Genomic DNA, 134831 nt, shown 5'->3' on the forward strand with positions numbered 1-134831 from the left:
TCTTGGTCGGCTCTGCCCCTTCCCAAACTGGCGGCCAACCCAGCAGCTGCCTGACAGACTCTGGCTCCCCCGAGCTCTCTGCCGGTGCAGGGGGCAGGAACAGACGTGTGCATGTGGTTCTGCCTTGGCCTGGGAGTGTGGACCCCCTGCCTGGCCCTCAGGCTCAGGGGGAAGGGCCGGGACAGAGCACCACCCCGAAGCGCTTTTCTCCCGGACTTGGGAGCATTGTGCGCGGCTGGCGGAAACAGCCGGCGAGAATGCTTGCAAAGCGGCCTTTGAAGGCAGCCGGGGAGGTCTTCCAGCGGGAGAGGGCCGGTTATGCTCAGAGGCCCCACAGGCCAGGGGCAGGACCCAGCAGGGCCCCTGCCCCTGGCCAGCCTTGCCCAGACCTTCCTGGCCTCCGGGTGTGCTGCCCCACCAAGGGGCAGGCTGCGGGGACTGGGTCCAGACATGCCCGGGCGCCTCCCCAGGCTCATCCCCGCTGGTGCCTTTCCCCTGGGCCTAGGCCTCGGTTGAGGCATCCTTGGAGAGGAGGTTGCTGGCAGGGGCTCTCTCCACACTGCAAGATGCTGGAGCTCAGAGGGCTTCGTCAGAGGGAAGGGACCAGCAAGGGGCTGGATGCCGAAGACCTCTTTGGCCCAGCAGCCTCAGGTCAGCAGGGAGAGCAAGAGTCCCAGTCTGCCCCTAGGTCGGCTCTGCCCCTTCCCACACAGGCGGCCAGCCCAGCAGCTGCCTGACAGTCTCTGGCTCCCCCGAGCTCTCTGCCGGTGTAGGGGGCAGGAACAGACGTGTGCATGTGGTTCTGCCTTGGCCTGGGAGTGTGGACCCCCTGCCTGGCCCCCAGGCTCAGGGGCAAGGGCCGGGAGAGAGCACCACCCCGAAGCGCTTTTCTCCCAGGCTTGGGAGCATTGTGCGCAGCTGGCGGGAACAGCCGGCGAGAGTGCTTGCAAAGCGGCCTTTGGAGGCAACCGGGGAGGTCTTCCAGCGGGAGAGGGCCGGTTGTGCTCAGAGGCCCGACAGGCCAGGGGCAGGACCCAGCAGGTCCCCTTCCCCTGGCCAGCCTTGCCCAGACCTTCCTGGCCTCTGGGGGTACTGCCCCACCAAGGGGCAGGCTGCGGGGACTGGGTCCAGACATGCCCGGGCGCCTCCCCAGGCTCATCCCCGCTTTTGCCTTTCGCCTGGGCCTAGGCCTCGGTTGAGGCCTCCTTGGAGAGGAGGTTGCTGGCAGGTGCTGTCTCCACACTGCAAGGTGCTGGAGCTCAGAGGGACTCGTCAGAGGGAAGGGACCAGCAAGGGGCTGGATGCCCAAGACCTCTTTGGCCCAGCAGCCTCAGGGCAGCAGGGAGAGCAAGAGGCCCAGTGTGCCCCTAGGTCGGCTCTGCCCCTTCCCACACAGGCGGCCAGCCCAGCAGCTGCCTGACAGTCTCTGGCTCCCCCGAGCTCTCTGCTGGTGCAGGGGGCAGGTACAGACGTGTGCATGTGGTTCTGCCTTGGCCTGGGAGTGTGGACACCCTGCCTGGCCCTCAGGCTCAGGGGGAAGGGCCGGGAGAGAGCACCACCCCGAAGCGCTTTTCTCCCGGACTTGGGAGCATTGTGCGCGGCTGGCGGGAACAGCCGGCGAGAGTGCTTGCAAAGCGGCCTTTGGAGGCAGCCGGGGAGGTCTTCCAGCGGGAGAGGGCCGGTTGTGCTCAGAGGCCCCACAGGCCAGGGGCACGACCCAGCAGGGCCCCTGCCCCTGGCCAGCCTTGCCCAGACCTTCCTGGCCTCCGGGGGTACTGCCCCACCAAGGGGCAGGCTGCGGGGACTGGGTCCAGACATGCCCAGGCGCCTCCCCAGGCTCATCCCCGCTGGTGCCTTTCCCCTGGCCCTAGGCCTCGGTTGAGGCCTCCTTGGAGAGGAGGTTGCTGGCAGGGGCGGTCTCCACACTGCAAGGTGCTGGAGCTCAGAGGGCTTCGTCAGAGGGAAGGGACCAGCAAGGGGCTGGATGTTCAAGACCTCTTTGGCCCAACAGCCTCAGGGCAGCAGGGAGAGCAAGAGGCCCACTGTGCCTCTAGGTCGGCTCTGCCCCTTCCCACACGGGGGGCCAGCCCAGCAGCTGCCTGACAGACTCTGGCTCCCCCGAGCTCTCTGCCGGTGCAGGGGGCAGGAACATACGTGTGCATGTGGTTCTGCCTTGGCCTGGGAGTGTGGACCCCCTGCCTGGCCCTCAGGCTCAGGGGGAAGGGCCGGGAGAGAGCACACCCCGAAGCGCTTTTCTCCCGGGCTTGGGAGCATTGTGCGCGGCTGGCGGGAATAGCCGGCGAGAGTGCTTGCAAAGCGGCCTTTGGAGGCAGCCGGGGAGGTCTTTCAGCGGGAGAGTGCCGGTTGTGCTCAGAGGCCCCACAGGCCAGGGGCAGGACCCAGCAGGTCCTCTTCCCCTGGACAGCCTTGCCCAGACCTTCCTGGCCTCCGGGGGTACTGCCCCACCAAGGGGCAGGCTGCGGGGACGGGGTCCAGACATGCCCGGGCGCCTCCCCAGGCTCATCCCCGCTGGTGCCTTTCCCCTGGGCCTAGGCCTCGGTTGAGTCCTCCTTGGAGAGGAGGTTGCTGGCAGGGGCTCTCTCCACACTGCAAGGTGCTGAAGCTCAGAGGGCCTCGTCAGAGGGAAGGGACCAGCAAGGGGCTGGATGCCCAAGACCTCTTTGGCCCAGCAGCCTCAGGGCAGCAGGGAGAGCAAGAGGCCCACTGTGCCTCTAGGTCGGCTCTGCCCCTTCCCACACGGGCGGCCAGCCCAGCAGCTGCCTGACAGACTCTGGCTCCCTCGAGCTCTCTGCCGGTGCAGGGGGCAGGAACAGACGTGTGCATGTGGTTCTGCCTTGGCCTGGGAGTGTGGACCCCCTGCCTGGCCCTCAGGCTCAGGGGGAACAGCCGGGAGAGAGCACCACCCCGAAGCGCTTTTCTCCCAGACTTGTGAGCATTGTGCGCGGCTGGCGGGAACAGCCGGCGAGAGTGCTTGCAAAGCGGCCTTTGGAGGCAGCCGGGGAGGTCTTCCAGCGGGAGAGGGCCGGTTGTGCTCAGAGGCCCCACAGGCCAGGGGCAGGACCCAGCAGGTCCTCTTCCCCTGGACAGCCTTGCCCAGACCTTCCTGGCTTCCGGGGGTACTGCCCCACCAAGGGGCAGGCTGCGGGGACGGGGTCCAGACATGCCCGGGCGCCTCCCCAGGCTCATCCCCGCTGGTGCCTTTCCCCTGGGCCTAGGCCTCGGTTGAGGCCTCCTTGGAGAGGAGGTTGCTGGCAGTTGCTCTCTCCACACTGCAAGGTGCTGAAGCTCAGAGGGCTTCGTCAGAGGGAAGGGACCAGCAAGGGGCTGGATGCCCAAGACATCTTTGGCCCAGCAGCCTCAGGGCAGCAGGGAGACCAATAGGCCCACTGTGCCTCTAGGTCGGCTCTGCCCCTTCCCACACGGGCGGCCAGCCCAGCAGCTGCCTGACAGCCTCTGGCTCCCCCGAGCTCTTTGCTGGTGCAGGGGGCAGGAACAGACGTGTGCATGTGGTTCTGCCTTGGCCAGGGACTGTGGACCCCCTGCCTGGCCCCCAGGCTCAGGGGCAAGGGCCGGGAGAGAGCACCACCCCGAAGCACTTTTCTCCCGGGCTTGGGAGCATTGTGCGCGGCTGGCGGGAACAGCAGGCGAGAGTGCTTGCAAAGCGGCCTTTGGAGGCAGCCGGGGAGGTCTTCCAGCGGGAGAGGGCCGGTTGTGCTCAGAGGCCCCACAGGCCAGGGGCAGGACACAGCAGGTCCCCTTCCCCTGGCCAGCCTTGCCCAGACCTTCCTGGCCTCCGGGGGTACTGCCCCACCAAGGGGTAGGCTGCAGGGACTGGATTCAGACATGCCCGGGCTCCTCCCCAGGCTCATCCCCGCTGGTGCCTTTCCCCTGGGCCTAGGCCTCGGTTGAGGCCTCCTTGGAGAGGAGGTTGCTGGCAGGGGCTGTCTCCACACTGCAAGGTGCTGAAACTCAGAGGGCCTCGTCAGAGGGAAGGGACCAGCAAGGGGCTGGATGCCCAAGACCTCTTTGGCCCAGCAGCCTCAGGTCAGCAGGGAGAGCAAGATGCCCAGTGTGCCCATAGGTCGGTTCTGCCCCTTCCCACACGGGCGGCCAGCCCAGCAGCTAACTGACAGACTCTGGTTCCCCCGAGCTCTCTGCCGGTGCAGGGGGCAGGAACAGACGTGTGCATGTGGTTCTGCCTTGGCCTGGGAGTGTGGACCCCCTGCCTGGCCCCCAGGCTCAGGGGCAAGGGCCGGGAGATAGCACCACCCCGAAGCGCTTTTCTCCCGGACTTGGGAGCATTGTGCGCAGCTGGCGGGAACAGCCGGCGAGAGTGCTTGCAAAGTGGCCTTTGGAGGCAGCCGGGGAGGTCTTCCATCGGGAGGGGGCAGGTTGTGCTCAGAGGCCCCACAGGCCAGGGGCAGGACCCAGCAGGGCCCCTTACCCTGGCCAGCCTTGCCCAGACCTTCCTGGCCTCCGGGGGTACTGCCCCACCAAGGGGCAGGCTGCGGGGACTGGGCCCAGACATGCCCGGGCGCCTCCCCAGGCTCATCCCCGCTGGTGCCTTTCCCCTGGGCCTAGGCCTCGGTTGAGGCCTCCTTGGAGAGGAGGTTGCTGGCAGGGGCTGTCTCCACACTGCAAGGTGCTGAAGCTCAGAGGGCCTCGTCAGAGGGAAGGGACCAGCAAGGGGCTGGATGCCCAAGACCTCTTTGGCCCAGCAGCCTCAGGGCAGCAGGGAGAGCAAGAGTCCCAGTCTGCCCCTAGGTCGGCTCTGCCCCTTCCCACACGGGCGGCCAGCCCAGCAGCTGTCTGACAGTCTCTGGCTCCCCCAAGCTCTCTGCCGGTGCAGGGGGCAGGAACAGACGTGTGCATGTGGTTCTGCCTTGGCCTGGGACTGTGGACCCCCTGCCTGGCCCCCAGGCTCAGGGGCAGGGGCCGGGAGAAAGCACCACCCCGAAGCGCTTTTCTCCCGGGCTTGGGAGCATTGTGCGCAGCTGGCGGGAACAGCCGGCGAGAGTGCTTGCAAAGCGGCCTTTGGAGGCAGCCGGGGAGGTCTTCCAGGGGGAGAGGGCCGGTTGTGCTCAGAGGCCCCACAGGCAAGGTCCAGGACCCAGCAGGGCCCTTGCCCCTGGCCAGCCTTGCCCAGACCTTCCTGGCCTCCGGGGGTACTGCCCCACCAAGGGGCAGGCTGCGGGGACTGGGCCTAGACATGCCCGGGCGCCTCCCCAGGCTCATCCCCGCTGGTGCCTTTCCCCTGGGCCTAGGCCTCGGTTGAGGCCTCCTTGGAGAGGAGGTTGCTGGCAGGGGCTGTCTCCACACTGCAAGGTGCTGGAGCTCAGAGGGCCTCGTCAGAGGGAAGGGACCAGCAAGGGACTGGATGCCCAAGACTTCTTTGGCCCAGCAGCCTCAGGGCAGCAGGGAGACCAAGAGGCCCACTGTGCTTCTAGTTCGGCTCTGCCCCTTCCCACACGGGCGGCCAGCCCAGCAGCTGCCTGACAGACTCTGGCTCCCCCGAGCTCTCCGCCGGTGCAGGGGGCAGGTACAGACGTGTGCATGTGGTTCTGACTTGGCCTGGGAGTGTGGACCCCCTGCCTGGCCCTCAGGCTCAGGGGGAAGGGCCGGGAGAGAGCACCACCCCGAAGCGCTTTTCTCCCGGACTTGGGAGCATTGTGCGCGGCTGGCGGGAACAGCCAGCGAGAGTGCTTGCAAAGCGGCCTTTGGAGGCAGCCGCGGAGGTCTTCCAGCGGGAGAGGGCCGGTTGTGCTCAGAGTCCCCACAGGCCAGGGGCAGGACCCAGCAGGGCCCCTGCCCCTGGCCAGCCTTGCCCAGACCTTCCTGGCCTCCGGGGGTACTACCCCACCAAGGGGCAGGCTGCGGGGACTGGGTCCAGACATGACCGGGCGCCTCCCCAAGCTCATCGCCCCTGGTGCCTTTCCCCTGGGCCTAGGCCTCGGTTGAGGCCTCCTTGGAGAGGAGGTTGCTGGCAGGGGCTGTCTCCACACTGCAAGGTGCTGGAGCTCAGAGGGACTCGTCGGAGGGAAGGGACCAGCAAGGGGCTGGATGCCCAAGACCTCTTTGGCCCAGCAGCCTCAGGGCAGCAGGGAGAGCAAGAGGCCCAGTGTGCCCCTATGTCGGCCCTGCCCCTTCCCACACAGGCGGCCAGCCCAGCAGCTGCCTGACAGTCTCTGGCTCCCCCGAGCTCTCTGCCGGTGCAGGGGGCAGGAACAGACGTGTGCATGTGGTTCTGCCTTGGCCAGGGACTGTGGACCCCCTGCCTGGCCCCCAGGCTCAGGGGCAAGGGCCGGGAGAGAGCACCACCCCGAAGCGCTTTTCTCCCGTACTTGGGAGCATTGTGCGCGGCTGGCGGGAACAGCCGGCGAGAGTGCTTGCAAAGCGGCCTTTGGAGGCAGCCGGGGAGGTCTTCCAGCGGGAGAGGGCCGGTTGTGCTCAGAAGCCCCACAGGCCAGGGGCAGGACCCAGCAGGGCCCCTGCCCCTGGCCAGCCTTGCCCAAACCTTCCTGGCCTCCGGGGGTACTGCCCCACCAAGGGGCAGGCTGCAGGGACTGGGTCCAGACATGCCCGGGCGCCTCCCCAGGCTCATCCCCGCTGGTGCCTTTCCCCTGGGCCTAGGCCTCGGTTGAGGCCTCCTTGGAGAGGAGGTTGCTGGCAGGGGCTCTCTCCACACTGCAAGGTGCTGGAACTCAGAGGGCTTCGTCAGAGGGAAGGGACCAGCAAGGGGCTGGATGCCCAAGACCTCTTTGGCCCAGCACCCTCAGGGCAGCAGGGAGAGCAAGAGGCCCACTGTGCCTCTAGGTCGGCTCTGCCCCTTCCCACACGGGCGGCCAGCCCAGGAGCTGCCTGACAGACTCTGGCTCCCCCGAGCTCTCTGCCGGTGCAGGGGGCAGGAACAGACGTGTGCATGTGGTTCTGCCTTGGCCAGGGACTGTGGACCCCCTGCCTGGCCCCCAGGCTCAGGAACAAGGGCCGGGAGAGAGCACCACCCCCAAGCGCTTTTCTCCCGGGCTTAGGAGCATTGTGCGCAGCTGGCGGGAACAGCCCGCGAGAGTGCTTGCAAAGCGGCCTTTGGAGGCAGCCGGGGAGGTCTTCCAGCGGGAGAGGGCCGGTTGTGCTCAGAGGCCCCACATGCCAGGGGCAGGACCCAGCAGGGCCCCTGCCCCTGGCCAGCCTTGCCCAGACCTTCCTGGCCTCCGGGGGTACTGCCCCACCAAGGGGCAGGCTGCGGGGACTGGGCCCTGACATGCCCGGGCGCCTCCCCAGGCTCATCCCCGCTGGTGCCTTTCCCCTGGGCCTAGGCCTCGGTTGAGGCCTCCTTGGAGAGGAGGTTGCTGGCAGGGGCTGTCTCCACACTGCAAGGTGCTGGAGCTCAGAGGGCCTCGTCAGAGGGAAGGGACCAGCAAGGGGCTGGATGCCCAAGACCTCTTTGGCCCAGCAGCCTCAGGGCAGCAGGGAGAGCAAGAGGCCCAGTGTGCCCCTAGGTCGGCTCTGCCCCTTCCCACACAGGCGGCCAGCCCAGCAGCTGCCTGACAGTCTCTGGCTCCCCCGAGCTCTCTGCTGGTGCAGGGGGCAGGAACAGACCTGTGCATGTGGTTCTGCCTTGGCCAGGGACTGTGGACCCCCTGCCTGGCCCCCAGGCTCAGGTGCAAGGGCCGGGAGAGAGCACCACCCCGAAGCGCTTTTCTCCCGGGCTTGGGAGCATTGTGCGCAGCTGGCGGGAACAGCCGGCGAGAGTGCTTGCAAAGCGGCCGTTGGAGGCAGCTGAGGAGGTCTTCAGCGGGAGAGGGCCGGTTGTGCTCAGAGGCCCCACAGGCCAGGGGCAGGACCCAGCAGGGCCCCTGCCCCTGGCCAGCCTTGCCCAGACCTTCCTGGCCTCCGGGGGTACTGCCACACCAAGGGGCAGGCTGCGGGGACTGGGCCCTGACATGCCCGTGCGCCTCCCCAGGCTCATCCCCGCTGGTGCCTTTCCCCTGGGCCTAGGCCTCGGTTGAGGCCTCCTTGGAGAGGAGGTTGCTGGCAGGGGCTGTCTCCACACTGCAAGGTGCTGGAGCTCAGAGGGCCTCATCAGAGGGAAGGGACCAGCAAGGGGCTGGATGCCCAAGACCTCTTTGTCCCAGCAGCCTCAGGGCAGCAGGGAGAGCAAGAGGCCCAGTGTGCCCCTAGGTCGGCTCTGCCCCTTCCCACACAGGCGGCCAGCCCAGCAGCTGCCTGACAGTCTCTGGCTCCCCCGAGCTCTCTGCTGGTGCAGGGGGCAGGAACAGACGTGTGCATGTGGCTCTGCCTTGGCCAGGGACTGTGGACCCCCTGCCTGGCCCCCAGGCTCAGGGGCAAGGGCCGGGAGAGAGCACCACCCCGAAGCGCTTTTCTCCCGGGCTTGGGAGCATTGTGCGCGGCTGGCGGGAACAGCAGGCGAGAGTGCTTGCAAAGCGGCCTTTGGAGACAGCCGGGGAGGTCTTCCAGCGGGAGAGGGCCGGTTGTGCTCAGAGGCCCCACAGGCCAGGGGCAGGACCCAGCAGGTCCCCTTCCCCTGGCCAGCCTTGCCCAGACCTTCCTGGCCTCCGGGGGTACTGCCCCACCAAGGGGCAGGCTGCGGGGACTGGGTCCAGACATGCCCGGGCCCCTCCCCAGGCTCATCCCCGCTGGTGCCTTTCCCCTGGGCCTAGGCCTCGGTTGAGGCCTCCTTGGAGAGGAGGTTGCTGGCAGGGGCTCTCTCCACACTGCAAGGTGCTGGAGCTCAGAGGGCTTCGTCAGAGGGAAGGGACCAGCAAGGGGCTGGATGCCCAAGACCTCTTTGGCCCAGCAGCCTCAGGGCAGCAGGGAGACCAAGAGGCCCACTGTGCCTCTTGGTCGGCTCTGCCCCTTCCCACACGGGCGGCCAGCCCAGCAGCTGCCTGACAGACTCTGGCTCCCCCGAGCTCTCTGCCGGTGCAGGGGGCAGGAACAGACGTGTGCATGTGGTTCTGCCTTGGCCTGGGAGTGTGGACACACTGTCTGGCCCTCAGGCTCACGGGGAAGGGCCGGGCTAGAGCACCACCCCGAAGCGCTTTTCTCCCGGACTAGGGAGCATTGTGCGCGCCTGGCGGGAACAGCCGGCGAGAGTGCTTGCAAAGCGGCCTTTGGAGGCAGCCGGGGAGGTCTTCCAGGGGGAGAGGGCCGGTTGTGCTCAGAGGCCCCACAGGCCAGGGGCAGGACCCAGCAGGGCCCCTGACCCTGGCCAGCCTTGCCCAGACCTTCCTGGCCTCCGGGGGTACTGCCCCACCAAGGGGCAGGCTGCGGGGACTGGGCACTGACATGCCTGGGCGCCTCCCCAGGCTCATCCCCGCTGGTGCCTTTCCCCTGGGCCTAGGCCTCGGTTGAGGCCTCCTTGGAGAGGAGGTTGCTGGCAGGGGCTGTCTCCACACTGCAAGGTGCTGGAGCTCAGAGGGCCTCGTCAGAGGGAAGGGACCAGCAAGGGGCTGGATGCCCAAGACCTCTTTGGCCCAGTAGCCTCAGGTCAGCAGGGAGAGCAAGAGGCCCAGTGTGCCCCTAGGTCGGCTCTGCCCCTTCCCACACAGGCGGCCAGCCCAGCAGCTGCCTGACAGTCTCTGGCTCCCCCGAGCTCTCTGCCGGTGCAGGGGGCAGGAACAGACGTGTGCATGTGGTTCTGCCTTGGCCTGAGAGTGTGGACCCCCTGCCTTTCCCCCAGGCTCAGGGGCAAGGACCGGGAGAGAGCACCACCCCGAAGGGCTTTTCTCCCGGGCATGGGAGCATTGTGCGCAGCTGGCGGGAATAGCCGGCGAGAGTGCTTGCAAAGTGGCCTTTGGAGGCAGCCGGGGAGGTCTTCCAGCGGGAGAGGGCCGGTTGTGCTCAGAGGCCCCACAGGCCAGGGGCAGGAGCCAGCAGGGCCCCTGCCCCTGGCCAGACTTGCCCAGACCTTCCTGGCCTCCGGGGGTACTGCCCCACAAAGGGGCAGGCTGCGGGACTGGGCCCAGACATGACTGAGCGCCTCCCCAGGCTCATCCCCGCTGGTGCCTTTCCCCTGGGCCTAGGCCTCGGTTGAGGCCTCCTTGGAGAGGAGGTTGCTGGCAGGGGCTGTCTCCACACTGCAAGGTGCTGGAGCTCAGAGGGACTCGTCAGAGGGAAGGGACCAGCAAGGGGCTGGATGCCCAAGACCTCTTTGGCCCAGCAGCCTCAGGGCAGCAGGGAGAGCAAAAGGCCCAGTGTGCCCCTAGGTCGGCTCTGCCCCTTCCCACACAGGCGGCCAGCCCAGCAGCTGCCTGACAGTCTCTGGCTCCCCCGAGCTCTCTGCCGGTGCAGGGGGCAGGAACAGACCTGTGCATGTGGTTCTGCCTTGGCCTGGGAGTGTGGACCCCCTGCCTTTCCCCCAGGCTCAGGGGCAAGGGCCGGGAGAGAGCACCACCCCGAAGGGCTTTTCTCCCGGGCATGGGAGCATTGTGCGCAGCTGGCGGGAACAGCCGGCGAGAGTGCTTGCAAAGCGGCCTTTGGAGGCAGCCGGGGAGGTTTTCCAGCGGGAGAGGGCCGGTTGTGCTCAGAGGCCCCACAGGCCAGGGGCAGGACCCAGCAGGTCCCCTTCCCCTGGCCAGCCTTGCCCAGACCTTCCTGGCCTCCAGGGGTACTGCCCCACCAAGGGGCAGGCTGCGGGGATTGGGTCCAGACATGCCCTGGCGCCTCCCCAGGCTCATCCCCGCTGGTGCCTTTCCCCTGGGCCTAGGCCTCGGTTGAGGCCTCCTTGGAGAGGAGGTTGCTGGCAGGGGCTCTCTCCACACTGCAAGGTGCTGGAGCTCAGAGGGCCTCATCAGAGGGAAGGGACCAGCAAGGGGCTGGATGCCCAAGACCTCTTTGGCCCAGCAGCCTCAGGGCAGCAGGGAGAGCAAGAGGCCCAGTGTGCCCCTAGGTCGGCTCTGCCCCTTCCCACACAGGCGGCCAGCCCAGCAGCTGCCTGACAGTCTCTGGCTCCCCCGAGCTCTCTGCTGGTGCATGGGGCAGGAACAGACGTGTGCATGAGGCTCTGCCTTGGCCAGGGACTGTGGACCCCCTGCCTGGCCCCCAGGCTCAGGGGCAAGGGCCGGGAGAGAGGACCACCCCGAAGCGCTTTTCTCCCGGGCTTGGGAGCATTGTGTGCGGCTGGCGGGAACAGCCGGCGAGAGTGCTTGCAAAGCGGCCTTTGGAGACAGCCGGGGAGGTCTTCCAGCGGGAGAGGGCCGGTTGTGCTCAGAGGCCCCACAGGCCAGGGGCAGGACCCAGCAGGGCCCCTTCTCCTGGCCAGCCTTACCCAGACCTTCCTGGCCTCCGGGGGTACTGCCCCACCAAGGGGCAGGCTGCGGGGACTGGGTCCAGACATGCCCGGGCGCCTCCCCAGGCTCATCCCCGCTGGTGTCTTTCCCCTGGGCCTAGGCCTCGGTTGAGGCCTCCTTGGAGAGGAGGTTGCTGGCAGGGGCTCTCTCCACACTGCAAGGTGCTGGAGCTCAGAGGGCTTCGTCAAAAGGAAGGGACCAGCAAGGGGCTGGATGCCCAAGACCTCTTTGGCCCAGCAGCCTCAGGGCAGCAGGGAGACCAAGAGGCCCACTGTGCCTCTTGGTCGGCTCTGCCCCTTCCCACACGGGCGGCCAGCCCAGCAGCTGCCTGACAGACTCTGGCTCCCCCGAGCTCTCTGCCGGTGCAGGGGGCAGGAACAGACGTGTGCATGTGGTTCTGCCTTGGCCTGGGAGTGTGGACACACTGCCTGGCCCTCAGGCTCACGGGGAAGGGCCGGGCTAGAGCACCACCCCGAAGCGCTTTTCTCCCGGACTAGGGAGCATTGTGCGCGCCTGGCGGGAACAGCCGGCGAGAGTGCTTGCAAAGCGGCCTTTGGAGGCAGCCGGGGAGGTCTTCCAGGGGGAGAGGGCCGGTTGTGCTCAGAGGCCCCACAGGCCAGGGGCAGGACCCAGCAGGGCCCCTGCCCCTGGCCAGCCTTGCCCAGACCTTCCTGGCCTCCGGGGGTACTGCCCCACCAAGGGGCAGGCTGCGGGGACTGGGCCCTGACATGCCTGGGCGCCTCCCCAGGCTCATCCCCGCTGGTGCCTTTCCCCTGGGCCTAGGCCTCGGTTGAGGCCTCCTTGGAGAGGAGGTTGCTGGCAGGGGCTGTCTCCACACTGCAAGGTGCTGGAGCTCAGAGGGCCTCGTCTGAGGGAAGGGACCAGCAAGGGGCTGGATGCCCAAGACCTCTTTGGCCCAGCAGCCTCAGGGCAGCAGGGAGAGCAAGAGGCCCAGTGTGCCCCTAGGTCGGCTCTGCCCCTTCCCACACAGGCGGTCAGCCCAGCAGCTGCCTGACAGTCTCTGGCTCCCCCGAGCTCTCTGCCGGTGCAGGGGGCAGGAACAGACCTGTGCATGTGGTTCTGCCTTGGCCTGGGAGTGTGGACCCCCTGCCTTTCTCCCAGGCTCAGGGGCAAGGGCCGGGAGAGAGCACCACCCCGAAGGGCTTTTCTCCCGGGCATGGGAGCATTGTGCGCAGCTGGCGGGAACAGCCGGCGAGAGTGCTTGCAAAGCGGCCTTTGGAGGCAGCCGGGGAGGTCTTCCAGCGGGAGAGGGCCGGTTGTGCTCAGAGGCCCCACAGGCCAGGGGCAGGACCCAGCAGGTCCCCTTCCCCTGGCCAGCCTTGCCCAGACCTTCCTGGCCTCCAGGGGTACTGCCCCACCAAGGGGCAGGCTGCGGAGAGTGGGTCCAGACATGCCCGGGCGCCTCCCCAGGCTCATCCCCGCTGGTGCCTTTCCCCTGGGCCTAGGCCTCGGTTGAGGCCTCCTTGGAGAGGAGGTTGCTGGCAGGGGCTCTCTCCACACTGCAAGGTGCTGGAGCTCAGAGGGCCTCATCAGAGGGAAGGGACCAGCAAGGGGCTGGATGCCCAAGACCTCTTTGGCCCAGCAGCCTCAGGGCAGCAGGGAGACCAAGAGGCCCACTGTGCCTCTTGGACGGCTCTGCCCCTTCCCACATGGACGGCCAGCCCAGCAGCTGCCTGACAGACTCTGGCTCCCCCGAGCTCTCTGCCGGTGGAGGGGGCAGGAACAGACGTGTGCATGTGGTTCTGCCTTGGCCTGGGAGTGTGGACACACTGCCTGGCCCTCAGGCTCACGGGGAAGGGCCGGGCTAGAGCACCACCCCGAAGCGCTTTTCTCCCGGACTTGGGAGCATTGTGCGCGGCTGGCGGGAACAGCCGGCGAGAGTGCTTGCAAAGCGGCCTTTGGAGGCAGCCGGGGAGGTCTTCCAGGGGGAGAGGGCCGGTTGTGCTCAGAGGCCCCACAGGCCAGGGGCAGGACCCAGCAGGGCCCCTGCCCCTGGCCAGCCTTGCCCAGACCTTCCTGGCCTCCGGGGGTACTGCCCCACCAAGGGGCAGGCTGCGGGGACTGGGCCCAGACATGCCCGGGCGCCTCCCCAGGCTCATCCCCGCTGGTGCCTTTCCCCTGGGCCTAGGCCTCGGTTGAGGCCTCCTTGGAGAGGAGGTTGCTGGCAGGGGCTCTCTCCACACTGCAAGGTGCTGGAGCTCAGAGGGACTCGTCAGAGGGAAGGGACCAGCAAGGGGCTGGATGCCCAAGACCTCTTTGGCCCAGCAGCCTCAGGGCAGCAGGGAGAGCAAGAGGCCCAGTGTGCCCCTAGGTCGGCTCTGCCCCTTCCCACACAGGCGGCCAGCCCAGCAGCTGCCTGACAGTCTCTGGCTCCCCCTAGCTCTCTGCTGGTGCATGGGGCAGGAAAAGACCTGTGCATGTGGTTCTGCCTTGGCCAGGGACTGTGGACCCCCTGCCTGGCCCCCAGGCTCAGGGGCAAGGGCCGGGAGAGAGCACCACCCCGAAGCGCTTTTCTCCCGGGCATGGGAGCATTGTGCGCAGCTGGCGGGAACAGCCGGCGAGAGTGCTTGCAAAGCGGCCTTTGGAGGCAGCCGGGGAGGTCTTCCAGCGGGAGAGGGCCGGTTGTGCTCAGAGGCCCCACAGGCCAGGGGCAGGACCCAGCAGGTCCCCTTCTCCTGGCCAGCCTTGCCTAGACCTTCCTGGCCTCCGGGGGTACTGCCCCACCAAGGGGCAGGCTGCGGGGACTGGGTCCAGACATGCCCGGGCGCCTCCCCAGGCTCATCCCCGCTGGTGCCTTTCCCCTGGGCCTAGGCCTCGGTTGAGGCCTCCTTGGAGAGGAGGTTGCTGGCAGGGGCTCTCTCCACACTGCAAGGTGCTGGAGCTCAGAGGGCTTCGTCAGAAGGAAGGGACCAGCAAGGGGCTGGATGCCCAAGACCTCTTTGGCCCAGCAGCCTCAGGGCAGCAGGGAGAGCAAGAGGCCCACTGTGCCTCTTGTTCGGCTCTGCCCCTTCCCACACGGGCGGCCAGCCCAGCAGCTGCCTGACAGACTCTGGCTCCCCCGAGCTCTCTGCCGGTGCAGGGGGCAGGAACAGACGTGTGCATGTGGTTCTGCCTTGGCCTGGGAGTGTGGACACACTGCCTGGCCCTCAGGCTCACGGGGAAGGGCCGGGCTAGAGCACCACCCCGAAGCGCTTTTCTCCCGGACTTGGGAGCATTGTGCGCGGCTGGCGGGAACAGCCGGCGAGAGTGCTTGCAAAGCGGCCTTTGGAGGCAGCCGGGGAGGTCTTCCAGGGGGAGAGGGCCGGTTGTGCTCAGAGGCCCCACAGGCCAGGGGCAGGACCCAGCAGGGCCCCTGCCCCTGGCCAGCCTTGCCCAGACCTTCCTGGCCTCCGGGGGTACTGCCCCACCAAGGGGCAGGCTGCGGGGACTGGGCCCAGACATGCCTGGGCGCCTCCCCAGGCTCATCCCCGCTGGTGCCTTTCCCCTGGGCCTAGGCCTCGGTTGAGGCCTCCTTGGAGAGGAGGTTGCTGGCAGGGGCTGTCTCCACACTGCAAGGTGCTGGAGCTCAGAGGGACTCGTCAGAGGGAAGGGACCAGCAAGGGGCTGGATGCCCAAGACCTCTTTGGCCCAGCAGCCTCAGGGCAGCAGGGAGAGCAAGAGGCCCAGTGTGCCCCTAGGTCGGCTCTGCCCCTTCCCACACATGCGGCCAGCCCAGCAGCTGCCTGACAGTCTCTGGCTCCCCCGAGCTCTCTGCTGGTGCATGGGGCAGGAACAGACCTGTGCATGTGGTTCTGCCTTGGCCAGGGACTGTGGACCCCCTGCCTGGCCTCCAGGCTCAGGGGCAAGGGCCGGGAGAGAGCACCACCCCGAAGCGCTTTTCTCCCGGGCTAGGGAGCATTGTGCGCAGCTGGCGGGAACAGCCGGCGAGAGTGCTTGCAAAACGGCCTTTGGAGGCAGCCGGGGAGGTCTTCCAGCGGGAGAGGGCCGGTTGTGCTCAGAGGCCCCACAGGCCAGGGGCAGGACACAGCAGGGCCCCTGCCCCTGGCCATCCTTGCCCAGACCTTCCTGGCCTCCGGGGGTACTGCCCCACCAAGGGGCAGGCTGCGGGGACTGGGTCCAGACATGCCTGGGCGCCTCCCCAGGCTCATCCCCGCTGGTGCCTTTCCCCTGGGCCTAGGCCTCGGTTGAGGCCTCCTTGGAGAGGAGGTTGCTGGCAGGGGCTGTCTCCACACTGCAAGGTGCTGGAGCTCAGAGGGCCTCGTCAGAGGGAAGGGACCAGCAAGGGGCTGGATGCCCAAGACCTCTTTGGCCCAGCAGCCTCAGGTCAGCAGGGAGAGCAAGAGGCCCAGTGTGCCCCTAGGTCGGCTCTGCCCCTTCCCACACAGGCGGCCAGCCCAGCAGCTGCCTGACAGTCTCTGGCTCCCCCGAGATCTCTGCCGGTGCAGGGGGCAGGAACAGACCTGTGCATGTGGTTCTGCCTTGGCCTGGGAGTGTGGACCCCCTGCCTTTCCCCCAGGCTCAGGGGCAAGGGCCGGGAGAGAGCACCACCCCGAAGGGCTTTTCTCCAGGGCATGGGAGCATTGTGCGCAGCTGGCGGGAACAGCCGGCGAGAGTGCTTGCAAAGCGGCCTTTGGAGGCAGCCGGGGAGGACTTTCAGCGGGAGAGGGCCGGTTGTGCTCAGAGGCCCCACATGCCAGGGGCAGGACCCAGCAGGGCCCCTTCCCCTGGCCAGCCTTGCCCAGACCTTCCTGGCCTCCGGGGGTACTGCCCCACCAAGGGGCAGGCTGCGGGGACTGGGCCCTGACATGCCTGGGCGCCTTCCCAGGCTCATCCCCGCTGGTGCCTTTCCCCTGGGCCTAGGCCTCGGTTGAGGCCTCCTTGGAGAGGAGGTTGCTGGCAGGGGCTGTCTCCACACTGCAAGGTGCTGGAGCTCAGAGGGCCTCGTCAGAGGGAAGGGACCAGCAAGGGGCTGGATGCCCAAGACCTCTTTGTCCCAGCAGCCTCAGGGCAGCAGGGAGAGCAAGAGGCCCAGTGTGCCCCTAGGTCGGCTCTGCCCCTTCCCATACAGGCGGCCAGCCCAGCAGCTTCCTGACAGTCTCTGGCTCCCCCGAGCTCTCTGCTGGTGCATGGGGCAGGAACAGACGTGTGCATGTGGCTCTGCCTTGGCCAGGGACTGTGGACCCCCTGCCTGGCCCCCAGGCTCAGGGGCAAGGGCCGGGAGAGAGCACCACCCCGAAGCGCTTTTCTCCCGGGCTAGGGAGCATTGTGCGCAGCTGGCGGGAACAGCCGGCGAGAGTGCTTGCAAAGCGGCCTTTGGAGGCAGCCGGGAGGTCTTCCAGCGGGAGAGGGCCGGTTGTCCTCAGAGGCCCCACAGGCCAGGGGCAGGACCCAGCAGGTCCCCTTCCCCTGGCCAGCCTTTCCCAGACCTTCCTGGCCTCCACGGGTACTGCCCCACCAAGGGGCAGGCTGCGGGGATTGGGTCCAGACATGCCCGGGCGCCTCCCCAGGCTCATCCCCGCTGGTGCCTTTCCCCTGGGCCTAGGCCTCGGTTAAGGCCTCCTTGGAGAGGAGGTTGCTGGCAGGGGCTCTCTCCACACTGCAAGTTGCTGGAGCTCAGAGGGCCTCATCAGAGGGAAGGGACCAGCAAGTGGCTGGATGCCCAAGACCTCTTTGGCCCAGCAGCCTCAGGGCAGCAGGGAAACCAAGAGGCCCACTGTGCCTCTAGGTCGGCTCTGCCCCTTCCCACACGGGCGGCCAGCCCAGCAGCTGCCTGACAGACTCTGGCTCCCCCGAGCTCTCTGCCAGTGCAGGGGGCAGGAACAGACGTGTGCATGTGGTTCTGCCTTGGCCTGGGAGTGTGGACACACTGCCTGGCCCTCAGGCTCAGGGGGAAGGGCCGGGCTAGAGCACCACCCCGAAGCGCTATTTTCCCGGACTTGGGAGCATTGTGCGCGGCTGGCGGGAACAGCCGGTGAGAGTGCTTGCAAAGCGGCCTTTGGAGGCAGCCGGGGAGGACTTCCAGCGGGAGAGGGCCGGTTGTGCTCAGAGGCCCCACAAGCCAGGGGCAGGAACCAGCAGTGCCCCTGCCCCTGGCCAGCCTTGCCCAGACCTTCCTGGCCTCCGGGGGTACTGCCCCACCAAGGGGCAGGCTGCGGGGACTGGGCCCTGACATGCCTGGGCGCCTCCCCAGGCTCATCCCCGCTGATGCCTTTCCCCTGGTCCTAGGCCTCGGTTAAGTCCTCCTTGGAGAGGAGGTTGCTGGCAGGGGCTGTCTCCACACTGCAAGGTGCTGGAGCTCAGGGGGCCACGTCAGAGGGAAGGGACCAGCAAGGGGCTGGATGCTCAAGACCTCTTTGGCCCAGCAGCCTCAGGGCAGCAGGGAGAGCAAGAGGCCCAGTGTGCCCCTAGGTCGGCTCTGCCCCTTCCCACACAGGCGGCCAGCCCAGCAGGTGCCTGACAGTCTCTGGCTCCCCCGAGCTCTCTGCTGGTGCATGGGGCAGGAACAGACCTGTGCATGTGGTTCTGCCTTGGCCAGGGACTGTGGACCCCCTGCCTGTCCCCCAGGCTCAGGGGCAAGGGCCGGGAGAGAGCACCACCCCGAAGCGCTTTTCTCCCGGGCTTGGGAGCATTGTGCGCAGCTGGCGGGAACAGCCGGCGAGAGTGCTTGCAAAGCGGCCTTTGGAGGCAGCAGGGGAGGTCTTCAGCGGGAGAGGGCCGGTTGTGCTCAGAGGCCCCACAGGCCAGGGGCAGGACCCAGCAGGGCCCCTGCCCCTGGCCAGCCTTGCCCAGACCTTCCTGGCCTCCGGGGGTACTGCCCCACCAAGGGGCAGGCTGCGGGGAGTGGGTCCAGACATGCCCGGGCGCCTCCCCAGGCTCATCCCCACTGGTGCCTTTCCCCTGGGCCTAGGCCTCGGTTGAGGCCTCCTTGGAGAGGAGGTTGCTGGCAGGGGCTGTCTCCACACTGCAAGGTGCTGGAGCTCAGAGGGCCTCGTCAGAGGGAAGGGACCAGCAAGGGGCTGGATGCCCAAGACCTCTTTGGCCCAGCAGCCTCAGGGCAGCAGGGAGAGCAAGAGGCCCACTGTGCCTCTAGGTCGGCTCTGCCCCTTCCCACACGGGCGGCCAGCCCAGCAGCTGCCTGACAGACTCTGGCTCCCCCGAGCTCTCTGCCGGTGCAGGGGGCAGGAACAGACGTGTGCATGTGGTTCTGCCTTGGCCTGGGAGTGTGGACCCCCTGCCTGGCCCTCAGGCTCAGGATGAAGGGCCGGGAGAGAGCACCACCCCGAAGCGCTTTTCTCCCGGACTTGGGAGCATTGTGCGCGGCTGGCGGGAACAGCCGGCGAGAGTGCTTGCAAAGCGGCCTTTGGAGGCAGCCGGGGAGGTCTTCCAGCGGGAGAGGGCCGGTTGTACTCAGAGGCCCCACAGGCCAGGGCAGGACCCAGCAGGGCCCCTTCCCCTGGCCAGCCTTGCCCAGACCTTCCTGGCCTCTGGGGGTACTGACCCACAAAGTGGCAGGCGGCGGGGACTGAGTAGAGACATGCCCGGGAGCCTCCCCAGGCTCATCCCCGCTGGTGCCTTTCCCCTGGGCCTAGGCCTCGGTTGAGGCCTCCTTGGAGAGGAGGTTGCTGGCAGGGGCTCTCTCTACACTGCACGGTGCTGGAGCTCAGAGGGCTTCGTCAGAGGGAAGGGACCAGCAAGGGGCTGGATGCCCAAGACCTCTTTGGCCCAGCAGCCTCAGGGCAGCAGGGAGAGCAAGAGGCCCACTGTGCCTCTAGGTCGGCTCTGCCCCTTCCCACACGGGCGGCCAGCCCAGCAGCTGCCTGACAGACTCTGGCTCCCCCGAGCTCTATGCCGGTGCAGGGGGCAGGAACAGACCTGTGCATGTGGTTCTGCCTTGGCCAGGGACTGTGGACCCCTTGCCTGGCCCCCAGGCTCAGGGGCAAGGGCCGGGAGAGAGCACCACCCCGAAGCGCTTTTCTCCCGGGCTTGGGAGCATTATGCGCAGCTGGCGGGAACAGCCGGCGAGAGTGCTTGCAAAGCGGCCTTTGGAGGCAGCCGGGGAGGTCTTCCAGCGGGAGAGGGCCGGTTGTGCTCAGAGGCCCCACAGGCCAGGGGCAGGACCCAGCAGGGGCCCTGCCCCTGGCCAGCCGTGCCCAGACCTTCCTGTCCTCCGGGGGTACTGCCCCACCAAGGGGCAGGCTGCGGGGACTGGGTCCAGACATGCCCGGGCGCCTCCCCAGGCTCATCCCCGCTGGTGCCTTTCCCCTGGGCCTAGGCCTCGGTTGAGGCCTCCTTGGAGAGGAGGTTGCTGGCAGGGGCTCTCTCCACACTGCAAGGTGCTGGAGCTCAGAGGGCTTCGTCAGAGGGAAGGGACCAGCAAGGGGCTGGATGCCCAAGACCTCTTTGGCCCAGCAGCCTCAGGGCAGCAGGGAGAGCAAGAGGCCCACTGTGCCTCTAGGTCGGCTCTGCCATATCCCACACGGGCGGCCAGCCCAGCAGCTGCCTGACAGACTCTGGCTCCCCCGAGCTCTATGCCGGTGCAGGGGGCAGGAACAGACGTGTGCATGTGGTTCTGCCATGGCCTGGGAGTGTGGACACCCTGCCTGGCCCTCAGACTCAGGGGGAAGGGCCGGGAGAGAGCACCACCCGGAAGCGCTTTTCTCCCGGATTTGGGAGCATTGTGCGCGGCTGGCGGGAACAGCCGGCGAGAGTGCTTGCAAAGCGGCCTTTGGAGGCAGCCGGGGAGGTCTTCCAGCGGGAGAGGGCCGGTTGTGCTCAGAGGCCCCACAGGCCAGGGGCAGGACCCAGCAGGGACCCTGCCCCTGGCCAGCCTTGCCCAGACCTTCCTGGCCTCCGGGGGTACTGCCCCACCAAGGGGCAGGCTGCGGGGACTGGGCCCAGACATGCCTGGCGCCTCCCCAGGCTCATCCCCGCTGGTGCCTTTCCCCTGGGCCTAGGCCTCGGTTGAGGCCTCCTTGGAGAGGAGGTTGCTGGCAGGGGCTCTCTCCACACTGCAAGTTGCTGGAGCTCAGAGGGCCTCGTCAGAGGGAAGGGACCAGCAAGGGGCTGGATGCCCAAGACCTCTTTGGCCCAGCAGCCTCAGGGCAGCAGGGAGAGCAAGAGGCCCAGTGTGCCCCTAGGTCGGCTCTGCCCCTTCCCACACAGGCGGCCAGCCCAGCAGCTGCCTGACAGTCTTTGGCTCCCCCGAGCTCTCTGCCGGTCCAGGGGGCAGGAACAGACGTGTGCATGTGGTTCTGCCTTGGCCTGGGAGTGTGGACCCCCTGCCTGGCCCTCAGGCTCAGGGGCAAGTGCCGGGAGAGAGCACCACCCCGAAGCGCTTTTCTCCCGGGCATGGGAGCATTGTGCGCATCTGGCGGGAATAGCCGGCGAGAGTGCCTGCAAAGCAGGCTTTGGAGGCAGCCGGGGAGGTCTTCCAGCGGGAGAGGGCCGGTTGTGCTCAGAGGCCCCACAGGCCAGGGGCAGGACTCAGCAGGTCCCCTTCCCCTGGCCAGACTTGCCCAGAAATTCCTGGCCTCCGGGGGTACTGCCCCACCAAGGGGCAGGCTGCGGGGACTGGGTCCAGACATGCCCGGGCGCCTCCCCAGGCTCATCCCCGCTGGTGCCTTTCCCCTGGGCCTAGGCCTCGGTTGAGGCCTCCTTGGAGAGGAGGTTGCTGGCAGGTGCTGTCTCCACACTGCAAGGTGCTGGAGCTCAGAGTGCCTCGTCAGAGGGAAGGGACCAGCAAGGGGCTGGATGCCCAAGACCTCTTTGGCCCAGCAGCCTCAGGGCAGCAGGGAGAGCAAGAGGCCCACTGTGCCCCTAGGTCGGCTCTGCCCCTTCCCACACAGGTGGCCATCCTAGCAGCTGCCTGACAGTCTCTGGCTCCCCCGAGCTCTCTGCCGGTGCAGGGGGCAGGAACAGACCTGTGCATGTGGTTCTGCCTTGGCCTGGGAGTGTGGACACCCTGCCTGGCCCTCAGGCTCAGGGGGAAGGGCCGGGAGAGAGGACCACCCCGAAGCGCTTTTCTCCCGGGCTTGGGAGCATTGTGCGCGGCTGGCGGGAACAGCCGGCGAGAGTGCTTGCAAAGCGGCCATTGGAGGCAGCCGGGGAGGTCTTCCAGCGGGAGAGGGCCGGTTGTGCTCAGAGGCCCCACAGGCCAGGGGCAGGACCCAGCAGGGCCCCTGCCCCTGGCCAGCCTTGCCCAGACCTTCCTGGCCTCAGGGGGTACTGCCCCACCAAGGGGCAGGCTGCGGGGACTGAGTCCAGACATGCCCGGGCGCCTCCCCAGGCTCATCCCCGCTGGTGCCTTTCCCCTGGCCCTAGGCCTCGGTTGAGGCCTCCTTGGAGAGGAGGTTGCTGGCAGGGGCTCTCTCCACACTGCAAGGTGCTGGAGCTCAGAGGGCTTCGTCAGAGGGAAGGGACCAGCAAGGGGCTGGATGTCCAAGACCTCTTTGGCCCAGCAGCCTCAGGGCAGCAGGGAGAGCAAGAGGCCCACTGTGCCTCTAGGTCGGCTCTGCCCCTTCCCACACAGGCGGCCAGCCCAGCAGCTGCCTGACAGACTCTGGCTCCCCCGAGCTCTCTGCCGGTGCAGGGGGCAGGAACAGACGTGTGCATGTGGTTCTGCCTTGGCCTGGGAGTGTGGACCCCCTGCCTGGCCCTCAGGCTCAGGGGGAAGGGCCGGGAGAGAGCACCACCCCGAAGCGCTATTCTACCGGACTTGGGAGCATTGTGCGCGGCTGGCGGGAACAGCCGGCGAGAGTGCTTGCAAAGCGGTCTTTGGAGGCAGCCGGGGAGGTCTTCCAGCGGGAGAGGGCCGGTTGTGCTCAGAGGCCCCACAGGCCAGGGGCAGGACCCAGCAGGTCCCCTGACCCTGGCCAGCCTTGCCCAGACCTTCCTGGCCTCTGGAAGTACTGCCCCACCAAGGGGCAGGCTGCGGGGACTGGGCCCAGACATGCCTGGGCGCCTCCCCAGGCTCATCCCCGCTGGTGCCTTTCCCCTGGGCCTAGGCCTCGGTTGAGGCCTCCTTGGAGAGGAGGTTGCTGGCAGGGGCTCTCTCCACACTGCAAGGTGCTGGAGCACAGAGGGCCTCGTCAGAGGGAAGGGACCAGCAAGGGGCTGGATGCCCAAGACCTCTTTGGCCCAGCAGCCTCAGGGCAGCAGGGAGAGCAAGAGGCCCACTGTGCCTCTAGGTCGGCTCTGCCCCTTCCCACACGGGCGGCCAGCCCAGCAGCTGCCTGACAGACTCTGGCTCCCCCGAGCTCTCTGCCGGTGCAGGGGACAGGAACAGACGTGTGCATGTGGTTCTGCCTTGGCCTGGGAGTGTGGACCCCCTGCTGGCCCCCAGGCTCAGGGGGAAGGGCCGGGTGAGAGCACCACCCCGAAGCGCTTTTCTCCCGGGCATGGGAGCATTGTGCGCATCTGGCGGGAATAGCCGGCGAGAGTGCTTGCAATGCGGCCTTTGGAGGCAGCCGGGGAGGTCTTCCAGCGGGAGAGGGCCGGTTGTGCTCAGAGGCCCCACAGGCCAGGGGCAGGACCCAGCAGGTCCCCTTCCCCTGGCCAGCCTTGCCCAGACCTTCCTGGCCTCCGGGGGTACTGCCCCACCAAGGGGCAGGCTGCGGGGACTGGGTCCAGACATACCCGGGCGCCTCCCCAGGCTCATCCCCGCTGGTGCCTTTCCCCTGGGCCTAGGCCTCGGTTGAGGCCTCCTTGGAGAGGAGGTTGCTGGCAGGGGCTCTCTCCACACTGCAAGGTGCTGGAGCTCAGAGGGCTTCGTCAGAGGGAAGGGACCAGCAAGGGGCTGGATGCCCAAGACCTCTTTGGCCCAGCAGCCTCAGGGCAGCAGGGAGACCAAGAGGCCCACTGTGCCTCTTGGTCGGCTCTGCCCCTTCCCACACGGGCGGCCAGCCCAGCAGCTGCCTGACAGACTCTGGCTCCCCCGAGCTCTCTGCCGGTGCAGGGGGCAGGAACAGACGTGTGCATGTGGTTCTGCCTTGGCCTGGGAGTGTGGACCCCCTGCCTGGCCCCTAGGCTCAGGGGGAAGGGCCGGGAGAGAGCACCACCCCGAAGCGCTTTTCTCCCGGACTTGGGATCATTGTGCGCGGCTGACGGGAACAGCCGGCGAGAGTGCTTGCAAAGCGGCCTTTGGAAGCAGCCGGGGAGGTCTTCCAGCGGGAGAGGGCCGGTTGTGCTCAGAGGCCCCACAGGCCAGGGGCAGGACCCAGCAGGGCCCCTGCCCCTGGCCAGCCTTGCCCATACCTTCCAGGCCTCCGGGGGTACTGCCCCACCAAGGGGCAGGCTGCGGGGACTGGGCCCAGACATGCCTGGGCGCCTCCCCAGGCTCATCCCCGCTGGTGCCTTTCCCCTGGGCCTAGGTCTCGGTTGAGGCCTCCTTGGAGACGAGGTTGCTGGCAGGTGCTGTCTCCACACTGCAAGGTGCTGGAGCTCAGAGGGCCTCATCAGAGAGAAGGGACCAGCAAGAGCCTGGATGCCCAAGACCTCTTTGGCCCAGCAGCCTCAGGGCAGCAGGGAGAGCAAGAGGCCCACTGTGCCCCTAGGACGGCTCTGCCCCTTCCCACACAGGCGGCCAGCCTAGCAGCTGCCTGACAGTCTCTGGCTCCCCCGAGCTCTCTGCCGGTGCAGGGGGCAGGAACAGACCTGTGCATGTGGTTCTGCCTTGGCCTGGGACTGTGGACCCCCTGCCTGTCCCCCAGGCTCAGGGGCAAGGGCCGGGAGAGAGCACCACCCGGAAGCGCTTTTCTCCCGGGCTTGGGAGCATTGTGCGCGGCTGGCGGGAACAGCCGGCGAGAGTGCTTGCAAAGCGGCCTTTGGAGGCAGCCGGGGAGGTCTTCCAGCGGGAGAGGGCCGGTTGTGCTCAGAGGCCCCACAGGCCAGGGGCAGGAGACAGCAGGTCCCCTTCCCCTGGCCAGCCTTGCCCAGACCTTCCAGGCCTCCGGGGGTACTGCCCCACCAAGGGGCAGGCTGCGGGGACTGGGCCCAAACATGCCCGGGTGCCTCCCCAGGCTCATCCCCGCTGGTGCCTTTCCCCTGGGCCTAGGCCTCGGTTGAGGCCTCTTTGAGAGGAGGTTGCTGGCTGGTGCTGTCTCCACACTGCAAGGCGCTGGAGCTCAGAGGGCCTCGTCAGAGGGAAGGGACCAGCAAGGGGCTGGATGCCCAAGACCTCTTTGGCCCAACAGCCTCAGGGCAGCAGGGAGAGCAAGAGGCCCACTGTGCCCCTAGGTCGGCTCTGCCCCTTCCCACACAGGCGGCCAGCCCAGCAGCTGCCTGACAGTCTCTGGCTCCCCCGAGCTCTCTGCTGGTGCAGGGGGCAGGAACAGACGTGTGCATGTGGTTCTGCCTTGGCCAGGGACTGTGGACCCCCTGCCTGGCCCCCAGGCTCAGGGGCAAAGGCCGGGAGAGAGCACCACCCCGAAGCACTTTTCTCCCGGGCTTGGGAGCATTGTGCGCAGCTGGCGGGAACAGCCGGCGAGAGTGCTTGCAAAGCGGCCTTGGAGGCAGCCGGGAAGGTTTTCCAGCGGGAGAGGGCCGGTTGTGCTCAGAGGCCCCACAGGCAACGGGCAGGACCCAGCAGGTCCCCTTCCCCTGGCCAGCCTTGCCCAGACCTTCCTGGCCTCCGGGGGTACTGCCCCACCAAGGGGCAGGCTGCGGGGAGTGGGTCCAGACATGCCCGGGCGCCTCCCCAGGCTCATCTCCGCTGGTGCCTTTCCCCTGGGCCTAGGCCTCGGTTGAGGCCTCCTTGGAGAGGAGGTTGCTGGCAGGTGCTGTCTCCACACTGCAAGGTGCTGGAGCTCAGAGGGCCTCGTCAGAGGGAAGGGACCAGCAAGGGGCTGGACGCCCAAGACCTCTTTGGCCCAGCAGCCTCAGGGCAGCAGGGAGAGCAAGAGGCCCACTGTGCCCCTAGGTCGGCTCTGCCCCTTCCCACACAGGCGGCCAGCCCAGCAGCTGCCTGACAGTCTCTGGCTCCAGCGAGCTCTCTGCCGGTGCAGGGGGCAGGAACAGACCTGTGCATGTGGTTCTGCCTTGGCCTGGGACTGTGGACCCCCTGCCTGTCCCCCAGGCTCAGGGGCAAGGGCCGGGAGAGAGCACCACCCGGAAGCGCTTTTCTCCCGGACTTGGGAGCATTGTGCGCGGTGGCAGGAACAGCCGGCGAGAGTGCTTGCAAAGCGGCCTTTGGGGGCAGCCGGGGAGGTCTTCCAGCGGGAGAGGGCCGGTTGTGCTCAGAGGCCCCACAGGCCAGGGGCAGGACCCAGCAGGGCCCCTGCCCCTGGCCAGCCTTGCCCAGACCTTCCAGGCCTCCGGGGGTACTGCCCCACCAAGGGGCAGGCTGCGGGGACTGGGCCCAGACATGCCTGGGCGCCTCCCCAGGCTCATCCCCGCTGGTGCCTTTCCCCTGGGCCTAGGCCTCGGTTGAGGTCTCCTTGGAGAGGAGGTTGCTGGCAGGTGCTGTCTCCACACTGCAAGGTGCTGGAGCTCAGAGGGCCTCGTCAGAGGGAAGGGACCAGCAAGGGGCTGGATGCCCAAGACCTCTTTGGCCCAGCAGCCTCAGGGCAGCAGGGAGAGCAAGAGGCCCACTGTGCCCCTAGGTCGGCTCTGCCCCTTCCCACACAGGTGGCCAGCCTAGCAGCTGCCTGACAGTCTCTGGCTCCCCCGAGCTCTCTGCCGGTGCAGGGGGCAGGAACAGACCTGTGCATGTGGTTCTGCCTTGGCCTGGGACTGTGGACCCCCTGCCTGGCCCCCAGGCTCAGGGGCAAGGGCCGGGAGAGAGCACCACCCGGAAACGCTTTTCTCCCGGGCTTGGCAGCATTGTGCGCGGCTGGCGGGAACAGCCGGTGAGAGTGCTTGCAAAGCGGCCTTTGGAGGCAGCCGGGGAGGTCTTCCAGCGGGAGAGGGCCGGTTGTGCTCAGAGGCCCCACAGGCCAGGGGCAGGACCCAGCAGGGCCCCTGGCCCTGGCCAGCCTTGCCCATACCTTCCAGGCCTCCGGGGGTACTGCCCCACCAAGTGGCAGGCTGCGGGGACTGGGCCCAGACATGCCTGGGCGCCTCCCCAGGCTCATCCCCGCTGGTGCCTTTCCCCTGGGCCTAGGCCTCGGTTGAGGCCTCCTTGGAGAGGAGGTTGCTGGCAGGTGCTGTCTCCACACTGCAAGGCGCTGGAGCTCAGAGGGCCTCGTCAGAGGGAAGGGACCAGCAAGGGGCTGGATGCCCAAGACCTCTTTGGCCCAACAGCCTCAGGGCAGCAGGTAGAGCAAGAGGCCCACTGTGCCCCTAGGTCGGCTCTGCCCCTTCCCACACGGCCGGCCAGCCCAACAGCTGCCTGACAGACTCTGGCTCCCCCGAGCTCTCTGCCGGTGCAGGGGGCAGGAACAGACGTGTGCATGTGGTTCTGCCTTGGCCTGGGATTGTGGACCCCCTACCTGGCCCTCAGGCTCAGGGGCAAGGGCCGGGAGAGAGCACCACCCCGAGGCGCTTTTCTCCCGGACTTGGCAGCATTGTGCGCGGCTGGCGGGAACAGCCGGCGAGAGTGCTTGCAAAGCGGCCTTGGAGGCAGCCGGGAAGGTTTTCCAGCGGGAGAGGGCCGGTTGTGCTCAGAGGCCCCACAGGCCAGGGGCAGGACCCAGCAGGTCCCCTGCCCCTGGCCAACCTTGCCCAGACCTTCCTGGCCTCCGGGGGTACTGCCCAACCAAGGGGCAGGCTGCGGGGAGTGGGTCCAGACATGCCCGGGCGCCTCCCCAGGCTCATCCCCGCTGGTGCCTTTCCCCTGGGCCTAGGCCTCGGTTGAGGCCTCCTTGGAGAGGAGGTTGCTTGCAGGGGCTGTCTCCACACTGCAAGGTGCTGGAGCTCAGAGGGCCTCGTCAGAGGGAAGGGACCAGCAAGGGGCTGGATGCCCAAGACCTCTTTGGCCCAGCAGCCTCAGGGCAGCAGGGAGAGCAAGAGGCCCACTGTGCCCCTAGGTCGGCTCTGCCCCTTCCCACACAGGTGGCCAGCCTAGCAGCTGCCTGACAGTCTCTGGCTCCCCCGAGCTCTCTGCCGGTGCAGGGGGCAGGAACAGACCTGTGCATGTGGTTCTGCCTTGGCCTGGGACTGTGGACCCCCTGCCTGGCCCCCAGGCTCAGGGGCAAGGGCCGGGAGAGAGCACCACCCGGAAACGCTTTTCTCCCGGGCTTGGCAGCATTGTGCGCGGCTGGCGGGAACAGCCGGTGAGAGTGCTTGCAAAGCGGCCTTTGGAGGCAGCCGGGGAGGTCTTCCAGCGGGAGAGGGCCGGTTGTGCTCAGAGGCCCCACAGGCCAGGGGCAGGACCCAGCAGGGCCCCTGGCCCTGGCCAGCCTTGCCCATACCTTCCAGGCCTCCGGGGGTACTGCCCCACCAAGGGGCAGGCTGCGGGGACTGGGCCCAGACATGCCTGGGCGCCTCCCCAGGCTCATCCCCGCTGGTGCCTTTCCCCTGGGCCTAGGCCTCGGTTGAGGCCTCCTTGGAGAGGAGGTTGCTGGCAGGTGCTGTCTCCACACTGCAAGGCGCTGGAGCTCAGAGGGCCTCGTCAGAGGGAAGGGACCAGCAAGGGGCTGGATGCCCAAGACCTCTTTGGCCCAACAGCCTCAGGGCAGCAGGTAGAGCAAGAGGCCCACTGTGCCCCTAGGTCGGCTCTGCCCCTTCCCACACGGCCGGCCAGCCCAACAGCTGCCTGACAGACTCTGGCTCCCCCGAGCTCTCTGCCGGTGCAGGGGGCAGGAACAGACGTGTGCATGTGGTTCTGCCTTGGCCTGGGATTGTGGACCCCCTACCTGGCCCTCAGGCTCAGGGGCAAGGGCCGGGAGAGAGCACCACCCCGAGGCGCTTTTCTCCCGGACTTGGCAGCATTGTGCGCGGCTGGCGGGAACAGCCGGCGAGAGTGCTTGCAAAGCGGCCTTGGAGGCAGCCGGGAAGGTTTTCCAGCGGGAGAGGGCCGGTTGTGCTCAGAGGCCCCACAGGCCAGGGGCAGGACCCAGCAGGTCCCCTGCCCCTGGCCAACCTTGCCCAGACCTTCCTGGCCTCCGGGGGTACTGCCACACCAAGGGGCAGGCTGCGGGGAGTGTGTCCAGACATGCCCGGGCGCCTCCCCAGGCTCATCCCCGCTGGTGCCTTTCCCCTGGGCCTAGGCCTCGGTTGAGGCCTCCTTGGAGAGGAGGTTGCTTGCATGGGCTGTCTCCACACTGCAAGGTGCTGGAGCTCAGAGGGCCTCGTCAGAGGGAAGGGACCAGCAAGGGGCTGGATGCCCAAGACCTCTTTGGCCCAGCAGCCTCAGGGCAGCAGGGAGAGCAAGAGGCCCACTGTGCCCCTAGGTCGGCTCTACCCCTTCCCACACAGGCGGCCAGCCCAGCAGCTGCCTGACAGTCTCTGGCTCCACCGAGCTCTCTGCCGGTGCAGGGGGCAGGAACAGACCTGTGCATGTGGTTCTGCCTTGGCCTGGGACTGTGGACCCCCTGCCTGGCCCACAGGCTCAGGGGCAAGGGCCGGGAGAGAGCACCACCCGGAAGCACTTTTCTCCCGGGCTTGGGAGCATTGTGCGCGGTGGCAGGAACAGCCGGCGAGAGTGCTTGCAAAGCGGCCTTTGGAGGCAGCCGGGGAGGTCTTCCAGCGGGAGAGGGCCGGTTGTGCTCAGAGGCCCCACAGGCCAGGGGCAGGACCCAGCAGGGCCCCTGCCCCTGGCCAGCCTTGCCCAGACCTTCCAGGACTCCGGGGTTACTGCCCCACCAAGGGGCAGGCTGCGGGGACTGGGCCCAGACATGCCTGGGCGCCTCCCCAGACTCATCCCCGCTGGTGCCTTTCCCCTGGGCCTAGGCCTCGGTTGAGGCCTCCTTGGAGAGGAGGTTGCTGGCAGGTGCTCTCTCCACACTGCAAGGTGCTGGAGCTCAGAGGGCCTCGTCAGAGGGAAGGGACCAGCAAGTGGCTGGATGCCCAAGACCTCTTTGGCCCAGCAGCCTCAGGGCAGCAGGGAAACCAAGAGGCCCACTGTGCCTCTAGGTCGGCTCTGCCCCTTCCCACACGGGCGGCTAGCCCAGCAGCTGCCTGACAGTCTCTGGCTCCCCCGAGCTCTCTGCCGGTGCAGGGGGCAGGAACAGACGTGTGCATGTGGTTCTGCCTTGGCCTGGGAGTGTGGACACACTGCCTGGCCCTCAGGCTCAGGGGGAAGGGCCGGGCTAGAGCACCACCCCGAAGCGCTATTTTCCCGGACTTGGGAGCATTGTGCGCGGCTGGCGGGAACAGCCGGTGAGAGTGCTTGCAAAGCGGCCTTTGGAGGCAGCCGGGGAGGACTTCCAGCGGGAGAGGGCCGGTTGTGCTCAGAGGCCCCACAAGCCAGGGGCAGGAACCAGCAGTGCCCCTGCCCCTGGCCAGCCTTGCCCAGACCTTCCTGGCCTCCGGGGGTACTGCCCCACCAAGGGGCAGGCTGCGGGGACTGGGCCCTGACATGCCTGGGCGCCTCCCCAGGCTCATCCCCGCTGATGCCTTTCCCCTGGTCCTAGGCCTCGGTTGAGTCCTCCTTGGAGAGGAGGTTGCTGGCAGGGGCTGTCTCCACACTGCAAGGTGCTGGAGCTCAGGGGGCCACGTCAGAGGGAAGGGACCAGCAAGGGGCTGGATGCTCAAGACCTCTTTGGCCCAGCAGCCTCAGGGCAGCAGGGAGAGCAAGAGGCCCAGTGTGCCCCTAGGTCGGCTCTGCCCCTTCCCACACAGGCGGCCAGCCCAGCAGGTGCCTGACAGTCTCTGGCTCCCCCGAGCTCTCTGCTGGTGCATGGGGCAGGAACAGACCTGTGCATGTGGTTCTGCCTTGGCCAGGGACTGTGGACCCCCTGCCTGTCCCCCAGGCTCAGGGGCAAGGGCCGGGAGAGAGCACCACCCCGAAGCGCTTTTCTCCCGGGCTTGGGAGCATTGTGCGCAGCTGGCGGGAACAGCCGGCGAGAGTGCTTGCAAAGCGGCCTTTGGAGGCAGCAGGGGAGGTCTTCAGCGGGAGAGGGCCGGTTGTGCTCAGAGGCCCCACAGGCCAGGGGCAGGACCCAGCAGGGCCCCTGCCCCTGGCCAGCCTTGCCCAGACCTTCCTGGCCTCCGGGGGTACTGCCCCACCAAGGGGCAGGCTGCGGGGAGTGGGTCCAGACATGCCCGGGCGCCTCCCCAGGCTCATCCCCACTGGTGCCTTTCCCCTGGGCCTAGGCCTCGGTAGAGGCCTCCTTGGAGAGGAGGTTGCTGGCAGGGGCTGTCTCCACACTGCAAGGTGCTGGAGCTCAGAGGGCCTCGTCAGAGGGAAGGGACCAGCAAGGGGCTGGATGCCCAAGACCTCTTTGGCCCAGCAGCCTCAGGGCAGCAGGGAGAGCAAGAGGCCCACTGTGCCTCTAGGTCGGCTCTGCCCCTTCCCACACGGGCGGCCAGCCCAGCAGCTGCCTGACAGACTCTGGCTCCCCCGAGCTCTCTGCCGGTGCAGGGGGCAGGAACAGACGTGTGCATGTGGTTCTGCCTTGGCCTGGGAGTGTGGACCCCCTGCCTGGCCCTCAGGCTCAGGATGAAGGGCCGGGAGAGAGCACCACCCCGAAGCGCTTTTCTCCCGGACTTGGGAGCATTGTGCGCGGCTGGCGGGAACAGCCGGCGAGAGTGCTTGCAAAGCGGCCTTTGGAGGCAGCCGGGGAGGTCTTCCAGCGGGAGAGGGCCGGTTGTACTCAGAGGCCCCACAGGCCAGGGCAGGACCCAGCAGGGCCCCTTCCCCTGGCCAGCCTTGCCCAGACCTTCCTGGCCTCTGGGGGTACTGCCCCACAAAGTGGCAGGCTGCGGGGACTGAGTAGAGACATGCCCGGGAGCCTCCCTAGGCTCATCCCCGCTGGTGCCTTTCCCCTGGGCCTAGGCCTCGGTTGAGGCCTCCTTGGAGAGGAGGTTGCTGGCAGGGGCTCTCTCTACACTGCAAGGTGCTGGAGCTCAGAGGGCTTCGTCAGAGGGAAGGGACCAGCAAGGGGCTGGATGCCCAAGACCTCTTTGGCCCAGCAGCCTCAGGGCAGCAGGGAGAGCAAGAGGCCCACTGTGCCTCTAGGTCGGCTCTGCCCCTTCCCACACGGGCGGCCAGCCCAGCAGCTGCCTGACAGACTCTGGCTCCCCCGAGCTCTATGCCGGTGCAGGGGGCAGGAACAGACATGTGCATGTGGTTCTGCCTTGGCCAGGGACTGTGGACCCCCTGCCTGGCCCCCAGGCTCAGGGGCAAGGGCCGGGAGAGAGCACCACCCCGAAGCGCTTTTCTCCCGGGCTTGGGAGCATTGTGCGCGGCTGGCGGGAACAGCCGGCGAGAGTGCTTGCAAAGCGGCCTTTGGAGGCAGCCGGGGAGGTCTTCCAGCGGGAGAGGGCCGGTTGTGCTCAGAGGCCCCACAGGTCAGGGGCAGGACCCAGCAGGTCCGCTTCCCCTGACCAGCCTTGCCCAGACCTTCCTGACCTCCGGGGGTACTGCCCCACAAAAGGGCAGGCTGCGGGGACTGGGTCCAGACATGCCCGGGCGCCTCCCCAGGCTCATCCCCGCTGGTGCCTTTCCCCTGGGACTAGGCCTCGGTTGAGGCCTCCTTGGAGAGGAGGCTGCTGGCAGGGGCTGTCTCCACACTGCAAGGTGCTGGAGCTCAGAGGGACTCGTCAGAGGGAAGGGACCAGCAAGGGGCTGGATGCCCAAGACCTCTTTGGCCCAGCAGCCTCAGGGCAGCAGGGAGAGCAAGAGGCCCAGTGTGCCCCTAGGTCGGCTCTGCCCCTTCCCACACAGGCGGCCAGCCCAGCAGCTGCCTGACAGTCTCTGGCTCCCCCGAGCTCTCTGCTGGTGCAGGGGGCAGGAACAGACCTGTGCATGTGGTTCTGCCTTGGCCAGGGACTGTGGACCCCTTGCCTGGCCCCCAGGCTCAGGGGCAAGGGCCGGGAGAGAGCACCACCCCGAAGCGCTTTTCTCCCGGGCTTGGGAGCATTATGCGCAGCTGGCAGGAACAGCCGGCGAGAGTGCTTGCAAAGCGGCCTTTGGAGGCAGCCGGGGAGGTCTTCCAGCGGGAGTGGGCCGGTTGTGCTCAGAGGCCCCACAGGCCAGGGGCAGGACCCAGCAGGGCCCCTGGCCCTGGCCAGCCTTGCCCATACCTTCCAGGCCTCCGGTGGTACTGCCCCACCAAGGGGCAGGCTGCGGGGACTGGGCCCAGACATGCCTGGGCGCCTCCCCAGGCTCATCCCCGCTGGTGCCTTTCCCCTGGGCCTAGGCCTCGGTTGAGGCCTCCTTGGAGAGGAGGTTGCTGGCAGGTGCTGTCTCCACACTGCAAGGCGCTGGAGCTCAGAGGGCCTCGTCAGAGGGAAGGGACCAGCAAGGGGCTGGATGCCCAAGACCTCTTTGGCCCAACAGCCTCAGGGCAGCAGGTAGAGCAAGAGGCCCACTGTGCCCCTAGGTCGGCTCTGCCCCTTCCCACACGGCCGGCCAGCCCAACAGCTGCTTGACAGACTCTGGCTCCCCCGAGCTCTCTGCCGGTGCAGGGGGCAGGAACAGACGTGTGCATGTGGTTCTGCCTTGGCCTGGGATTGTGGACCCCCTACCTGGCCCTCAGGCTCAGGGGCAAGGGCCGGGAGAGAGCACCACCCCGAGGCGCTTTTCTCCCGGACTTGGCAGCATTGTGCGCGGCTGGCGGGAACAGCCGGCGAGAGTGCTTGCAAAGCGGCCTTGGAGGCAGCCGGGAAGGTTTTCCAGCGGGAGAGGGCCGGTTGTGCTCAGAGGCCCCACAGGCCAGGGGCAGGACCCAGCAGGTCCCCTGCCCCTGGCCAACCTTGCCCAGACCTTCCTGGCCTCCGGGGGTACTGCCCAACCAAGGGGCAGGCTGCGGGGAGTGGGTCCAGACATGCCCGGGCGCCTCCCCAGGCTCATCCCCGCTGGTGCCTTTCCCCTGGGCCTAGGCCTCGGTTGAGGCCTCCTTGGAGAGGAGGTTGCTTGCAGGGGCTGTCTCCACACTGCAAGGTGCTGGAGCTCAGAGGGCCTCGTCAGAGGGAAGGGACCAGCAAGGGGCTGGATGCCCAAGACCTCTTTGGCCCAGCAGCCTCAGGGCAGCAGGGAGAGCAAGAGGCCCACTGTGCCCCTAGGTCGGCTCTACCCCTTCCCACACAGGCGGCCAGCCCAGCAGCTGCCTGACAGTCTCTGGCTCCACCGAGCTCTCTGCCGGTGCAGGGGGCAGGAACAGACCTGTGCATGTGGTTCTGCCTTGGCCTGGGACTGTGGACCCCCTGCCTGGCCCACAGGCTCAGGGGCAAGGGCCGGGAGAGAGCACCACCCGGAAGCACTTTTCTCCCGGGCTTGGGAGCATTGTGCGCGGTGGCAGGAACAGCCGGCGAGAGTGCTTGCAAAGCGGCCTTTGGAGGCAGCCGGGGAGGTCTTCCAGCGGGAGAGGGCCGGTTGTGCTCAGAGGCCCCACAGGCCAGGGGCAGGACCCAGCAGGGCCCCTGCCCCTGGCCAGCCTTGCCCAGACCTTCCAGGCCTCCGGGGTTACTGCCCCACCAAGGGGCAGGCTGCGGGGACTGGGCCCAGACATGCCTGGGCGCCTCCCCAGGCTCATCCCCGCTGGTGCCTTTCCCCTGGGCCTAGGCCTCGGTTGAGGCCTCCTTGGAGAGGAGGTTGCTGGCAGGTGCTGTCTCCACACTGCAAGGTGCTGGAGCTCAGAGGGCCTCATCAGAGAGAAGGGACCAGCAAGGGGCTGGATGCCCAAGACCTCTTTGGCCCAGCAGCCTCAGGGCAGCAGGGAGAGCAAGAGGCCCACTGTGCCTCTAGGTCGGCACTGCCCCTTCCCACACAGGCGGCCAGCCCAGCAGCTGCCTGACAGACTCTGGCTCCCCCGAGCTCTCTGCCGGTGCAGGGGGCAGGAACAGACGTGTGCCTGTGGTTCTGCCTTGGCCTGGGAGTGTGGACCCCCTGCCTGGCCCCCAGGCTCAGGGGCAAGGGCCGGGAGAGCACCACCACGAAGCGCTTGTCTCCCGGACTTGCGAGCATTGTGCGTGGCTGGCGGGAACAGCCGGCAAGAGTGCTTGCAAAGCGGCCTTTGGAGGCAGCCGGGGAGGTCTTCCAGCGGGAGAGGGCCGGTTGTGCTCAGAGGCCCCACAGGCCAGGGGCAGGACCCAGCAGGGCCCCTGCCCCTGGCCAGCCTTGCCCAGACCTTCCTGGCCTCCGGGGGTACTGCCCCACCAAGGGGCAGGCTGCGGGGACTGGGTCCAGACATGCCCGGTCGCCTCCCCAGGCTCATCCCCGCTGGTGCCTTTTCCCTGGGCCTAGGCCTCGGTTGAGGCCTCCTTGGAGAGGAGGTTGCTGGCAGGGGCTGTCTCCACACTGCAAGCTGCTGGAGCTCAGAGGGCCTCGTCAGGGGGAAGAGACCAGCAAGGGTCTGGATGCCCAAGACCTCTTTGGCCCAGCAGCCTCAGGGCAGCAGGGAGAGCAAGAGGCCCAGTGTGCCCCTAGGTCGGCTCTGCCCCTTCACACACAGGCGGCCAGCCCAGCAGCTGCCTGACAGTCTCTGGCTCCCCCGAGCTCTTTGCCGGTGCAGGGGGCAGGAACAGACCTGTGCATGTGGTTCTGCCTTGGCCTGGGACTCTGGACCCCCTGCCTGGCCCCCAGGCTCAGGGGCAAGGGCCAGGAGAGAGCACCACCCGGAAGCGCTTTTCTCCCGGGCTTGGGAGCATTGTGTGCAGCTGGCGGGAACAGCCGGCGAAGGTGCTTGCAAATCGGCCTTTGGAGGGAGCTGGGGAGGTCTTCCAGTCGGAGAGGGCATGTTGTGCTCAGAGGCCCGACAGGACAGGGGCAGTACTCAGCAGGTTCCCTTCCCCTGGTCAGCCTTGCCCAGACCTTCCTGGCCTCCGGGGGTACTGCCCCACCAAGGGGCAGGCTGCGGGGACTGGGTCCAGACATGCCCGGGCGCTTCCCCAGGCTCATCCCCGCTGGTGCCTTTCCCCTGGGCCTAGGCCTCAGTTGAGGCCTCCTTGGAGAGGAGGTTGCTAGCAGGGGCTCTCTCCACACTGCAAGGTGCTGGAGCTCAGAGGGCTTCGTCAGAGGGAAGGGACCAGCAAGGGGCTGGATGCCCAAGACCTCTTTGGCCCAGCAGCCTCAGGGCAGCACGGAGAGCAAGAGGCCCACTGTGCCTCTAGGACGGCTCTGCCCCTTCCCACACGGGAGGCCAGCCCAGCAGCTGCCTGACAGACTCTGGCTCCCCCGAGCTCTCTGCCGGTGCAGGGGACAGGAACAGACGTGTGCATGTGGTTCTGCCTTGGCCTGGGAGTGTGGACCCCCTGCCTGGCCCCCAGGCTCAGGGGGAAGGGCCGGGAGAGAGCACCACCCCGAAGCGCTTTTCTCCCGGACTTGGGAGCATTGTGCACGGCTGGCGGAACAGCCGGCGAGAGTGCTTGCAAAGCGGCCTTTGGAAGCAGCCGGGGAGGTCTTCCAGCGGGAGAGGGCCGGTTGTGCTCAGAGGCCCTACAGGCCAGGGGCAGGACCCAGCAGGGCCGCTGACCCTCGCCAGCCTTGCCCAGACCTTCCTGGCCTCCGGGGGTACTGCCCCACCAAGGGGCAGGCTGCGGGGACTGGGCCCAGACATGCCCGGGCGCCTCCCCAGGCTCATCCCCGCTGGTGCCTTTCCCCTGGGCCTAGGCCTCGGTTGAGGCCTCCTTGGAGAGGAGGTTGCTGGCAGGGGCTCTCTCCACACTGCATGGTGCTGGAGTTCAGAGGGCTTCGTCAGAGGGAAGGGACCAGCAAGGGGCTGGATGCCCAAGACCTCTTTGGCCCAGCAGCCTCAGGGCAGCAGGGAGAGCAAGAGGCCCATTGTGCCTCTAGGTCGGCTCTGCCCCTTCCCACACGGGCGGCCAGCCCAGCAGCTGCCTGACAGACTCTGGCTCCCCCGAGCTCTCTGCCTGTGCAGGGGGCAGGAACAGACGTGTGCATGTGGTTCTTCCTTGGCCTGGGACTGTGGACCCCCTGCCTGGTCCTCAGATTCAGGGGGAAGGGCCGGGAGAGAGCACCACCCCGAAGCGCTTTTCTCCCGGACTTGGGAGCATTGTGCGCGGCTGGCGGGAACAGCCGGCGAGAGTGCTTGCAAAGCGGCCTTTGGAGGCAGCCGGGGAGGTCTTCCAGCGGGAGAGGGCCGGTTGTGCTCAGAAGCCCCACAGGCCAGGGGCAGGACCCAGCAGTGCCCCTTCCCCTGGCCAGACTTGCCCAGACCTTCCTGGCCTCCGGGGGTACTGCCCCACCAAGGGGCAGGCTGCGGGGACTGGGTCCAGACATGCCCGGTCGCCTCCCCAGGCTCATCCCCGCTGGTGCCTTTTCCCTGGGCCTAGGCCTCGGTTGAGGCCTCCTTGGAGAGGAGGTTGCTGGCAGGGGCTGTCTGCATACTGCATGGTGCTGGAGCTCAGAGGGCCTCGTCAGAGGGAAGGGACCAGCAAGGGTCTGGATGCCCAAGACCTCTTTGGCCCAGCAGCCTCAGGGCAGAAGGGAGAGCAAGAGGCCCAGTGTGCCCCTAGGTCGGCTCTGCCCCTTCCCACACAGGCGGCCAGCCCAGCAGCTGCCTGACACTCTCTGGCTCCCCCGAGCTCTCTGCTGGTGCAGGGGGCAGGAACAGACCTGTTCATGTGGTTCTGCCTTGGCCAGGGACTGTGGACCCCCTGCCTGGCCCCCAGGCTCAGGGGCAAGGGCCTGGAGAGAGCACCACCCCGAAGCGCTTTTCTCCCGGGCTTGGGAGCATTGTGCTCAGCTGGCGGGAACAGCCGGCGAGAGTGCTGGCAAAGCGGCCTTTGGAGGCAGCCGGGGAGGTCTTCCAGCGGGAGAGTGCCGGTTGTGCTCAGAGGCCCCACAGGCCAGGGCCAGGACCCAGCAGGGCCCCTGCCCCTGGCCAGCCTTGCCCAGACCTTCCTGGCCTCCGGGGGTACTGCCCCACCAAGGGGCAGGCTGCGGGGACTGGGCCCAGACATGCCTGGGCGCCTCCCCAGGCTAATCCCCGCTGGTGCCTTTCCCCTGGGCCTAGGCCTCGGTTGAGGCCTCCTTGGAGAGGAGGTTGCTGGCAGGTGCTGTCTCCACACTGCAAGGTGCTGGAGCTCAGAGGGCCTCGTCAGAGGGAAGGGACCAGCAAGGGGCTGGATGCCCAAGACCTCTTTGGCCCAGCAGCCTCAGGGCAGCAGGGAGAGCAAGAGGCCCACTGTGCCCCTAGGTCGGCTCTGCCCCTTCCCACACAGGTGGCCAGCCTAGCAGCTGCCTGACAGTCTCTGGCTCCCCCGAGCTCTCTGCCGGTGCAGGGGGCAGGAACAGACCTGTGCATGTGGTTCTGCCTTGGCCTGGGACTGTGGACCCCCTGCCTGTCCCCCAGGCTCAGGGGCAAGGGCCGGGAGAGAGCACCACCCGGAAGCGCTTTTCTCCCGGGCTTGGGAGCATTGTGCGCGGCTGGCGGGAACAGCCGGCGAGAGTGCTTGCAAAGCGGCCTTTGGGGGCAGCCGGGGAGGTCTTCCAGCGGGAGAGGGCCGGTTGTACTCAGAGGCCCCACAGGCCAGGGGCAGGACCCAGCAGGGCCCCTGCCACTGGCCAGCCTTGCCCAGACCTTCCAGGCCTCCGGGGGTACTGCCCCACCAAGGGGCAGGCTGCGGGGACTGGGCCCAGACATGCCTTGGCGCCTCCCCAGGCTCATCCAAGCTGGTGCCTTTCCCCTGGGCCTAGGCCTCGGTTGAGGCCTCCTTGGAGAGGAGGTTGCTGGCAGGTGCTGTCTCCACACTGCAAGGTGCTGGAGCTCAGAGGGCCTCGTCAGAGGGAAGGGACCAGCAAGGGTCTGGATGCCCAAGACCTCTTTGGCCCAGCAGCCTCAGGGCAGCAGGGAGAGCAAGAGGCCCAGTGTGCCCCTAGGTCGGCTCTGCCCCTTCCCACACAGGCGGCCAGCCCAGCAGCTGCCTGACAGTCTCTGGCTCCCCCGAGCTCTCTGCCGGTGCAGGGGGCAGGAATAGACGTGTGCATGTGGTTCTGCCTTGGCCTGGGAGTGTGGACCCCCTGCCTGGCCCTCAGGCTCAGGGGGAAGGGCCGGGAGAGAGCACCACCCCAAAGCGCTTTTCTCCCGGACTTGGGAGCATTGTGCGCGGCTGGCGGGAACAGCCGGCGAGAGTGTTCGCAAAGCGGCCTTTGGAGGCAGCCGGGGAGGTCTTCCAGCAGGAGAGGGCCGGTTCTGCTCAGAGGCCCCACAGGCCAGGGGCAGGACCCAGCAGGGCCCCTGCCCCTGGCCAGCCTTGCCCAGACCTTCCTGGCCTCCGTGGGTACTGCCCCACCAAGGGGCAGGCTACGGGGAGTGGGTTCAGACATGCCCGGGCGCCTCCCCAGGCTCATCCCCGCTGGTGCCTTTCCCCTGGGCCTAGGCCTCGGTTGAGGCCTCCTTGGAGAGGAGGTTGCTGACAGGGGCTCTCTCCACACTGCATGGTGCTGGAGCTCAGAGGGCTTCGTCAGAGGGAAGAGACCAGCAAGGGGATGGATGCCCAAGACCTCTTTGGCCCAGCAGCCTCAGGGCAGCAGGGAGAGCAAGAGGCCCACTGTGCCTCTAGGTCGGCTCTGCCCCTTCCCACACGGGCGGCCAGCCCAGCAGCTGCCTGACAGACTCTGGCTCCCCCGAGCTCTCTGCCGGTGCAGGGGGCAGGAACAGACGTGTGTATGTGGTTCTGCCTTGGCCTGGGAATGTGGACCCCCTGCCTGGCCCTCAGGCTCAGGGGCAAGGGCCGGGAGAGAGTACCACCACGAAGCGCTTTTCTCCCGGACTTGGGAGCATTGTGCGCGGCTGGCGGGAACAGCCGGCGAGAGTGCTTGCAAAGCGGCCTTTGGAAGCAGCCGGGGAGGTTTTCCAGCGGGAGAGGGACGGTTGTGCTCAGAGGCCCCACAGGCCAGGGGCAGGACCCAGCAGGTCCCCTGCCCCTGGCCAGCCTTTCCCAGACCTTCCTGGCCTCCGGGGGTACTGCCCCACCAAGGGGCAGGCTGCGGGGACTGGGTCCAGACATGCCCGGGCGCCTCCCCAGGCTCATCCCCGCTGGTGCCTTTCCCCTGGGCCTAGGCCTCGGTTGAGGCCTCCTTGGAGAGGAGGTTGCTGGCAGGGGCTGTCTCCACACTGCAAGGTGCTGGAGCTCAGAGGGCCTCGTCAGAGGGAAGGGACCAGCAAGGGGCTGGATGCCCAATACGTCTTTGGCCCAGCAGCCTCAGGGCAGCAGGGAGAGCAAGAGGCCCAGTGTGCCCCTAGGTCAGCTCTGCCCCTTCCCACACAGGCGGTCAGCCCAGCAGCTGCCTGACAGTCTCTGGCTCCCCTGAGCTCTCTGCCGGTGCAGGGGGCAGGAACAGACGTGTGCCTGTGGTTCTGCCTTGGCCTGGGAATGTGGACCCCCTGCCTGGCCCCCAGGCTCAGGGGCAAGGGCCGGGAAAGCACCACCACGAAGCGCTTGTCTCCCGAACTTGCGAGCATTGTGCGTGGCTGGCGGGAACAGCCGGCAAGAGTGCTTGCAAAGCGGCCTTTGGAGGCAGCCGGGGAGGTCTTCCAGCGGGAGAGGGCCGGTTGTGCTCAGAGGCCCCACAGGCCAGGGGCAGGACCCAGCAGGGCCCCTGCCCCTGGCCAGCCTTGCCCAGACCTTCCTGGCCTCCGGGGGTACTGCCCCACCAAGGGGCAGGCTGCGGGGACTGGGTCCAGACATGCCCGGTCGCCTCCCCAGGCTCATCCCCGCTGGTGCATTTTCCCAGGGCCTAGGCCTCGGTTGAGGCCTCCTTGGAGAGGAGGTTGCTGGCAGGGGCTGTCTCCACACTGCAAGGTGCTGGAGCTCAGAGGGCCTCGTCAGGGGGAAGAGACCAGCAAGGGTCTGGATGCCCAAGACCTCTTTGGCCCAGCAGCCTCAGGGCAGCAGGGAGAGCAAGAGGCCCAGTGTGCCCCTAGGTCGGCTCTGCCCCTTCCCACACAGGCGGCCAGCCCAGCAGCTGCCTGACAGTCTCTGCCTCCCCCGAGCTCTTTGCCGGTACAGGGGGCAGGAACAGACCTGTGCATGTGGTTCTGCCTTGGCCTGCGACTGTGGACGCCCTGCCTGGCCCCCAGGCTCAGGGGCAAGGGCCAGGAGAGAGCACCACCCGGAATCGCTTTTCTCCCGGGCTTGGGAGCATTGTGCGCAGCTGGCGGGAACAGCCGGCGAAGGTGCTTGCAAAGCGGCCTTTGGAGGGTGCTGGGGAGGTCTTCCAGTCGGAGGGGGTATGTTGTGCTCAGAGGCCCGACAGGCCAGGGGCAGTACTCAGCAGGTTCCCTTCCCCTGGCCAGCCTTGCCCAGACCTTCCTGGCCTCTGGGGGTACTGCCCCACCAAGGGGCAGGCTGCGGGGACTGGGTCCAGACATGCCCGGGCGCCTCCCCAGGCTCATCCCCGCTGGTGCCTTTCCCCTGGGCCTAGGCCTCGGTTGAGGCCTCCTTGGAGAGGAGGTTGCTAGCAGGGGCTCTCTCCACACTGCAAGGTGCTGGAGCTCAGAGGGCTTCGTCAGAGGGAAGGGACCAGCAAGGGGCTGGATGCCCAAGACCTCTTTGGCCCAGCAGCCTCAGGGCAGCAGGGAGAGCAAGAGGCCCACTGTGCCTCTAGGACGGCTCTGCCCCTTCCCACACGGGAGGCCAGCCCAGCAGCTGCCTGACAGACTCTGGCTCCCCCGAGCTCTCTGCCGGTGCAGGGGACAGGAACAGACGTGTGCATGTGGTTCTGCCTTGGCCTGGGAGTGTGGACCCCCTGCCTGGCCCCCAGGCTCAGGGGCAAGGGCCGGGAGAGAGCAGAATCCCGAAGCGCTTTTCTCCCGGACTTGGGAGCATTGTGCGCGGCTGGTGGGAACAGCCGGCGAGAGTGCTTGCAAAGCGGCCTTTGGAGGCAGCCGGGGAGGTCTTCCAGCGGGAGAGGGCCGGTTGTGCTCAGAGGCCCCACAGGCCAGGGGCAGGACCCAGCAAGGCCCCTGCCCCTGGACAGCCTTGCCCAGACCTTCCTGGCCTCCGGGGGTACTGCCCCACCGAGGGGAAGGCTGCGGGGACTGGGTCCAGACATGCCCGGGCGCCTCCCCAGGCTCATCCCCACTGGTGCCTTTTCCCTGGGCCTAGGCCTCGGTTGAGGCCTCCTTGGAGAGGAGGTTGCTGCCAGGGGCTGTCTCCACACTGCAACGTGCTGGAGCTCAGAGGGCCTCGTCAGAGGGAAGGGACCAGCAAGGGTCTGGGTGCCCAAGACCTCTTTGGCCCAGCAGCCTCAGGGCAGCAGGGAGAGGAAGAGGCCCACTGTGCCCCGAGGTCGGCTCTGCCCCTTCCCACACAGGCGGCCAGCCCAGCAGCTGCCTGACAGTCTCTGGCTCCCACGAGCTCTCTGCCGGTGCAGGGGGCAGGAATAGACGTGTGCATGTGGTTCTGCCTTGGCCTGGGACTGTGGACCCCCTGCCTGGCCCCCAGGCTCAGGGGCAAGGGCCGGGAGAGAGCACCACCCGGAAGCGCTTTTCTCCCGTGCATGGGAGCATTGTGCGCGGCTGGCGGGAACAGCCGGCGAGAGTGCTTGCAAAGCGGCCTTTGGAGGCAGCTGGGGAGGTCTTCCAGCGGGAGAGGGCCGGTTGTGCTCAGAGGCCCGACAGGCCTGGGGCAGGACCCAGCAGGTCCCCTTCCCCTGGCCAGCCTTGCCCAGACCTTCCTGGCATCCGGGGGTACTGCCCCACCAAGGGGTAGGCTGTGGGGACTGGGTCCAGACATGCCCGGGCACCTCCCCAGGCTCATTCCCGCTGGTGCTTTTCCCCTGGGCCTAGGCCTCGGTTGAGGCCTCCTTGGAGATGAGGTTGCTGGCAGGGGCTCTCTCCACACTGCAATGTGCTGGAGCTCAGAGGGCTTCGTCAGAGGGAAGGGCCAGCAAGTGGCTGGATGCCCAAGACCTCTTTAGCCCAGGAGCCTCAGGGCAGCAGGGAGAGCAAGAGGCCCACTGTGCCTCTAGGTCGGCTCTGCCCCTTCCCACCCAGGCGGCCAGCCCAGCAGCTGCCTGACAGACTCTGGCTCCCCCGAGCTCTCTGCCGGTGCAGGGGGCAGGAACAGACGTGTGCATGTGGTTCTGCCTTGGCCTGGGAGTGTGGACCCCCTGCCTGGCCCCCAGGCTCAGGGGGAAGGGCCGGGAGAGAGCACCACCCCGAAGCGCTTTTCTCCCGGACATGGGAGCTTTGTGCGCGGCTGGCGGGAACAGCCGGTGAGAGTGCTTGCAAAGCGGCCTCTGGAGGCAGCCGGGGAGGTCTTCCAGCGGGAGAGGGCCGGTTGTGCTCAGAGGCCCCACAGGCCAGGGGCAGGACCCAACAGGGCCCCTGACCCTGGCCAGCCTTGCCCAGACCTTCCTGGCCTCCGGGAGTACTGCCCCACCAAGGGGCAGGCTGCGGGGACTGGGTCCAGACATGCCCGGGCGCCTCCCCAGGCTCATCCCCGCTGGTGCTTTTCCCCTGGGCCTAGGCCTCGGTTGAGGCCTCCTTGGAGAGAAGGTTGCTGGCATGGGCTCTCTCCACACTGCAAGGTGCTAGGGCTCAGAGGGCCTTGTCAGAGGGAAGGGACCAGCAAGGGGCTGGATGCCCAAGACCTCTTTGGCCCAACAGCCTCAGGGCAGCAGGGAGAGGAAGAGGCCCACTGTGCCTCTAGGTCGGCTCTGCCCCTTCCCACACGGGTGGCCAGCCCAGCAGCTGCCTGACAGACTCTGGCTCCCCTGAGCTCTCTGCCGGTGCAGGGGGCAGGAACAGAACTGTGCATGTGGTTCTGCCTTGGCCTGGGACTGTGGACCCCCTGCCTGGCCCCCAGGCTCAGGAGCAAGGGCCGGGAGAGAGCACCACCGGAAGCGCTTTTCTCCCGGGCTTGGGAGCATTGTGCGTGGCTGGCAGGAACAGCCGGCGAGAGTGCTTGCAAAGCGGCCTTTGGAGGCAGCTGGGGAGGTCTTCCAGCGGGAGAGGGCCGGTTGTGCTCAGAGGCCCGACAGGACAGGGGCAGTACCCAGCAGGTTTCCTTCCCCTGGTCAGCCTTGCCCAGACCTTCCTGGCCTCCGGGGGTACTGCCCCACCAAGGGGCAGGCTGCGGGGACTGGGTCCAGACATGCCCGGTCGCCTCCCCAGGCTCATCCCCGCTGGTGCCTTTCCCCTGGGCCTAGGCCTCGGTTGAGGCCTCCTTGGAGAGGAGGTTGCTGGCAAGGGCTCTCTCCACACTGCATGGTGCTGGAGCTCAGAGGGCTTCGTCAGAGGGAAGGGACCAGCAAGGGGCTGGATGCCCAAGACCTCTTTGGCCCAGCAGCCTCAGGGCAGCAGGGAGAGCAAGAGGCCCACTGTGCCTCTTGGTCGGCTCTGCCCCTTCCCACACGGGGGCCAGCCCAGCAGCTGCCTGACAGACTCTGGCTCCCCCGAGGTCTCTGCCGGTGCAGGGGGCAGGAACAAACGTGTGCATGTGGTTCTGCCTTGTCCTGGGAGTGTGGACCCCCTGCCTGGCCCTCAGGCTCAGGGGCAAGGGCCGGCAGAGAGCACAATCCCGAATCGCTTTTCTCCCGAACTTGGGAGCATTGTGCGCGGCTGGCTGAAACAGCCGGCGAGAGTGCTTGCAAAGCGGCCTTTGGAGGCAGCCGGGGAGGTCTTCCAGCGGGAGAGGGCCGGTTGTGCTCAGAGGCCCCACAGGCAAGGGGCAGGACCCAGCAGGGCCCCTTCCCCTGGCCAGCCTTGCCCAGACTTTCCTGGTCTCCGGGGGTACTGCCCCACCAAGGGGCAGGCTGCGGGGACTGGGTCCAGACATGCCCGGGTGCCTCCACAGGCTCATCCCCGCTGGTTCCTTTCCCCTGGGCCTAGGCCTCGGTTGAGGCCTCCTTGGAGAGGAGGTTGCTGGCAGGGGCTGTCTCCACACTGCAAAGTGCTGGAGCTCAGAGGGCCTCGTCAGAGGGAAGGGACCAGCAAGGGGCTGGATGCCCAAGACCTCTTTGGCCCAGCAGCCTCAGGGCAGCAGGGAGAGCAAGAGGCCCAGTGTGCCCCGAGGTCGGCTCTGCCCCTTCCCACACAGGCGGCCAGCCCAGCAGCTGCCTGACAGTCTCTGGCTCCCACGAGCTCTCTGCTGGTGCAAGGGGCAGGAATAGACCTGTGCATGTGGTTCTGCCTTGGCATGGGACTGTGGACCCCCTGCCTGGCCCCCAGGCTCAGGGGCAAGGGCCGGGAGAGAGCACCACCCGGAAGCGCTTTTCTCCCGGGCTTGGGAGCATTGTGCGCAGCTGGCGGGAACAGCCGGCGGGACTGCTTGCAAAGCGGCCTTTGGAGGCAGCTGGGGAGGTCTACCAGCGGGAGAGGGCCGGGAGTGCTCAGAGGCCCCACAGGCAAGGGGCAGGACCCAGCAGGGCCCCTGCCCCTGGCCAGCCTTGCCCAGACCTTCCTGGCCTCCGGGGGTACTGCCCCACCAAGGGGCAGGCTGCGGGGACTGGGTCCAGACATGCCCGGGCGCCTCCCCAGGCTCATCCCCGCTGGTGCCTTTTCCCTGGGCCTAGGCCTCGGTTGAGGCCTCCTTGGAGAGGAGGTTGCTGCCAGGGGCTGTCTGCATACTGCAAGGTGCTGGAGCTCAGAGGGCCTCGTCAGAGGGAAGGGACTAGCAAGGGTCTGAATGCCCAAGACCTCTTTGGCCCAGCAGCCTCAGGGCAGAAGGGAGAGCAAGAGGCCCAGTGTGCCCCTAGGTCGGCTCTGCCCCTTTCCACACAGGCGGCCAGCCCAGCAGCTGCCTGACACTCTCTGGCTCCCCCGAGCTCTCTGCTGGTGCAGGGGGCAGGAACAGACCTGTGCATGTGGTTCTGCCTTGGCCAGGGACTGTGGACCCCCTGCCTGGCCCCCAGGCTCAGGGACAAGGGCCTGGAGAGAGCACCACCCCGAAGCGCTTTTCTCCCGGGCTTGGGAGCATTGTGCTCAGCTGGCGGGAACAGCCGGCGAGAGTGCTTGCAAAGCGGCCTTTGGAGGCAGCCGGGGAGGTCTTCCAGCGGGAGAGGGCCGGTTGTGCTCAGAGGCCCCACAGGCAAGGGGCAGGACCTAGCAGGGCCCCTTCACCTGGCCAGCCTTACCCAGAACTTCCTGTCCTCCGGGGGTACTGCCCCACCAAGGGGCAGGCTGCGGGGACTGGGTCCGACATGCCCGGGCGCCTCCCCAGGCTCATCCCCGCTGGTGCCTTTCCCTTGGGCCTAGGCCTCGGTTGAGGCCTCCTTGGAGAGGAGGTTGCTGGCAGGGGCTGTCTCCACACTGCAAGGTGAAGGAGCTCAGAGGGCCTCGTCAGAGGGAAGGGACCAGCAAGGAGCTGGATGCCCAAGACCTCTTTGGCCCAGCAGCCTCAGGGCAGCAGGGAGAGCAACAGGCCCAGTGTGCCCCTAGGTCGGCTCTGCCCCTTCCCACACAGGCGGCCAGCCCAGCAGCTGCCTGACAGTCTCTGGCTCCCCCGAGCTCTCTGCCGGTGCAGGGGGCAGGAACAGACGTGTGCATGTGGTTCTGCCTTGGCCTGGGACTGTGGAACCCCTGCCTGGCCCACAGGCTCAGGGGCAAGGGCCGGGAGAGAGCACCACCCCGAAGCGCTTTTCTCCCGACTTGGGAGCATTGTGCGCGTCTGGCGGGAACAGCCGGCGAGAGTGCTTGCAAAGCGGCCTTTGGAGGCAGCCGGTTAGGTCTTCCAGCGGGAGAGGGCCGGTTGTGCTCAGAGGCCCCACAGGCCAGGGGCAGGACCCAGGAGGGCCCCTTCCCCTGGCCAGCCTTGCCCAGACCTTCCTGGCCTCCGGGGGTACTGCCCCACCAAGGGGCAGGCTGCGGGGACTGGGTCCAGGCATGCCCGGGCGCCTCCCCAGGCTCATCCCCGCTGGTGCCTTTCCCCTGGGCCTAGGCCTCGGTTGAGGCCTCCTTTGAGAGGAGGTTGCTGGCAGGTGCTGTCTCCACACTGCAAGGTGCTGGAGCTCAGAGGGCCTCGTCAGAGGGAAGAGACCAGCAAGGGGCTGGATGTCCAAGACCTCTTTGGCCCAGCAGCCTCAGGGCAGCAGGGAGAGCAAGAGGCCCAGTGTGCCCCTAGGTCGGCTCTGCCCCTTCCCACACAGGCGGCCAGCCCAGCAGCTGCCTGACAGTCTCTGGCTCCCGCGAGCTCTCTGCTGGTGCAGGGGGTTGGAACAGACCTGTGCATGTCGTTCTGACTTGGCCAGGGACTGTGGACCCCCTGCCTGGCCCCCAGGCTCAGGGGCAAGGGCCGGGAGAGAGCACCACCCCGAAGCGCTTTTCTCCCGGGCTTGGGAGCATTGTGCGCAGCTGGCGGGAACAGCCGGCGAGAGTGCTTGCAAAGCGGCCTTTGGAGGCAGCCGGGGAGGTCTTCCAGCGGGAGAGGGCCGGTTGTGCTCAGAGGCCCCACAGGCCAGGGGCAGGACCCAGCAGGGCCCCTGCCCCTGGCCAGACTTGCCCAGACCTTCCTGGCCTCCGGGGGTACTGCCCCACCAAGGGGCAGGCTGCGTGGACTGGGTCCAGACATGCCCGGGCGCCTCCCAAGTCTCATCCCCGCTAGTGCCTTTCCCCTGGGCCTAGGCCTCGGTTGAGGCCTCCTTGGAGAGGAGGTTGCTGGCAGGGGCTCTCTCCACACTGCAAGGTGCTGGAGCTCAGAGGGCTTCGTCAGAGGGAAGGGACCAGCAAGGGGCTGGATGCCCAAGACCTCTTTGGCCCAGCAGCCTCAGGGCACCAGGGAGAGCAAGAGGCCCACTGTGCCTCTAGGTCAGCTCTGCCCCTTCCCACACAGGCGGCCATCCCAGCAGCTGCCTGACAGACTCTGGCTCCCCCGAGCTCTCTGCCGGTGCAGGGGGCAGGAACAGACGTGTGCATGTGGTTCTGCCTTGGCCTGGGAGTGTGGACCCCCTGCCTGGCCCTCAGGCTCAGGGGGAAGGGCCGGGAGAGAGCACCACCCCGAAGCGCTTTTCTCCCGGACTTGGGAGCATTGTGCGTGGCTGGCGGGAACAGCCGGCGAGAGTGCTTGCAAAGCGGCCTTTGGAGGCAGCCGGGGAGGTCTTCCAGCGGGAGAGGGCCGGTTGTGCTCAGAGGCCCCACAGGTCAGGGGCAGGACCCAGCAGGTCCCCTTCCCCTGGCCAGCCTTGCCCAGACCTTCCTGACCTCCGGGGGTACTGCCCCACCAAGGGGCAGGCTGTGGGGACTGGGCCCAGACATGCCCGGGCGCCTCCCCAGGCTCATCCCCGCTGGTGCCTTTCCCCTGGGCCTAGGCCTCGGTTGAGGCCTCCTTGGAGAGGAGGTTGCTGGCAGGGGCTCTCTCCACACTGCAAGGTGCTGGAGCTCAGAGGGCCTCGTCAGAGGGAAGGGACCAGCAAGGGGCTGGATGCCCAAGACCTCTCTGGGGCAGCAGCCTCAGGGCAGCAGGGAGACCAAGAGGCCCACTGTGCCTCTTGGTCGGCTCTGCCCCTTCCCGCACGGGCGGCCAGCCCAGCAGCTGCCTGACAGACTCTGGCTCCCCCGAGCTCTCTGCCGGTGCAGGGGGCAGGAACAGACGTGTGCATGTGGTTCTGCCTTGGCCTGGGAGTGTGGACCCCCTGCCTGGCCCTCAGGCTCAGGGGGAAGGGCCGGGAGAGAGCACCACCCCGAAGCGCTTTTCTCCCGGACTTTGGAGCATTGTGCGCGGCTGGCGGGAACAGCCGGCGAGAGTGCTTGCAAAGCGGCCTTTGGAGGCAGCCGGGTAGGTCGTCCAGCGGAAGAGGGCCGGTTGTGCTCAGAGTCCCCACAAGTCAGCGGCAGGGCCCAGCAGGGCCCCTGCCCTTGGCCAGCCTTGCCCAGACCTTCCTGGCCTCCGGGGGTACTGCCCCACCAAGGGGCAGGCTGCAGGGACTGGGCCCAGACATGCCTGGGCTCCTCCCCATGCTCATCCCCGCTGGTGCCTTTCCCCTGGGCCTAGGCCTCGGTTGAGGCCTCCTTGGAGAGGAGGTTGCTGGCAGGGCCTGTCTCCACACTGCAAGGTGCTGGAGCTCAGAGGGCCTCGTCAGAGGGAAGGGACCAGCAAGGGGCTGGATGCCCAAGACCTCTTTGGCCCAGCAGCCTCAGGGCAGCAGGGAGAGCAAGAGGCCCAGTGTGCCCCTAGGTCGGCTCTGCCCCTTCCCACACAGGCGGCCAGCCCAGCAGCTGCCTGATAGTCTCTGGCTCCCCCGAGGTCTCTGCCGGTGCAGGGGGCAGGAACAGACGTGTGCATGTGGTTCTGCCTTGGCCTGGGACTGTGGACGCCCTGCCTGGCTCCAAGGCTCAGGGGCAAGGGCCGGGAGAGAGCACCACCCCGAAGCGCTTTTCTCCCGGACTTGGGAGCATTTTGCGCGGCTGGCGGGAACAGCCGGCGAGAGTGCTTGCAAAGCGGCCTTTGGAGGCAGCCGGGGAGGTCTTCCAGCGGGAGAGGGCCGGTTGTGCTCAGAGGCCCCACAGGCCTGGGGCAGGACCCAGCAGGGCCCCTGCCCCTGGCCAGCCTTGCCCAGACCTTCCTGGCCTCCGGGGGTACTGCCCCACCAAGGGGCAGGCTGCGGGGACTGGGCCCAGACATGCCTGGGCGCCTCCCCAAGCTCATCCCCGCTGGTGCCTTTCCCCTGGGCCTAGGCCTCGGTTGAGGCCTCCTTGGAGAGGAGGTTGCTGGCAGGTGCTGTCTCCACACTGCAAGGTGCTGGAGCTCAGAGGGACTCGTCAGAGGGAAGAGACCAGCAAGGGGCTGGATGCCCAAGACCTCTTTGGCCCAGCAGCCTCAGGGCAGCAGGGAAAGCAAGAGGCCCAGTGTGCCTCTAGGTCGCTCTGCCCCTTCCCACACAGGCGGCCAGCCCACACCTGCCTGACACACTCTGGCTCCCCCGAGCTCTCTGCCGGTGCAGGGGGCAGGAACAGACGTGTGCATGTGGTTCTGCCTTGGCCTGGGAGTGTGGACCCCCTGCCTGGCCCTCAGGCTCAGGGGCAAGGGCCGGGAGAGGCACCACCCCGAAGTGCTTTTCTCCCGGACTTGGGAGCATTGTGCGCGGCTGGCGGGAACAGCCGGCGAGAGTGCTTGCAAAGCGGCCTTTGGAGGCAGCCGGGGAGGTTTTCCAGCGGGAGAGGGCCGGTTGTGCTCAGAGGCCCCACAGGACAGGGGCAGGACCCAGCAGGGCCCCTGCCCCTGGCCAGCCTTGCCCAGACCTTCCTGGCCTCCGGGGGTACTGCCCCACCAAGGGGCAGGCTGCGGGGACTGGGCCCAGACATGCCCGGGCGCCTCCCCAGGCTCATCCCCGCTGGTGCCTTTCCCCTGGGCCTAGGCCTCGGTTGAGGCCTCCTTGGAGAGGAGGTTGCTGGCAGGTACTGTCTCCACACTGCAAGGTGCTCGAGCTCAGAGGGACTCGTCAGAGGAAAGGGACAAGCAAGGGGCTGGATGCCCAAGACCTCTTTGGCCCAGCAGCCTCAGGGCAGGAGAGAGAGCAAGAGGCCCAGTGTGACCCTAGGTCGGCTCTGCCCCATCCCTCACAGGCGGCCAGCCCAGCAGCTGCCTGACAGTCTCTGGCTCCCGCGAGCTCTCTGCTGGTGCAGGGGGCAGGAACAGACCTGTGCATGTGGTTCTGCCTTGGCCAGGGTCTGTGGACCCCCTGCCTGGCCCCCAGGCTCAGGGGAAAGGGCCGGGAGAGAGCACCACGCCGAAGCGCTTTTCTCCCGGGCTTGGGAGCATTGTGCGCAGCTGGCGGGAACAGCCGGCGAGAGTGCTTGCAAAGCGGCCTTTGGAGGCAGCCGGGGAGGTCTTCCAGCGGGAGAGGGCCGGTTGTGCTCAGAGGCCCCACAGGCAAGGGGCAGGACCCAGCAGGTCCACTTCCCCTGGCCAGCCTTGCCCAGACCTTCCTGGCCTCCGGGGGTACTGCCCTACCAAGGGGCAAGCTGCGGGGACTGGGTCCAGACATGCCCGGGCGCCTCCCCAGGCTCATCCCCGCTGGTGCCTTTCCCCTGGGCCTAGGCCTCGGTTGAGGCCTCCTTGGAGAGTAGGTTGCTGGCAGGGGCTCTCTGCACACTGCAAGGTGCTGGAGCTCAGAGGGCCTCGTCAGAGGGAAGGGACCAGCAAGGAGCTGGATGCCCAAGACCTCTTTGGCCCAGCAGCCTCAGGGCAGCAGGGAGAGCAAGAGGCCCAGTGTGCCCCTAGGTCGGCTCTGCCCCTTCCCACACAGGCGGCCATCCCAGCAGCTGCCTGACTGTCTCTGGCTCCCCCGAGCTCTTTGCCGGTGCAGGGGGCAGGAACAGACGTGTGCATGTGGTTCTGCCTTGGCCTGGGAGTGTGGACCCCCTGCCTGGCCCTCAGGCTCAGGGGCAAGGGCCGGGAGAGAGCACCACCTCGAAGCGCTTCTCTCCCGGGTTGTGAACATTGTGCGCAGCTGGCGGGAACAGCCGGCGAGAGTGCTTGCAAAGCGGCCTTTGGAGGCAGCCGGGGAGGTCTTCCAGCGGGAGAGGGCCGGTTGTGCTCAGAGGCCCCACAGGACAGGGGAAGGACCCAGCAGGTCCCCTTCCCCTGGCCAGCCTTGCCCAGACCTTCCTGGCCTCCGGGGGTACAGCCCCACCAAGGGGCAGGCTGCGGGGACTGGGTCCAGACATGCCCGGGCGCCTCCCCAGGCTCATCCCCGCTGGTGCTTTTCCCCTGGGCCTAGGCCTCGGTTGAGGCCTCCTTGGAGAGAAGGTTGCTGGCAGGGGCTCTCTCCACACTGCAAGGTGCTGGAGCTCAGTGGGCCTTGTCAGAGGGAAGGGACCAGCAAGGGGCTGGATGCCCAAGACCTCTTTGGCCCAGCAGCCTCAGGGCAGCAGGGAGAGCAAGAAGCCCACTGTGCCTCTAGGTCGGCTCTGCCCTTTCCCACACGGGCGGCCAGCCCAGCAGCTGCCTGACAGACTCTGGCTCCCCCGAGCTCTCTGCCGGTGCAGGAGGCAGGAACAGACGTGTGCATGTGGTTCTGCCTTGGCCTGGGAGTGTGGACCCCCTGCCTGGTCCTCAGGCTCAGGGTCAAGTGCCGGGAGAGAGCAACACCCCGAAGCGCTTTTCTCCCGGACTTGGGAGCATTGTGCGTGGCTGGCGGGAACAGCCGGCGAGAGTGCTTGCAAAGCGGCCTTTGGAGGCAGCCGGGGAGGTCTTCCAGCGGGAGAGGGCCGGTTGTGCTCAGAGGCCCCACAGGCCAGGGGCAGGACCCAGCAGGGCCCCTGCCCCTGGCCAGCCTTGCCCAGACCTTCCTGGCCTCAGGGGGTACTGCCCAACCAAGGGGCAGGCTGCGGGGACTGGGCCCAGACATGCCTGGGCGCCTCCCCAGGCTCATCCCCGCTGGTGCCTTTCCCCTGGGCCTCGGCCTCGGTTGAGGCCTCCTTGGAGAGGAGGTTGCTGGCAGGTGCTGTCTCCACACTGCAAGGTGCTGGAGCTCAGAGGGACTCATCAGTGGGAAGAGACCAGCAAGGGGCTGTATGCCCAAGACCTCTTTGGCCCAGCAGCCTTAGGGCAGCAGGGAGAGCAAGAGGCCCAGTGTGCCCCTAGGTCGGCTCTGCCCCTTGCCACACAGGCGGCCTGCCAAGCAGCTGCCTGACAGTCTCTGGCTCCCCTGAGCTCTCTGCTGGTGCAGGGGGCAGGAACAGACCTGTGCATGTGGTTCTGCCTTGGCCAGGGACTGTGGACCCCCTGCCTGGCCCCCAGGCTCAGGGGCAAGGGCCTGGAGAGAGCACCACCCCGAAGCGCTTTTCTCCCGGGCTTGGGATCATTGTGCGCAGCTGGCGGGAACAGCCGGCGAGAGTGCTTGCAAAGCGGCCTTTGGAGGCAGCCGGGGAGGTCTTCCAGCGGGAGAGGGCCGGTTGTGCTCAGAGGCCCCACAGGCAAGGGTCAGGACCCAGCAGGTCCACTTCCCCTGGCCAGCCTTGCCCAGACCTTCCTGGCCTCCGGGGGTACTGCCCCACCAAGGGGCAAGCTGCGGGCACTGGGTCCAGACATGCCCGGGCGCCTCCCCAGGCTCATCCCCGCTGGTGCCTTTCCCCTGGGCCTAGGCCTCGGTTGAGGCCTCCTTGGAGAGGAGGTTGCTGGCAGGGGCTGTCTGCACACTGCAAGGTGCTGGAGCTCAGAGGGCCTCGTCAGAGGGAAGGGACCAGCAAGGAGCTGGATGCCCAAGACCTCTTTGGCCCAGCAGCCTCAGGGCAGCAGGGAGAGCAAGAGGCCCAGTGTGCCCCTAGGTCGGCTCTGCCCCTTCCCACACAGGCAGCCAGCCCAGCAGCTGCCTGACAGTCTCTGGCTCCCCCGAGCTCTCTGCCGGTGCAGGGGGCAGGAACAGACGTGTGCATGTGGTTCTGCCTTGGCCTGGGAGTGTGGACCCCCTGCCTGGCCCCCAGGCTCAGGGGCAAGGGCCGGGAGAGAGCACCAACTCGAAGCACTTCTCTCCCGGGTTGTGAGCATTGTGCGCAGCTGGCGGGAACAGCCGGCGAGAGTGCTTGCAAAGCGGCCTTTGGAGGCAGCCGGGGACGTCTTCCAGCGGGAGAGGGCCGGTTGTGCTCAGAGGCCCCACAGGCAAGGGTCAGGACCCAGCAGGTCCACTTCCCCTGGCCAGCCTTGCCCAGACCTTCCTGGCCTCCGGGGGTACTGCCCCACCAAGGGGCAGGCTGCGGGGACTGGGCCCAGACATGCCCGGGCGCCTCCCCAGGCTCATCCCCGCTGGTGCCTTTCCCCTGGGCCTAGGCCTCGGTTGAGGCCTCCTTGGAGAGGAGGTTGCTGGCAGGGGCTCTCTCCACACTGCAAGGTGCTGGAGCTCAGAGGGCTTCATCAGAGGAAAGGGACCAGCAAGGGGCTGGATGCCCAAGAGCTCTTTGGCCCAGCAGCCTCAGGGCAGCATGGAGAGCAAGAGGCCCACTGTGCCTCTAGGTCGGCTCTGCCCCTTCCCACACGGGCGGCCAGCCCAGCAGCTGCCTGACAGACTCTGGCTCCCCCGAGCTCTCTGCCGGCGCAGGGGGCAGGAACAGACGTGTGCATGTGGTTCTGCCTTGGCCTGGGAGTGTGGACCCCCTGCCTGGCCCTCAGGCTCAGGGGGAAGGGCCGGGAGAGAGCACCACCACGAAGCCCTTTTCTCGCGGACTTGGGAGCATTGTGCGCGGCTGGCGGGAACAGCCGGCGAGAGTGTTTGCAAAGCGGCCTTTGGAGGCAGCCGGGGACGTCTTCCAGCGGGAGAGGGCCGGTTGTGCTCAGAGGCCCCACAGGCCAGGGGCAGGACCCAGCAGGGCCCCTGCCCCTGGCCAGCCTTGCCCAGACCTTCCTGGCCTCCGGGGGTACTGCCCCACCAAGGGGCAGGCTGCGGGGACTGGGCCCAGACATGCCCGGGCGCCTCCCCAGGCTCATCCCCGCTGGTGCCTTTCCCCTGCGCCTAGGCCTCGGTTGAGGCCTCCTTGGAGAGGAGGTTGCTGGCAGGGGCTCTCTCCACACTGCAAGGTGCTGGAGCTCAGAGGGCCTTGTCAGAGGGAAGGGACCAGCAAGGGGCTGGATGCCCAAGACCTCTTTGGCCCAGCAGCCTCAGGGCAGCTGTGAGAGCAACAGGCCCAGTGTGCCTCTAGGTCGGCTCTGCCCCTTCCCACACGGGCGGCCAGCCCAGCAGCTGCCTGACAGACTCTGGCTCCCCCGAGCTCTCTGCCGGTGCAGGGGGCAGGAACAGACGTGTGCATGTGGTTCTGCCTTGGCCTGGGAGTGTGGACCCCCTGCCTGGCCCTCAGGCTCAGGGTCAAGGGCCGGGAGCGAGCATCACCCCAAAGCGCTTTTCTCCCGGACTTGGGAGCATTGTGCGCGGCTGGCGGGAACAGCCGGCGAGAGTGCTTGCAAAGCGGCCTTTGGAGGCAGCCGGGGAGGTCTTCCAGCGGGAGAGGGCCGGTTGTGCTCAGAGGCCCCACAGGCCAGGGGCAGGACCCAGCAGGTCCCCTTCCCCTGGCCAGCCTTGCCCAGACCTTCCTGGCCTCCGGGGGTACTGCCCCACCAAGGGGCAGGCTGCGGGGACTGGGTCCAGACATGCCCGGTCGCCTCCCAATGCTCATCCCCGCTGGTGCCTTTCCCCTGGGCCTAGGCCTCGGTTGAGGCCTCCTTGGAGAGGAGGTTGCTGGCAGGGGCTCTCTCCACACTGCAAGGTGCTGGAGCTCAGAGGGCTTCGTCAGAGGGAAGGGACCAGCAACGGGCTGGATGCCCTAGACCTCTTTGGCCCAGCAGCCTCAGGGCAGCAGGGAGAGCAAGAGGCCCACTGTGCCTCTAGGTCGGCTCTGCCCCTTCCCACACAGGCGGCCAACGCAGCAGCTGCCTGACAGACTCTGGCTCCCCCGAGCTCTCTGCTGGTGCAGGGCCAGGAACAGACCTGTGCATGTGGTTCTGCCTAGGCCAGGGACTGTGGACCCCCTGCCTGGCCCCCAGGCTCAGGGGCAAGGGCCGGGTAGAGAACCACCCGGAAGCGCTTTTCTCCCGGGCTTGGGAGCATTGTGCGCGGCTGGCGGGAACAGCCGGCGAGAGTGCTTGCAAAGCGGCCTTTGGAGGCAGCCGGGGAGGTCTTCCAGCGGGAGAGGGCCGGTTGTGCTCAGAGGCCCCACAGGCCAGGGGCAGGACCCAGCAGGGCCCCTGCCCCTGGCCAGCCTTGCCCAGACCTTCCTGGCCTCCGGGGGTACTGCCCCACCAAGGGGCAGGCTGCGGGGACTGGGCCCAGACATGCCCGGGCGCTTCCCCAGGCTCATCCCCGCTGGTGCCTTTTCCCTGGGCCTAGGCCTTGGTTGAGGCCTCCTTGGAGAGGAGGTTGCTGGCAGGGGCTGTCTCCACACTGCAAGGTGCTGGAGCTCTGAGGGCCTCGTCAGAGGGAAGGGACCAGCAAGGGGCTGGATGCCCAAGACCTCTTTGGCCCAGCAGCCTCAGGGCAGCAGGGAGAGCAAGAGGCCCACTGTGCCCCTAGGTCGGCTCTGCCCCTTCCCACACAGGCGGCCAGCCCAGCTGCTGCCTGACAGTCTCTGGCTCCCCCGAGCTCTCTGCCGGTGCAGGGGGCAGGAACAGAACTGTGCATGTGGTTCTGCCTTGACCTGGGACTGTGGACCCCCTGCCTGGCCCCCAGGCTCAGGGACAAGGGCCTGGAGAGAGCACCACCCCGAAGCGCTTTTCTCCCGGGCTTGGGAGCATTGTGCGCGGCTGGCGGGAACAGCCTGCGAGAGTGCTTGCAAAGCGGCCTTTGGAGGCAGCCGGGGAGGTCTTCCAGCGGGAGAGGGCCGGTTGTGCTCAGAGGCCCCACAGGCCAGGGGCAGGACCCAGCAGGGCCCCTGCCCCTGGCCAGCCTTGCCCAGACCTTCCAGGCCTCCGGGGGTACTGCCCCAGCAAGGGGCAGGCTGCGGGGACTGGGCCCAGACATGCCCGGGCGCCTCCCCAGGCTCATCCCCGCTGGTGCCTTTCCCCTGGGCCTAGGCCTCGGTTGAGGCCTCCTTTGAGAGGAGGTTGCTGGCAGGTGCTGTCTCCACACTGCAAGGTGCTGGAGCTCAGAGGGCCTCGTCAGAGGGAAGGGACCAGCAAGGGGCTGGATGTCCAAGACCTCTTTGGCCCAGCAGCCTCAGGGCAGCAGGGAGAGCAAGAGGCCCAGTGTGCCCCTAGGTCGGCTCTGCCCCTTCCCACACAGGCGGCCAGCCCAGCAGCTGCCTGACAGTCTCTGGCTCCCGCGAGCTCTCTGCTGGTGCAGGGGGCTGGAACAGACCTGTGCATGTCGTTCTGCCTTGGCCAGGGACTGTGGACCCCCTGCCTGGCCCCCAGGCTCAGGGGCAAGGGCCGGGAGAGAGCACCACCCCGAAGCGCTTTTCTCCCGGGCTTGGGAGCATTGTGCGCAGCTGGCGGGAACAGCGGGCGAGAGTGCTTGCAAAGCGGCCTTTGGAGGCAGCCGGGGAGGTCTTCCAGCGGGAGAGGGCCGGTTGTGCTCAGAGGCCCCACAGGCCAGGGGCAGGACCCAGCAGGGCCCCTGCCCCTGGCCAGACTTGCCCAGACCTTCCTGGCCTCCGGGGGTACTGCCCCACCAAGGGGCAGGCTGCGGGGACTGTGTCCAGACATGCCCGGGCGCCTCCCAAGTCTCATCCTCGCTAGTGCCTTTCCCCTGGGCCTAGGCCTCGGTTGAGGCCTCCTTGGAGAGGAGGTTGCTGGCAGGGGCTCTCTCCACACTGCAAGGTGCTGGAGCTCAGAGGGCTTCGTCAGAGGGAAGGGACCAGCAAGGGCCTGGATGCCCAAGACCTCTTTGGCCCAGCAGCCTCAGGGCACCAGGGAGAGCAAGAGGCCCACTGTGCCTCTAGGTCGGCTCTGCCCCTTTCCACACAGGCGGCCAACCCAGCAGCTGCCTGACAGACTCTGGCTCCCCCGAGCTCTCTGCCGGTGCAGGGGGCAGGAACAGACGTGTGCATGTGGTTCTGCCTTGGCCTGGGAGTGTGGACCCCCTGCCTGGCCCTCAGGCTCAGGGGGAAGGGCCGGGAGAGAGCACCACCCCGAAGCGCTTTTCTCCCGGACTTGGGAGCATTGTGCGTGTCTGGCGGGAACAGCCGGCGAGAGTGCTTGCAAAGCGGCCTTTGGAGGCAGCCGGGGAGGTCTTCCAGCGGGAGAGGGCCGGTTGTGCTCAGAGGCCCCACAGGTCAGGGGCAGGACCCAGCAGGTCCCCTTCCCCTGGCCAGCCTTGCCCAGACCTTCCTGGCCTCCGGGGGTACTGCCCCACCAAGGGGCAGGCTGTGGGGACTGGGCCCAGACATGCCCGGGCGCCTCCCCAGGCTCATCCCCGCTGGTGCCTTTCCCCTGGGCCTAGGCCTCGGTTGAGGCCTCCTTGGAGAGGAGGTTGCTGGCAGGGGCTCTCTCCACACTGCAAGGTGCTGGAGCTCAGAGGGCCTCGTCAGAGGGAAGGGACCAGCAAGGGGCTGGATGCCCAAGACCTCTCTGGCGCAGCAGCCTCAGGGCAGCAGGGAGACCAAGAGGCCCACTGTGCCTCCTGGTCGGCTCTGCCCCTTCCCGCACGGGCAGCCAGCCCAGCAGCTGCCTGACAGACTCTGGCTCCCCCGAGCTCTCTGCCGGTGCAGGGGGCAGGAACAGACGTGTGCATGTGGTTCTGCCTTGGCCTGGGAGTGTGGACCCCCTGCCTGGCCCTCAGGCTCAGGGGGAAGGGCCGGGAGAGAGCACCACCCCGAAGCTCTTTTCTCCCGGACTTTGGAGCATTGTGCGCGGCTGGCGGGAACAGCCGGCGAGAGTGCTTGCAAAGCGGCCTTTGGAGGCAGCCGGGTAGGTCGTCCAGCGGGAGAGGGCTGGTTGTGCTCAGAGTCCCCACAAGTCAGCGGCAGGGCCCAGCAGGTCCCCTGCCCTTGGCCAGCCTTGCCCAGACCTTCCTGGCCTCCGGGGGTACTGCCCCACCAAGGGGCAGGCTGCGGGGACTGGGCCCAGTCATGCCCGGGCGCCTCCCCAGGCTCATCCCCGCTGGTGCCTTTCCCCTGGGCCTAGGCCTCGGTTGAGGCTTCCTTGGAGAGGAGGTTGCTGGCAGGTGCTGTCTCCACACTGCAAGGTGCTGGAGCTCAGAGGGACTCGTCAGAGGGAAGGGACCAGCAAGGGGCTGGATGCCCAAGACCTCTTTGGCCCAGCAGCCTCAGGGCAGCAGGGAAAGCAAGAAGCCCAGTGTGCCTCTAGGTCGGCTCTGCCCCTTCCCACACAGGCGGCCAGCCCAGCAGCTGCCTGTCAGACTCTGGCTCCCCCGAGCTCTCTGCCGGTGCAGGGGGCAGGAACAGACGTGTGCATGTGGTTCTGCCTTGGCCTGGGAGTGTGGACCCCCTGCCTGGCCCTCAGGCTCAGGGGCAAGGGCCGGGAGAGGCACCACCCCGAAGTGCTTTTCTCCCGGACTTGGGAGCATTGTGCGCGGCTGGCGGGAACAGCCGGCGAGAGTGCTTGCAAAGCGGCCTTTGGAGGCAGCCGGGGAGGTTTTCCAGCGGGACAGGCCCGGTTGTGCTCAGAGGCCCCACAGGACAGGGACAGGACACAGCCGGGCCCCTGCCCCTGGCCAGCCTTGCCCAGACTTTCCTGGCCTCCGGGGGTACTGCCCCACCAAGGGGCAGGCTGCGGAGACTGGGCCCAGACATGCCCGGGCGCCTCCCCAGGCTCATCCCCGCTGGTGCCATTCCCCTGGGCCTAGGCCTCGGTTGAGGCCTCCTTGGAGAGGAGGTTGCTGGCAGGTACTGTCTCCACACTGCAAGGTGCTCGAGCTCAGAGGGACTCGTCAGAGGAAAGGGACAAGCAAGGGGCTGGATGCCCAAGACCTCTTTGGCCCAGCAGCCTCAGGGCAGCAGGGAGAGCAAGAGGCCCAGTGTGACCCTAGGTCGGCTCTGCCCCATCCCTCACAGGCGGCCAGCCCAGCAGTTGCCTGACAGTCTCTGGCTCCCCCGAGCTCTCTGCTGGTGCAGGGGGCAGGAGCAGACGGGTGCATGTGGTTCTGCCTTGGCCAGGGACTGTGGACCCCCTGCCTGGCCCCCAGGCTCAGGGGCAAGGGCCGGGAGAGAGCACCACCCCGAAGCGCTTTTCTCCCGGGCTTGGGAGCATTGTGCGCAGCTGGCGGGAACAGCCGGCGAGAGTGCTTGCAAAGCGGCCTTTGGAGGCAGCCAGGGAGGTCTTCCAGCGGGAGAGGGCCGGTTGTGCTCAGAGGCCCCACAGGCCAGGGGCAGGACCCAGCAGGGCCCCTGGCCCTGGCCAGCCTTGCCCAGACTTTCCTGGCCTCCGGGGTTACTGCCCCACCAAGGGGCAGGCTGCGGGGACTGGGTCCAGACATGCCCGGGCGCCTCCCCAGGCTCATCCCCGCTGGTGCCTTTTCCCTGGGCCTAGGCCTCGGTTGAGGCCTCCTCAGAGAGGAGGTTGCTGGCAGGTGCTGTCTCCACACTGCAAGGTGCTGGAGCTCAGAGGGCCTCGTCAGAGGAAAGGGGCCAGCAAGGGGCTGGATGCCCAAGACCTCTCTGGCGCAGCAGCCTCAGGGCAGCAGGGAGAGCAAGAGGCCCAGTGTGCCCTAGGTCGGCTCTGCCCCTTCCCACACAGGCGGCCAGCCCAGGAGCTGCCTGACGGTCTCTGGCTCCCCCGAGCTCTCTGCCGGTGCAGGGGGCAGGAACAGACGTGTGCATGTGGTTCTGCCTTGGCCTGGGATTGTGGACCCCCTTCCTGGCCCCCAGGCTCAGGGGCAAGGGCCGGGAGAGAGCACCACCCCGAAGCGCTTTTCTCCCGGACTTGGGAGCATTGTGCGCGGCTGGCGGGAACAGCCGGCGAGAGTGCTTGCAAAGCGGCCTTTGGAGGCAGCCGGGGAGGTCTTCCAGGGGGAGAGGGCCGGTTGTGCTCAGAGGCCCCACAGGCCAGGGGCAGGACCCAGCAGGGCCCCTGCCCCTGGCCAGCCTCGCCCAGACCTTCCTGGCTTCAGGGGGTACTGCCCCACCAAGGGGCAGGCTGCGGGGACTGGGTCCAGACATGCCCGGGCGCCTCCCCAGGCTGATTCCCGCTGGCGCCTTTCCCCTGGGCCTAGGCCTCGGTTGAGGCCTCCTTGGAGAGGAGGTTGCTGGCAGGGGCTCTCTCCACAGTGCAAGGTGCTGGAGCTCAGAGGGCCTCGTCAGAGGGAAGGGACCAGCAAGGGGCTGGATGCCTAAGAACTCTTTGGCCAGCAGCCTCAGGGCAGCAGGGAGAGCAAGAGACCCACTGTGCCTCTAGGTCGGCCCTGCCCCTTCCCAAACGGACGGCCAGCCCAGCAGCTGCCTGACAGTCTCTGGCTCCCCCGAGCTCTCTGCTGGTGCAGGGGGCAGGAACAGACCTGGGCATGTGGTTCTGCCATGGCCAGGGACTGTGGACCCCCTGCCTGGCCCCCAGGCTCAGGGGCAAGGGCCAGGAGAGAGCACCACCCCGAAGCGCTTTTCTCCCGGGCTTGGGAGCATTGTGCGCAGCTTGCGGGAACAGCCGGCGAGAGTGCTTGCAAAGCGGCCTTTGGAGGCAGTCGGGGAGGTCTTCCAGCGGGAGAGGGCCGGTTGTGCTCAGAGGCCCCACAGGCCAGGGGCAGGACCCAGCAGGTCCCCTTCCCCTGGCCAGCCTTGCCCAGACCTTACTGGCCACCAGGGGTACTGCCCCACCAAGGGGCAGGCTGCGGGGACTGGGTCCAGACATGCCCGGGCGCCTCTCCAGGCTCATCCCCACTGGTGCCTTTCCCCTGGGCCTAGGCCTCGGTTGAGGCCTCCTTGGAGAGGAGGTTGCTGGCAGGGCCTGTCTCCACACTGCAATGTGCTAGAGCTCAGAGGACTTCGTCAGAGAAAAGGGACCAGCAAGTGGCTGGATGCCCAAGACCTCTTTGGCCCAGCAGCCTCAGGGCAGCAGGGAGAGCAAGAGGCCCACTGTGCCTCTAGGTCGGCTCTGCCCCTTCCCACACGGGCGGCCAGCCCAGCAGCTGCCTGACAGACTCTGGCTCCCCCGAGCTCTCTGCCGGTGCAGGGGGCAGGAACAGACTTGTGCATGTGGTTCTGCCTTGGCCTGGGAGTGTGGACCCCCTGCCTGGCCCACAGGCTCAGGGCGAAGGGCCGGGAGAGAGCACCACCCCGAAGCGCTTTTCTCCCGGACTTGGGAGCTTTGTGCGCTGCTGGCGGGAACAGCTGGCGAGAGTGCTTGCAAAGCGGCCTCTGGAGGCAGCCGGGGAGATCTTCCAGCGGGAGAGGGCCGGTTGTGCTCAGAGGCCCCACAGGCCAGGGACAGGACCCAACAGGGCCCCTGCCCCTGGCCAGCCTTGCCCAGATCTTCCTGGCCTCCGGGAGTACTGCCCCACCAAGGGGCAGGCTGCGGGGACTGGGTCCAGACATGCCCGGGCGCCTCCCCAGGCTCATCCCCGCTGGTGCTTTTCCCCTGGGCCTAGGCCTCGGTTGAGGCCTCCTTGGAGAGAAGGTTGCTGGCAGGGGCTCTATCCACACTGCAAGGTGCTGGAGCTCAGTGGGCCTTGTCAGAGGGAAGGGACCAGCAAGGGGCTGGATGCCCAAGACCTCTTTGGCCCAGCAGCCTCAGGGCAGCAGGGAGAGCAAGAAGCCCACTGTGCCTCTAGGTCGGCTCTGCCCCTTCCCACACGGGCGGCCAGCCCAGCAGCTGCCTGACAGACTCTGGCTCCCCCGAGCTCTCTGCCGGTGCAGGGGGCAGGAACAGACCTGTGCATGTGGTTCTGCCTTGGCCTGGGAATGTGGACCCCCTGCCTGGCCCTCAGGCTCAGGGTCAAGTGCCGGGAGAGAGCAACACCCCGAAGCGCTTTTCTCCCGTACTTGGTAGCATTGTGCGTGGCTGGCGGGAACAGCCGGCGAGAGTGCTTGCAAAGCGGCCTTTGGAGGCAGCCGGGGAGGTCTTCCAGCGGGAGAGGGCCGATTGTGCTCAGAGGCCCCACAGGCCAGGGGCAGGACCCAGCAGGGCCCCTGCCCCTGGCCAGCCTTGCCCAGACCTTCCTGGCCTCAGGGGGTACTGCCCCGTCAAGGGGCATGCTGCGGGGACTGGGCCCAGACATGCCTGGGCGCCTCCCCAGGCTCATCCCCGCTGGTGCCTATCCCCTGGGCCTAGGCCTCGGTTGAGGCCTCCTTGGAGAGGAGGTTGCTGGCAGGTGCTGTCTCCACACTGCAAGGTGCTCGAGCTCAGAGGGACTCGTCAGAGGGAAGAGACCAGCAAGGGGCTGGATGCCCAAGACCTCTTTGGCCCAGCAGCCTCAGGGCAGCAGGGAGAGCAAGAGGCCCAGTGTGCCCCTAGGTCGGCTCTGCCCCTTACCACACAGGCGGCCAGCCCAGCAGCTGCCTGACAGTCTCTGGCTCCCCCGAGCTCTCTGCTGGTGCAGGGGGCAGGAACAGACCTGTGCATGTGGTTCTGCCTTGGCCAGGGTCTGTGGACCCCCTGCCTGGCCCCCAGGCTCAGGGGAAAGGGCCGGGAAAGAGCACCACCCCGAAGCGCTTTTCTCCCGGGCTTGGGAGCATTGTGCGCAGCTGGCGGGAACAGCCGGCGAGAGTGCTTGCAAAGCGGCCTTTGGAGGCAGCTGGGGAGGTCTTCCAGCGGGAGAGGACTGGTTGTGCTCAGAGGCCCTACAGGCCAGGGGCAGGACCCAGCAGGTCCCCTTCCCCTGGCCAGCCTTGCCCAGACCTTCCTGGCCTCCGGGGGTATTTCCCCACCAAGGGGCAGCCTGCGGGGCCTGGGTTCAGACATGCCCGGGCGCCTCCCCACGCTCAACCCCGCTGGTGCCTTTCCCCTGGGCCTAGGACTCGGTTGAGGCCTCCTTGGAGAGGACGTTGCTGGCAGGGGCTCTGTCCACACTGCAAGGTGCTGGAGCTCAGAGGGCTTCGTCAGAGGGAAGGGACCAGCAAGGGGCTGGATGCCCAAGACCTCCTTGGCCCAGCAGCCTCAGGGCAGCAGGGAGACCAAGAGGCCCACTGTGCCTCTTGGTCGGCTCTGCCCCTTCCCACACGGGCGGCCAGCCCAGCAGCTGCCTGACAGACTCTGGCTCCCCCGAGCTCTCTGCCGGTGCAGGGGGCAGGAACAGACGTGTGCATGTGGTTCTGCCTTGGCCTGGGAGTGTGGACCCCCTGCCTGGCCCTCAGGCTCAGGGGGAAGGGCCGGGAGAGAGCACCACCCCGAAGCGCTTTTCTCCCAGACTTGGGAGCATTGTGCGCGGCTGGCGGGCACAGCCGGCGAGAGTGCTTGCAAAGCGGCCTTTGGAGGCAGCCGGGGAGGTCTTCCAGCGGGAGAGGGCCGGTTGTGCTCAGAGGCCCCATAGGCAAGGTGCAGGACACAGCAGGGCCCCTGCCCCTGGCCAGCCTTGCCCAGACCTTCCTGGCATCCGGGGGTACTGCCCCACCAAGGGGCAGGCTGCGGGGACTGGGTCCAGACATGCCTGGACCCCTCCCCAGGCTCATCCCCGCTGGTGCCTTTCCCCTGGGCCTAGGCCTCGGTTGAGGCCTCCTTGGAGAGGAGGTTGCTGGCAGGGGCTGTCTCCACACGCAAGGTGCTGGAGCTCAGAGGGCCTCGTCAGAGGGAAAGGACCAGCAAGGGGCTGGATGCCCAAGACCTCTTTGGCCCAGCAGCCTCAGGGCAGCAGGGAGAGCAAGAGGCCCAGTGTGCCCCTAGGTCGGCTCTGCCCCCTCCCACACAGGCGGCCAGCCCAGCAGCTGCCTGACAGTCTCTGGCTCCCCCGAGCTCTCTGCCGGTGCAGGGGGCAGGAACAGACGTGTGCATGTGGTTCTGCCTTGGCCTGGGACTGTGGACCCGCTGCCTGGCTCCCAGGCTCAGGGGCAAGGGCCGGGAGAGAGCACCACCCCGAAGCGCTTTTCTCCCGGGCTTGGGAGCATTGTGCGCAGCTGGCGGGAACAGCCGGCGAGAGTGCTTGCAAAGCGGCCTTTGGAGGCAGCTGGGGAGGTCTTCCAGCGGGAGAGGACTGGTTGTGCTCAGAGGCCCCACAGGCCAGGGGCAGGACCCAGCAGGTCCCCTTCCCCTGGCCAGCCTTGCCCAGACCTTCCTGGCCTCCGGGGGTATTTCCCCACCAAGGGGCAGCCTGCGGGGACTGGGTTCAGACATGCCCGGGCGCCTCCCCACGCTCAACCCCGCTGGTGCCTTTCCCCTGGGCCTAGGACTCGGTTGAGGCCTCCTTGGAGAGGACGTTGCTGGCAGGGGCTCTGTCCACACTGCAAGGTGCTGGAGCTCAGAGGGCTTCGTCAGAGGGAAGGGACCAGCAAGGGGCTGGATGCCCAAGACCTCCTTGGCCCAGCAGCCTCAGGGCAGCAGGGAGACCAAGAGGCCCACTGTGCCTCTTGGTCGGCTCTGCCCCTTCCCACACGGGCGGCCAGCCCAGCAGCTGCCTGACAGACTCTGGCTCCCCCGAGCTCTCTGCCGGTGCAGGGGGCAGGAACAGACGTGTGCATGTGGTTCTTCCTTGGCCTGGGAGTGTGGACCCCCTGCCTGGCCCTCAGGCTCAGGGGGAAGGGCCGGGAGAGAGCACCACCCCGAAGCGCTTTTCTCCCGGACTTGGGAGCATTGTGCGCGGCTGGCGGGAACAGCCGGCGAGAGTGCTTGTAAAGCGGCCTTTGGAGGCAGCCGGGGAGGTCTTCCAGCGGGAGAGGGCCGGTTGTGCTCAGAGGCCCCATAGGCAAGGTGCAGGACACAGCAGGGCCCCTGCCCCTGGCCAGCCTTGCCCAGACCTTCCTGGCATCCGGGGGTACTGCCCCACCAAGGGGCAGGCTGCGGGGACTGGGCCCAGACATGCCTGGGCGCCTCCCCAAGCTCATACCCGCTGGTGCCTTTCCCCTGGGCCTAGGCCTCGGTTGAGGACTCCGTGGAGAGGAGGTTGCTCGCCGGTGCTGTCTCCACACTGCAAGGTGCTGGATCTCAGAGGGCCTCGTCAGAGGGAAGGGACCAGCAAGGGGCTGGGTGCTCAAGACTTCTTTGGCCCAGCAGCCTCAGGGCAGCAGGGAGAGCAAGAGGCCCAGTGTGCCGCTAGGTCGGCTCTGCCCCTTCCCACACAGGCGGCCAGCCCAGCAGCTGCCTGACAGTCTCTGGCTCCCCCGAGCTCTCTGCTGGTGCAGGGGGCAGGAACAGACGTGTGCATGTGGTTCTGCCTTGGCCTGGGAGAGTGGACCCCCTGCCAGGCCCTCAGGCTCAGGGGGAAGGGCCGGGAGAGAGCACTACCCCGAAGTGCTTTTCTCCCGGACTTGGGAGCATTGTGCGCGGCTGGCGGGAACAGCCGGCGAGAGTGCTTGCAAAGCGGCCTCTGGAGGCAGCCGGGGAGGTCTTCCAGCGGGAGAGGGCCGGTTGTGCTCAGAGGCCCCACAAGTCAGGGGCAGGGCCCAGCAGGGCCCCTGCCCCTGGCCAGCCTTGCCCAGACCTTCCTGGCCTCCGGGGGTACTGCCCCACCAAGGGGCAGGCTGCGGGGACTGGGCCCAGACATGCCTGGGCTCCTCCCCATGCTCATCCCCGCTGGTGCCTTTCCCCTGGGCCTAGGCCTCGGTTGAGGCCTCCTTGGAGAGGAGGTTGCTGGCAGGGGCTGTCTCCACACTGCAAAGTGCTGGAGCTCAGAGGGACTCGTCAGAGGGAAGGGACCAGCAAGGGGCTGGATGCCCAAGACTTCTTTGGCCCAGCAGCCTCAGGGTAGCAGGGAGAGCAAGAGGCCCAGTGTGCCCCTAGGTCGGCTCTGCCCCTTCCCACACAGGCGGCCAGCCCAGCAGCTGCCTGACAGTCTCTGGCTCCCCCGAGCTCTCTGCCGGTGCAGGGGCCAGGAACAGACCTGTGCATGTGGTTCTGCCTTGGCCAGGGACTGTGGACCCCCTGCCTGGCCCTCAGGCTCAGCGGGAAGGGCCGGGAGAGAGCACCACCCCGAAGCGCCTTTCTCCCGGTCTTGGGAGCATTGTGCGCGGCTGGCGGGAACAGCCGGCGAGAGTGTTTGCAAAGCGGCCTTTGGAGGCAGCCGGGGACGTATTCCAGCGGGAGAGGGCCGGTTGTGCTCAGAGGCCCCACAGGCCAGGGGCAGGACCCAGCAGGTCCCCTTCCCCTGGCCAGCCTTGCCCAGACCTTCCTGGCCTCCGGGGGTACTGCCCCACCAAGGGGCAGGCTGCGGGGACTGGGCCCAGACATGCCTGGGCGCCTCCCGAGGCTCATCCCCGCTGGCGCCTTTCCCCTGGGCCTAGGCCTCGGTTGAGGCCTCCTTGGAAAGGAGGTTGCTGGCAGGTGCTGTCTCCACACTGCAAGGTGCTCGAGCTCAGAGGGTGTCGTCAGAGGGAAGGGACCGGCAAGGGGCTGGATGCCCAAGACCTCTTTGGCCCAGCAGCCTCAGGGCAGCAGGGAGAGCAAGAGGCCCAGTGTGCACCTAGGTCGGCTCTGCCCCTTCCCACACAGGCGGCCAGTCCAGCAGCTGCCTGACAGTCTCTGGCTCCCCCGAGCTCTCTGCTGGTGCAGGGGGCAGGAACAGACCTGTGCATGTGGTTCTGCCTTGGTCTGGGACTGTGGACCCCCTGCCTGGCCCCCAGGCTCAGGGCAAGGGCCGGGAGAGAGCACCACCCCGAAGCGCTTTTCTCCCGGGCTTGGGAGCTTGGGCGCAGCTGGCGGGAACAGCTGGCGAGAGTGCTTGCAAAGCGGCCTTTGGAGGCAGCCGGGGAGGTCTTCCAGCGGGAGAGGGCCGGTTGTGCTCAGAGGCCCCACAGGCGAGGGGCAGGACCCAGTAGGGCCCCTGCCCCTGGCCAGCCTTGCCCAGACCTTCCTGGCCTCCGGGAGTACTGCCCCACCAAGGGGCAGGCTGCGGGGACTGGGTCCAGACATGCCCGGGCGCCTCCCCAGGCTCATCCCCGCTGGTGCCTTTCCCCTGGGCCTAGGCCTCGGTTGAGGCCTCCTTGGAGAGGAGGTTGCTGGCAGGGGCTGTCTCCACACTGCAAGGTGCTGGAGCTCAGAGGGCCTGGTCAGAGGGAAGGGACCAGCAAGGGGCTGGATGCACAAGACCTCTTTGGCCCAGCAACCTCAGGGCAGCAGGGAGAGCAAGAGGCCCAGTGTGCCCCTAGGTCGGCTCTGCCCCTTCCCACACAGGCGGCCAGCCCAGCAGCTGCCTGACAGTCTCTGGCTCCCCTGAGCTCTCTGCCGGTGCAGGGGGCAGGAACAGACGTGTGCATGTGGTTCTGCCTTGGCCTGGGAATGTGGAGCCCCTGACTGGCTCCCAGGCTCAGGGGCAAGGGCCGGGAGAGAGCACCACCCCGAAGCGCTTTTCTCCCGGACTTGGGAGCATTGTGCGCGGCTGGCGGGAACAGCCAGCGAGAGTGCTTGCAAAGCGGCCTTTGGAGGCAGCCGGGGAGGTCTTCCAGCGGGAGAGGGCCGGTTGTGCTCAGAGGCCCAACAGGCCAGGGGCAGGACCCAGCAGGGCCCCTGCCCCTGGCCAGCCTTGCCCAGACCTTCCTGGCCTCCGGGGGTACTGCCCCACCAAGGGGCAGGCTGCGGGGACTGGGCCCAGACATGCCCGGGCGCCTCCCCAGGCTCATCCCCGCTGGTGCCTTTCCCCTGGGCCTAGGCCTCGGTTGAGGCCTCCTTGGAGAGGAGGTTGCTGGCAGGTGCTGTCTCCACACTGCAAGGTGCTGGAGCTAGGAGGGACTCGTCAGAGGGAAGGGACCAGCAAGGGGCTGGATGCCCAAGACCTCTTTGGCCCAGCAGCCTCAGGGCAGCAGGGAGAGCAAGAGGAACAGTGTTCCCCTAGGTGTGCTCTGCCCCTTCCCACACAGGCGGCCAGCCCAGCAGCTGCCTGACAGTCTCTGGCTCCCCCGAACTCTCTGCCGGTGCAGGGGGCAGGAACAGACCTGTGCATGTGGTTCTGCCTTGGCCAGGGACTGTGGACCCCCTGCCTGGCCCCCAGGCTCAGGGGCAAGCCCCGGGAGAGCACCACCCCGAAGCGCTTTTCTCCCGGGCTTGGGAGCATTGTGCGCAGCTGGCGGGAACAGCCGGCGAGAGTGCTTGCAAAGCGGCCTTTGGAGGCAGCCGGGGAGGTCTTCCAGCGGGAGAGGGCCGGTTGTGCTCAGAGGCCCCACAGGCAAGGGGCAGGACCCAGCAGGTTCACTTCCCCTGGCCAGCCTTGCCCAGACCTTCCTGGCCTCCGAGGGTACTGCCCCACCAAGGGGCAGGCTGCGGGGAGTGGGTCCAGACATGCCCGGGCGCCTCCCCAGGCTCATCCCCGCTGGTGCCTTTCCCCTGGGCCTAGGCCTCGGTTGAGGCCTCCTTGGAGAGGAGGTTGCTGGCAGGGCCTGTCTCCACACTGCAAGGTGCTGGAGCTCAGAGGGCCTGGTCAGAGGGAAGGGACCAGCAAGGGGCTGGATGCCCAAGACCTCTTTGGCCCAGCAGCCTCAGGGCAGCAGGGAGAGCAAGAGGCCCAGTGTGCCCCTAGGTCGGCTCTGCCCCTTCCCACACAGGCGGCCAGCCCAGCAGCTGCCTGAAAGTCTCTGGCTCCCCCGAGCTCTCTGCCGGTGCAGGGGGCAGGAACAGACGTGTGCATGTGGTTCTGCCTTGGCCTGGGAATGTGGAGCCCCTGCCTGGCTCCCAGGCTCAGGGGCAAGGGCCGGGAGAGAGCACCACCCCGAAGCGCTTTTCTCCCGGACTTGGGAGAATTGTGCGCGGCTGGCGGGAACAGCCAGCGAGAGTGCTTGCAAAGCGGCCTTTGGAGGCAGCCGGGGAGGTCTTCCAGCGGGAGAGGGCCGGTTGTGCTCAGAGGCCCCACAGGCCAGGGGCAGGACCCAGCAGGGCCCCTGCCCCTGGCCAGCCTTGCCCAGACCTTCCTGGCCTCCGGGGGTACTGCCCCACCAAGGGGCAGGCTGCGGGGACTGGGCCCAGACATGCCCGGGCGCCTCCCCAGGCTCATCCCCGCTGGTGCCTTTCCCCTGGGCCTAGGCCTCGGTTGAGGCCTCCTTGGAGAGGAGGTTGCTGGCAGGGGCTGTCTCCACACGCAAGGTGCTGGAGCTCAGAGGGCCTCGTCAGAGGGAAAGGACCAGCAAGGGGCTGGATGCCCAAGACCTCTTTGGCCCAGCAGCCTCAGGGCAGCAGGGAGAGCAAGAGGCCCAGTGTGCCCCTAGGTCGGCTCTGCCCCCTCCCACACAGGCGGCCAGCCCAGCAGCTGCCTGACAGTCTCTGGCTCCCCCGAGCTCTCTGCCGGTGCAGGGGGCAGGAACAGACGTGTGCATGTGGTTCTGCCTTGGCCTGGGTCTGTGGACCCGCTGCCTGGCTCCCAGGCTCAGGGGCACGGGCCGGGAGAGAGCACCACCCCAAAGCGCTTTTCTCCCGGACTTGGGAGCATTGTGCGCAGCTGGCGGGAACAGCCGGCGAGAGTGCTTGCAAAGCGGCCTTTGGAGGCAGCTGGGGAGGTCTTCCAGCGGGAGAGGACTGGTTGTGCTCAGAGGCCCTACAGGCCAGGGGCAGGACCCAGCAGGTCCCCTTCCCCTGGCCAGCCTTGCCCAGACCTTCCTGGCCTCCGGGGGTATTTCCCCACCAAGGGGCAGCCTGCGGGGCCTGGGTTCAGACATGCCCGGGCGCCTCCCCACGCTCAACCCCGCTGGTGCCTTTCCCCTGGGCCTAGGACTCGGTTGAGGCCTCCTTGGAGAGGACGTTGCTGGAAGGGGCTCTGTCCACACTGCAAGGTGCTGGAGCTCAGAGGGCTTCGTCAGAGGGAAGGGACCAGCAAGGGGCTGGATGCCCAAGACCTCCTTGGCCCAGCAGCCTCAGGGCAGCAGGGAGACCAAGAGGCCCACTGTGCCTCTTGGTCGGCTCTGCCCCTTCCCACACGGGCGGCCAGCCCAGCAGCTGCCTGACAGACTCTGGCTCCCCCGAGCTCTCTGCCGGTGCAGGGGGCAGGAACAGACGTGTGCATGTGGTTCTGCCTTGGCCTGGGAGTGTGGACCCCCTGCCTGGCCCTGAGGCTCAGGGGGAAGGGCCGGGAGAGAGCACCACCCCGAAGCGCTTTTCTCCCAGACTTGGGAGCATTGTGCGCGGCTGGCGGGAACAGCCGGCGAGAGTGCTTGCAAAGCGGCCTTTGGAGGCAGCCGGGGAGGTCTTCCAGCGGGAGAGGGCCGGTTGTGCTCAGAGGCCCCATAGGCAAGGTGCAGGACAGAGCAGGGCCCCTGCCCCTGGCCAGCCTTGCCCAGACCTTCCTGGCATCCGGGGGTACTGCCCCACCAAGGGGCAGGCTGCGGGGACTGGGTCCAGACATGCCTGGACCCCTCCCCAGGCTCATCCCCGCTGGTGCCTTTCCCCTGGGCCTAGGCCTCGGTTGAGGCCTCCTTGGAGAGGAGGTTGCTGGCAGGGGCTGTCTCCACACGCAAGGTGCTGGAGCTCAGAGGGCCTCGTCAGAGGGAAAGGACCAGCAAGGGGCTGGATGCCCAAGACCTCTTTGGCCCAGCAGCCTCAGGGCAGCAGGGAGAGCAAGAGGCCCAGTGTGCCCCTAGGTCGGCTCTGCCCCCTCCCACACAGGCGGCCAGCCCAGCAGCTGCCTGACAGTCTCTGGCTCCCCCGAGCTCTCTGCCGGTGCAGGGGGCAGGAACAGACGTGTGCATGTGGTTCTGCCTTGGCCTGGGACTGTGGACCCGCTGCCTGGCTCCCAGGCTCAGGGGCAAGGGCCGGGAGAGAGCACCACCCCGAAGCGCTTTTCTCCCGGGCTTGGGAGCATTGTGCGCAGCTGGCGGGAACAGCCGGCGAGAGTGCTTGCAAAGCGGCCTTTGGAGGCAGCTGGGGAGGTCTTCCAGCGGGAGAGGACTGGTTGTGCTCAGAGGCCCCACAGGCCAGGGGCAGGACCCAGCAGGTCCCCTTCCCCTGGCCAGCCTTGCCCAGACCTTCCTGGCCTCCGGGGGTATTTCCCCACCAAGGGGCAGCCTGCGGGGACTGGGTTCAGACATGCCCGGGCGCCTCCCCACGCTCAACCCCGCTGGTGCCTTTCCCCTGGGCCTAGGACTCGGTTGAGGCCTCCTTGGAGAGGACGTTGCTGGCAGGGGCTCTGTCCACACTGCAAGGTGCTGGAGCTCAGAGGGCTTCGTCAGAGGGAAGGGACCAGCAAGGGGCTGGATGCCCAAGACCTCCTTGGCCCAGCAGCCTCAGGGCAGCAGGGAGACCAAGAGGCCCACTGTGCCTCTTGGTCGGCTCTGCCCCTTCCCACACGGGCGGCCAGCCCAGCAGCTGCCTGACAGACTCTGGCTCCCCCGAGCTCTCTGCCGGTGCAGGGGGCAGGAACAGACGTGTGCATGTGGTTCTTCCTTGGCCTGGGAGTGTGGACCCCCTGCCTGGCCCTCAGGCTCAGGGGGAAGGGCCGGGAGAGAGCACCACCCCGAAGCGCTTTTCTCCCGGACTTGGGAGCATTGTGCGCGGCTGGCGGGAACAGCCGGCGAGAGTGCTTGCAAAGCGGCCTTTGGAGGCAGCCGGGGAGGTCTTCCAGCGGGAGAGGGCCGGTTGTGCTCAGAGGCCCCATAGGCAAGGTGCAGGACACAGCAGGGCCCCTGCCCCTGGCCAGCCTTGCCCAGACCTTCCTGGCATCCGGGGGTACTGCCCCACCAAGGGGCAGGCTGCGGGGACTGGGCCCAGACATGCCTGGGCGCCTCCCCAAGCTCATACCCGCTGGTGCCTTTCCCCTGGGCCTAGGCCTCGGTTGAGGACTCCGTGGAGAGGAGGTTGCTCGCCGGTGCTGTCTCCACACTGCAAGGTGCTGGATCTCAGAGGGCCTCGTCAGAGGGAAGGGACCAGCAAGGGGCTGGGTGCTCAAGACTTCTTTGGCCCAGCAGCCTCAGGGCAGCAGGGAGAGCAAGAGGCCCAGTGTGCCGCTAGGTCGGCTCTGCCCCTTCCCACACAGGCGGCCAGCCCAGCAGCTGCCTGACAGTCTCTGGCTCCCCCGAGCTCTCTGCTGGTGCAGGGGGCAGGAACAGACGTGTGCATGTGGTTCTGCCTTGGCCTGGGAGAGTGGACCCCCTGCCAGGCCCTCAGGCTCAGGGGGAAGGGCCGGGAGAGAGCACTACCCCGAAGTGCTTTTCTCCCGGACTTGGGAGCATTGTGCGCGGCTGGCGGGAACAGCCGGCGAGAGTGCTTGCAAAGAGGCCTCTGGAGGCAGCCGGGGAGGTCTTCCAGCGGGAGAGGGCCGGTTGTGCTCAGAGGCCCCACAAGTCAGGGGCAGGGCCCAGCAGGGCCCCTGCCCCTGGCCAGCCTTGCCCAGACCTTCCTGGCCTCCGGGGGTACTGCCCCACCAAGGGGCAGGCTGCGGGGACTGGGCCCAGACATGCCTGGGCTCCTCCCCATGCTCATCCCCGCTGGTGCCTTTCCCCTGGGCCTAGGCCTCGGTTGAGGCCTCCTTGGAGAGGAGGTTGCTGGCAGGGGCTGTCTCCACACTGCAAAGTGCTGGAGCTCAGAGGGACTCGTCAGAGGGAAGGGACCAGCAAGGGGCTGGATGCCCAAGACTTCTTTGGCCCAGCAGCCTCAGGGTAGCAGGGAGAGCAAGAGGCCCAGTGTGCCCCTAGGTCGGCTCTGCCCCTTCCCACACAGGCGGCCAGCCCAGCAGCTGCCTGACAGTCTCTGGCTCCCCCGAGCTCTCTGCCGGTGCAGGGGCCAGGAACAGACCTGTGCATGTGGTTCTGCCTTGGCCAGGGACTGTGGACCCCCTGCCTGGCCCTCAGGCTCAGCGGGAAGGGCCGGGAGAGAGCACCACCCCGAAGCGCCTTTCTCCCGGGCTTGGGAGCATTGTGCGCGGCTGGCGGGAACAGCCGGCGAGAGTGTTTGCAAAGCGGCCTTTGGAGGCAGCCGGGGACGTATTCCAGCGGGAGAGGGCCGGTTGTGCTCAGAGGCCCCACAGGCCAGGGGCAGGACCCAGCAGGTCCCCTTCCCCTGGCCAGCCTTGCCCAGACCTTCCTGGCTTCCGGGGGTACTGCCCCACCAAGGGGCAGGCTGCGGGGACTGGGCCCAGACATGCCTGGGCGCCTCCCGAGGCTCATCCCCGCTGGCGCCTTTCCCCTGGGCCTAGGCCTCGGTTGAGGCCTCCTTGGAAAGGAGGTTGCTGGCAGGTGCTGTCTCCACACTGCAAGGTGCTCGAGCTCAGAGGGTGTCGTCAGAGGGAAGGGACCGGCAAGGGGCTGGATGCCCAAGACCTCTTTGGCCCAGCAGCCTCAGGGCAGCAGGGAGAGCAAGAGGCCCAGTGTGCACCTAGGTCGGCTCTGCCCCTTCCCACACAGGCGGCCAGTCCAGCAGCTGCCTGACAGTCTCTGGCTCCCCCGAGCTCTCTGCTGGTGCAGGGGGCAGGAACAGACCTGTGCATGTGGTTCTGCCTTGGTCTGGGACTGTGGACCCCCTGCCTGGCCCCCAGGCTCAGGGCAAGGGCCGGGAGAGAGCACCACCCCGAAGCGCTTTTCTCCCGGGCTTGGGAGCTTGGGCGCAGCTGGCGGGAACAGCTGGCGAGAGTGCTTGCAAAGCGGCCTTTGGAGGCAGCCGGGGAGGTCTTCCAGCGGGAGAGGGCCGGTTGTGCTCAGAGGCCCCACAGGCGAGGGGCAGGACCCAGTAGGGCCCCTGCCCCTGGCCAGCCTTGCCCAGACCTTCCTGGCCTCCGGGAGTACTGCCCCACCAAGGGGCAGGCTGCGGGGACTGGGTCCAGACATGCCCGGGCGCCTCCCCAGGCTCATCCCCGCTGGTGCCTTTCCCCTGGGCCTAGGCCTCGGTTGAGGCCTCCTTGGAGAGGAGGTTGCTGGCAGGGGCTGTCTCCACACTGCAAGGTGCTGGAGCTCAGAGGGCCTGGTCAGAGGGAAGGGACCAGCAAGGGGCTGGATGCACAAGACCTCTTTGGCCCAGCAACCTCAGGGCAGCAGGGAGAGCAAGAGGCCCAGTGTGCCCCTAGGTCGGCTCTGCCCCTTCCCACACAGGCGGCCAGCCCAGCAGCTGCCTGACAGTCTCTGGCTCCCCTGAGCTCTCTGCCGGTGCAGAGGGCAGGAACAGACGTGTGCATGTGGTTCTGCCTTGGCCTGGGAATGTGGAGCCCCTGACTGGCTCCCAGGCTCAGGGGCAAGGGCCGGGAGAGAGCACCACCCCGAAGCGCTTTTCTCCCGGACTTGGGAGCATTGTGCGCGGCTGGCGGGAACAGCCGGCGAGAGTGCTTGCAAAGCGGCCTTTGGAGGCAGCCGGGGAGGTCTTCCAGCGGGAGAGGGCCGGTTGTGCTCAGAGGCCCCATAGGCAAGGTGCAGGACACAGCAGGGCCCCTGCCCCTGGCCAGCCTTGCCCAGACCTTCCTGGCATCCGGGGGTACTGCCCCACCAAGGGGCAGGCTGCGGGGACTGGGCCCAGACATGCCTGGGCGCCTCCCGAGGCTCATCCCCGCTGGCGCCTTTCCCCTGGGCCTAGGCCTCGGTTGAGGACTCCTTGGAAAGGAGGTTGCTGGCAGGTGCTGTCTCCACACTGCAAGGTGCTCGAGCTCAGAGGGTGTCGTCAGAGGGAAGGGACCGGCAAGGGGCTGGATGCCCAAGACCTCTTTGGCCCAGCAGCCTCAGGGCAGCAGGGAGAGCAAGAGGCCCAGTGTGCACCTAGGTCGGCTCTGCCCCTTCCCACACAGGCGGCCAGTCCAGCAGCTGCCTGACAGTCTCTGGCTCCCCCGAGCTCTCTGCTGGTGCAGGGGGCAGGAACAGACCTGTGCATGTGGTTCTGCCTTGGTCTGGGACTGTGGACCCCCTGCCTGGCCCCCAGGCTCAGGGCAAGGGCCGGGAGAGAGCACCACCCCGAAGCGCTTTTCTCCCGGGCTTGGGAGCTTGGGCGCAGGTGGCGGGAACAGCTGGCGAGAGTGCTTGCAAAGCGGCCTTTGGAGGCAGCCGGGGAGGTCTTCCAGCGGGAGAGGGCCGGTTGTGCTCAGAGGCCCCACAGGCCAGGGGCAGGACCCAGCAGGGCCCCTGCCCCTGGCCAGCCTTGCCCAGACCTTCCTGGCCTCCGGGGGTACTGCCCCACCAAGGGGCAGGCTGCGGGGACTGGGCCCAGACATGCCTGGGCGCCTCCCCAGGCTCATCCCCGCTGGTGCCTTTCCCCTGGGCCTAGGCCTCGGTTGAGGCCTCCTTGGAGAGGAGGTTGCTGGCAGGTGCTGTCTCCACACTGCAAGGTGCTGGAGCTAGGAGGGACTCGTCAGAGGGAAGGGACCAGCAAGGGGCTGGATGCCCAAGACCTCTTTGGCCCAGCAGCCTCAGGGCAGCAGGGAGAGCAAGAGGCCCAGTGTTCCCCTAGGTCTGCTCTGCCCCTTCCCACACAGGCGGCCAGCCCAGCAGCTGCCTGACAGTCTCTGGCTCCCCCGAACTCTCTGCCGGTGCAGGGGGCAGGAACAGACCTGTGCATGTGGTTCTGCCTTGGCCAGGGACTGTGGACCCCCTGCCTGGCCCCCAGGCTCAGGGGCAAGCCCCGGGAGAGCACCACCCCGAAGCGCTTTTCTCCCGGGCTTGGGAGCATTGTGCGCAGCTGGCGGGAACAGCCGGCGAGAGTGCTTGCAAAGCGGCCTTTGGAGGCAGCCGGGGAGGTCTTCCAGCGGGAGAGGGCCGGTTGTGCTCAGAGGCCCCACAGGCAAGGGGCAGGACCCAGCAGGTTCCCTTCCCCTGGCCAGCCTTGCCCAGACCTTCCTGGCCTCCGGGGGTACTGCCCCACCAAGGGGCAGGCTGCGGGGACTGGGTCCAGACATGCCCGGGCGCCTCCCCAGGCTCATCCCCGCTGGTGCCTTTCCCCTGGGCCTAGGCCTCGGTTGAGGCCTCCTTGGAGAGGAGGTTGCTGGCAGGGCCTGTCTCCACACTGCAAGGTGCTGGAGCTCAGAGGGCCTGGTCAGAGGGAAGGGACCAGCAAGGGGCTGGATGCCCAAGACCTCTTTGGCCCAGCAGCCTCAGGGCAGCAGGGAGAGCAAGAGGCCCAGTGTGCCCCTAGGTCGGCTCTGCCCCTTCCCACACAGGCGGCCAGTCCAGCAGCTGCCTGACAGTCTCTGGCTCCCCCGAGCTCTCTGCTGGTGCAGGGGGCAGGAACAGACGTGTGCATGTGGTTCTGCCTTGGTCTGGGACTGTGGACCCCCTGCCTGGCCCCCAGGCTCAGGGCAAGGGCCGGGAGAGAGCACCACCCCGAAGCGCTTTTCTCCCGGGCTTGGGAGCTTGGGCGCAGCTGGCGGGAACAGCCGGCGAGAGTGCTTGCAAAGCGGCCTTTGGAGGCAGCCGGGGAGGTCTTCCAGCGGGAGAGGGCCGGTTGTGCTCAGAGGCCCCACAGGCGAGGGGCAGGACCCAGTAGGGCCCCTGCCCCTGGCCAGCCTTGCCCAGACCTTCCTGGCCTCCGGGAGTACTGCCCCACCAAGGGGCAGGCTGCGGGGAGTGGGTCCAGACATGCCCGGGCGCCTCCCCAGGCTCATCCCCGCTGGTGCCTTTCCCCTGGGCCTAGGCCTCGGTTGAGGCCTCCTTGGAGAGCAGGTTGCTGGCAGGGGCTGTCTCCACACTGCAAGGTGCTGGAGCTCAGAGGGCCTGGTCAGAGGGAAGGGACCAGCAAGGGGCTGGATGCACAAGACCTCTTTGGCCCAGCAACCTCAGGGCAGCAGGGAGAGCAAGAGGCCCAGTGTGCCCCTAGGTCGGCTCTGCCCCTTCCCACACAGGCGGCCAGCCCAGCAGCTGCCTGACAGTCTCTGGCTCCCCCGAGCTCTCTGCCGGTGCAGGGGGCAGGAACAGACGTGTGCATGTGGTTCTGCCTTGGCCTGGGAATGTGGAGCCCCTGACTGGCTCCCAGGCTCAGGGGCAAGGGCCGGGAGAGAGCACCACCCCGAAGCGCTTTTCTCCCGGACTTGGGAGCATTGTGCGCGGCTGGCGGGAACAGCCATCGAGAGTGCTTGCAAAGCGGCCTTTGGAGGCAGCCGGGGAGGTCTTCCAGCGGGAGAGGGCCGGTTGTGCTCAGAGGCCCCACAGGCCAGGGGCAGGACCCAGCAGGGCCCCTGCCCCTGGCCAGCCTTGCCCAGACCTTCCTGGCCTCAGGGGTACTGCCCCACCAAGGGGCAGGCTGCGGGGACTGGGCCCAGACATGCCCGGGCGCCTCCCCAGGCTCATCCCCGCTGGTGCCTTTCCCCTGGGCCTAGGCCTCGGTTGAGGCCTCCTTGGAGAGGAGGTTGCTGGCAGGTGCTGTCTCCACACTGCAAGGTGCTGGAGCTAGGAGGGACTCGTCAGAGGGAAGGGACCAGCAAGGGGCTGGATGCCCAAGACCTCTTTGGCCCAGCAGCCTCAGGGCAGCAGGGAGAGCAAGAGGCCCAGTGTGCCCCTAGGTCGGCTCTGCCCCTTCCCACACGGGCGGCCAGCCCAGCAGCTGCCTGACAGACTCTGGCTCCCCCTAGCTCTCAGACGGTACAGCGGCAGGAACAGACGTGTGGATCTGGTTCTGCCTGGGCCTGGGAGTGTGGACCCCCAGGCTGGCCCCCAGGCTGAGGGGAAACGGTCCGGAGAGAGCACCACCCCGAAGCGCTTTTCTCCCGGGCTTGGGAGCATTGTGCGCGGCTGGCGGGAACAGCCGGCGAGAGTGCTTGCAAAGCGGCCTTTGGAGGCAGCCGGGGAGGTCTTCCAGCGGGAGCGGGCCGGTTGTGCTCAGAGGCCCCACAGGCCAGGGGCCGGACCCAGCAGGGCCCCTGCCCCTGGCCAGCCTTGCCCAGACCTTCCTGGCCTCCGGGGGTACTGCCCCACCAAGGGGCAGGCTGCGGGGACTGGGTCCAGACATGCCCGTGTGCCTCCCCAGGCTCATCCCCACTGGCACCTTTCCCCTGGGTCCAGGCCTCGCTTGAGGCCTCCTTGGAGGGGAGGTTGCTGACAGGGGCTATCTCCACACTGTAATGTGCTGGAGCTCAGAGGGCCTCGTCAGAGGGAAGGGACAAGCAAGGGGCTGGATTGCCAAGACCTCTTTGACCCAGCTGCTTCAGGGAAGCAGGGAGAGCATGAGCCCAGTGCGCGCCTAGGTCGGCTCTGCCCCTTCCCACACAGGCGGCAAGCCCAGCAGCTGCCTGACAGACTCTGGCTCTCCCTAGCTCTCGGACGGTACAGCGGCAGGAACAGACGTGTGGATCTGGTTCGGCCTTGGCCTTGGAGTGTGGACCCCCAGGCTGGCCCCCAGGCTCAGGGGCAAGGGCCGGGAGAGAGCACCACCCCGAAGCGCTTTTCTCCCGGCCTTGGGAGCAGTGTGTGGCTGGCGGGAATAGCCGGCGAGAGTGCTTGCAAAGCGGCCTTTGGAGGCAGCCGGGGAGATATTCCAGCTGGAGAGGGCCGGTTGTGCTCAGAGGTCCCACAGCCAGGGGCAGGACCCAGCATGTCCCCTTCCCCTGGCCAGCCTTGCCCAGACCTTCCTGGCCTCCGGGGGTACTGCCCCACCAAGGGGCAGGCTGCGGGGACTGGGTCCAGACGTGCCCCTGTGCCTCCCCAGGCTCATCCCCGCTGCCGCCTTTCCCCTAGGCCTAGGCCTCGCTTGAGGCCTCCTTGGAGGGGAGGTTGCTGACAGGGGCTATCTCCACACTGCAAGGTGCTGGAGCTCAGAGGGCCTCGTCAGAGGGAAGGGACAAGCAAGGGGCTGGATGGCCAAGACCTCTTTGACCCAGCTGCTTCAGGGAAGCAGGGAGAGCATCAGCCCAGTGCGCGCCTAGGTCGGCTCTGCCCCTTCCCACACGGGCGGCCAGCCCAGCAGCTGCCTGACAGACTCTGGCTCTCCCTAGCTCTCTGACGGTACAGCGGGAGGAACAGACATGTGCATGTGGTTCTGCCTTGGCCTGGGAGTGTGGACCCCCTGCCTGGCCCTCAGGCTCAGGGGGAAGGGCCGGGAGAGAGCACCACCCCGAAGCGCTTTTCTCCCGGACTTGGGAGCATTGTGCGCGGCTGGCGGGAACAGCCAGCGAGAGTGCTTGCAAAGCGGCCTTTGGAGGCAGCCGGGGAGGTCTTCCCGCGGGAGAGGTCCGGTGGTGCTCAGAGGCCCCACAGGCCAGGGGCAGGACCCAGCAGGGCCCCAGCCCCTGGCCAGCCTTGCCCAGACCTTCCTGGCCTCCGGGGCTACTGCCCCACCAAGGGGCAGGCTGCAGGGACTGGGTCCAGACATGCCCGTGTGCCTCCCCAGGCTCATCCCGGCTGGCGCCTTTCCCCTGGGCCTAGGCCTCGCTTGAGGCCTCCTTGGAGGGGACGTTGCTGACAGGGGCGATCTCCACACTGCAAGGTGCTGGAACTCAGAGGGCCTCGTCAGAGGGAAGGGACAAGCAAGGGGCTGGACTGCCAAGACCTCTGTTACCCAGCTCCTTCAGGAAAGCAGGGAGAGCATGAGTCCAGTGCGCACCTAGGTCGACTCTGCCTCTTCCCACACAGGCGGCCAGCCCAGCAGCTGCCTGACAGACTCTGGCTCCCCCTAGCTCTTGGACGGAAAGCGGGAGGAACAGACGTGTGCATGTCGTTCTGCCTTGGCCTGGGAGTGTGGACCACCTGCCTGGCCCTCAGGCTCAGGGGGAAGGGCCGAGAGAGAGCACCACCCCGAAACGCTTTTCTCCCGGACTTGGGAGCATTGTGCGCGGCTGGCGGGAAAAGCCGGCGAGAGTGCTTGAAAAGCGGCCTTTGGAGGCAGCAGGGGAGGTCTTTCAGCGGGAGAGGGCCGGTTGTGCTCAGCGGACTCTGGCTCCCCCGAGCTCTCTGCCGGTGCAGGGGGCAGGAACAGACGTGTGCATGTGGTTCTGCCTTGGACTGGGAGTGTGGACCACCTGCCTGGCCCTCAGGCTCAGGAGCAAGGGCCGGGAGAGAGCACCACCCCGAAGCGCTTTTCTCCTGGGCTTGGGAGCATTGTGCGCAGCTGGCGGGAACAGCCAGCGAGAGTGCTTGCAAAGCGGCCTTCGGAGGCAGCCGGGGAGGTCTTCCAGTGGGAGAGGGCCGGTTGTGCTCAGACGCCCCACAGGCCAGGGGCAGTACCCAGCAGGGCCCCTGCCCCTGGCCAGCCTTGCCCAGACCTTCCTGGCCTCCGGGGGTACTGCCCCACCAAGGGGCAGGCTGCGTGGACTGGGTTCAGACATGCCCGGGCGCCTCCCCCGGCTCATCCCCGCTGGTGCCTTTCCCCTGGGCCTAGGCCTCGGTTGAGGCCTCCTTGGAGAGGAGGTTGCTGGCAGGGGCTGTCTCCACACTGCAAGGTGCTGGAGCTCAGAGGGCCTCGTCAGAGGGAAGGGACCAGCAAGGGGCTGGATGCCCAAGACCTCTTTGGCCCAGCAGCCTCAGGGCAGCAGGGAGAGCAAGAGGCCCAGTGTGCCCCTAGGTCTGCTCTTCCCCTTCCCACACGGGCGGCCAGCCCAGCAGCGGCCTGACAGTCTCTGGCTCCCCCGAGCTCTCTGCCGGTGCAGGGGGCAGGAACAGACGTGTGCATGTGGTTCTGCCTTGGCCTGGGAGTGTGGAACCCTGCCTGGCCCTCAGGCTCAGGGGGAAGGGCCGAGAGAGAGCACCACCCCGAAGCGCTTTTCTCCCGGACTTGGGAGCATTGTACATGGCTGGCGGGAACAGCCGCCGAGAGTGCTTGAAAAGCGGCCTTTGGAGGCAGCAGGGGAGGTCTTTCAGCGGGAGAGGGCCGGTTGTGCTCAGCAGACTCTGGCTCCCCCGAGCTCTCTGCCGGTGCACGGGGCAGGAACAGACGTGTGCATGTGGTTCTGTCTTGGCCTGGGAGTGTGGACCCCCTGCCTGGCCCCCAGGCTCAGGGGCAAGGGCCGGGAGATAGCACACCCCGAAGCGCTTTTCTCCCGGACTTGGGAGCATTGTGCGCAGCTGGCGGGAACAGCCGGCGAGAGTGCTTGCAAAGCGGCCTTTGGAGGCAGCCGGGGAGGTCTTCCAGCGGGAGAGGGCCGGTTGTGCTCAGAGGCCCCACAGGCAAGGGGCAGGACCCAGCAGGGCCCCTTCCCCTAGCCAGCCTTGCCCAGACCTTCCTGGCCTCCGGGGGTACTGCCCCACCAAGGGGCAGGCTGCGGGGAGTGGGTCCAGACATGCCCGGGCGCCTCCACAGGCTCATCCCCGCTGGTGCCTTTCCCCTGGGCCTAGGCCTCGGTTGAGGCCTCCTTGGAGAGGAGGTTGCTGGCAGGGGCACTCTCCACACTGCAAGGTGCTGGAGCTCAGAGGGCCTCGTCAGAGGGAAGGGACCAGCAAGGGGCTGGATGCCGAAGAACTCTTTGGCCCAGCAGTCTCAGGGCAGCAGGGAGAGCAAGAGGCCCAGTCTGCCCCTAGGTCGGATCTGCCCCTTCCCACACAGGGGGCCAGCCCTGCTGCTGCCTGACAGTCTCTGGCTCCCCCAAGCTCTCTGCCGGTGCAGGGGGCAGGAACAGACGTGTGCATGTGGTTCTGCCTTGGCCAGGGACTGTGGACCCCCTGCCTGGCCCCCAGGCTCAGGGGCAGGGGCCGGGAGAGAGCACCACCCCGAAGCGCTTTTCTCCCGGGCTTGGGAGCATTGTGCGCAGCTGGCAGGAACAGCCGGCGAGAGTGCTTGCAAAGCGGCCTTTGGAGGCAGCCGGGGAGGTCTTCCAGGGGGAGAGGGCCGGTTGTGCTCAGAGGCCCCACAGGCAAGGTGCAGGACCCAGCAGGGCCCTTCCCCTGGCCAGCCTTGCCCAGACCTTCCTGGCCTCCGGGGGTACTGCCCCACCAAGGGGCAGGTTGCGGGGACTAGGCCCAGACATGCCGGGGCGCCTCCCCAGGCTCATCCCCGCTGGTGCCTTTCCCCTGGGCCTAGGCCTCGGTTGAGGCCTCCTTGGAGAGGAGGTTGCTGGCAGGGGCTTTCTCCACACTGCAAGGTGCTGGAGCTCAGAGGGACTCGTCAGAGGGAAGGGACCAGCAAGGGGCTGGATGCCCAAGACCTCTTTGGCCCAGCAGCCTCAGGGCAGCAGGGAGAGCAAGAGGCCCAGTCTGCCCTTAGGTCGGCTCTGCCCCTTCCCACACAGGCGGCCAGCCCAGCAGCTGCCTGACAGTCTCTGGTTCCCCCGAGCTCTCTGCCGGTGCAGGGGGCAGGAACAGACGTGTGCATGTGGTTCTGCCTTGGCCTGGGACTGTGGACCCCCTGCCTGGCCCCCAGGCTCAGGGGCAGGGGCCGGGAGAGAGCACCACCCCGAAGCGCTTTTCTCCCGGGCTTGGGAGCAAAGTGCGCAGCTGGCGGGAACAGCCGGCGATAGTGCTTGCAAAGCGACCTTTGGAGGCAGCCGGGGAAGTCTTCCAGGGGGAGAGGGCCGGTTGTGCTAAGAGGCCCCACAGGCAAGGTGCAGGACCAAGCAGGGCCCTTGCCCCTGGCCAGCCTTGCCCAGACCTTCCTGGCCTCCGGGGGTACTGCCCCACCAAGGGGCAGGCTGCGGGGACTGGGCCCAGACATGCCCGGTCGCCTCCCCAGGCTCATCCCCGCTGGTGCCTTTCCCCTGGGCCTAGGCCTCGGTTGAGGCCTCCTTGGAGAGGAGGTTGCTGGCAGGGGCTGTCTCCACACTGCAAGGTGCTGGAGCTCAGAGGGCCTCGTCAGAGGGAAGGGACCAGCAAGGGGCTGGATGCCCAAGACCTCTTTGGCCCAGCAGCCTCAGGGCAGCAGGGAGACCAAGAGGCCCACTGTGCCTCTTGGTCGGCTCTGCCCCTTCCCACACGGGCGGCCAGCCCAGCAGCTGCCTGACAGACTCTGGCTCCTCCGAGCTCTCTGCCGGTGCAGGGGGCAGGAACAGACGTGTGCATGTGGTTCTGCCTTGGCCTGGGAGTGTGGACCCCCTGCCTGGCCCTCAGGCTCAGGGGGAAGGGCCGGGAGAGAGCACCACCCCGAAGCGCTTTTCTCCCGGACTTGGGAGCATTGTGCGCGGCTGGCGGGAACAGCCGGCGAGAGTGCTTGCAAAGCGGCCTTTGGAGGCAGCCGGGGAGGTCTTCCAGCGGGAGAGGGCCGGTTGTGCTCAGAGGCCCCACAGGCCAGGGGCAGGACCCAGCAGGGCCCCTGCGCCTGGCCAGCCTTGCCCAGACCTTCCTGGCCTCCGGGGGTACTGCCCCACCAAGGGGCAGGCTGCAGGGACTGGGCCCAGACATGCTTGGGCGCCCCCCCAGGCTCATCCCCGCTGGTGCCTTTCCCCTGGGCCTAGGCCTCGGTTGAGGACTCCTTGGAGAGGAGGTTGCTGGCAGGTGCTGTCTCCACACTGCAAGATGCAGGAGCTCAGAGGGACTCGTCAGAGGGAAGGGACCAGCAAGGGGCTGGATGCCCAAGACCTCTTTGGCCCAGCAGCCTCAGGGCAGCAGGGAGAGCAAGAGGCCCAGTGTGCCCCTAGGTCGGCTCTGCCCCTTTCCACACAGGCGGCCAGCCCAGCAGCTACCTGACAGTCTCTGGCTCCCCCGAGCTCTTTGCTGGTGCAGGGGGCAGGAAAAGACATGTGCATGTGGTTCTGCCTTGGCCAGGGACTGTGGACCCCCTGCCTGGCCCCCAGGTTCAGGGGCAAGGGCCGGGAGAGAGCACCACCCCGAAGCGCTTTTCTCCCGGGCTTGGGAGCATTGTGCGCGGCTGGCGGGAACAGCCGACGAGAGTGCTTGCAAAGCTGCCTTTGGAGGCAGCCGGGGAGGTCTTCCAGCGGGAGAGGGCCGGTTGTGCTCAGAGGCCCCACAGGCCAGGGGCAGGACCCAGCAGGGCCCATGCCCCTGGCCAGCCTTGCCCAGACCTTCCTGGCTTCCGGGGGTACTGCCCCACCAAGGGGCAGGCTGCGGGGACTGGGTCCAGACATGCCCGGGCGCCTCCCCAGGCTCATCCCCGCTGGTGCCTTTCCCCTGGGCCTAGGCCTCGGTTGAGGCCTCCTTGGAGAGGAGGTTGCTGGCAGGGGCTGTCTCCACACTGCAAGGTGCTGGAGCTCAGAGGGCCTCGTCAGAGGGAAGGGACCAGCAAGGGGCTGGATGCCCAAGACCTCTTTGGCCCAGCAGCCTCAGGGCAGCAGGGAGAGCAAGAGGCCCAGTCTGCCACTAGGTCGGCTCTGCCCCTTCCCACACAGGCGGCCAGCCCAGCAGCTGCCTGACAGTCTCTGGCTCCCCCAAGCTCTCTGCCGGTGCAGGGGGCAGGAACAGACGTGTGCATGTGGTTCTGCCTTGGCCTGGGACTGTGAACCCCCTGCCAGGCCCCCAGGCTCAGGGGCAGGGGCCGGGAGAGAGCACCACCCCGAAGCGCTTTTCTCCCGGGCTTGGGAGCATTGTGCGCAGCTGGCGGGAACAGCCGGCGAGAGTGCTTGCAAAGCGGCCTTTGGAGGCAGCCGGGGAGGTCTTCCAGCGGGAGAGGGCCGGTTGTGCTCAGAGGCCCCACAGGCAAGGTGCAGGACCCAGCAGGGCCCTTCCCCTGGCCAGCCTTGCCCAGACCTTCCTGGCCTCCGGGGGTACTGCCCCACCAAGGGGCAGGTTGCGGGGACTAGGCCCAGACATGCCGGGGCGCCTCCCCAGGCTCATCCCCGCTGGTGCCTTTCCCCTGGGCCTAGGCCTCGGTTGAGGCCTCCTTGGAGAGGAGGTTGCTGGCAGGGGCTTTCTCCACACTGCAAGGTGCTGGAGCTCAGAGGGACTCGTCAGAGGGAAGGGACCAGCAAGGGGCTGGATGCCCAAGACCTCTTTGGCCCAGCAGCCTCAGGGCAGCAGGGAGAGCAAGAGGCCCAGTCTGCCCTTAGGTCGGCTCTGCCCCTTCCCACACAGGCGGCCAGCCCAGCAGCTGCCTGACAGTCTCTGGTTCCCCCGAGCTCTCTGCCGGTGCAGGGGGCAGGAACAGACGTGTGCATGTGGTTCTGCCTTGGCCTGGGACTGTGGACCCCCTGCCTGGCCCCCAGGCTCAGGGGCAGGGGCCGGGAGAGAGCACCACCCCGAAGCGCTTTTCTCCCGGGCTTGGGAGCAAAGTGCGCAGCTGGCGGGAACAGCCGGCGATAGTGCTTGCAAAGCGACCTTTGGAGGCAGCCGGGGAAGTCTTCCAGGGGGAGAGGGCCGGTTGTGCTAAGAGGCCCCACAGGCAAGGTGCAGGACCAAGCAGGGCCCTTGCCCCTGGCCAGCCTTGCCCAGACCTTCCTGGCCTCCGGGGGTACTGCCCCACCAAGGGGCAGGCTGCGGGGACTGGGCCCAGACATGCCCGGTCGCCTCCCCAGGCTCATCCCCGCTGGTGCCTTTCCCCTGGGCCTAGGCCTCGGTTGAGGCCTCCTTGGAGAGGAGGTTGCTGGCAGGGGCTGTCTCCACACTGCAAGGTGCTGGAGCTCAGAGGGCCTCGTCAGAGGGAAGGGACCAGCAAGGGGCTGGATGCCCAAGACCTCTTTGGCCCAGCAGCCTCAGGGCAGCAGGGAGACCAAGAGGCCCACTGTGCCTCTTGGTCGGCTCTGCCCCTTCCCACACGGGCGGCCAGCCCAGCAGCTGCCTGACAGACTCTGGCTCCTCCGAGCTCTCTGCCGGTGCAGGGGGCAGGAACAGACGTGTGCATGTGGTTCTGCCTTGGCCTGGGAGTGTGGACCCCCTGCCTGGCCCTCAGGCTCAGGGGGAAGGGCCGGGAGAGAGCACCACCCCGAAGCGCTTTTCTCCCGGACTTGGGAGCATTGTGCGCGGCTGGCGGGAACAGCCGGCGAGAGTGCTTGCAAAGCGGCCTTTGGAGGCAGCTGGGGAGGTCTTCCAGCGGGAGAGGGCCGGTTGTGCTCAGAGGCCCCACAGGCCAGGGGCAGGACCCAGCAGGGCCCCTGCGCCTGGCCAGCCTTGCCCAGACCTTCCTGGCCTCCGGGGGTACTGCCCCACCAAGGGGCAGGCTGCAGGGACTGGGCCCAGACATGCTTGGGCGCCCCCCCAGGCTCATCCCCGCTGGTGCCTTTCCCCTGGGCCTAGGCCTCGGTTGAGGACTCCTTGGAGAGGAGGTTGCTGGCAGGTGCTGTCTCCACACTGCAAGATGCAGGAGCTCAGAGGGACTCGTCAGAGGGAAGGGACCAGCAAGGGGCTGGATGCCCAAGACCTCTTTGGCCCAGCAGCCTCAGGGCAGCAGGGAGAGCAAGAGGCCCAGTGTGCCCCTAGGTCGGCTCTGCCCCTTTCCACACAGGCGGCCAGCCCAGCAGCTACCTGACAGTCTCTGGCTCCCCCGAGCTCTTTGCTGGTGCAGGGGGCAGGAACAGACATGTACATGTGGTTCTGCCTTGGCCAGGGACTGTGGACCCCCTGCCTGCCCCCAGGTTCAGGGGCAAGGGCCGGGAGAGAGCACCACCCCGAAGCGCTTTTCTCCCGGGCTTGGGAGCATTGTGCGCGGCTGGCGGGAACAGCCGACGAGAGTGCTTGCAAAGCTGCCTTTGGAGGCAGCCGGGGAGGTCTTCCAGCGGGAGAGGGCCGGTTGTGCTCAGAGGCCCCACAGGCCAGGGGCAGGACCCAGCAGGGCCCATGCCCCTGGCCAGCCTTGCCCAGACCTTCCTGGCTTCCGGGGGTACTGCCCCACCAAGGGGCAGGCTGCGGGGACTGGGTCCAGACATGCCCGGGCGCCTCCCCAGGCTCATCCCCGCTGGTGCCTTTCCCCTGGGCCTAGGCCTCGGTTGAGCCCTCTTTGGAGAGGAGGTTGCTGGCAGGGGCTGTCTCCACACTGCAAGGTGCTGGAGCTCAGAGGGCCTCGTCAGAGGGAAGGGACCAGCAAGGGGCTGGATGCCCAAGACCTCTTTGGCCCAGCAGCCTCAGGGCAGCAGGGAGAGCAAGAGGCCCAGTCTGCCACTAGGTCGGCTCTGCCCCTTCCCACACAGGCGGCCAGCCCAGCAGCTGCCTGACAGTCTCTGGCTCCCCCAAGCTCTCTGCCGGTGCAGGGGGCAGGAACAGACGTGTGCATGTGGTTCTGCCTTGGCCTGGGACTGTGAACCCCCTGCCAGGCCCCCAGGCTCAGGGGCAGGGGCCGGGAGAGAGCACCACCCCGAAGCGCTTTTCTCCCGGTCTTGGGAGCATTGTGCGCAGCTGGCGGGAACAGCCGGCGAGAGTGCTTGCAAAGCGGCCTTTGGAGGCAGCCGGGGAGGTCTTCCAGCGGGAGAGGGCCGGTTGTGCTCAGAGGCCCCACAGGCCAGGGGCAGGACCCAGCAGGGCCCCTGCCCCTGGCCAGCCTTGCCCAGGCCTTCCTGGCCTCCGGGGGTACTGCCCCACCAAGGGAAAGGCTGCGGGGACTGGGCCCAGACATGCGTGGGCGCCTCCCCAGGCTCATCCCCGCTGGTGCCTTTCCCCTGGGCCTAGGCCTCGGTTGAGGCCTCCTTGGAGAGGAGGTTGCTGGCAGGGGCTGTCTCCACACTGCAAGGTGCTGGAGCTCAGAGGGCCTCGTCAGAGGGAAGGGACCAGCAAGGGGCTGGATGCCCAAGACCTCTTTGTCCCAGCAGCCTCAGGTCAGCAGGGAGAGCAAGAGGCCCAGTGTGCCCCTAGGTCGGCTCTGCCCCTTCCCACACAGGCGGCCAGCCCAGCAGCTGCCTGACAGTCTCTGGCTCCCCCGAGCTCTCTGCCGGTGCAGGGGGCAGGAACAGAAGTGTGCATGTGGTTCTGCATTGGCCTGGGAGTATGGACCCCCTGCCTTTCCCCCAGGCTCAGGGGCAAGGGCCGGGAGAGAGCACCACCCCGAAGCGCTTTTCTCCCGGGCATGGGAGCATTGTGCGCATCTGGCGGGAAGAGCCGGCGAGAGTGCTTGCAAAGCGGCCGTTGGAGGCAGCCGGGGAGGTCTTCCAGCGGGAGAGGGCCGGTTGTGCTCAGAGGCCCCACAGGCCAGGGGCAGGACCCAGCAGGTCCCCTTTCCCTGGTCAGCCTTACCCAGACCTTCCTGACCTCCGGGGGTACTGCCCCACCAAGGGGCAGGCTGCGGGGCTGGGTCCAGACATGCCCAGGCGCCTCCCCAGGCTCATCCCCGCTGGTGCCTTTCCCCTGGGCCTAGGCCTCGGTTGAGGCCTCCTTGGAGAGGAGGTTGCTGGCAGGGGCTGTCTCCACACTGCAAGGTGCTGGAGCTCAGAGGGCCTCGTCAGAGGGAAGGGACCAGCAAGGGGCTGGATGCCCAAGAACTCTTTGGCCCAGCAGCCTCAGGGCAGCAGGGAGAGCAAGAGGCCCAGTCTGCCACTAGGTCGGCTCTGCCCCTTCCCACACAGGCGGCCAGCCCAGCAGCTGCCTGACAGTCTCTGGCTCCCCCAAGCTCTCTGCCGGTGCAGGGGGCAGGAACAGACGTGTGCATGTGGTTCTGCCTTGGCCTGGGACTGTGAACCCCCTGCCTGGCCCCCAGGCTCAGGGGCAGGGGCCGGGAGAGAGCACCACCCGGAAGCGCTTTAATCCCGGGCTTGGGAGCATTGTGCGCAGCTGGCGGGAACAGCCGGCGAGAGTGCTTGCAAAGCGGCCTTTGCAGGCAGCCGGGGAGGTCTTCCAGGGGGAGAGGGCTGGTTGTGCTCAGAGGCCCCACAGGCAAGGTGCAGGACCCAGCAGGGCCCTTGCCCCTGGCCAGCCTTGCCCAGACCTTCCTGGCCTCCGGGGGTACTGCCCCTCCAAGGGGCAGGCTGCGGGGACTGGGCCCAGACATGCCCGGGCGCCTCCCCAGGCTCATCCCCGCTGGTGCCTTTCCCCTGGGCCTAGGCCTCGGTTGAGGCCTCCTTGGAGAGGAGGTTGCTGGCAGGGGCTGTCTCCACACTGCAAGGTGCTGGAGCTCAGAGGGCCTCGTCAGAGGGAAGGGACCAGCAAGGGGCTGGATGCCCAAGACCTCTTTGGCCCAGCAGCCTCAGGGCAGCAGGGAGACCAAGAGGCCCACTGTGCCTCTTGGTCGGCTCTGCCCCTTCCCACACGGGCGGCCAGCCCAGCAGCTGCCTGACAGACTCTGGCTCCCCCGAGCTCTCTGCCGGTGCAGGGGGCAGCAACAGACCTGTTCATATGGTTCTGCCTTGGCCTGGGAGTGTGGACCCCCTGCCTGGCCCTCAGGCTCAGGGGCAAGGGCCGGGAGAGAGCACCACCCCGAAGCGCTTTTCTCCCGGACTTGGGAGCATTGTGCGCGGCTGGCGGGAACAGCCGGTGAGAGTGCTTGCAAAGCGGCCTTTGGAGGCAGCCAGGGAGGTCTTCCAGCGGGAGAGGGCCGGTTGTGCTCAGAGGCCCCACAGGCCAGGGGCAGGACACAGCAGGGCCCCTTCCCCTGGCCAGCATTGCCCAGACCTTCCTGGCCTCCGGGGGTACTGCCCCACCAAGGGGCAGGCTGCGGGGAGTGGGTCCAGACATGCCCGGGCGCCTCCCCAGGCTCATCCCCGCTGGTGCCTTTCCCCTGGGCCTAGGCCTCGGTTGAGGCCTCCTTGGAGAGGAGGTTGCTGGCAGGGGCACTCTCCACACTGCAAGGTGTTGGAGTTCAGAGGGCCTCGTCAGAGGGAAGGGACCAGCAAGGGGCTGGATGCCCAAGACCTCTTTGGCCCAGCAGCCTCAGGGCAGCAGGGAGAGCAAGAGGCCCAGTCTGCCCCTAGGTCGGCTCTGCCCCTTCCCACACAGGCGGCCAGCCCAGCAGCTGCCTGACAGTCTCTGGCTCCCCCAAGCTATCTGCCGGTGCAGGGGGCAGGAACAGACGTGTGCATGTGGTTCTGCCTTGGCCTGGGACTGTGGACCCCCTGCCTGGCCCCCAGGCTCAGGGGCAGGGGCCGGGAGAGAGCACCACCCCGAAGCGCTTTTGTCCCGGGCTTGGGAGCATTGTGCGCAGCTGGCGGGAACAGCCGGTGAGAGTGCTTGCAAAGCGGCCTTTGGAGGCAGCCGGGGAGGACTTCCAGCGGGAGAGGGCCGGTTGTGCTCAGAGGCCCCACATGCCAGGGGCAGGACCCAGCAGGTCCCCTGCCCCTGGCCAGCCTTGCCCAGACCTTCCTGGCCTCCGGGGGTACTGCCCCACCAAGGGGAAGGCTGCGGGGACTGGGCCCTGACATGCCTGGGCGCCTCCCCAGGCTCATCCCCGCTGGTGCCTTTCCCCTGGGCCTAGGCCTCGGTTGAGGGCTCCTTGGAGAGGAGGTTGCTGGCAGGGGCTGTCTCCACACTGCAAGGTGCTGGAGCTCAGAGGGCCTCGTCAGAGGGAAGGGACCAGCAAGGGGCTGGATGCCCAAGACTTCTTTGGCCCAGCAGCCTCAGGGCAGCAGGGAGAGCAAGAGGCCCAGTGTGCCCCTAGGTCGGCTCTGCCCCTTCCCACACAGGCGGCCAGCCCAGCAGCTGCCTGACAGTCTCTGGCTCCCCCGAGCTCTCTGCTGGTGCATGGGGCAGGAAGAGACCTGTGCATGTGGTTCTGCCTTGGCCAGGGACTGTGGACCACCTGCCTGGCCCCCAGGCTCAGGGGCAAGGGCCGGGAGAGAGCACCACCCCGAAGCGCTTTTCTCCCGGGCTTGGGAGCATTGTGCGCAGCTGGCGGGAACAGCCGGCGAGAGTGCTTGCAAAGCGGCCTTTGGAGGCAGCCGGGGAGGTCTTCAGCGGGAGAGGGCCGGTTGTGCTCAGAGGCCCCACAGGCCAGGGGCAGGACCCAGCAGGGCCCCTGCCCCTGGCCAGCCTTGCCCAGACCTTCCTGGCCTCCGGTGGTACTGCCCCACCAAGGGGCAGGCTGCGGGGAGTGGGTCCAGACATGCCCGGGCGCCTCCCCAGGCTCATCCCCGCTGGTGCCTTTCCCCTGGGCCTAGGCCTCGGTTGAGGCCTCCTTGGAGAGGAGGTTGCTGGCAGGGGCTGTCTCCACACTGCAAGGTGCTGGAGCTCAGAGGGCCTCGTCAGAGGGAAGGGACCAGCAAGGGGCTGGATGCCCAAGACCTCTTTGGCCCAGCAGCCTCAGGGCAGCAGGGAGACCAAGAGGCCCACTGTGCCTCTTGGTCGGCTCTGCCCCTTCCCACACGGGCGACCAGCCCAGCAGCTGCCTGACAGACTCTGGCTCCCCCGAGCTCTCTGCCGGTGCAGGGGGCAGGAACAGACGTGTGCATGTGGTTCTGCCTTGGCCTGGGAGTGTGGACACACTGCCTGGCCCTCAGGCTCACGGGGAAGGGCCGGGCTAGAGCACCACCCCGAAGCGCTTTTCTCCCGGACTTGGGAGCATTGTGCGCGGCTGGCGGGAACAGCCGGCGAGAGTGCTTGCAAAGCGGCCTTTGGAGGCAGCCAGGGAGGTCTTCCAGGGGGAGAGGGCCGGTTGTGCTCAGAGGCCCCACAGGCCAGGGGCAGGACCCAGCAGGGCACCTGCCCCTGGCCAGCCTTGCCCAGACCTTCCTGGCCTCCGGGGGTACTGCCCCACCAAGGGGCAGGCTGCGGGACTGGGCCCAGACATGCCTGGGCGCCTCCCCAGGCTCATCCCCGCTGGTGCCTTTCCCCTGGGCCTAGGCCTCGGTTGAGGCCTCCTTGGAGAGGAGGTTGCTGGCAGGGGCTGTCTCCACACTGCAAGGTGCTGGAGCTCAGAGGGACTCGTCAGAGGGAAGGGACCAGCAAGGGGCTGGATGCCCAAGACCTCTTTGGCCCAGCAGCCTCAGGGCAGCAGGGAGAGCAAGAGGCCCAGTGTGCCCCTAGGTCGGCTCTGCCCCTTCCCACACAGGCGGCCAGCCCAGCAGCTGCCTGACAGTCTCTGGCTCCCCCGAGCTCTCTGCTGGTGCATGGGGCAGGAACAGACGTGTGCATGTGGTTCTGCCTTGGCCTGGGAGTGTGGACACCCTGCCTGGCCCTCAGGCTCAGGGGGAAGGGCCGGGAGAGAGCACCACCCCGAAGCGCTTTTCTCCCGGACCTGGGAGCATTGTGCGCGGCTGGCGGGAACAGCCGGCGAGAGTGCTTGCAAAGCGGCCTTTTGAGGCAGCCGGGGAGGTCTTCCAGGGGGAGAGGGCCGGTTGTACTCAGAGGCCCCACAGGCCAGGGCAGGACCCAGCAGGGCCCCTTCCCCTGGCCAGCCTTGCCCAGACCTTCCTGGCCTCTGGGGGTACTGCCCCACAAAGGGGCAGGCTGCGGGGAGTGGGTAGAGACATGCCCGGGAGCCTCCCCAGGCTCATCCCCGCTGGTGCCTTTCCCCTGGGCCTAGGCCTCGGTTGAGGCCTCCTTGGAGAGGAGGTTGCTGGCAGGGGCTCTCTCTACACTGCAAGGTGCTGGAGCTCAGAGGGCTTCGTCAGAGGGTAGGGAACAGCAAGGGGCTGGATGCCCAAGACCTCTTTGGCCCAGCAGCCTCAGGGCAGCAGGGAGAGCAAGAGGCCCAGTGTGCCCCTAGGTCGGCTCTGCCCCTTCCCACACAGGCGGCCAGCCCAGCAGCTGCCTGACAGTCTCTGGCTCCCCCGAGCTCTCTGCTGGTGCATGGGGCAGGAACAGACCTGTGCATGTGGTTCTGCCTTGGCCAGGGACTGTGGACCCCCTGCCTGGCCCCCAGGCTCAGGGGGAAGGGCCGGGACAGAGCACCACCCCGAAGCGCTATTCTCCCGGACTTGGGAGCATTGTGCGCGGCTGGCGGGAACAGCCGGTGAGAGTGCTTGCAAAGCGGCCTTTGGAGGCAGCCGGGGAGGACTTCCAGCGGGAGAGGGCCGGTTGTGCTCAGAGGCCCCACATGCCAGGGGCAGGACCCAGCAGGGCCCCTGCCCCTGGCCAGCCTTGCCCAGACCTTCCTGGCCTCCGGGGGTACTGCCCCACCAAGGGGCAGGCTGCGGGGACTGGGCCCTGACATGCCTGGGCGCCTCCCCAGGCTCATCCCCGCTGGTGCCTTTCCCCTGGGCCTAGGCCTCGGTTGAGGCCTCCTTGGAGAGGAGGTTGCTGGCAGGGGCTGTCTCCACACTGCAAGGTGCTGGAGCTCAGAGGGCCTCGTCAGAGGGAAGGGACCAGCAAGGGGCTGGATGCCCAAGACTTCTTTGGCCCAGCAGCCTCAGGGCAGCAGGGAGAGCAAGAGGCCCAGTGTGCCCCTAGGTCGGCTCTGCCCCTTCCCACACGGGCGGCCAGCCCAGCAGCTGCCTGACATTCTCTGGCTCCCCCGAGCTCTCTGCTGGTGCATGGGGCAGGAACAGACCTGTGCATGTGGTTCTGCCTTGGCCAGGGACTGTGGACCCCCTGCCTGGCCCCCAGGCTCAGGGGCAAGGGCCGGGAGAGAGCACCACCCCGAAGCGCTTTTCTCCCGGGCTTGGGAGCATTGTGCGCAGCTGGCGGGAACAGCCGGCGAGAGTGCTTGCAAAGCGGCCTTTGGAGGCAGCTGGGGAGGTCTTCAGCGGGAGAGGGCCGGTTGTGCTCAGAGGCCCCACAGGCCAGGGGCAGGACCCAGCAGGGCCCCTGCCCCTGGCCAGCCTTGCCCAGACCTTCCTGGCCTCCGGGGGTACTGCACCACCAAGGGGCAGGCTGCGGGGAGTGGGTCCAGACATGCCCGGGCGCCTCCCCAGGCTCATCCCCGCTGGTGCCTTTCCCCTGGGCCTAGGCCTCGGTTGAGGCCTCCTTGGAGAGGAGGTTGCTGGCAGGTGCTGTCTCCACACTGCAAGGTGCTGGAGCTCAGAGGGCCTCGTCAGAGGGAAGGGACCAGCAAGGGGCTGGATGCCCAAGACCTCTTTGGCCCAGCAGCCTCAGGGCAGCAGGGAGACCAAGAGGCCCACTGTGCCTCTTGGTCGGCTCTGCCCCTTCCCACTCGGGCGGCCAGCCCAGCAGCTGCCTGACAGACTCTGGCTCCCCCGAGCTCTCTGCCGGTGCAGGGGGCAGGAACAGACGTGTGCATGTGGTTCTGCCTTGGCCTGGGAGTGTGGACACACTGCCTGGCCCTCAGGCTCACGGGGAAGGGCCGGGCTAGAGCACCACCCCGAAGCGCTTTTCTCCCGGACTTGGGAGCATTGTGCGCGGCTGGCGGGAACAGCCGGCGAGAGTGCTTGCAAAGCGGCCTTTGGAGGCAGCCAGGGAGGTCTTCCAGGGGGAGAGGGCCGGTTGTGCTCAGAGGCCCCACAGGCCAGGGGCAGGACCCAGCAGGGCCCCTGCCCCTGGCCAGCCTTGCCCAGACCTTCCTGGCCTCCGGGGGTACTGCCCCACCAAGGGGCAGGCTGCGGGGACTGGGTCCAGACATGCCCGGGCGCCTCCCCAGGCTCATCCCCGCTGGTGCCTTTCCCCTGGGCCTAGGCCTCGGTTGAGGCCTCCTTGGAGAGGAGGTTGCTGGCAGGGGCTCTCTCCACACTGCAAGGTGCTGGAGCTCAGAGGGCCTCGTCAGAGGGAAGGGACCAGGAAGTGGCTGGATGCCAAAGACCTCTTTGGCCCAGCAGCCTCAGGGCAGCAGTGAGAGCAGCAGGCCCACTGTGCCTCTAGGTCGGCTCTGCCCCATCCCACACGGCCGGCCAGCCCAGCAGCTGCCTGACAGACTCTGGCTCCCCCGAGCTCACTGCCGGTGCAGGGGCAGGAACAGACGTGTGCATGTGGTTCTGCCTTGGCCTGGGAGTGTGGACCCCCTGCCTGGCCCTCAGGCTCAGGGGCAAGGGCCGGGAGAGAGCACCACCCCGAAGCGCTTTTCTCCCGGACTTGGGAGCATTGTGCGCGACTGGCGGGAACAGCCGGCGAGAGTGCTTGCAAAGCGGCCTTTGGAGGCAGCCGGGGAGGTCTTCCAGCGGGAGAGGGCCGGTTGTGCTCAGAGGCCCCACAGGCCAGGGGCAGGACCCAGCAGGGCCCCTGACCCTCGCCAGCCTTGCCCAGACCTTCCTGGCCTCCGGGGGTACTGCCCCACAAAGGGGCAGGGTGCGGGGACTGGGCCCAGACATGCCAGGGCGCCTCCCCAGGCTCATCCCCGCTGGTGCCTTTCCCCTGGGCCTAGGCCTCTGTTGAGGCCTCCTTGGAGAGGAGGTTGCTGGCAGGGGCTGTCTCCACACTGCAAGGTGCTGGAGCTCAGAGGGCCTCGTCAGAGGGAAGGGACCAGCAAAGGGCTGGATGCCCAAGACCTCTTTGGCCCAGCAGCCTCAGGGCAGCAGGGAGAGCAAGAGGCCCAGTGTGCCCCTAGGTCGGCTCTGCCCCTTCCCACACAGGCGGCCAGCCCAGCAGCTGCCTGACAGTCTCTGGCTCCCCCGAGCTCTCTGCTGGTGCATGGGGCAGGAACAGACCTGTGCATGTGATTCTGCCTTGGCCTGGGACTGTGGACCCCCTGCCTGGCCCCCAGGCTCAGGGGCAAGGGCCGGGAGAGAGCACCACCCCGAAGCGCTTTTCTCCCGGGCTAGGGAGCATTGTGCGCAGCTGGCGGGAACAGCCGAAGAGAGTGCTTGCAAAGTGGCCTTTGGAGGCAGCCGGGGAGGTCTTCCAGCGGGAGAGGGCCGGTTGTGCTCAGAGGCCCCACAGGCCAGGGGCAGGACCCAGCAGGTCCCCTTCCCCTGGCCAGCCTTTCCCAGACCTTCCTGGCCTCCAGGGGTACTGCCCCACCAAGGGGCAGGCTGCGGGGATTGGGTCCAGACATGCCCGGGCGCCTCCCCAGGCTCATCCCCGCTGGTGCCTTTCCCCTGGGCCTAGGCCTCGGTGGAGGCCTCCTTGGAGAGGAGGTTGCTGGCAGGGGCTCTCTCCACACTGCAAGGTGCTGGAGCTCAGAGGGCCTCATCAGAGGGAAGGGACCAGCAAGGGGCTGGATGCCCAAGACCTCTTTGGCCCAGCAGCCTCAGGGCAGCAGGGAGACCAAGAGGCCCACTGTGCCTCTAGGTCGGCTCTGCCCCTTCCCACACGGGCGGCCAGCCCAGCAGCTGCCTGACAGACTTTGGCTCCCCCGAGCTCTCTGCCGGTGCAGGGGGCAGGAACAGACGTGTGCATGTGGTTCTGCCTTGGCCTGGGAGTGTGGACACCCTGCCTGGCCCTCAGGCTCAGGGGGAAGGGCCGGGAGAGAGCACCACCCCGAAGCGCTTTTCTCCCGGACCTGGGAGCATTGTGCGCGGCTGGCGGGAACAGCCGGCGAGAGTGCTTGCAAAGCGGCCTTTTGAGGCAGCCGGGGAGGTCTTCCAGCGGGAGAGGGCCGGTTGTACTCAGAGGCCCCACAGGCCAGGGCAGGACCCAGCAGGGCCCCTTCCCCTGGCCAGCCTTGCCCAGACCTTCCTGGCCTCTGGGGGTACTGCCCCACAAAGGTGCAGGCTGCGGGGACTGGGTAGAGACATGCCCGGGAGCCTCCCCAGGCTCATCCCCGCTGGTGCCTTTCCCCTGGGCCTAGGCCTCTGTTGAGGCCTCCTTGGAGAGGAGGTTGCTGGCAGGGGCTGTCTCCACACTGCAAGGTGCTGGAGCTCAGAGGGCCTCATCAGAGGGAAGGGACCAGCAAGGGGCTGGATGCCCAAGACCTCTTTGGCCCAGCAGCCTCAGGGCAGCAGGGAGACCAAGAGGCCCACTGTGCCTCTAGGTCGGCTCTGCCCCTTCCCACACGGGCGGCCAGCCCAGCAGCTGCCTGACAGACTCTGGCTCCCCCGAGCTCTCTGCCGGTGCAGGGGGCAGGAACAGACGTGTGCATGTGGTTCTGCCTTGGCCTGGGAGTGTGGACACCCTGCCTGGCCCTCAGGCTCAGGGGGAAGGGCCGGGAGAGAGCACCACCCCGAAGCGCTTTTCTCCCGGACCTGGGAGCATTGTGCGCGGCTGGCGGGAACAGCCGGCGAGAGTGCTTGCAAAGCGGCCTTTTGATGCAGCCGGGGAGGTCTTCCAGCGGGAGAGGGCCGGTTGTACTCAGAGGCCCCACAGGCCAGGGCAGGACCCAGCAGGGCCCCTTCCCCTGGCCAGCCTTGCCCAGACCTTCCTGGCCTCTGGGGGTACTGCCCCACAAAGGGGCAGGCTGCGGGGACTGGGTAGAGACATGCCCGGGAGCCTCCCCAGGCTCATCCCCGCTGGTGCCTTTCCCCTGGGCCTAGGCCTCGGTTGAGGCCTCCTTGGAGAGGAGGTTGCTGGCAGGGGCTCTCTTTACACTGCAAGGTGCTGGACCTCAGAGGGCTTCGTCAGAGGGAAGGGAACAGCAAGGGGCTGGATGCCCAAGACCTCTTTGGCCCAGCTGCCTCAGGGCAGCAGGGAGAGCAAGAGGCCCACTGTGCCTCTAGGTCGGCTCTGCCCCTTCCCACACGGGCGGCCAGCCCAGCAGCTGCCTGACAGACTCTGGCTCCCCCGAGCTCTATGCCGGTGCAGGGGGCAGGAACAGACGTGTGCATGTGGTTCTGCCTTGGCCTGGGAGTGTGGACACCCTGCCTGGCCCTCAGGCTCAGGGGGAAGGGCCGGGAGAGAGCACCACCCCGAAGCGCTTTTCTCCCGGGCTTGGGAGCATTGTGCGCAGCTGGCGGAAACAGCCGGCGAGAGTGCTTGCAAAGCGGCCTTTGGAGGCAGCCGGGGAGGTCTTCCAGCGGGAGAGGGCCGGTTGTGCTCAGAGGCCCCACAGGCCAGGGGCAGGACCCAGCAGGTCCCCTTCCCCTGGCCAGCCTTGCCCAGACCTTCCTGGCCTCCGGGGGTACTGCCCCACCAAGGGGCAGGCTGCGGGGACTGGGCCCAGACATGCCTGGGCGCCTCCCCAGGCTCATCCCCGCTGGTGCCTTTCCCCTGGGCCTAGGCCTCGGTTGAGGCCTCCTTGGAGAGGAGGTTGCTGGCAGGGGCTCTCTCCACACTGCAAGGTGCTGGAGCTCAGAGGGCCTCGTCAGAGGGAAGGGACCAGCAAGGGGCTGGATGCCCAAGACCTCTTTGGCCCAGCAGCCTCAGGGCAGCAGGGAGACCAAGAGGCCCACTGTGCCTCTAGGTCGGCTCTGCCCCTTCCCACACGGGCGGCCAGCCCAGCAGCTGCCTGACAGACTCTGGCTCCCCCGAGCTCTCTGCCGGTGCAGGGGGCAGGAACAGACGTGTGCATGTGGTTCTGCCTTGGCCTGGGAGTGTGGACACCCTGCCTGGCCCTCAGGCTCAGGGGGAAGGGCCGGGAGAGAGCACCACCCCGAAGCGCTTTTCTCCCGGACCTGGGAGCATTGTGCGCGGCTGGCGGGAACAGCCGGCGAGAGTGCTTGCAAAGCGGCCTTTTGAGGCAGCCGGGGAGGTCTTCCAGCGGGAGAGGGCCGGTTGTACTCAGAGGCCCCACAGGCCAGGGCAGGACCCAGCAGGGCCCCTTCCCCTGGCCAGCCTTGCCCAGACCTTCCTGGCCTCTGGGGGTACTGCCCCACAAAGGTGCAGGCTGCGGGGACTGGGTAGAGACATGCCCGGGAGCCTCCCCAGGCTCATCCCCGCTGGTGCCTTTCCCCTGGGCCTAGGCCTCTGTTGAGGCCTCCTTGGAGAGGAGGTTGCTGGCAGGGGCTGTCTCCACACTGCAAGGTGCTGGAGCTCAGAGGGCCTCATCAGAGGGAAGGGACCAGCAAGGGGCTGGATGCCCAAGACCTCTTTGGCCCAGCAGCCTCAGGGCAGCAGGGAGACCAAGAGGCCCACTGTGCCTCTAGGTCGGCTCTGCCCCTTCCCACACGGGCGGCCAGCCCAGCAGCTGCCTGACAGACTCTGGCTCCCCCGAGCTCTCTGCCGGTGCAGGGGGCAGGAACAGACGTGTGCATGTGGTTCTGCCTTGGCCTGGGAGTGTGGACACCCTGCCTGGCCCTCAGGCTCAGGGGGAAGGGCCGGGAGAGAGCACCACCCCGAAGCGCTTTTCTCCCGGACCTGGGAGCATTGTGCGCGGCTGGCGGGAACAGCCGGCGAGAGTGCTTGCAAAGCGGCCTTTTGAGGCAGCCGGGGAGGTCTTCCAGCGGGAGAGGGCCGGTTGTACTCAGAGGCCCCACAGGCCAGGGCAGGACCCAGCAGGGCCCCTTCCCCTGGCCAGCCTTGCCCAGACCTTCCTGGCCTCTGGGGGTACTGCCCCACAAAGGGGCAGGCTGCGGGGACTGGGTAGAGACATGCCCGGGAGCCTCCCCAGGCTCATCCCCGCTGGTGCCTTTCCCCTGGGCCTAGGCCTCGGTTGAGGCCTCCTTGGAAAGGAGGTTGCTGGCAGGGGCTCTCTCTAAACTGCAAGGTGCTGGAGCTCAGAGGGCTTCGTCAGAGGGAAGGGAACAGCAAGGGGCTGGATGCCCAAGACCTCTTTGGCCCAGCAGCCTCAGGGCAGCAGGGAGAGCAAGAGGCCCACTGTGCCTCTAGGTCGGCTCTGCCCCTTCCCACACGGGCGGCCAGCCCAGCAGCTGCCTGACAGACTCTGGCTCCCCCGAGCTCTATGCCGGTGCAGGGGGCAGGAACAGACGTGTGCATGTGGTTCTGCCTTGGCCTGGGAGTGTGGACACCCTGCCTGGCCCTCAGGCTCAGGGGGAAGGGCCGGGAGAGAGCACCACCCCGAAGCGCTTTTCTCCCGGGCTTGGGAGCATTGTGCGCAGCTGGCGGAAACAGCCGGCGAGAGTGCTTGCAAAGCGGCCTTTGGAGGCAGCCGGGGAGGTCTTCCAGCGGGAGAGGGCCGGTTGTGCTCAGAGGCCCCACAGGCCAGGGGCAGAACCCAGCAGGTCCCCTTCCCCTGGCCAGCCTTGCCCAGACCTTCCTGGCCTCCGGGGGTACTGCCCCACCAAGGGGCAGGCTGCGGGGACTGGGCCCAGACATGCCTGGGCGCCTCCCCAGGCTCATCCCCGCTGGTGCCTTTCCCCTGGGCCTAGGCCTCGGTTGAGGCCTCCTTGGAGAGGAGGTTGCTGGCAGGGGCTCTCTCCACACTGCAAGGTGCTGGAGCTCAGAGGGACTCGTCAGAGGGAAGGGACCAGCAAGGGGCTGGATGCCCAAGACCTCTTTGGCCCAGCAGACTCAGGGCAGCAGGGAGAGCAAGAGGCCCAGTGTGCCCCTAGGTCGGCTCTGCCCCTTCCCACACAGGCGGCCAGCCCAGCAGCTGCCTGCCAGTCTCTGGCTCCCCCGAGCTCTCTGGTGGTGCAGGGGGCAGGAACAGACCTGTGCATGTGGTTCTGCCTTGGCCAGGGACTGTGGACCCGCTGCCTGGCCCCCAGGCTCAGGGGCAAGGGCCGGGAGAGAGCACCACCCCGAAGCGCTTTTCTCCCGGGCTTGGGAGCATTGTGCGCAGCTGGCGGGAACAGCCGGCGAGAGTGCTTGCAAAGCGGCCTTTGGAGGCAGCCGGGGAGGTCTTCCAGCGGGAGAGGGCCGGTTGTGCTCAGAGGCCCCACAGGCCAGGGGCAGGACCCAGCAGGTCCCCTTCCCCTTGCCAGCCTTGCCGAGACCTTCCTGGCCTCCGGGGGTACTGCCCCAGCAAGGGGCAGGCTGCGGGGACTGGGTCCAGACATGCCCGGGCGCCTCCCCAGGCTTATCCCCGCTGGTGCCTTTCCCCTGGGCCTAGGCCTCGTTTGAGGCCTCCTTGGAGAGGAGGTTGCTGGCAGGGGCTGTCTCCGCACTGCAAGGTGCTGGAGCTCAGAGGGACTCGTCAGAGGGAAGGAACCAGCAAGGGGCTGGATGCCCAAGACCTCTTTGGCCCAGCAGCCTCAGGGCAGCAGGGAGAGCAAGAGGCCCAGTGTGCCCCTAGGTCGGCTCTGCCCCTTCCCACACAGGCGGCCAGCCCAGCAGCTGCCTGACAGTCTCTGGCTCCCCCGAGCTCTCTGCTGGTGCAGGGGGCAGGAACAGACGTGTGCATGTGGTTCTGCCTTGGCCTGGGAGTTTGGACACCCTGCCTGGCCCTCAGGCTCAGGGGGAATGGCCGGGAGAGAGCACCACCCCGAAGCGCTTTTCTCCCGGACCTGGGAGCATTGTGCGCGGCTGGCGGGAACAGCCGGCGAGAGTGCTTGCAAAGCGGCCTTTTGAGGCAGCCGGGGAGGTCTTCCAGCGGGAGAGGGCCGGTTGTACTCAGAGGCCCCACAGGCCAGGGCAGGACCCAGCAGGGCCCCTTCCCCTGGCCAGCCTTGCCCAGACCTTCCTGGCCTCTGGGGGTACTGCCCCACAAAGGGGCAGGCTGCGGGGACTGGGTAGAGACATGCCCGGGAGCCTCCCCAGGCTCATCCCCGCTGGTGCCTTTCCCCTGGGCCTAGGCCTCGGTTGAGGCCTCCTTGGAGAGGAGGTTGCTGGCAGGGGCTCTCTCTACACTGCAAGGTGCTGGAGCTCAGAGGGCTTCGTCAGAGGGAACGGACCAGCAAGGGGCTGGATGCCCAAGACCTCTTTGGCCCTGAAGCCTCAGGGCAGCAGGGAGAGCAAGAGACCCACTGTGCCTCTAGGTCGTCTCTGCCCCTTCCCACACGGGCGGCCAGCCCAGCAGCTGCCTGACAGTCTCTGGCTCCCCCGAGCTCTCTGCCGGTGCAGGGGGCAGGAACAGACGTGTGCATGTGGTTCTGCCTTGGCCTGGGAGTGTGGACACCCTGCCTTTCCCCCAGGCTCAGGGGCAAGGGCCGGGAGAGAGCACCACCCCGAAGCGCTTTTCTCCCGGGCATGGGAGCATTGTGCGCATCCGGCGGGAATAGCCGGGGAGAGTGCTTGCAAAGCGGGCTTTGGAGGCAGCCGGGGAAGTCTTCCAGCGGGAGAGGGCCGGTTGTGCTCAGAGGCCCCACAGGCCAGGGGCAGGACCCAGCAGGTCCCCTTCCCCTGGCCAGCCTTGCCCAGACCTTCCTGGCCTCCGGGGGTACTGCCCCACCAAGGGGCAGGCTGCGGGGACTGGGTCCAGACATGCCCGGGCGCCTCCCCAGGCTCATCCCCGCTGGTGCCTTTCCCCTGGGCCTAGGCCTCGGTTGAGGCCTCCTTGGAGAGGAGGTTGCTGGCAGGGGCTCTCTCCACACTGCAAGGTGCTGGAGCTCAGAGGGCTTCGTCAGCGGGAAGGAACCAGCAAGGGTCTGGATTCCCAAGACCTCTTTGGTCCAGCAGCCTCAGGGCAGCAGGGAGAGCAAGAGGCCCACTGTGCCTCTAGGTCGGCTCTGCCCCTTTCCACACGGGCGGCCAGCCCAGCAGCTGCCTGACAGTCTCTGGCTCCCCCGAGCTCTCTGCTGGTGCAGGGGGCAGGAACAGACCTGTGCATGTGCTTCTGCCTTGGCCTGGGAGTGTGGACCCCCTGCCTGGCCCTCAGGCTTAGGGGGAAGGGCCGGGAGAGAGCACCACCCCGAAGCGCTATTCTCCCGGACTTGGGAGCATTGTGCGCGGCTGGCGGGAACAGCCGGCGAGAGTGCTTGCAAAGCGGCCGTTGGAGGCGGCCGGGGAGGTCTTCCAGCGGGAGAGGGCCGGTTGTGCTCAGAGGCCCCACAGGCCAGGGGCAGGACCCAGCAGGTCCCCTTCCCCTGGCCAGCCTTGCCCAGACCTTCCTGGCCTCCGGGGGTACTGCCCCACCAAGGGGCAGGCTGCGGGGACTGGGTCCAGACATGCTCGGGCGCCTCCCCAGGCTCATCCCCGCTGGTGCCTTTCCCCTGGGCCTAGGCCTCGGTTGAGGCCTCCTTGGAGAGGAGGTTGCTGGCAGGGGCTCTGTCCACACTGCAAGGTGCTGGAGCTCAGAGGGCTTCGTTAGAGGGAAGGGACCAGCAAGGGGCTAGATGCCCAAGACCTCTTTGGCCCAGCAGCCTCAGGGCAGCAGGGAGACCAAGAGGCCCACTGTGTCTCTTGGTCGGCTCTGCCCCTTCCAACACGGGCGGCCAGCCCAGCAGCTGCCTGACAGACTCTGGCTCCCCCGAGCTCTTTGCCGGTGCCGGGGGCAGGAACAGACGTGTGCATGTGGTTCTGCCTTGGCCTGGGAGTGTGGACACCCTGCCTGGCCCTCAGGCTCAGGGGGAAGGGCCGGGAGAGATCACCACCCCGAAGCGCTTTTCTCCCGGACTTGGGAGCATTTTGCGCGGCTGGCAGGAACTGCCAGCCAGAGTGCTTGCAAAGCGGCCTTTGGAGGCAGCCGGGGAGGTCTTCCAGCGGGAGAGGGCCGGTTGTGCTCAGAGGCCCCACAGGCCAGGGGCAGGACCCAGCAGGTCGCCTTCCCCTGGCCAGCCTTGCCCCGACCTTCCTGGCCTCCTGGGTTACTGCCCCACCAAGGGGCAGGCTGCGGGGACTGGGCCCAGACATGCCCGGGCGCCTCCCCAGGCTTATCCCCGCTGGTGCCTTTCCCCTGGGCCTAGGCCTCGTTTGAGGCCTCCTTGGAGAGGAGGTTGCTGGCAGGGGCTGTCTCCGCACTGCAAGGTGCTGGAGCTCAGAGGGACTCGTCAGAGGGAAGGAACCAGCAAGGGGCTGGATGCCCAAGACCTCTTTGGCCCAGCAGCCTCAGGGCAGCAGGGAGAGCAAGAGGCCCAGTGTGCCCCTAGGTCGGCTCTGCCCCTTCCCACACAGGCGGCCAGCCCAGCAGCTGCCTGACAGTCTCTGGCTCCCCCGAGCTCTCTGCTGGTGCAGGGGGCAGGAACAGACGTGTGCATGTGGTTCTGCCTTGGCCTGGGAGTTTGGACACCCTGCCTGGCCCTCAGGCTCAGGGGGAATGGCCGGGAGAGAGCACCACCCCGAAGCGCTTTTCTCCCGGACCTGGGAGCATTGTGCGCGGCTGGCGGGAACAGCCGGCGAGAGTGCTTGCAAAGCGGCCTTTTGAGGCAGCCGGGGAGGTCTTCCAGCGGGAGAGGGCCGGTTGTACTCAGAGGCCCCACAGGCCAGGGCAGGACCCAGCAGGGCCCCTTCCCCTGGCCAGCCTTGCCCAGACCTTCCTGGCCTCTGGGGGTGCTGCCCCACAAAGGGGCAGGCTGCGGGGACTGGGTCCAGACATGCCCGGGCGCCTCCCCAGGCTCATCCCCGCTGGTGCCTTTCCCCTGGGCCTAGGCCTCGGTTGAGGCCTCCTTGGAGAGGAGGTTGCTGGCAGGGGCTCTCTCCACACTGCAAGGTGCTGGAGCTCAGAGGGCCTCGTCAGAGGGAAGGGACCAGGAAGTGGCTGGATGCCAAAGACCTCTTTGGCCCAGCAGCCTCAGGGCAGCAGTGAGAGCAGCAGGCCCACTGTGCCTCTAGGTCGGCTCTGCCCCATCCCACACGGCCGGCCAGCCCAGCAGCTGCCTGACAGACTCTGGCTCCCCCGAGCTCACTGCCGGTGCAGGGGCAGGAACAGACGTGTGCATGTGGTTCTGCCTTGGCCTGGGAGTGTGGACCCCCTGCCTGGCCCTCAGGCTCAGGGGCAAGGGCCGGGAGAGAGCACCACCCCGAAGCGCTTTTCTCCCGGACTTGGGAGCATTGTGCGCGACTGGCGGGAACAGCCGGCGAGAGTGCTTGCAAAGCGGCCTTTGGAGGCAGCCAGGGAGGTCTTCCAGCGGGAGAGGGCCGGTTGTGCTCAGAGGCCCCACAGGCCAGGGGCAGGACCCAGCAGGGCCCCTGACCCTCGCCAGCCTTGCCCAGACCTTCCTGGCCTCCGGGGGTACTGCCCCACAAAGGGGCAGGGTGCGGGGACTGGGCCCAGACATGCCAGGGCGCCTCCCCAGGCTCATCCCCGCTGGTGCCTTTCCCCTGGGCCTAGGCCTCTGTTGAGGCCTCCTTGGAGAGGAGGTTGCTGGCAGGGGCTGTCTCCACACTGCAAGGTGCTGGAGCTCAGAGGGCCTCGTCAGAGGGAAGGGACCAGCAAAGGGCTGGATGCCCAAGACCTCTTTGGCCCAGCAGCCTCAGGGCAGCAGGGAGAGCAAGAGGCCCAGTGTGCCCCTAGGTCGGCTCTGCCCCTTCCCACACAGGCGGCCAGCCCAGCAGCTGCCTGACAGTCTCTGGCTCCCCCGAGCTCTCTGCTGGTGCATGGGGCAGGAACAGACCTGTGCATGTGATTCTGCCTTGGCCTGGGACTGTGGACCCCCTGCCTGGCCCCCAGGCTCAGGGGCAAGGGCCGGGAGAGAGCACCACCCCGAAGCGCTTTTCTCCCGGGCTAGGGAGCATTGTGCGCAGCTGGCGGGAACAGCCGAAGAGAGTGCTTGCAAAGTGGCCTTTGGAGGCAGCCGGGGAGGTCTTCCAGCGGGAGAGAGCCGGTTGTGCTCAGAGGCCCCACAGGCCAGGGGCAGGACCCAGCAGGTCCCCTTCCCCTGGCCAGCCTTTCCCAGACCTTCCTGGCCTCCAGGGGTACTGCCCCACCAAGGGGCAGGCTGCGGGGATTGGGTCCAGACATGCCCGGGCGCCTCCCCAGGCTCATCCCCGCTGGTGCCTTTCCCCTGGGCCTAGGCCTCGGTGGAGGCCTCCTTGGAGAGGAGGTTGCTGGCAGGGGCTCTCTCCACACTGCAAGGTGCTGGAGCTCAGAGGGCCTCATCAGAGGGAAGGGACCAGCAAGGGGCTGGATGCCCAAGACCTCTTTGGCCCAGCAGCCTCAGGGCAGCAGGGAGACCAAGAGGCCCACTGTGCCTCTAGGTCGGCTCTGCCCCTTCCCACACGGGCGGCCAGCCCAGCACTGCCTGACAGACTTTGGCTCCCCCGAGCTCTCTGCCGGTGCAGGGGGCAGGAACAGACGTGTGCATGTGGTTCTGCCTTGGCCTGGGAGTGTGGACACCCTGCCTGGCCCTCAGGCTCAGGGGGAAGGGCCGGGAGAGAGCACCACCCCGAAGCGCTTTTCTCCCGGACCTGGGAGCATTGTGCGCGGCTGGCGGGAACAGCCGGCGAGAGTGCTTGCAAAGCGGCCTTTTGAGGCAGCCGGGGAGGTCTTCCAGCGGGAGAGGGCCGGTTGTACTCAGAGGCCCCACAGGCCAGGGCAGGACCCAGCAGGGCCCCTTCCCCTGGCCAGCCTTGCCCAGACCTTCCTGGCCTCTGGGGGTACTGCCCCACAAAGGTGCAGGCTGCGGGGACTGGGTAGAGACATGCCCGGGAGCCTCCCCAGGCTCATCCCCGCTGGTGCCTTTCCCCTGGGCCTAGGCCTCTGTTGAGGCCTCCTTGGAGAGGAGGTTGCTGGCAGGGGCTGTCTCCACACTGCAAGGTGCTGGAGCTCAGAGGGCCTCATCAGAGGGAAGGGACCAGCAAGGGGCTGGATGCCCAAGACCTCTTTGGCCCAGCAGCCTCAGGGCAGCAGGGAGACCAAGAGGCCCACTGTGCCTCTAGGTCGGCTCTGCCCCTTCCCACACGGGCGGCCAGCCCAGCAGCTGCCTGACAGACTCTGGCTCCCCCGAGCTCTCTGCCGGTGCAGGGGGCAGGAACAGACGTGTGCATGTGGTTCTGCCTTGGCCTGGGAGTGTGGACAACCTGCCTGGCCCTCAGGCTCAGGGGGAAGGGCCGGGAGAGAGCACCACCCCGAAGCGCTTTTCTCCCGGACCTGGGAGCATTGTGCGCGGCTGGCGGGAACAGCCGGCGAGAGTGCTTGCAAAGCGGCCTTTTGATGCAGCCGGGGAGGTCTTCCAGCGGGAGAGGGCCGGTTGTACTCAGAGGCCCCACAGGCCAGGGCAGGACCCAGCAGGGCCCCTTCCCCTGGCCAGCCTTGCCCAGACCTTCCTGGCCTCTGGGGGTACTGCCCCACAAAGGGGCAGGCTGCGGGGACTGGGTAGAGACATGCCCGGGAGCCTCCCCAGGCTCATCCCCGCTGGTGCCTTTCCCCTGGGCCTAGGCCTCGGTTGAGGCCTCCTTGGAGAGGAGGTTGCTGGCAGGGGCTCTCTTTACACTGCAAGGTGCTGGAGCTCAGAGGGCTTCGTCAGAGGGAAGGGAACAGCAAGGGGCTGGATGCCCAAGACCTCTTTGGCCCAGCTGCCTCAGGGCAGCAGGGAGAGCAAGAGGCCCACTGTGCCTCTAGGTCGGCTCTGCCCCTTCCCACACGGGCGGCCAGCCCAGCAGCTGCCTGACAGACTCTGGCTCCCCCGAGCTCTATGCCGGTGCAGGGGGCAGGAACAGACGTGTGCATGTGGTTCTGCCTTGGCCTGGGAGTGTGGACACCCTGCCTGGCCCTCAGGCTCAGGGGGAAGGGCCGGGAGAGAGCACCACCCCGAAGCGCTTTTCTCCCGGGCTTGGGAGCATTGTGCGCAGCTGGCGGAAACAGCCGGCGAGAGTGCTTGCAAAGCGGCCTTTGGAGGCAGCCGGGGAGGTCTTCCAGCGGGAGAGGGCCGGTTGTGCTCAGAGGCCCCACAGGCCAGGGGCAGGACCCAGCAGGTCCCCTTCCCCTGGCCAGCCTTGCCCAGACCTTCCTGGCCTCCGGGGGTACTGCCCCACCAAGGGGCAGGCTGCGGGGACTGGGCCCAGACATGCCTGGGCGCCTCCCCAGGCTCATCCCCGCTGGTGCCTTTCCCCTGGGCCTAGGCCTCGGTTGAGGCCTCCTTGGAGAGGAGGTTGCTGGCAGGGGCTCTCTCCACACTGCAAGGTGCTGGAGCTCAGAGGGCCTCATCAGAGGGAAGGGACCAGCAAGGGGCTGGATGCCCAAGACCTCTTTGGCCCAGCAGCCTCAGGGCAGCAGGGAGACCAAGAGGCCCACTGTGCCTCTAGGTCGGCTCTGCCCCTTCCCACACGGGCGGCCAGCCCAGCAGCTGCCTGACAGACTCTGGCTCCCCCGAGCTCTCTGCCGGTGCAGGGGGCAGGAACAGACGTGTGCATGTGGTTCTGCCTTGGCCTGGGAGTGTGGACACCCTGCCTGGCCCTCAGGCTCAGGGGGAAGGGCCGGGAGAGAGCACCACCCCGAAGCGCTTTTCTCCCGGACCTGGGAGCATTGTGCGCGGCTGGCGGGAACAGCCGGCGAGAGTGCTTGCAAAGCGGCCTTTTGAGGCAGCCGGGGAGGTCTTCCAGCGGGAGAGGGCCGGTTGTACTCAGAGGCCCCACAGGCCAGGGCAGGACCCAGCAGGGCCCCTTCCCCTGGCCAGCCTTGCCCAGACCTTCCTGGCCTCTGGGGGTACTGCCCCACAAAGGGGCAGGCTGCGGGGACTGGGTAGAGACATGCCCGGGAGCCTCCCCAGGCTCATCCCCGCTGGTGCCTTTCCCCTGGGCCTAGGCCTCTGTTGAGGCCTCCTTGGAGAGGAGGTTGCTGGCAGGGGCTGTCTCCACACTGCAAGGTGCTGGAGCTCAGAGGGCCTCATCAGAGGGAAGGGACCAGCAAGGGGCTGGATGCCCAAGACCTCTTTGGCCCAGCAGCCTCAGGGCAGCAGGGAGACCAAGAGGCCCACTGTGCCTCTAGGTCGGCTCTGCCCCTTCCCACACGGGCGGCCAGCCCTGCAGCTGCCTGACAGACTCTGGCTCCCCCGAGCTCTCTGCCGGTGCAGGGGGCAGGAACAGACGTGTGCATGTGGTTCTGCCTTGGCCTGGGAGTGTGGACACCCTGCCTGGCCCTCAGGCTCAGGGGGAAGGGCCGGGAGAGAGCACCACCCCGAAGCGCTTTTCTCCCGGACCTGGGAGCATTGTGCGCGGCTGGCGGGAACAGCCGGCGAGAGTGCTTGCAAAGCGGCCTTTTGATGCAGCCGGGGAGGTCTTCCAGCGGGAGAGGGCCGGTTGTACTCAGAGGCCCCACAGGCCAGGGCAGGACCCAGCAGGGCCCCTTCCCCTGGCCAGCCTTGCCCAGACCTTCCTGGCCTCTGGGGGTACTGCCCCACAAAGGGGCAGGCTGCGGGGACTGGGTAGAGACATGCCCGGGAGCCTCCCCAGGCTCATCCCCGCTGGTGCCTTTCCCCTGGGCCTAGGCCTCGGTTGAGGCCTCCTTGGAAAGGAGGTTGCTGGCAGGGGCTCTCTCTAAACTGCAAGGTGCTGGAGCTCAGAGGGCTTCGTCAGAGGGAAGGGAACAGCAAGGGGCTGGATGCCCAAGACCTCTTTGGCCCAGCAGCCTCAGGGCAGCAGGGAGAGCAAGAGGCCCACTGTGCCTCTAGGTCGGCTCTGCCCCTTCCCACACGGGCGGCCAGCCCAGCAGCTGCCTGACAGACTCTGGCTCCCCCGAGCTCTATGCCGGTGCAGGGGGCAGGAACAGACGTGTGCATGTGGTTCTGCCTTGGCCTGGGAGTGTGGACACCCTGCCTGGCCCTCAGGCTCAGGGGGAAGGGCCGGGAGAGAGCACCACCCCGAAGCGCTTTTCTCCCGGGCTTGGGAGCATTGTGCGCAGCTGGCGGAAACAGCCGGCGAGAGTGCTTGCAAAGCGTCCTTTGGAGGCAGCCGGGGAGGTCTTCCAGCGGGAGAGGGCCGGTTGTGCTCAGAGGCCCCACAGGCCAGGGGCAGAACCCAGCAGGTCCCCTTCCCCTGGCCAGCCTTGCCCAGACCTTCCTGGCCTCCGGGGGTACTGCCCCACCAAGGGGCAGGCTGCGGGGACTGGGCCCAGACATGCCTGGGCGCCTCCCCAGGCTCATCCCCGCTGGTGCCTTTCCCCTGGGCCTAGGCCTCGGTTGAGGCCTCCTTGGAGAGGAGGTTGCTGGCAGGGGCTCTCTCCACACTGCAAGGTGCTGGAGCTCAGAGGGACTCGTCAGAGGGAAGGGACCAGCAAGGGGCTGGATGCCCAAGACCTCTTTGGCCCAGCAGACTCAGGGCAGCAGGGAGAGCAAGAGGCCCAGTGTGCCCCTAGGTCGGCTCTGCCCCTTCCCACACAGGCGGCCAGCCCAGCAGCTGCCTGCCAGTCTCTGGCTCCCCCGAGCTCTCTGGTGGTGCAGGGGGCAGGAACAGACCTGTGCATGTGGTTCTGCCTTGGCCAGGGACTGTGGACCCGCTGCCTGGCCCCCAGGCTCAGGGGCAAGGGTCGGGAGAGAGCACCACCCCGAAGCGCTTTTCTCCCGGGCTTGGGAGCATTGTGCGCAGCTGGCGGGAACAGCCGGCGAGAGTGCTTGCAAAGCGGCCTTTGGAGGCAGCCGGGGAGGTCTTCCAGCGGGAGAGGGCCGGTTGTGCTCAGAGGCCCCACAGGCCAGGGGCAGGACCCAGCAGGTCCCCTTCCCCTTGCCAGCCTTGCCGAGACCTTCCTGGCCTCCGGGGGTACTGCCCCAGCAAGGGGCAGGCTGCGGGGACTGGGTCCAGACATGCCCGGGCGCCTCCCCAGGCTTATCCCCGCTGGTGCCTTTCCCCTGGGCCTAGGCCTCGTTTGAGGCCTCCTTGGAGAGGAGGTTGCTGGCAGGGGCTGTCTCCGCACTGCAAGGTGCTGGAGCTCAGAGGGACTCGTCAGAGGGAAGGAACCAGCAAGGGGCTGGATGCCCAAGACCTCTTTGGCCCAGCAGCCTCAGGGCAGCAGGGAGAGCAAGAGGCCCAGTGTGCCCCTAGGTCGGCTCTGCCCCTTCCCACACAGGCGGCCAGCCCAGCAGCTGCCTGACAGTCTCTGGCTCCCCCGAGCTCTCTGCTGGTGCAGGGGGCAGGAACAGACGTGTGCATGTGGTTCTGCCTTGGCCTGGGAGTTTGGACACCCTGCCTGGCCCTCAGGCTCAGGGGGAATGGCCGGGAGAGAGCACCACCCCGAAGCGCTTTTCTCCCGGACCTGGGAGCATTGTGCGCGGCTGGCGGGAACAGCCGGCGAGAGTGCTTGCAAAGCGGCCTTTTGAGGCAGCCGGGGAGGTCTTCCAGCGGGAGAGGGCCGGTTGTACTCAGAGGCCCCACAGGCCAGGGCAGGACCCAGCAGGGCCCCTTCCCCTGGCCAGCCTTGCCCAGACCTTCCTGGCCTCTGGGGGTACTGCCCCACAAAGGGGCAGGCTGCGGGGACTGGGTAGAGACATGCCCGGGAGCCTCCCCAGGCTCATCCCCGCTGGTGCCTTTCCCCTGGGCCTAGGCCTCGGTTGAGGCCTCCTTGGAGAGGAGGTTGCTGGCAGGGGCTCTCTCTACACTGCAAGGTGCTGGAGCTCAGAGGGCTTCGTCAGAGGGAACGGACCAGCAAGGGGCTGGATGCCCAAGACCTCTTTGGCCCAGAAGCCTCAGGGCAGCAGGGAGAGCAAGAGACCCACTGTGCCTCTAGGTCGTCTCTGCCCCTTCCCACACGGGCGGCCAGCCCAGCAGCTGCCTGACAGTCTCTGGCTCCCCCGAGCTCTCTGCCGGTGCAGGGGGCAGGAACAGACGTGTGCATGTGGTTCTGCCTTGGCCTGGGAGTGTGGACACCCTGCCTTTCCCCCAGGCTCAGGGGCAAGGGCCGGGAGAGAGCACCACCCCGAAGCGCTTTTCTCCCGGGCATGGGAGCATTGTGCGCATCCGGCGGGAATAGCCGGGGAGAGTGCTTGCAAAGCGGGCTTTGGAGGCAGCCGGGGAAGTCTTCCAGCGGGAGAGGGCCGGTTGTGCTCAGAGGCCCCACAGGCCAGGGGCAGGACCCAGCAGGTCCCCTTCCCCTGGCCAGCCTTGCCCAGACCTTCCTGGCCTCCGGGGGTACTGCCCCACCAAGGGGCAGGCTGCGGGGACTGGGTCCAGACATGCCCGGGCGCCTCCCCAGGCTCATCCCCGCTGGTGCCTTTCCCCTGGGCCTAGGCCTCGGTTGAGGCCTCCTTGGAGAGGAGGTTGCTGGCAGGGGCTCTCTCCACACTGCAAGGTGCTGGAGCTCAGAGGGCTTCGTCAGCGGGAAGGAACCAGCAAGGGTCTGGATTCCCAAGACCTCTTTGGTCCAGCAGCCTCAGGGCAGCAGGGAGAGCAAGAGGCCCACTGTGCCTCTAGGTCGGCTCTGCCCCTTTCCACACGGGCGGCCAGCCCAGCAGCTGCCTGACAGTCTCTGGCTCCCCCGAGCTCTCTGCCGGTGCAGGGGGCAGGAACAGACGTGTGCATGTGCTTCTGCCTTGGCCTGGGAGTGTGGACCCCCTGCCTGGCCCTCAGGCTTAGGGGGAAGGGCCGGGAGAGAGCACCACCCCGAAGCGCTATTCTCCCGGACTTGGGAGCATTGTGCGCGGCTGGCGGGAACAGCCGGCGAGAGTGCTTGCAAAGCGGCCGTTGGAGGCGGCCGGGGAGGTCTTCCAGCGGGAGAGGGCCGGTTGTGCTCAGAGGCCCCACAGGCCAGGGGCAGGACCCAGCAGGTCCCCTTCCCCTGGCCAGCCTTGCCCAGACCTTCCTGGCCTCCGGGGGTACTGCCCCACCAAGGGGCAGGCTGCGGGGACTGGGTCCAGACATGCTCGGGCGCCTCCCCAGGCTCATCCCCGCTGGTGCCTTTCCCCTGGGCCTAGGCCTCGGTTGAGGCCTCCTTGGAGAGGAGGTTGCTGGCAGGGGCTCTCTCCACACTGCAAGGTGCTGGAGCTCAGAGGGCTTCGTTAGAGGGAAGGGACCAGCAAGGGGCTAGATGCCCAAGAACTCTTTGGCCCAGCAGCCTCAGGGCAGCAGGGAGACCAAGAGGCCCACTGTGTCTCTTGGTCGGCTCTGCCCCTTCCAACACGGGCGGCCAGCCCAGCAGCTGCCTGACAGACTCTGGCTCCCCCGAGCTCTTTGCCGGTGCCGGGGGCAGGAACAGACGTGTGCATGTGGTTCTGCCTTGGCCTGGGAGTGTGGACACCCTGCCTGGCCCTCAGGCTCAGGGGGAAGGGCCGGGAGAGATCACCACCCCGAAGCGCTTTTCTCCCGGACTTGGGAGCATTTTGCGCGGCTGGCAGGAACTGCCAGCCAGAGTGCTTGCAAAGCGGCCTTTGGAGGCAGCCGGGGAGGTCTTCCAGCGGGAGAGGGCCGGTTGTGCTCAGAGGCCCCACAGGCCAGGGGCAGGACCCAGCAGGTCGCCTTCCCCTGGCCAGCCTTGCCCCGACCTTCCTGGCCTCCTGGGTTACTGCCCCACCAAGGGGCAGGCTGCGGGGACTGGGCCCAGACATGCCCGGGCGCCTCCCCAGGCTTATCCCCGCTGGTGCCTTTCCCCTGGGCCTAGGCCTCGTTTGAGGCCTCCTTGGAGAGGAGGTTGCTGGCAGGGGCTGTCTCCGCACTGCAAGGTGCTGGAGCTCAGAGGGACTCGTCAGAGGGAAGGAACCAGCAAGGGGCTGGATGCCCAAGACCTCTTTGGCCCAGCAGCCTCAGGGCAGCAGGGAGAGCAAGAGGCCCAGTGTGCCCCTAGGTCCGCTCTGCCCCTTCCCACACAGGCGGCCAGCCCAGCAGCTGCCTGACAGTCTCTGGCTCCCCCGAGCTCTCTGCTGGTGCAGGGGGCAGGAACAGACGTGTGCATGTGGTTCTGCCTTGGCCTGGGAGTTTGGACACCCTGCCTGGCCCTCAGGCTCAGGGGGAATGGCCGGGAGAGAGCACCACCCCGAAGCGCTTTTCTCCCGGACCTGGGAGCATTGTGCGCGGCTGGCGGGAACAGCCGGCGAGAGTGCTTGCAAAGCGGCCTTTTGAGGCAGCCGGGGAGGTCTTCCAGCGGGAGAGGGCCGGTTGTACTCAGAGGCCCCACAGGCCAGGGCAGGACCCAGCAGGGCCCCTTCCCCTGGCCAGCCTTGCCCAGACCTTCCTGGCCTCTGGGGGTGCTGCCCCACAAAGGGGCAGGCTGCGGGGACTGGGTAGAGACATGCCCGGGAGCCTCCCCAGGCTCATCCCCGCTGGTGCCTTTCCCCTGGGCCTAGGCCTCGGTTGAGGCCTCCTTGGAGAGGAGGTTGCTGGCAGGGGCTCTCTCTACACTGCAAGGTGCTGGAGCTCAGAGGGCTTCGTCAGAGGGAAGGGACCAGCAAGGGGCTGGATGCCCAAGACCTCTTTGGCCCAGCAGCCTCAGGGCAGCAGGGAGAGCAAGAGACCCACTGTGCCTCTAGGTCGTCTCTGCCCCTTCCCACACGGGCGGCCAGCCCAGCAGCTGCCTGACAGTCTCTGGCTCCCCCGAGCTCTCTGCCGGTGCAGGGGGCAGGAACAGACGTGTGCATGTGGTTCTGCCTTGGCCTGGGAGTGTGGACACCCTGCCTTTCCCCCAGGCTCAGGGGCAAGGGCCGGGAGAGAGCACCACCCCGAAGCGCTTTTCTCCCGGGCATGGGAGCATTGTGCGCATCCGGCGGGAATAGCCGGGGAGAGTGCTTGCAAAGCGGGCTTTGGAGGCAGCCGGGGAAGTCTTCCAGCGGGAGAGGGCCGGTTGTGCTCAGAGGCCCCACAGGCCTGGGGCAGGACCCAGCAGGTCCCCTTCCCCTGGCCAGCCTTGCCCAGACCTTCCTGGCCTCCGGGGGTACTGCCCCACCAAGGGGCAGGCTGCGGGGACTGGGTCCAGACATGCCCGGGCGCCTCCCCAGGCTCATCCCCGCTGGTGCCTTTCCCCTGGGCCTAGGCCTCGGTTGAGGCCTCCTTGGAGAGGAGGTTGCTGGCAGGGGCTCTCTCCACACTGCAAGGTGCTGGAGCTCAGAGGGCTTCGTCAGCGGGAAGGAACCAGCAAGGGTCTGGATTCCCAAGACCTCTTTGGCCCAGCAGCCTCAGGGCAGCAGGGAGAGCAAGAGGGCCACTGTGCCTCTAGGTCGGCTCTGCCCCTTTCCACACGGGCGGCCAGCCCAGCAGCTGCCTGACAGTCTCTGGCTCCCCCGAGCTCTCTGCCGGTGCAGGGGGCAGGAACAGACGTGTGCATGTGCTTCTGCCTTGGCCTGGGAGTGTGGACCCCCTGCCTGGCCCTCAGGCTTAGGGGGAAGGGCCGGGAGAGAGCACCACCCCGAAGCGCTATTCTCCCGGACTTGGGAGCATTGTGCGCGGCTGGCGGGAACAGCCGGCGAGAGTGCTTGCAAAGCGGCCGTTGGAGGCGGCCGGGGAGGTCTTCCAGCGGGAGAGGGCCGGTTGTGCTCAGAGGCCCCACAGGCCAGGGGCAGGACCCAGCAGGTCCCCTTCCCCTGGCCAGCCTTGCCCAGACCTTCCTGGCCTCCGGGGGTACTGCCCCACCAAGGGGCAGGCTGCGGGGACTGGGTCCAGACATGCTCGGGCGCCTCCCCAGGCTCATCCCCGCTGGTGCCTTTCCCCTGGGCCTAGGCCTCGGTTGAGGCCTCCTTGGAGAGGAGGTTGCTGGCAGGGGCTCTCTCCACACTGCAAGGTGCTGGAGCTCAGAGGGCTTCGTCAGAGGGAAGGGACCAGCAAGGGGCTAGATGCCCAAGACCTCTTTGGCCCAGCAGCCTCAGGGCAGCAGGGAGAACAAGAGGCCCACTGTGCCTCTTGGTCGGCTCTGCCCCTTCCAACACGGGTGGCCAGCCCAGCAGCTGCCTGACAGACTCTGGCTCCCCCGAGCTCTTTGCCGGTGCCGGGGGCAGGAACAGACGTGTGCATGTGGTTCTGCCTTGGCCTGGGAGTGTGGACACCCTGCCTGGCCCTCAGGCTCAGGGGGAAGGGCCGGGAGAGATCACCACCCCGAAGCGCTTTTCTCCCGGACTTGGGAGCATTTTGCGCGGCTGGCAGGAACTGCCAGCCAGAGTGCTTGCAAAGCGGCCTTTGGAGGCAGCCGGGGAGGTCTTCCAGCGGGAGAGGGCCGGTTGTGCTCAGAGGCCCCACAGGCCAGGGGCAGGACCCAGCAGGTCGCCTTCCCCTGGCCAGCCTTGCCCCGACCTTCCTGGCCTCCTGGGTTACTGCCCCACCAAGGGGCAGGCTGCGGGGACTGGGTCCAGACATGCCCGGGCGCCACCCCAGGCTCATCCCCGCTGGTGCCTTTCCCCTGGGCCTAGGCCTCGGTTGAGGCCTCCTTGGAGAGGAGGTTGCTGGCAGGGGCTGTCTCCACACTGCAAGGTGCTGGAGCTCAGAGGGCTTCGTCAGAGGGAAGGGACCAGCAAGGGGCTGGATGCCCAAGACCTCTTTGGCCCAGCAGCCTCAGGGCAGCAGGGAGACCAAGAGGCCCACTGTGACTCTTGGTCGGCTCTGCCCCTTCCCACATGGGCGGCCAACCCAGCAGCTGCCTGACAGACCCTGGCTCCCCCGAGCTCTCTGCCGGTGCAGGGGGCAGGAACAGACGTGTGCATGTGGTTCTGCCTTGGCCTGGGAGTGTGGACCCCCTGCCTGGCCCTCAGGCTCAGGGGGAAGGGCCGGGACAGAGCACCACCCCGAAGCGCTTTTCTCCCGGACTTGGGAGCATTGTGCGCGGCTGGCGGAAACAGCCGGCGAGAGTGCTTGCAAAGCGGCCTTTGGAGGCAGCCGGGGAGGTCTTCCAGCGGGAGAGGGCCGGTTATGCTCAGAGGCCCCACAGGCGAGGGGCTGGACCCAGCAGGGCCCCTGCCCCTGGCCAGCCGTGCCCAGACCTTCCTGGCCTCCGGGGGTACTGCCCCACCAAGGGGCAGGCTGCGGGGACTGGGCCCAGACATGCCTGGGCGCCTCCCCAGGCTCATCCCCGCTGGTGCCTTTCCCCTGGACCTATGCCACGGTTGAGGCCTCCTTGGAGAGTAGGTTGCTGGCAGGGGTTGTCTCCACACTGCAAGGTGTGGAGCTCAGAGGGTCTCGTCAGAGGGAAGGGACCAGCAAGGGGCTGGATGCCCAAGACCTCTTTGGCCCAGCAGCCTCAGGGCAGCAGGGAGAGCAAGAGGACCAGTGTGCCCCTAGGTCGGCTCTGCCCCTTCCCACACAGGCGGCCAGCCCAGCAGCTGCCTGGTAGTCTCTGGCTCCCCCGAGCGCTCTGCTGGTACAGGGGGCAGGAACAGACCTGTGCATGTGGTTCTGCCTTGGCCTGGGAGTGTGGACACCCTGCCTGGCCCTGAGGCTCAGGGGCAAGGTCCGGGAGAGAGCACCACCCCGAAGCGCTTTTCTCCCGGACTTGGGAGCATTGTGCGCTGCTGGCGGGAACAGCCGGCGAGTGTGCTTGCAAAGCGGCCTTTTGAGGCAGCCGGGGAGGTCTTCCAGCGGGAGAGGGCCGGTTGTACACAGAGGCCCCACAGGCCAGGGGCAGGACCGAGCAGGTCCCCTTCCCCTGGTCAGACTTGCCCAGACCTTCCTGGCCTCCGGGGGTACTGCCCCACCAAGGGGCAGGCTGCGGGGACTGGGTCCAGACATGCCCGGGCGCCTCCCCAGGCTCATCCCCGCTGGTGCCTTTCCCCTGGGCCTAGGCCTCGGTTGAGGCCTCCTTGGAGAGCAGGTTGCTGACAGGTGCTGTCTCCACACTGCAAGGTGCTGGAGCTCAGAGGGACTCGTCAGAGGGAAGGGACCAGCAAGGGGCTGGATGCCCAAGACCTCTTTGGCCCAGCAGCCTCAGGGCAGCAGGGAGACCAAGAGGCCCACTGTGCCTCTTGGTCGGCTCTGCCCCTTCCCACACGGGCGGCCAGCCCAGCAGCTGCCTGACAGACTCTGGCTCCCCCGAGCTCTCTGCCGGTGCAGGGGGCAGGAACAGACGTGTGCATGTGGTTCTGCCTTGGCCTGGGAGTGTGGACACCCTGCCTGGCCCTCAGGCTCAGGGGGAAGGGCCGGGAGAGAGGACCACCCCGAAGCACTTTTCTCCCGGACTTGGGAGCATTGTGCGCGGCTGGCGGGAACAGCCGGCGAGAGTGCTTGCAAAGCGGCCTTTGGAGGCAGCCGGGGAGGTCTTCCAGCGGGAGAGGGCCGGTTGTGCTCAGAGGCCCCACAGGCCAGGGGCAGGACCCAGCAGGGCCCCTGCCCCTGGCCAGCCTTGCCCAGACCTTCCTGGCCTCCGGGGGTACTGCCCCACCAAGGGGCAGGCTGCGGGGACTGGGTCCAGACATGCCCGGGCGCCTCCCCAGGCTCATCCCCGCTGGTGCCTTTCCCCTGGCCCTAGGCCTCGGTTGAGGCCTCCTTGGAGAGGAGGTTGCTGGCAGGGGCTCTCTCCACACTGCAAGGTGCTGGAGCTCAGAGCGCTTCGTCAGAGGGAAGGGACCAGCAAGGGGCTGGATGTCCAAGACCTCTTTGGCCCAGCAGCCTCAGGGCAGCAGGGAGAGCAAGAGGCCCACTGTGCCTCTAGGTCGGCTCTGCCCCTTCCCACACGGGCGGCCAGCCCAGCAGCTGCCTGACAGACTCTGGCTCCCCCGAGCTCTCTGCCGGTGCAGGGGGCAGGAACAGACGTGTGCATGTGGTTCTGTCTTGGCCTGGGAGTGTGGACCCCCTGCCTGGCCCTCAGGCTCAGGGGGAAGTGCCGGGAGAGAGCACCATCCCGAGGCGCTTTTCTCCCGGACTTGGGAGCATTGTGCGCGGCTGGCGGAAACAGCCGGCCAGAGTGCTTGCAAAGTGGTCTTTGAAGGCAGCTGTGGAGGTCTTCCAGCGGGAGAGGGCCGGTTGTGCTCAGAGGCCCCACAGGCCAGGGGCAGGACCCAGCAGGGCCCCTGCCCCTGGCCAGCCTTGCCCAGACCTTCCTGGCATCTGGGGGTACTGCCCACCAAGGGGCAGGCTGCGGGGACTGGGTCCAGACATGCCCGGGCGCCCCCCCAGGCTCATCCCCGCTGGTGCCTTTCCCCTGGGCCTAGGCCTCGATTGAGGCCTCCTTGGAGAGGAGGTTGCTGGCAGGGGCTGTCTCCACACTGCAAGGTGCTGGAGCTCAGAGGGCCTCGTCAGAGGGAAGGGACCAGCAAGGGGCTGGATGCCCAAGACTTCTTTTCCCCAGCAGCCTCAGGGCAGCAGGGAGAGCAACAGGCCCACTGTGCCTCTAGGTCGGCTCTGCCCCTTCCCACACGGGCGGCCAGCCCAGCAGCTGCCTGACAGACTCTGGCTCCCCCGAGCTCTCTGCCGGTGCAGGTGGCAGGAACAGACGTGTGCATGTGGTTCTGACTTGGCCTGGGAGTGTGGACCCCCTGCCTGGCCCTCAGGCTCAGGGGGAAGGGCCGGGAGAGAGCACCATCCCGAAGCGCTTTTCTCCCGGACTTGGGAGCATTGTGCGCGGCTGGCGGGAACAGCCGGCCAGAGTGCTTGCAAAGTGGCCTTTGGAGGCAGCCGGGGAGGTCTTCCAGCGGGAGAGGGCCGGTTGTGCTCAGAGGCCCCACAGGCCAGGGGCAGGACCCAGCAGGTCCTCTTCCCCTGGACAGCCTTGCCCAGACCTTCCTGGCCTCCGGGGGTACTGCCCCAGCAAGGGGCAGGCTGCGGGGACTGGGTCCAGACAGGCCCGGGCGCCTCCCCAGGCTCATCCCCGCTGGTGCCTTTCCCCTGGGCCTAGGCCTCGGTTGAGGCCTCCTTGGAGAGGAGGTTGCTGGCAGGGGCTCTCTCCACACTGCAAGGTGCTGAAGCTCAGAGGGCTTCGTCAGAGGGAAGGGACCAGCAAGGGGCTGGATGCCCAAGACCTCTTTGGCCCAGCAGCCTCAGGGCAGCAGGGAGACCAATAGGCGCACTGTGCCTCTTGGTCGGCTCTGCCCCTTCCCACACGGGCGGCCAGCCCAGCAGCTGCCTGACAGACTCTGGCTCCCCCGAGCTCTCTGCCGGTGCAGGGGGCAGGAACAGACGTGTGCATGTGGTTCTTCCTTGGCCTGGGAGTGTGGACCCCCTGCCTGGCCCTCAGGCTCAGGGGCAAGGGCCGGGAGAGAGCACCACCCCGAAGCGCTTTTCTCCCGGACTTGGGAGCATTGTGCGCTGCTGGCGGGAACAGCCGGCGAGAGTGCTTGCAAAGCGGCCTTTGGAGGCAGCCGGGGAGGTCTTCCAGCGGGAGAGGGCCAGTTGTACACAGAGGCCCCACAGGCCAGGGGCAGGACCGAGCAGGTCCCCTTCTCCTGGCCAGCCTTGCCCAGACCTTCCTGGCCTCCGGGGGTACTGCCCCAGCAAGGGGCAGGCTGCGGGGACTGGGTCCAGACAGGCCCGGGCGCCTCCCCAGGCTCATCCCCGCTGGTGCCTTTCCCCTGGTCCTAGGCCTCGGTTGAGGCCTCCTTGGAGAGGAGGTTGCTGGCAGGGGCTCTCTCTACACTGCAAGGTGCTGGAGCTCAGAGGGCTTCGTCAGAGGGAAGGGACCAGCAAGGGGCTAGATGCCCAAGACCTCTTTGGCCCAGCAGCCTCAGGGCAGCAGGGAGACCAAGAGGCCCACTGTGCCTCTTGGTCGGCTCTGCCCCTTCCCACACGGGCGGCCAGCCCAGCAGCTGCCTGACAGACTCTGGCTCCCCCGAGCTCTCTGCCGGTGCAGGGGGCAGGAACAGACGTGTGCATGTGGTTCTGCCTTGGCCTGGGAGTGTGGACCCCCTGCCTGGCCCTCAGGCTCAGGGGGAAGGGCCGGGAGAGAGCACCACCCCGAAGCGCTTTTCTCCCGGACTTGGGAGCATTGTGCGCGGCTGGCGGGAACAGCCGGCGAGAGTGCTTGCAAAGCGGTCTTTGGACGCAGCCGGGGAGGTCTTCCAGCGGGAGAGGGCCGGTTGTGCTCAGAGGCCCCACAGGCCAGGGGCAGGACCCAGCAGGGCCCCTGACCCTGGCCAGCCTTGCCCAGACCTTCCTGGCCTCCGGGAGTACTGCCCCACCAAGGGGCAGGCTGCGGGGACTGGGCCCAGACATGCCTGGGCGCCTCCCCAGGCTCATCCCCGCTGGTGCCTTTCCCCTGGGCCTAGGCCTCGGTTGAGGCCTCCTTGGAGAGGAGGTTGCTGGCAGGGGCTCTCTCCACACTGCAAGGTGCTGGAGCTCAGAGGGCCTCGTCAGAGGGAAGGGACCAGCAAGGGGCTGGATGTCCAAGAACTCTTTGGCCCAGCAGCCTCAGGGCAGCAGGGAGAGCAAGAGGCCCAGTGTGCCCCTAGGTCGGCTCTGCCCCTTCCCACACAGGCGGCCAGCCCAGCAGCTGCCTGACAGTATCTGGCTCCCCCGAGCTCTCTGCCGGTGCAGGGGGCAGGAACAGACGTGTGCATGTGGTTCTGCCTTGGCCTGGGAGTGTGGACCCCCTGCCTTTCCCCCAGGCTCAGGGGCAAGGGCCGGGAGAGAGCACCACCCCGAAGCGCTTTTCTCCCGGGCATGGGAACATTGTGCGCATCTGGTTGGAATAGCCGGCGAGAGTGCTTGCAAAGCAGGCTTTGGAGGCAGCCGGGGAGGTCTTCCAGCGGGAGAGGGCCGGTTGTGCTCAGAGGCCCCACAGGCCAGGGGCAGGACCCAGCAGGTCCCCTTCCCCTGGCCAGACTTGCCCAGACCTTCCTGACCTCCGGGGGTACTGCCCCATCAAGGGGCAGGCTGCGGGGACTGGGTCCAGACATGCCCGGGCGCCTCCCCAGGCTCATCCCCGCTGGTGCCTTTCCCCTGGGCCTAGGCCTCGGTTGAGGCCTCCTTGGAGAGGTGGTTGCTGGCAGGGCCTCTCTCCACACTACAAGGTGCTGGAGCTCAGAGGGCTTCGTCAGCGGGAAGGGACCAGCAAGGGTCTGGATTCCCAAGACCTCTTTGGCCCAGCAGCCTCAGGGCAGCAGGGAGACCAAGAGGCCCACTGTGCCTCTAGGTCGGCTCTGCCCCTTCCCACACGGGCGGCCAGCCCAGCAGCTGCCTGACAGACTCTGGCTCCCCCGAGCTCTCTGCCGGTGCAGGGGGCAGGAACAGACGTGTGCATGTGGTTCTGCCTTGACCTGGGAGTGTGGACCCCCTGCCTGGCCCACAGGCTCAGGGGGAAGGGCCGGGAGAGAGCACCACCCCGAAGTGCTTTTTTCCCGGACTTGGGAGCATTGTGCGCGGCTGGCGGGAACAGCCGGCGAGAGTGCTTGCAAAGCGGCCTTTGGAGGCAGCCGGGGAGGTCTTCCAGCGGGAGAGGGCCGGTTGTGCTCAGAGGCCCCACAGGCCAGGGTCAGGACCCAGCAGGGACCCTGCCCCTGGCCAGCCTTGCCCAGACCTTCCTGGCCTCCGGGGGTACTGCCCCACCAAGGGGCAGGCTGCGGGGACTGGGCCCAGACATGTCTGGGCGCCTCCCCAGGCTCATCCCCGCTGGTGCCTTTCCCCTGGGCCTAGGCCTCGGTTGAGGCCTCCTTGGAGAGGAGGTTGCTGGCAGGGGCTGTCTCCACACTGCAAGGTGCTGGAGCTCAGAGGGCCTCGTCAGAGGGAAGGGACCAGCAAGGGGCTGGATGCCCAAGACCTCTATTGGACCAGCAGCCTCAGGTCAGCAGGGAGAGCAAGAGGCCCAGTGTGCCCCTAGGTCGGCTCTGCCCCTTCCCACACAGGCGGCCAGCCCAGCAGCTGCCTGACAGTCTCTGGCTCCCCCGAGCTCTCTGCCGGTGCAGGGGGCAGGAACAGACGTGTGCATGTGGTTCTGCCTTGGCCTGGGAGTGTGGACCCCCTTCCTTTCCCCCAGGTTCAGGGGCAAGGGCCGGGAGAGAACACCACCCCGAAGCGCTTTTCTCCCGGGCATGGGAGCATTGTGCGCATCTGGCGGGAATAGCCGGCGAGAGTGCTTGCAAAGCAGGCTTTGGAGGCAGCCGGGGAGGTCTTCCAGCGGGAGAGGGCCGGTTGTGCTCAGAGGCCCCACAGGCCAGGGGCAGGACCCAGTAGGTCCCTTTCCCCTGGCCAGCCTTGCCCAGACCTTCCTGGCCTCCGGGGGTACTGCCCCACCAAGGGGCAGGCTGCGGGGACTGGGTCCAGACATGCCCGGGCGCCTCCCCAGGCTCATCCCCGCTGGTGCCTTTCCCCTGGGCCTAGGCCTCGGTTGAGGCCTCCTTGGAGAGGAGGTTGCTGGCAGGGCCTCTCTCCACACTACAAGGTGCTGGAGCTCAGAGGGCTTCGTCAGAGGGAAGGAACCAGCAAGGGCCTGGATGCCCAAGACCTCTTTGGCCCAGCAGCCTCAGGGCAGCAGGGAGAGCAAGAGGCCCACTGTGCCTCTTGGTCGGCTCCGCCCCTTCCCACACGGGCGGCCAGCCCAGCAGCTGCCTGACAGACTCTGGCTCCCCCGAGCTCTCTGCCGGTGCAGGGGGCAGGAACAGACGTGTACATGTGGTTCTGCCTTGGCCTGGGAGTGTGGACACCCTGCCTGGCCCTCAGGCTCAGGGGGAAGGGCCGGGAGAGAGCATCACCCCGAAGCGCTTTTCTCCCGGACTTGGGAGCATTGTGTGCGGCTGGCGGGAACAGCCGGCGAGAGTGCTTGCAAAGCGGCCTTTGGAGGCAACCGGGGAGGTCTTCCAGCGGGAGAGGGCCGGTTGTGCTCAGAGGCCCCACAGGCCAGGGGCAGGACCCAGCAGGGCCCCTGCCCCTGGCCAGACTTGCCCAGACCTTCCTGGCCTCCGGGGGAACTGCCCCACCAAGGGGCAGGCTGCGGGGACTGGGCCCAGACATGCCTGGGCGCCTCCCCAGGCTCATCCCCGCTGGTGCCTTTCCCCTGGGCCTAGGCCTCGGTTGAGGCCTCCTTGGAGAGGAGGTTGCTGGCAGGGGCTCTCTCCACACTTCAAGGTGCTGGAGCTCAGAGGGCTTCGTCAGAGGGAAGGGACCAGCAAGGGGCTGGATGCCCAAGACCTCTTTGGCCCAGCAGCCTCTGGGCAGCAGGGAGAGCAAGAGGCCCACTGTGCCTCTAGGTCGGCTCTGCCCCTTCCCACACGGGCGGCCAGCCCAGCAGCTGCCTGACAGACTCTGGCTCCCCCGAGCTCTCTGCCGGTGCAGGGGGCAGGAACAGACGTGTGCATGTGGTTCTGCCTTGGCCTGGGAGTGTGGACCCCCTGCCTGGCCCTCAGGCTCAGGGGGAAGGGCCGGGACAGAGCACCACCCCGTAGCGCTTTTCTCCCGGACTTGGGAGCATCATGCGCGGCTGGCGGGAACAGCCGGCGAGAGTGCTTGCAAAGCGGCCTTTGGAGGCAGCCGGGGAGGTCTTCCAGCGGGAGAGGGCCGGTTGTGCTCAGAGGCCCCACAGGCCAGCGGCAGGACCCAGCAGGGCCCCTGACCCTGGCCAGCCTTGCCCAGACCTTCCTGGCCTCCGGGAGTACTGCCCCACCAAGGGGCAGGCTGCGGGGACTGGGTCCAGACATGCCCGGGCGCCTCCCCAGGCTCATCCCCGCTGGTGCCTTTCCCCTGGGCCTAGGCCTCGGTTGAGGCCTCCTTGGAGAGGAGGTTGCTGGCAGGGGCTCTCTCCACACTGCAAGGTGCTGGAGCTCAGAGGGCCTCATCAGAGGGAAGGGACCAGGAAGTGGCTGGATGCCAAAGACCTCTTTGGCCCAGCAGCCTCAGGGCAGCAGTGAGAGCAGCAGGCCCACTGTGCCTCTAGGTCGGCTCTGCCCCATCCCACACGGCCGGCCAGCCCAGCAGCTGCCTGACAGACTCTGGCTCCCCCGAGCTCACTGCCGGTGCAGGGGCAGGAACAGACGTGTGCATGTGGTTCTGCCTTGGCCTGGGAGTGTGGACCCCCTGCCTGGCCCTCAGGCTCAGGGGCAAGGGCCGGGAGAGAGCACCACCCCGAAGCGCTTTTCTCCCGGACTTGGGAGCATTGTGCGCGACTGGCGGGAACAGCCGGCGAGAGTGCTTGCAAAGCGGCCTTTGGAGGCAGCCTGGGAGGTCTTCCAGCGGGAGAGGGCCGGTTGTGCTCAGAGGCCCCACAGGCCAGGGGCAGGACCCAGCAGGGCCCCTGACCCTCGCCAGCCTTGACCAGACCTTCCTGGCCTCCGGGGGTACTGCCCCACCAAGGGGCAGGCTGCGGGGACTGGGCCCAGACATGCCTGGGCGCCTCCCCAGGCTCATCCCCGCTGGTGCCTTTCCCCTGGGCCTAGGCCTCTGTTGAGGCCTCCTTGGAGAGGAGGTTGCTGGCAGGGGCTGTCTCCACACTGCAAGGTGCTGGAGCTCAGAGGGCCTCGTCAGAGGGAAGGGACCAGCAAAGGGCTGGATGCCCAAGACCTCTTTGGCCCAGCAGCCTCAGGGCAGCAGGGAGAGCAAGAGGCCCAGTGTGCCCCTAGGTCGGCTCTGCCCCTTCCCACACAGGCGGCCAGCCCAGCAGCTGCCTGACAGTCTCTGGCTCCCCCGAGCTCTCTGCTGGTGCATGGGGCAGGAAGAGACCTGTGCATGTGATTCTGCCTTGGCCTGGGACTGTGGACCCCCTGCCTGGCCCCCAGGCTCAGGGGCAAGGGCCGGGAGAGAGCACCACCCCGAAGCGCTTTTCTCCCGGGCTAGGGAGCATTGTGCGCAGCTGGCGGGAACAGCCGAAGAGAGTGCTTGCAAAGTGGCCTTTGGAGGCAGCCGGGGAGGTCTTCCAGCGGGAGAGGGCCGGTTGTGCTCAGAGGCCCCATAGGCCAGGGGCAGGACCCAGCAGGTCCCCTTCCCCTGGCCAGCCTTTCCCAGACCTTCCTGGCCTCCAGGGGTACTGCCCCACCAAGGGGCAGGCTGCGGGGATTGGGTCCAGACATGCCCGGGCGCCTCCCCAAGCTCATCCCCGCTGGTGCCTTTCCCCTGGGCCTAGGCCTCGGTTGAGGCCTCCTTGGAGAGGAGGTTGCTGGCAGGGGCTCTCTCCACACTGCAAGGTGCTGGAGCTCAGAGGGCCTCATCAGAGGGAAGGGACCAGCAAGGGGCTGGATGCCCAAGACCTCTTTGGCCCAGCAGCCTCAGGGCAGCAGGGAGACCAAGAGGCCCACTGTGCCTCTAGGTCGGCTCTGCCCCTTCCCACACGGGCGGCCAGCCCAGCAGCTGCCTGACAGACTCTGGCTCCCCCGAGCTCTCTGCCGGTGCAGGGGGCAGGAACAGACGTGTGCATGTGGTTCTGCCTTGGCCTGGGAGTGTGGACACCCTGCCTGGCCCTCAGGCTCAGGGGGAAGGGCCGGGAGAGAGCACCACCCCGAAGCGCTTTTCTCCCGCACCTGGGAGCATTGTGCGCGGCTGGCGGGAACAGCCGGCGAGAGTGCTTGCAAAGCGGCCTTTTGAGGCAGCCGGGGAGGTCTTCCAGCGGGAGAGGGCCGGTTGTACTCAGAGGCCCCACAGGCCAGGGCAGGACCCAGCAGGGCCCCTTCCCCTGGCCAGCCTTGCCCAGACCTTCCTGGCCTCTGGGGGTACTGCCCCACAAAGGGGCAGGCTGCGGGGACTGGGTAGAGACATGCCCGGGAGCCTCCCCAGGCTCATCCCCGCTGGTGCCTTTCCCCTGGGCCTAGGCCTCGGTTGAGGCCTCCTTGGAGAGGAGGTTGCTGGCAGGGGCTCTCTCTACACTGCAAGGTGCTGGAGCTCAGAGGGCTTCGTCAGAGGGAAGGGACCAGCAAGGGGCTGGATGCCCAAGACCTCTTTGGCCCAGCAGCCTCAGGGCAGCAGGGAGAGCAAGAGGCCCACTGTGCCTCTAGGTCGGCTCTGCCCCTTCCCACACGGGCGGCCAGCCCAGCAGCTGCCTGACAGACTCTGGCTCCCCCGAGCTCTATGCCGGTGCAGGGGGCAGGAACAGACGTGTGCATGTGGTTCTGCCTTGGCCTGGGAGTGTGGACACCCTGCCTGGCCCTCAGGCTCAGGGGGAAGGGCCGGGAGAGAGCACCACCCCGAAGCGCTTTTCTCCCGGGCTTGGGAGCATTGTGCGCAGCTGGCGGAAACAGCCGGCGAGAGTGCTTGCAAAGCGGCCTTTGGAGGCAGCCGGGGAGGTCTTCCAGCGGGAGAGGGCCGGTTGTGCTCAGAGGCCCCACAGGCCAGGGGCAGGACCCAGCAGGTCCCCTTCCCCTGGCCAGCCTTGCCCAGACCTTCCTGGCCTCCGGGGGTACTGCCCCACCAAGGGGCAGGCTGCGGGGACAGGGCCCAGACATGCCTGGGCGCCTCCCCAGGCTCATCCCCGCTGGTGCCTTTCCCCTGGGCCTAGGCCTCGGTTGAGGCCTCCTTGGAGAGGAGGTTGCTGGCAGGGGCTCTCTCCACACTGCAAGGTGCTGGAGCTCAGAGGGCCTCGTCAGAGGGAAGGGACCAGCAAGGGGCTGGATGCCCAAGACCTCTTTGGCCCAGCAGCCTCAGGGCAGCAGGGTGAGCAAGAGGCCCAGTGTGCCCCTAGGTCGGCTCTGCCCCTTCCCACACAGGCGGCCAGCCCAGCAGCTGCCTGACAGTCTCTGGCTCCCCCGAGCTCTCTGCCGGTGCAGGGGGCAGGAACAGACGTGTGCATGTGGTTCTGCCTTGGCCTGGGAGTGTGGACCCCCTGTCTTTCCCCCAGGCTCAGGGGCAAGGGCCGGGAGAGAGCACCACCCCGAAGCGCTTTTCTCCCGGGCATGGGAACATTGTGCGCATCTGGTTGGAATAGCCGGCGAGAGTGCTTGCAAAGCAGGCTTTGGAGGCAGCCGGGGAGGTCTTCCAGCGGGAGAGGGCCGGTTGTGCTCAGAGGCCCCACAGGCCAGGGGCAGGACCCAGCAGGTCCCCTTCCCCTGGCCAGACTTGCCCAGACCTTCCTGACCTCCGGGGGTACTGCCCCATCAAGGGGCAGGCTGCGGGGACTGGGTCCAGACATGCCCGGGCGCCTCCCCAGGCTCATCCCCGCTGGTGCCTTTCCCCTGGGCCTAGGCCTCGGTTGAGGCCTCCTTGGAGAGGAGGTTGCTGGCAGGGCCTCTCTCCACACTACAAGGTGCTGGAGCTCAGAGGGCTTCGTCAGCGGGAAGGGACCAGCAAGGGTCTGGATTCCCAAGACTTCTTTGGCCCAGCAGCCTCAGGGCAGCAGGGAGACCAAGAGGCCCACTGTGCCTCTAGGTCGGCTCTGCCCCTTCCCACACTGCCGGCCAGCCCAGCAGCTGCCTGACAGACTCTGGCTCCCCCGAGCTCTCTGCCGGTGCAGGGGGCAGGAACAGACGTGTGCATGTGGTTCTGCCTAGACCTGGGAGTGTGGACCCCCTGCCTGGCCCACAGGCTCAGGGGGAAGGGCCGGGAGAGAGCACCACCCCGAAGCGCTTTTCTCCCGGACTTGGGAGCATTGTGCGCGGCTGGCGGGAACAGCCGGCGAGAGTGCTTGCAAAGCGGCCTTTGGAGGCAGCCGGGGAGGTCTTCCAGCGGGAGAGGGCCGGTTGTGCTCAGAGGCCCCACAGGCCAGGGGCAGGACCCAGCAGGGACCCTGCCCCTGGCCAGCCTTGCCCAGACCTTCCTGGCCTCCGGGGGTACTGCCCCACCAAGGGGCAGGCTGCGGGGACTGGGCCCAGACATGCCTGGGCGCCTCCCCAGGCTCATCCCCGCTGGTGCCTTTCCCCTGGGCCTAGGCCTCGGTTGAGGCCTCCTTGGAGAGGAGGTTGCTGGCAGGGGCTGTCTCCACACTGCAAGGTGCTGGAGCTCAGAGGGCCTCGTCAGAGGTAAGGGACCAGCAAGGGGCTGGATGCCCAAGACCTCTATTGGCCCAGCAGCCTCAGGTCAGCAGGGAGAGCAAGAGGCCCAGTGTGCCCCTAGGTCGGCTCTGCCCCTTCCCACACAGGCGGCCAGCCCAGCAGCTGCCTGACAGTCTCTGGCTCCCCCGAGCTCTCTGCCGGTGCAGGGGGCAGGAACAGACGTGTGCATGTGGTTCTGCCTTGGCCTGGGAGTGTGGACCCCCTGCCTTTCCCCCAGGTTCAGGGGCAAGGGCCGGGAGAGAACACCACCCCGAAGCGCTTTTCTCCCGGGCATGGGAGCATTGTGCGCATCTGGCGGGAATAGCCGGCGAGAGTGCTTGCAAAGCAGGCTTTGGAGGCAGCCGGGGAGGTCTTCCAGCGGGAGAGGGCCGGTTGTGCTCAGAGGCCCCACAGGCCAGGGGCAGGACCCAGCAGGTCCCCTTCCCCTGGCCAGCCTTGCCCAGACCTTCCTGGCCTCCGGGGGTACTGCCCCACCAAGGGGCAGGCTGCGGGGACTGGGTCCAGACATGCCCGGGCGCCTCCCCAGGCTCATCCCCGCTGGTGCCTTTCCCCTGGGCCTAGGCCTCGGTTGAGGCCTCCTTGGAGAGGAGGTTGCTGGCAGGGCCTCTCTCCACACTACAAGGTGCTGGAGCTCAGAGGGCTTCGTCAGCGGGAAGGGACCAGCAAGGGTCTCGATTCCCAAGACCTCTTTGGCCCAGCAGCCTCAGGGCAGCAGGGAGACCAAGAGGCCCACTGTGCCTCTAGGTCGGCTCTGCCCCTTCCCACACGGGCGGCCAGCCCAGCAGCTGCCTGACAGACTCTGGCTCCCCCGAGCTCTCTGCCGGTGCAGGGGGCAGGAACAGACGTGTGCATGTGGTTCTGCCTTGGCCTGGGAGTGTGGACCCCCTGCCTGGCCCTCAGGCTCAGGCGGAAGGGCCGGGAGAGAGCACCACCCCGAAGCGCTCTTCTCCAGGACTTGGGAGCATTTTGCGGGGCTGGCAGGAACAGCCGGCGAGAGTGCTTGCAAAGCGGCCTTTGGAGGCAGCCGGGGAGGTCTTCCAGCGGGAGAGGGCCGGTTGTGCTCAGAAGCCCCACAGGCCAGGGGCAGTACCCAGCAGGGCCCCTGCCCCTGGCCAGCCTTGCCCAGACCTTCCTGGCCTCCGGGGGTACTGCCCCACCAATTGGCAGGCTGCGGGGACTAGGCCCAGACATGCCTGCGCGCCTCCCCAGGCTCATCCCCGCTGGTGCCTTTCCCCTGGGCCTAGGCCTCGGTTGAGGCCTCCTTAGAGAGGAGGTTGCTGGCAGGGGCTGTCTCCACACTGCAAGGTGCTGGAGCTCAGAGGGACTCGTCAGAGGGAAGGGACCAGCAAGGGGCTGGATGCCCAAGACCTCTTTGGCCCAGCAGCCTCAGGGCAGCAGGGAGAGCAAGAGGCCCAGTGTGCCCCTAGGTCGGCTCTGCCCCTTCCCACACAGGCGGCCAGCCCAGCAGCTGCCTGCCAGTCTCTGGCTCCCCCGAGCTCTCTGGTGGTGCAGGGGGCAGGAACAGACCTGTGCATGTGGTTCTGCCTTGGCCAGGGACTGTGGACCCGCTGCCTGGCCCCCAGGCTCAGGGGCAAGGGCCGGGAGAGAGCACCACCCCGAAGCGCTTTTCTCCCGGGCTTGGGAGCATTGTGCGCAGCTGGCGGGAACAGCCGGCGAGAGTGCTTGCAAAGCGGCCTTTGGAGGCAGCCGGGGAGGTCTTCCAGCGGGAGAGGGCCGGTTGTGCTCAGAGGCCCCACAGGCCAGGGGCAGGACCCAGCAGGTCCCCTTCCCCTTGCCAGCCTTGCCCAGACCTTCCTGGCCTCCGGGGGTACTGCCCCAGCAAGGGGCAGGCTGCGGGGACTGGGTCCAGACATGCCCGGGCGCCTCCCCAGGCTTATCCCCGCTGGTGCCTTTCCCCTGGGCCTAGGCCTCGTTTGAGGCCTCCTTGGAGAGGAGGTTGCTGGCAGGGGCTGTCTCCGCACTGCAAGGTGCTGGAGCTCAGAGGGACTCGTCAGAGGGAAGGAACCAGCAAGGGGCTGGATGCCCAAGACCTCTTTGGCCCAGCAGCCTCAGGGCAGCAGGGAGAGCAAGAGGCCCAGTGTGCCCCTAGGTCGGCTCTGCCCCTTCCCACACAGGCGGCCAGCCCAGCAGCTGCCTGACAGTCTCTGGCTCCCCCGAGCTCTCTGCTGGTGCAGGGGGCAGGAACAGACGTGTGCATGTGGTTCTGCCTTGGCCTGGGAGTTTGGACACCCTGCCTGGCCCTCAGGCTCAGGGGGAATGGCCGGGAGAGAGCACCACCCCGAAGCGCTTTTCTCCCGGACCTGGGAGCATTGTGCGCGGCTGGCGGGAACAGCCGGCGAGAGTGCTTGCAAAGCGGCCTTTGGAGGCAGCCGGGGAGGTCTTCCAGCGGGAGAGGGCCGGTTGTACTCAGAGGCCCCACAGGCCAGGGCAGGACCCAGCAGGGCCCCTTCCCCTGGCCAGGCTTGCCCAGACCTTCCTGGCCTCTGGGGGTACTGCCCCACAAAGGGGCAGGCTGCGGGGACTGGGAAGAGACATGCCCGGGAGCTTCCCCAGGCTCATCCCCGCTGGTGCCTTTCCCCTGGGCCTAGGCCTCGGTTGAGGCTTCCTTGGAGAGGAGGTTGCTGGCAGGGGCTCTTTTTACACTGCAAGGTGCTGGAGCTCAGAGGGCTTCGTCAGAGCGAAGGAACCAGCAAGGGGCTGGATGCCCAAGACCTCTTTGGCCCAGCAGCCTCAGGGCAGCAGGGAGAGCAAGAGGCCCACTGTGCCTCTAGGTCGGCTCTGCCCCTTCCCACACAGGCGGCCAGCCCAGCAGCTGCCTGACAGACTCTGGCTCCCCCGAGCTCTCTGCCGGTGCAGGGGGCAGGAACAGACGTGTGCATGTGGTTCCGCTTTGGCCTGGGAGTGTGGACACCCTGCCTGGCCCTCAGGCTCAGGCGGAAGGGCCGGGAGAGAGCAGCACCCCGAAGCGCTTTTCTCCAGGACTTGGGAGCATTTTGCGGGGCTGGCAGGAACAGCCGGCGAGAGTGCTTGCAAAGCGGCCTTTGGAGGCAGCCGGGGAGGTCTTCCAGCGGGAGAGGGCCGGTTGTGCTCAGAAGCCCCACAGGCCAGGGGCAGTACCCAGCAGGGCCCCTGCCCCTGGCCAGCCTTGCCCAGACCTTCCTGGCCTCCGGGGGTACTGCCCCACCAAGGGGCAGGCTGCGGGGACTAGGCCCAGACATGCCTGCGCGCCTCCCCAGGCTCATCCCCGCTGGTGCCTTTCCCCTGGGCCTAGGCCTCGGTTGAGGCCTCCTTGGAGAGGAGGTTGCTGGCAGGGGCTGTCTCCACACTGCAAGGTGCTGGAGCTCAGAGGGACTCGTCAGAGGGAAGGGACCAGCAAGGGGCTGGATGCCCAACACCTCTTTGGCCCAGCAGCCTCAGGGCAGCAGGGAGAGCAAGAGGCCCAGTGTGCCCCTAGGTCGGCTCTGCCCCTTCCCACACAGGCGGCCAGCCCAGCAGCTGCCTGACAGTCTCTGGCTCCCCCGAGCTCTCTGCTGGTGCAGGGGGCAGGAACAGACCTGTGCATGTGGTTCTGCCTTGGCCAGGGACTGTGGACCCACTGCCTGGCCCCCAGGCTCAGGGGCAAGGGCCGGGAGAGAGCACCACCCCGACGCGCTTTTCTCCCGGGCTTGGGAGCATTGTGCGCAGCTGGCGGGAACAGCCGGCGAGAGTGCTTGCAAAGCGGCCTTGGAGGCAGCCGGGAATGTTTTCCAGCGGGAGAGGGCCGGTTGTGCTCAGAGGCCCCACAGGCAACGGGCAGGACCCAGCAGGTCCCCTTCCCCTGGCCAGCCTTGCCCAGACCTTCCTGGCCTCCGGGGGTACTGCCCCACCAAGGGGCAGGCTGCGGGGCTTGGGTCCAGACATGCCCGGGCGCCTCCCCAGGCTCATCCCCGCTGGTGCCTTTCCCCTGGGCCTAGGCCTCGGTTGAGGCCTCCTTGGAGAGGAGGTTGCTGGCAGGGGCTGTCTCCACACTGCAAGGTGCTGGAGCTCAGAGGGCCTCGTCAGAGGGAAGGGACCAGCAAGGGGCTGGACGCCCAAGACCTCTTTGGCCCAGCAGCCTCAGGGCAGCAGGGAGAGCAAAAGGCCCACTGTGCCCCTAGGTCGGCTCTGCCCCTTCCCACACAGGCGGCCAGCCCAGCAGCTGCCTGACAGTCTCTGGCTCCACCGAGCTCTCTGCTGGTGCAGGGGGCAGGAACAGACCTGTGCATGTGGTTCTGCCTTGGCCAGGGACGGTGGACCCACTGCCTGGCCCCCAGGCTCAGGGGCAAGGGCCGGGAGAGAGCACCACCCCGACGCGCTTTTCTCCCGGGCTTGGGAGCATTGTGCGCAGCTGGCGGGAACAGCCGGCGAGAGTGCTTGCAAAGCGGCCTTGGAGGCAGCCGGGAATGTTTTCCAGCGGGAGAGGGCCGGTTGTGCTCAGAGGCCCCACAGGCAACGGGCAGGACCCAGCAGGTCCCCTTCCCCTGGCCATCCTTGCCCAGACCTTCCTGGCCTCCGGGGGTACTGCCCCACCAAGGGGCAGGCTGCGGGGCTTGGGTCCAGACATGCCCGGGCGCCTCCCCAGGCTCATCCCCGCTGGTGCCTTTCCCCTGGGCCTAGGCCTCGGTTGAGGCCTCCTTGGAGAGGAGGTTGCTGGCAGGGGCTGTCTCCACACTGCAAGGTGCTGGAGCTCAGAGGGCCTCGTCAGAGGGAAGGGACCAGCAAGGGGCTGGACGCCCAAGACCTCTTTGGCCCAGCAGCCTCAGGGCAGCAGGGAGAGCAAGAGGCCCACTGTGCCCCTAGGTCGGCTCTGCCCCTTCCCACACAGGCGGCCAGCCCAGCAGCTGCCTGACAGTCTCTGGCTCCACCGAGCTCTCTGCCGGTGCAGGGGGCAGGAACAGACCTGTGCATGTGGTTCTGCCTTGGCCTGGGACTGTGGACCCCCTGCCTGTCCCCCAGGCTCAGGGGCAAGGGCCGGGAGAGAGCACCACCCGGAAGCGCTTTTCTCCCGGGCTTGGGAGCATTGTGCGCGGTGGCAGGAACAGCCGGCGAGAGTGCTTGCAAAGCGGCCTTTGAGGGCAGCCGGGGAGGTCTTCCAGCGGGAGAGGGCCGGTTGTGCTCAGAGGCCCCACAGGCCAGGGGCAGGACCCAGCAGGGCCCCTGCCCCTGGCCAGCCTTGCCCAGACCTTCCAGGCCTCCGGGGGTACTGCCCCACCAAGGGGCAGGCTGCGGGGACTGGGCCCAGACATGCCTGGGCGCCTCCCCAGGCTCATCCCCGCTGGTGCCTTTCCCCTGGGCCTAGGCCTCGGTTGAGGCCTCCTTGGAGAGGAGGTTGCTGGCAGGTGCTGTCTCCACACTGCAAGGTGCTGGAGCTCAGAGGGCCTCGTCAGAGGGAAGGGACCAGCAAGGGTCTGGATGCCCAAGACCTCTTTGGCCCAGCAGCCTCAGGGCAGCAGGGAGAGCAAGAGGTCCAGTGTGCCCCTAGGTCGGCTCTGCCCCTTCCCACACAGGCGGCCAGCCCAGCAGCTGCCTGACAGTCTCTGGCTCCCCAGAGCTCTCTGCCGGTGCAGGGGGCAGGCACAGACGTGTGCATGTGGTTCTGCCTTGGCCTGGGAGTGTGGACCCCCTGCCTGGCCCTCAGGCTCAGGGGGAAGGGCCGGGAGAGAGCACCACCCCGAAGCGCTTTTCTCCCGGACTTGGGAGCACTGTGCGCGGCTGGCGGGAACAGCCGGCGAGAGTGTTTGCAAAGCGGCCTTTGGAGGCAGCCGGGGAGGTCTTCCAGCAGGAGAGGGCCGGTTCTGCTCAGAGGCCCCACAGGCCAGGGACAGGACCCAGCAGGGCCCCTGCCCCTGGCCAGCCTTGCCCAGACCTTCCTGGCCTCCGGGGGTACTGCCCCACCAAGGGGCAGGCTGCGGGGTGTGGGTCCAGACATGCCCGGGCGCCTCCCCAGGCTCATCCCCGCTGGTGCCTTTCCCCTGGGCCTAGGCCTCGGTTGAGGCCTCCTTGGAGAGGAGGTTGCTGGCAGGGGCTCTCTCCACACTGCATGGTGCTGGAGCTCAGAGGGCTTCGTCAGAGGGAAGAGACCAGCAAGGGGCTGGATGCCCAAGACCTCTTTGGCCCAGCAGCCTCAGGGCAGCAGGGAGAGCAAGAGGCCCACTGTGCCCCGAGGTCGGCTCTGCCCCTTCCCACACGGGCGGCCAGCCCAGCAGCTGCCTGACAGACTCTGGCTCCCCCGAGCTCTCTCCCGGTCCAGGGGGCAGGAACAGACGTGTGCATGTGGTTCTGCCTTGGCCTGGGAGTGTGGACCCCCTGCCTGGCCCTCAGGCTCAGGGCCAAGGGCCGGGAGAGAGCACCACCCAGAAGCGCTTTTCTCCCGGACTTGGGACCATTGTGCGCGGCTGGCGGGAACAGCCGGCGAGAGTGCTTGCAAAGCGGCCTTTGGAGGCAGCCGGGGAGGTCTTCCAGCGGGAGAGGGCCGGTTGTGCTCAGAGGCCCCACAGGCCAGGGGCAGGACCCAGCAGGGCCCCTGCCCCTGGCCAGCTTTGCCCAGACCTTCCTGGCCTCCGGGGGTACTGCCCCACCAAGGGGCAGGCTGCGGGGAGTGGGTCCAGACATGCCCGGGCGCCTGCCAAGGCTCATCCCCGCTGGTGCCTTTCCCCTGGGCCTAGGCCTCGGTTGAGGCCTCCTTGGAGAGGAGGTTGCTGGCAGGTGCTGTCTCCACACTGCAAGGTGCTGGAGCTCAGAGGGCCTCGTCAGAGGGAAGGGACCAGCAAGGGGCTGGATGCCCAAGACCTCTTTGGCCCAGCAGCCTCAGGGCAGCAGGGAGAGCAAGAGGCCCACTGTCCCCTAGGTCGGCTCTACCCCTTCCCACACAGGCGGCCAGCCCAGCAGCTGCCTGACAGTCTCTGGCTCCACCGAGCTCTCTGCCGGTGCAGGGGGCAGGAACAGACCTGTGCATGTGGTTCTGCCTTGGCCTGGAACTGTGGACACCCTGCCTGTCCCCCAGGCTCAGGGGCAAGGGCCGGGAGAGAGCACCATCCGGAAGCACTTTTCTCCCGGGCTTGGGAGCATTGTGCGCGGTGGCAGGAACAGCCGGCGAGAGTGCTTGCAAAGCGGCCTTTGGAGGCAGCCGGGGAGGTCTTCCAGCGGGAGAGGGCCGGTTTTGCTCAGAGGCCCCACAGGCCAGGGGCAGGACTCAGCAGGGCCCCCGCCCCTGGCCAGCCTTGCCCAGACCTTCCAGGCTTCCGGGGGTACTGCCCCACCAAGGGGCAGGCTGCGGGGACTGGGCCCAGACATGCCTGGGCGCCTCCCCAGGCTCATCCCCGCTGGTGCCTTTCCCCTGGGCCTAGGCCTCGGTTGAG

Source organism: Cervus elaphus, unplaced genomic scaffold, assembly GCF_910594005.1.
Source record: "Cervus elaphus unplaced genomic scaffold, mCerEla1.1, whole genome shotgun sequence".
Lineage (NCBI taxonomy): Eukaryota > Metazoa > Chordata > Mammalia > Artiodactyla > Cervidae > Cervus > Cervus elaphus.